This window comes from Tasmannia lanceolata, unplaced genomic scaffold (assembly GCF_043159265.1).
Source record: "Tasmannia lanceolata isolate RefF3 unplaced genomic scaffold, GAP_Taslan_0.1 ptg000005l, whole genome shotgun sequence".
NCBI lineage: Eukaryota > Viridiplantae > Streptophyta > Magnoliopsida > Canellales > Winteraceae > Tasmannia > Tasmannia lanceolata.
The window spans coordinates 6,012,282-6,155,865 of record NW_027518682.1 but is presented as its reverse complement, the minus strand read 5'-3'; the positions used below and the strand labels follow the sequence as shown (position 1 = coordinate 6,155,865).

At 39.9% G+C, this 143,584-nt stretch overlaps 7 protein-coding genes and 1 non-coding gene across 20 annotated transcripts; 4 read left to right on the top strand and 4 right to left on the bottom strand.

Annotated features, from left to right (window-relative positions):
* Positions 1 to 66,726: 66,726 nt before the first annotated feature.
* Positions 66,727 to 71,148, top strand: LOC143877249 (transcription factor MYBS3-like). Of its 2 annotated transcripts, none has more exons than XM_077379197.1 (5): positions 66,727 to 67,075; positions 69,527 to 69,720; positions 69,822 to 69,908; positions 70,017 to 70,136; positions 70,483 to 71,148. In XM_077379197.1, the coding sequence occupies exons 1-5, from the start codon at positions 66,820 to 66,822 to the stop codon at positions 70,807 to 70,809; spliced, it is 984 nt and encodes a 327-aa protein (XP_077235312.1). In that variant the 5' UTR covers positions 66,727 to 66,819; the 3' UTR covers positions 70,810 to 71,148. The 2 variants fall into 2 exon arrangements, with proteins under 2 accessions (XP_077235312.1, XP_077235313.1); XM_077379198.1 differs by having other exon boundaries at positions 70,017 to 70,101; positions 70,483 to 70,719.
* A 2,890-nt stretch (positions 71,149 to 74,038) lies between these two features.
* On the bottom strand, positions 74,039 to 80,137 carry LOC143877248 (GTP-binding protein YPTM2-like). 2 transcript variants are annotated; one of them, XR_013250582.1, is made up of 9 exons: positions 79,922 to 80,137; positions 77,589 to 77,661; positions 76,379 to 76,426; positions 76,238 to 76,285; positions 75,848 to 75,919; positions 75,586 to 75,741; positions 74,738 to 74,819; positions 74,417 to 74,520; positions 74,279 to 74,323 (listed from the first exon to the last, which is right to left on the bottom strand). XR_013250582.1 is itself a non-coding variant. In XM_077379195.1 (8 exons), exons 1-8 carry the CDS (start codon positions 79,933 to 79,935, stop codon positions 74,227 to 74,229), a joined length of 612 nt encoding a protein of 203 aa, XP_077235310.1. In that variant the 5' UTR covers positions 79,936 to 80,136; the 3' UTR covers positions 74,039 to 74,226. The 2 variants fall into 2 exon arrangements, 1 of the variants encoding a protein (XP_077235310.1); XM_077379195.1 differs by lacking the exon at positions 74,738 to 74,819 and having other exon boundaries at positions 74,039 to 74,323; positions 79,922 to 80,136.
* Positions 80,138 to 82,047: 1,910 nt separating this feature from the next.
* On the top strand, positions 82,048 to 89,712 carry LOC143877246 (zinc finger CCCH domain-containing protein 56-like). 4 transcript variants are annotated; one of them, XM_077379192.1, is made up of 3 exons: positions 82,048 to 82,200; positions 82,556 to 83,464; positions 83,863 to 84,689. In XM_077379192.1, the coding sequence occupies exons 2-3, from the start codon at positions 82,657 to 82,659 to the stop codon at positions 84,156 to 84,158; spliced, it is 1,104 nt and encodes a 367-aa protein (XP_077235307.1). In that variant the 5' UTR covers positions 82,048 to 82,200; positions 82,556 to 82,656; the 3' UTR covers positions 84,159 to 84,689. The 4 variants fall into 4 exon arrangements, with proteins under 4 accessions (XP_077235307.1, XP_077235308.1, XP_077235309.1 ...); XM_077379193.1 differs by adding an exon at positions 88,873 to 89,712 and having other exon boundaries at positions 82,058 to 83,464; positions 83,863 to 84,206; XM_077379194.1 differs by having other exon boundaries at positions 82,058 to 83,464; positions 83,863 to 84,206; positions 84,389 to 84,689.
* A 4,741-nt stretch (positions 89,713 to 94,453) lies between these two features.
* LOC143877245 (F-box only protein) lies at positions 94,454 to 99,668 on the top strand. Of its 2 annotated transcripts, XM_077379190.1 has the most exons (3): positions 94,454 to 94,755; positions 99,230 to 99,378; positions 99,479 to 99,668. In XM_077379190.1, exons 1-2 carry the CDS (start codon positions 94,574 to 94,576, stop codon positions 99,348 to 99,350), a joined length of 303 nt encoding a protein of 100 aa, XP_077235305.1. In that variant the 5' UTR covers positions 94,454 to 94,573; the 3' UTR covers positions 99,351 to 99,378; positions 99,479 to 99,668. The 2 variants fall into 2 exon arrangements, with proteins under 2 accessions (XP_077235305.1, XP_077235304.1); XM_077379189.1 differs by having other exon boundaries at positions 94,455 to 94,755; positions 99,230 to 99,668.
* Positions 99,669 to 105,450: 5,782 nt separating this feature from the next.
* Positions 105,451 to 106,457, top strand: PYR1 (Polyketide cyclase/dehydrase and lipid transport superfamily protein). The gene has a single exon (XM_077378216.1). It carries the CDS (start codon positions 105,496 to 105,498, stop codon positions 106,090 to 106,092), a length of 597 nt encoding a protein of 198 aa, XP_077234331.1. The 5' UTR covers positions 105,451 to 105,495; the 3' UTR covers positions 106,093 to 106,457.
* Positions 106,458 to 113,745: 7,288 nt separating this feature from the next.
* TRNAM-CAU (transfer RNA methionine (anticodon CAU)) lies at positions 113,746 to 113,830 on the bottom strand. The gene is given in 2 exon segments: positions 113,746 to 113,781; positions 113,793 to 113,830. It is a non-coding gene; the product is annotated as a tRNA-Met (tRNA).
* Positions 113,831 to 115,249: 1,419 nt separating this feature from the next.
* LOC143877244 (mitochondrial carnitine/acylcarnitine carrier-like protein) lies at positions 115,250 to 121,159 on the bottom strand. 2 transcript variants are annotated; one of them, XM_077379187.1, is made up of 3 exons: positions 120,878 to 121,159; positions 116,133 to 116,524; positions 115,250 to 115,973 (listed from the first exon to the last, which is right to left on the bottom strand). In XM_077379187.1, exons 2-3 carry the CDS (start codon positions 116,522 to 116,524, stop codon positions 115,472 to 115,474), a joined length of 894 nt encoding a protein of 297 aa, XP_077235302.1. In that variant the 5' UTR covers positions 120,878 to 121,159; the 3' UTR covers positions 115,250 to 115,471. The 2 variants fall into 2 exon arrangements, with proteins under 2 accessions (XP_077235302.1, XP_077235303.1); XM_077379188.1 differs by lacking the exon at positions 120,878 to 121,159 and adding an exon at positions 118,911 to 119,049.
* Positions 121,160 to 129,223: 8,064 nt separating this feature from the next.
* LOC143877243 (ASI1-immunoprecipitated protein 2-like) lies at positions 129,224 to 143,054 on the bottom strand. 6 transcript variants are annotated; one of them, XM_077379181.1, is made up of 11 exons: positions 142,677 to 143,054; positions 142,018 to 142,104; positions 139,461 to 140,354; positions 136,190 to 136,275; positions 135,495 to 136,036; positions 134,779 to 135,252; positions 134,131 to 134,662; positions 133,781 to 134,011; positions 133,482 to 133,606; positions 132,813 to 133,258; positions 129,224 to 130,671 (listed from the first exon to the last, which is right to left on the bottom strand). In XM_077379181.1, exons 1-11 carry the CDS (start codon positions 142,746 to 142,748, stop codon positions 129,619 to 129,621), a joined length of 4,542 nt encoding a protein of 1,513 aa, XP_077235296.1. In that variant the 5' UTR covers positions 142,749 to 143,054; the 3' UTR covers positions 129,224 to 129,618. The 6 variants fall into 6 exon arrangements, with proteins under 6 accessions (XP_077235296.1, XP_077235297.1, XP_077235301.1 ...); XM_077379182.1 differs by having other exon boundaries at positions 142,027 to 142,104; XM_077379186.1 differs by having other exon boundaries at positions 142,664 to 143,053.
* Between the last annotated feature and the right edge of the window lie 530 nt (positions 143,055 to 143,584).

Genomic DNA, 143,584 nt, shown 5'->3' with positions numbered 1-143,584 from the left:
TGAAGATATAGACTAGTCTTAGCATTATCAATTAAAGAGAGTGAACTTTGTATCAAGTGCCATTATCTTGAATAATAAATGACACATACTTAAAGTATGGATCCCTTAAGTTCGATATGGCCTGGAATTAATACCATATCTTTGTATATTATGATTTCTATTTCGTAAGTACTCCGGAAAAAGATTTGTACATTTAGAATTCTATGTGAGGTCTTGGTGCGAGTTAGGTGCTTAGTAGAGGAGAGTATACCATTATATCGGGAAATAGAATAAAGGTGGCTGTTGAATCCATTATTACTCACCACTCTTTTCTGAAATTTTGGTTTTATATGAACTAGAAATCTTATTCTAGAAAAACTTGATTCCTTTGGCTATGAATCAAGGTTTGGAAGTATAATGGATTCTCTCTAGTTTTCCATTTCCCATTTAGTGATTTTGGTTCTCTTCAGGGCAATCCTTATTGACTTGGATTGCACTTCTCTCAAGGTCAGACTTGGCCTACCTTGCATTAGAATAAGATAATCAGTATTGTTAGAAATAAATGAAATCGCGTGAACAAGAATTTATCCAATCAGTAGGTTAAGTTTTTTAACCACATATCTGAGGATAGTTGGGTAAAAGAAGAATTCTAGATTCACTTGATTTTATCGATTTAAACAATGATACGGGGTACATTGAATGAGAAATATACAAAGATTAATCGGTTTAGGGTGTTACCAAGAGTATTGATCTACTAAAGGTCATTCACAATGACATCTTGGATCTTTGGACTCTGACAGTTGGTGGCGGAAGGTGTTACCCTTTTGGTTAAATTTTCTAGCCATATTTAAATGTGTCTCTCTAATCAGAAGTAGAAGCCCTATCTTTGTTTGTGATCTATAAGGTAAGAGTCGAGAATTAACTTGACATAAACGATCAAAACAATAAGGGTCATTTATGCAACTCTCTGTTGCCTAAGATTGTGGGTTAAAACTCTTAAAACACCCATGTATTTTGTGATCCAAGTAAGGCTGTGCCTAAGACCCTTTAAGATTTATAGGTCATAAGGAAGCTGAAATTGGGAAACATGCAACTTTGGGTTGTTTACATGAGGCAAAAGTTTATAACCCACGAATATAGTGATTAAGCTCTATGACCATAAGTTGCAATTTCATAGATTATCTTAAAGTATTTAAGGGTTGTAGGTTCTGTTGATTGACCCATAGTACGTATATTGTCGGGATTAAATGTGCCAAGACTTCTAAAGGATGGTGACCTTAGTGGGAGTGTAGTGTCTTTAGTAAAATCACCTTTAAGGAGAACCGGATTGTAGTACCGGTACTGGTGATCCAAGATAAGGTGGTACCAATGCTCATTGGAACATTAAAAGGCACATATAAGTTAACAACCCACATTATAGATGTTTTGGTGGTGACAACTACCGAACAATCCTTGAGGCTAAGGAAAGAGGCACATAGTCTGTAGACTTAGAGATTCTGCTTAAGGTTTAGAGCAGACTTCTCGACAATTGTACATAAAGTTTCATCAAGTATTCTCTATGTTAAGTTTTAAGGAATTGTCACAGGATAATGGATATATCTTAAGGTCGGAGGAGTAATATTATTTTCCTCGTGTTATGTGTTGATGGTATACTACTTGCTAGTAGTACTTAGCCATGTTCAATGATATTCATACAAAAGAATTCAGGTGAAGCATCCTACATAATAGGAGTTTAGATTCACCTAGTTGGGACTCGAGGATTGCTGAGATTGCAGAAAGTCTATCTTGGTAAAGTCCTAAGTATTGAATATGGATAAATTACTCAATTTGTAGTGTTCCTATAGTTAAGGGTGATATATTCAGTCAGTTCCAAGGTCCCAGGATCGATTCATTATAGGAGTAGATAAAGAGGTTCCCTAATAGTTCCGCAATTGGGGTCTATTGAATATTTAAATCTGCACCTATCTTTGTATAACCTATATGGTGGGCAAATTTAGAAAGTACCAATGTTATTTATGTATGGATCATTGAAAATTTGCCAAAAGGTTATATATTGTCTGTAAGGGACTAAAGGTTTAATGCTCACATAAAGTAAATGAGATAACCCTAGTGTGATTGGTTAATCTAATTCCGACTGTTGTCGGAACACCTAGAGTTCTGCTCTAATATATTTTGCAGAAAGTCCTAAATCGTGGAAGAATGTCAAATTGACACTCAGTTGCTTCCACCTTGTGTACGGAGTTTATTGTGTACTTCAAGGCCTTGTACTATGCCTTGAAGTCACAGAATTTTATCTCAGGGTTTTATCTTGTTGATAGTCGACGAGTTACTGGGAATGTATTGTGATAATTCCGCTGCGGTTTTACAATTCCAAGAACGACAAATCAAGTAATGTGGTCAATGTATTGACATATTGTCGTGAGGAAGTTCAGAATCAGTGTGTATCTGAAGATTACATAAGCACCGCACTTATGTTGGCAGATCCTTTGACTGAGGGCTTGTCACCAAAGCTCTTCAGAGAGCATGTCGCGCGCATAAGGTTGGTTGACACTTTTGATAGCCTATGACAGTGGGAGTCTGCATTAGGTATTGAGATACACTGTTGTGATCACATTTTATTTTATGATTCTGATATATATTATTTTCTACCGCTCCATTTTGTGCACATTACGTAAATGGATTGTGAGTAAGAGGTAGAATGTCTGTAGACTATTTTGGACCATGTTTACATCTTATGCATGTATGCTTTTACATTCATGTTAGTAAGAATTACTAATAATATAATCATGGGGTAGGCTATTGGGTAGAGTTGGTGACCCAATGGTTACATGATTTATTGTTGGTATTTTTTGCTAAACGGAATGTTGGGTTTATTATCTAACTAATTTAAAGTTATGATCCTTATGTTTGGCTCAAAGATCTTGCTAGCCAAGTGGGAGAATGTTAGGAAATAATCCTAACGGTGGATGTGGCTTTTGCAAGATCGACGGTCAAGATCATTTGGTTAGTTAATTACTTTTGTGAAAAGTCATTAATGAAAAGACTTTATGTGAAAAGGTATAAACGTAAAGAGACGTTTGGGGAGAGGGATCGGCGCGATGAGGAGTCGAATCTCTTCCCACAAACGCTTATAAAAAGTACTCTTGGGTCCTATTTGCACACAACGAATTTGTTTCCAAACTTTGAGAATCCACGCTTGAAGAGAAAGGAAACCGGTCCCCATCACCGACTATTGTGTAGCAAAGAGAAACCTTAAGAGAAAGAAAAATAAGATTCATGGCTTCTGGTATGTCTTTTTCTCATTTCAATTTATTCCATATTGTTACATGTGATTTTCTCAATGTTGAATCGCTAAGATTCGTTGCCGGTGTTCATATTGTATCGAACACTTACATTTTCGTCTTAAAAAGTTATTTTTTTAATAAAATAGCATTTCTTAGAGTTTTTTCAAAAGTCAACATTTTCTCATCATTTTTCCAAATGTCCAGTATGTAACAGTAAATAACCCAAAAATGATTTGGGATTTGACTCGTACACACCAAATCATGTTTGTGATTAGATGTTAAGGTGCGTCCTCTATATTTTTGCCTTGTTCTTGTCGTTTAGCAAGCGAAAGTGATGGAATTGTAATGGATTTTAGGTCTTTTCACCGATTAATCATCAAGATCGGACAGGTGATATGACTCACACAATCATGAATTGGATGCAAAGCTATACACGGGATGAGCATGTATTGCATAGGGTGTGGAACACGAGCCTCTTTTTTTTAATGGAAAGATTTGTTATAATCAAGATTTATAATTTCGGTTTCGGTACCGGTTTCGGACCTTGAAACTTCAAAATTTCGGTAGAAATCTGGTACAAAATCCAAAAACATTTTATTCATTATTAAATTTTGGCCGAAATTACGGAAATTTCGGTCGAGCTTTCTGTGAAATATTAAATTAATATTAAAAAAAACAGATTTTTGGGTCACATTTCGGAAAAACCGAAATTCCAAAATTTCAGTTCGAAATTTCGAATTTCGGTTGAAATATAAAACCGCGGTTATAATTAAGGTAGGAATGATAAACCGAAGGGAGTCCGTACAAAAACAAGCTACAAGAGCGCCCCAATTGGACCAATTCACCAAAGTGCGTCTACAATAGCATTAGAAAACTATAATATTAAGGGATTTGCTAGGTACCATCGCAGAAGGCATTTCCCACATGGGATTTAGCATGAGAGAGCAACCACCTTAGAAGAATTAAATGAACAAGACAAAATATGTTTAAAGGTGATCCTATGTGGTTGCTATCTCGTGCAATAGCCAGTCTGTGACATGCCTCCTGCAATGGCTCCTAGCAAATCCCTAAAATTAAGGCTTGGCTGTCAAGTATTTTTTTTCATGATAAATTAGCGTCTCCAAATGGTAATATATATATATATATATATATATATTTGATGGGTAAGCTGGGGTTTAGGGGGGACCTTTACCGATTTATTAGATAAAGAGAAAAATAGTACAATAAAAGCACAAAACCAACCCTAACTCGAAACATGCGAGAGAGGGAAAAACAAAGGCACGGCACATATGATCGACAAATACTAAGCCTAAGAGCTCAAAAAGCTCAATACTTGTGAATTACATAATCAACTAGTTTGGAAGGGGTGTGATGGGCTCTTTGTGAGCATTTTAGCCAAACTTTCCTGCAAACTTCCTGCCATGATTCCTTTGGTTCCTCAACTTTTGGAGTCTCTTCTTCACCGCTATCCTTATGCTCGACTGGAATCAAGTGTACTTAATTAAGTTCATCCGCCCATGATACATTTTTTTTTTTGGAGATTCTTTGGGAGCTGTTGTATTTGTTTGATTGCCCTCCTTTTCTGAGGCGGATTCTAATGAAGAAACCTCTTCAGGGTCAGAGAAGTCCTCTGATCCAGAGTCTTCTGATCTGGAGTCCATCTCACTCTCTTCATGATATGTCTTTCCATCTGTATCTTGAAGGACTTCTTTTGCTTTTGACTGAATTGAATTTGAAAGTTCATCTTCAGCTAGAGAACCCAGGATGCTAAAATTGTTCTTTGTAGAAATGTCTTTAATTTTTTTCTTCTGAATCTGGACCTGCTTTTGTTTAAAGGTGAGCCTATGTGGCTGCTATCTCGTGCAATAGCCAGTCTGTGACATGCCTCCTGCGATGGCCCCTAGCAAATCCCTAAAATTAAAGCCTGGCTGTCATGTATTTTTTTTCATGATAAATTAGCTTCTCCAAATGGTAAGAGACGAGTGGGGTGGGTGGGAGAAGGATAGAGATTTGAGAGGGTACGATTGGGATGAGGGTGAGAACTGAGAAGTGGCTTACAATCTGGAAAAAGTGGACCCTACTTTGATTAAAGTTTTTTTTCCCCCCTGATTTTTAGCACTTCTCACCACTTAAAAATGCTAGTTTCTTATTTTTGTTTCCAGATTTTTAGGCACTTCACCTACCCTTCCTTTGTCTCACCACATAGAGACACTAGCTTATTATGGAAAAACAAAATTCACGGTAGCCAAACATGCCCTAAATGAATTATAAATACAATTTTGAGAGATGGTCCAATGGGGGCACCCTAGTAGTTGGTTTTTTTAGTCCTAATAAGAACAAGGAAATTATTTTCGAATTTGACACACCATTGGGTACCCAACTTCTTGGCCCCAATTCCACATTGGAAACTCAAAAAGGTGGAGATGGGTTAATATATTCCCTTATAGTTTTCCCTCTTGCTTTGTTTCACACTTGGTTTTGGCAAATGGTGTCGTCCGTGCAGGCGCAGCGTGGGCTGTAGGGCGCTAGTGGTGCTTCTTGGTGCACTTTGTTTTTCCAGAATAGATCTAAGTCATTGATCCCAGGCCGGTGCGATCCGATGGTTATACCGAGATGGTGAGATCCGGACTGTATGATTGCTCTCGGATGTTCTGACGGCTAGTACATGATTAGGTTCGTTCTAAAGTGTTGAATCGTGTGGATCGTTGGAGTTCGATCAGGTGTGATCTGGATAATCGTGTTGTGAAGGGTCACTTTCCAACGGACAAGAGTCGAATGGTGTGGTCGGAACCGTAGATTGGTGATCGGTCGCGATCTAACGGTTACATGAGGAGGATAAGGTAAAGAAAGAAGCCCATTGTGATAAGGTACCATGAAGGGTGCTTTTCAAAGGGTAAAGTCACCAAATGGTCTATGAATAGTCACCAAATGGTTTATGAATAGGCTAGGAAGTTGTCATTTGTGTTGAATTACGGGATTGACAAATTTTTCTTGAAATCTAAGAGATCCAACCTTCCCTTTCTCTCTCTACGCCAACAAATAGTTTTTATTTTGCCACTTCTTCTAGTTTCCGTTATTCTGGAGAAATATGAACTAGATTTCTTATAGACTTGGAAAATACTAAGGCGTTTCAGGATTGTTTCCGCTTTTGTGAAGTTTCAACAATCATTAATAGGCTTTGCTTATTGGGCTTCATTGTATCTCGAAGGTGAATTTGTTGATCCCTATTGCACATCAATCGAATGGTGCATCATTTTTTCTACATCACCAACATTCATCACCGCAGGAATTTTCTCAACATATGAATGTAGAGGGGCTGATGTACTTCCCATGGGAAGGATTCAACAGGCCTGATTGCCACTTACACTACAGCTAGCTGCCACATGTAAAGAAAAGGGGCGAATTTATCATTTCCCATTATCTTTTCTTAGACGAAAGGAGATTGGCGTGGTCCGTAGAGGCTGCTAGATCAATGTGTTAACGAGAAGTGAAGAAAATGGGAGGATAGGTAGAAGGGCCATTCTCTTATTCTTACTTCTTAGAAGTGCAAATGACACTCGAAATAGCTGTCCCAAGAGTGGGGTTGTATTGCATGTTGTATTTTTCCTGTTATTTTTTTTTTGGTTCATCTTATGAAGTGATCCATCTCCTTTGGTACTCATGTTTGGAGAGGTGACTATAGTCCAACAGTAAATATAGTTGAACTGATACAAATTTTCAGCTTTGCAAGATTTGGATCACACCTCCATCAATGACCTTCCTCAACCCGAGAAGTCTGAAATTCTTGGCATGGCGTCTGATCCTGGACCTTGGCATATGGTCCAAAGAAGGAAGACCAAGAGCCCCTTCCTGCTCCTTTTAACATCTTCTTCGTGTTAGTGTTCGATACAATATGAACACCGGCAACGGATCTTAGCGATTCAACATTGAGAAAATGTAGACACCCCATTTTGACCGTACCCTAACCTCTCCATGTTTGAGCAAAACTCGATCAAATGAATGAGATAGGACCCCAAACTTCACCCTAAGCTAGGTTAGGGTCCCATCTAGCTCCCTGCAAAATTTCGTCAGAATCCGAGCGCGTTTGCCTATCGATCGAACCGAAGTAAGGTCGTAGCATAAACCGGAAAAAGAGGGGCGAATTATCCTGAATGGTGTTGAACCTGGGCCCAAATGGGACAAGAGTTACGGGCGCGCGCTTATCAAATTCTCGTGCATTTGTGCGCCCATCAAATAATGGTAGTGCCATTATCAGCCCATTTTTTTTATATAAAAGTAAAAAAAAATCTGTAAAATAGGGGGAGAGGAGAGAAATTTGCACAGAGAGAGAGAAAGGGGATCTGAGAGTCGCGCATCTTCCTCATCTCCGGCAAGCTACGATCCGATCGGATTCCGGTCATTTCTCTAGCCGATTCACCTTCTACAGCAAGCATCTTGGAGGTTTTCCCCAAATTTCGAACCCTAAATCTCAGATCTAAAACTTTTAAACCCTAATTCCATCCACCGATCGTCTTCTCCGGTCGATCATCGGTCGGACTCCGGCCAAGCTCCAACCGATTAATCCTTTCTTTTCCTTTTTTTTTTTACTGAGAGAGAGAGAGAGAGAGAGAGAGAGAGAGAGAGATTTTCATTTTCTAAAAGATCTCAGAAACAGAGAGAGAAAGGGAGAAAGAGATGCCAAGTTGAAACCCTAACCCTTTTTTATTTTCTTCTATTCATCTTCTTCTCCGACAAGGCTCGCCGGTGCTCTGGTCAAACTCCGATTATCTGTTTTCATCACTATCTTGTTCAATACACTAGATCTCCTTTGATTGCCATCATCTTTAGCATCAGTTCTCTCATTTCTCTTTTGTTTTTTTAGTCAAATCCTTAACTTTGATCTATAAATTCTAGACCTACTCGTCTCTTTCATCATTTTCATCAATGTCATCTGTTACTTTTGGTAAGAAAATTGCAGAGAGGGTTTCAAAAAGAAATCTAGAAGGAGGTAAGCTAGGGTTTCGGTGGAGCTATAAGAGATAGAAGGATTTGAGAAAAATCAGAGAAAGCTGGGAGAGAATTTTGTTCAGAAATTAGAGGAGAAGAAATTTTCAGATCTGAAATCTGAGAGAGGGAAAGAAAACCGAACCGAAACCCTAGCTTTTTTTTTTCTCCGACCAGATTCCATGTTTTTGGCGAGCTTGATCTCCGGCAAATACGTCCTCTTTGTGCGAATGCTCACTCTTCACACTGATTTTTGATTTTTCGGTTTTCTTTTGTCCCTTTCGAAACCCTAACCTCCTCTTCTTCTTCTCCGTTTGATTTTTTCCGGCAAATCTGTTGGAGTTTCGGCCAATAGCAACCTCGGATCAATTTCTTTGCTATCTTCTTTTTCTCCAAATCTATTTTACTCTCAATCATTACAAACCCTAGCTAAAGTTCTTAAAATCTTAGATCTGTAAAAAGGGGAATCTCATTTTTGTAACAGAGGAGAGGAATTGCAGAGATTAGAGAAGCTAGAGAGAAAAGCCTTCCTCTCCAGTTGATTTGTCGGGTATTCAGGTGATCTCTCTGGCTGGTTGCCATTTCCACCTTGTCATTGCATTTTTTGGGTAAGATCTACCTCCTATAGTCATCAACATTTTCAGTAGGTTTGTCTTCAATGCTTATCATCCTTAATTTTCATTAAAACTTGATGGACTACTGATTATTTCAATTTGTTGTTGGAATTTCTATACATGCATGCTTCTGTTATCTCTTTTCCTTTGAAAACTCTTGTTAAATTGAAAGAAGATTCAAATCTAGCTTTTATTGCCTCTGAATTGTTTATTTTCTCTATAAAACTTGATCTGGTCTGTGCATTGCCAAGTTCCTTAGAATTTTGCATGTTTGTGTGATTTCTATAGATCGATTAGACTTTGCTTATGTTAATGTACACATTTTTTAGATTAATTTTCAACTTAAGCGTTGTTTCCAGTTAGCATTTCATCTCTTAATTCATGCTCAATTCTCGGATATGCCTCAAGTATTACTTTGGATATAAGATAAAATGATTACTCAGGTTATTCTGTGAAGAGTTTCATTCTAAATTAAAATCACCAGTTAATTGTCGGTACACTAGCTCATTGTTGAAATTTAAAGATCAAATGCATGTCATGTTTCAGAATGTATTTTCCATTTATCTCATTCTTGTACAAGCGTTGTTAATTTCAGAAAATCGCCATCAGCCATATACTCTGGTAATTTCATTTTGAAGAGATAAAGAAGTAATCTGATTATGTATTCTGTGCATCATGATGATTATTCAAGAGCTTTCTTTTATTTTAAACTTGTCTTCTAAATATTCTTGGATCTTAGATTCTTGTGGATTTGAATGCTCCAGTTTATGCTCCAAATCTGAGATTTGATCTTAATAGCTTTGGATTTGAGATTTTAACTCTTTAGATTTTTAGTTTTGATTTTGAATTTTTTTTTAATTGGAACTCAGATTCAACAGTTTAATCTTTTCTTAACCAGATTCTCGGAAAATTATGTTAAGATGCTATAATTTGATCATTTTCCTTTGAAAATCTATAAAAAAAAAACTGAATAAAGAGTACTTTGAAATAAAATTTGAGAAGATTTCGATAAGGATTTCCAAAATTAAGCCTATAGTCCAGTACTTATAAATTTAATACTTCTCTTTCATACTAAGCTTTGAGTTAGGGTTCGAAGACGGTAATAAATGGATTGTTCAGGTGAGATTATTTCAAAGCTTATTATACTCATTCCTTTTTATTTAAATAAATTGTTTAATAGGAAGAAGGAGATCAGATGACTACTCTATTCGATATTATCGACATGAGTACTGTCTGATTTCAAGGCGGGATATAGAAATATTATCATGTGTATATGATATCAGATGATTACTTTAGCATCATCTGATTTCATCCCCATATTGGGGTGGTGTTTGTGGTTGGGCATAGAAGTGTTTGATATTGTTTTCTTTTACTTTATTAGGCTATCCAGCGGCTGGTCTGGACTAATTAATGTTGTTTATCATTTTATGATTGCATATCGTCTAGCCCGTGAAGGTGTGGCTAGAAGGGTGTTAGAGATTTTCGACTTCCTTCCCCCTTGAGGTGACTTTGTATTTGTTCTTCTTTCGCATGGACTATGTTGCGTCCTCATCTATTTTGGTCGGCAGTTATTATTAATAAAATTTCATCATTTCATAAAAAATAAAAATAAAAAATTGCACCAACCCTTCTTGTCTTTTATTATTTAAAGAACTGCGAATGGTTATTATAGTTCCTAAAAAGCTCTCACAAGCTAATTTAAAAGACAAAATTAGTTTGTGCAATTATTAAAATGTGGTTCTGTTGACATCATCTACCAAAAAAATGTTCAATCAACACAACTGGAAAAACGTCTCGCGTATTTTGATTGGATGAGTACGCTGGCCCTGGATAGAAAAAACAAAGTAGCCGACATAACGATGTTGATGATAGAAAAATGATGGGTTATTTACTGTTACGTGTCAGAGAGTTGCATTATTGACATAAAAATGTCACTTGTTGAGAAAAAACGAATAAATGCTCATAAGGGTGTAAACGAGCCGAGCTTGGCCAGGCTCGGCTCGGCTCGTTAAGCTCAAAAGCTCGGCTCAGCCAGGCTCGCGAGCCTTATCGAGCTCGAATTATATTAATTTCACACCCCTCATCTTCCCTGGACAGCCCTATCTAGTGTTCTTTTACTACTCTTTTTACACTACGGGGGGTGGTCCAAGTAACAAATGGGGTTCCAAAAAAGAAGTGACATATTTTGCCTCCCCCTTTCACTCCCTAGACAACCCTTTTAGTGTTTATATTAATATATAATATATATATTTAAATATATTAAATTCTTAACGAGCCTTAACGAGCTGAGCCAAGCCGAGCCTGGCCTAACTCGAGCTCGGCTCGTTAAGCTTAACGAGCCTGGCCAGCCGGCTCGGCTTGGCTCATTAAGGCTCGGCTCATTAAGGATTCGAGCCAAGTGTGGACCCCGATCCCGAGGACGGTTGGGCGAGGGACACGAGATCCCCACGCCGATCCTCTAAGATCTCCACAATGTGAAGGAGTGCTCTACCAGGGAACTCTCGAAATGGTGCCACTCACAGCATGGGTGGCGATATAAGTAAGATACCTCTCGATTCCAGGACTAGCCCGGAACCAAGATGTACCTATGACAAAGAAGAGTCGCCATCCAAGGAAGTAGGCCCTGGATCCCATGAAATACTCTGTTGCAACGGATAACCAGAGATACAAAAGTCCGTGCCTGATGACGAATGGAGAAGGTGTTAAGCGCCCCCAATTCACCCAAGTGCAAGCACATGGTCTCTTATGCCATTTTTAATTAATTTTGAAGAGTTTTGGGCTAAAATCATGTGAAATGGGAACGAGTATCCCCGAGGAAACGTCTATCTAAGCATGCATGACCCGGGGGTGGGCAAAAGAAAATAACATCCAAATCCTAACTCACCGCATCTACTCCTAACCCATCACATCTAGGAAAGCAATAACATCCGCATGCACAGCTACATCTAAGCAAGTAATAGCAGATAGGATAAGCAGAAAAGTAATAAATATCTACAGCTAAGCATGTGAAACTAAACGCACAAGGAATAAGCAAGCTGCAAATAAACACACAATGAACCAAAGACAAACACAGGATAAGCTAAAAGATGCGAGGAAAGAAATGAATCGAAAAATCAACGGTACATGAGGACCGAGAATGCCAGGGAAAATAAAAGGGAGCGTACGATAGGCTCAGGGAGCGATTCTAATGAATCAAGCTCAGCGATCCTGATCCGCTGAAGATCGGATAAGTCTCACGATCGTCATAGCCTATCGTTGGGCTCAGCGAGGACAATCCCTGTGAAGGGGCCACGCTACGTCGTCGCCCGTCCCAAAACCCGATAAAACATCAGAAAACCGATAAAACCGGCAAACCACGATCAAAATCGGAAATGAAATGAAAAGAATGCTCCGAGTGACCTGGCAATCACCATCCTTGCCCATTTTGGTTTTTGTATTTTTGAGAAAGCTTGAAAGATATTTTTTTTTATGCTGAAATGATTTTTTTTTTAGGATTTAAATGATTTTATTGAAAAGTTTGACTGAACTTGGGATGACGATCCCAAGCTGCCTACGTACCCTGTGAAAAGGGATCAAGCCAACGTAGTTCGAAATAGCTTTTCGAAAAATGCTTTTGTTGTTTTTGATGTTTTTGTTGTTTTTTTTGTTATTTGATTTTATGAGTTTTTTTATCCCTTTTGATTGAAAGGGGCTATGGCTCAAGAGGTTGCCGTCCGTCATCACCTAAACCCGACAAAGCGTTCCCAAAATCGATGGGGATCCCGAAGCACAAAGAGTATCCCAGGAAAACAAAGAGGTTGCAGATTTGCAAGCCCAAGACATGCAACTAAATATTGAAGACCAGCTGAGATTATACACTAACCCAACATAGTTATACTGATAATATTCTCAAGAGAATGATGGAAAATAATAAAGGGTATCCCTAACCATGAAACCCCTTAACACATAGCAATTCCACATACCTGTGATGGACGAAATCGCAGTCACCAAAGGCCCATTGGAGTATCGGTGTCACCAAATGCTCATTGGAGTATCGGTGTCGGTACCGGAAATGCCGGAAGAGAAGCTGATGGTGAAGCTTGAATTAAGAGGCCGGAGATGAAAGCTGAAATAATAGGAATTGAAATGGGTTTCGATGGGGTATTTGACATGGGTATTAACGAGGCCAAAATGGGACCAATTGGGATTAAGAAATTGAAATTGAAGAGGGGAATTAGTGGGATAGAGGTGATGGCCTGAAATGGTGGCGCGACACAGCCGGATTCCGGCAAGATTGCCGGAATCAGTAGTGTTAGAAATGAGAAATGGTTTTGGGTTTTGGTAGATGAAGGGAGGAGTGGCTGTAAATGGAAGAAAACCCAAGTGGGTTTAATGGATAAAAGAAAATTGTGGTGGGGGGAGTGGCCGGAGCAAACGGTCGGCAGGAATGAGGTTGGGGATGGTGATGATGAAGATGGAAGAGGGTTTTCGAAGGGTGGTGTTGGGGTGGAGATGGAGGTGGTGGATGATGGCCGTGGGTTGTGGAGGAGGATGGTGGAGAAAATGGGTTTCGGTTTTGGGTTTTGAAGAAGGGTTTGGGGTGGAGATGGGTTTCGATTTTGGAGGTGAGGGTTGGAGGAGATGAGGGTGGGAGAGGGTTTTCGAATGGGTGGTGGTGGTGGTGGTTCGGTGGAGGTGGGTTTCGGTTGTTGGAGTGGAGAAAATGGGTTTGGGTTTTGGGTTTTGAAGAAGGGTTTGGGGTGGAGATGGGTTTCGATTTTGGAGGTGAGGGTTGGAGGAGATGAGGGTGGGAGAGGGTTTTCGAATGGGTGGTGGTGGTGGTGGTTCGGTGGAGGTGGGTTTCGGCTGTTGGAGTGGAGGAAATGGGTTTGGGTTTTGGGGATTGAGGATGGTGGCTGGTGCGGTGGAGATGGAGGTGGTGGATGATGGTGGTGGTGGTGGTGGTTCGGTGGAGGTTGGTTTCAATGGAGGTTTGGGTGGTCGGATTCCGGCAAGCTTGCCAGAATCAATGGAGGTGGGCTTGCAGAAGGGGATAACGAAGAGGGTTTTGATGATGGGAAACGGTGGAGGAGATGGTGGTGGGTTCTGATGGTGGAGATTGGTGGTGGATGACGGTGGTGTTGTTGCCTTGGCTCCCTCTCTTCTCTCTTCTCTGCTCCTTTCTTTTTTTTAGAAAATGGGGCTCTCCCCTTTTAAGCCCTAATCGACCCTCTTTAAAGGGGAAATGGCATTTTTGCCCCTACTCCTTCCATGGACACCCCCCTTCAAGTGTATTTATGACTACTATTTTTAACTACGAGGGGTGGTCTGGGTAGAAAATGGGGGTGGAACATTTAGCTCTTATTTGCTCGGCTTCGGGGCTCGGATTTCAGGATTTATTCAAAACTTTTTGGGAAATTTGGGTCAGGTCAAAATGGGGTGTCTACACCAAGCTCGAGCCAAAATTGACACCCTTAAATGCTGATTTATAAAAAATCAAAATTTTAGGACCAAAATGCCCCTCAGTACATTTATTCTGCTTCCCTTCTTTTTACAATTTTACTTTTACCCTGTTTTTAACCTAGTTGAAGTGCTTCTTCTTCGGCAAAACCTACTATTTTCTTCGGCAATACGTAAGAAGGTAAGCCTGAAATATCATTCTCCCTCTCTCTCTATATTTCTATTTTTTTTTCAAAACTCCATCTAACATAGTCTCCGCTCTCTCTCTCTCTCTCATTTTTTAGGGTATTCAAAGGTTTTTTTTCTTGAAATGCACAAAATTGGAGCCATCAGCCTTCTGCCTCGTCAAATCTTTCTCAAAAAGGGTTTCGAGATCTCCCCCTCTTCTTCTCAACGCAAAAACAGGTACTCGAAGCCAAAACAGGATATTCGAAGCCAAAATTTACTTGGTCGAAGCCAAAAATTACTTGGTCGAAGTGAAAAATGTGTTTCCTGTAACATTCGCCGTTGTGTTTTTCTCTTCGACTAAATCTTTTTAGGCTTCGAATAACTGTTTTTTTGCTTCGACTAACATGTTTTTGGCTGCGACTAAAACTTTTGAATTCCAGTAACATTTGGAACTTTTTTCGTGTTTAACTAATATATTTTAGCTTCGAGAAATATTTGTTGGCTTCGACTATCACGTTTTGGGATTCGACAAACTTCTTTTTTTCGCTTTGACTAACACGTTTTGGCTTCGACTAAATTTTTTTTATCTACGACTTCTTTTTTTGGCTTCAACTAGCCTTTTTTTTGCTTCAAGTAACTTTTTCTGGCTTTGAGTAAATTTTTTTTTTTGGCATCGACTAGTTTTTTGGCTTAAGTAAAATTTTTTTTGGCTTCGATTATCATTTTTGGCTTCGTGTAACTTTTTTTTTGCTTCAACTAGCATTTTTTGGGCTTTGACTATCATTTTTGCCTTCAAATAACTTACATTTTGCTTCGAGTACCTTGCTTCTTATTTTGGCTTCGACTATCACTTTGTGGGTTTGAGCTATCGATTTTGGATTCGAGCTACATTTTTTTAGCTTCAAGTAACCTATTTTTGGCTATGAATAACCCGTGCGAGTACCATTTTGGCTTCCACTACCCTTTTGCCTAGTGAGAGCTCTTTGGGCAACTGATTTTGGCTACAACCACTAGAAAAGGGGAAATACTTACAAATATAATGAGATCTTGGATATTTGGAGGAGGAAAAAGAAAATGAGAAAATGGGTGTCTCTAGAGAACTCCTTCTACCCTCTCAAGACAAATGAGCATATGCTGGTGAAGTGAAGATGTTTCGCCGGAGAAGAAGGTTTCTATCGCCGGAAAATGGGCTATTTCACACAAAAAGGGTCAGAGTAAAACCTAGAAATGAAACTGTAAAACTTGAAAGTGAAAGTAAAAAAGTGTTAAAACAAAGAAGAGAAAGATAAAGTAAGGTTAGGGATATTTTCGTCCTAAAAAGTTATTTTTTTAATAAAATAGCATTTCTTAGAGTTTTTTCAAAAGTCAACATTTTCTGGTCATTTTTTCAAATGTCCAGTATGTAACAGTAAATAACCCAAAAATGATTTGGGATTTGACTCGTACACACCAAATCATGTTTGTGATTAGATGTTAAGGTGCGTCCTCTATATTTTTGCCTTGTTCTTGTCGTTTAGCAAGCGAAAGTGATGGAATTGTAATGGATTTTAGGTCTTTTCACCGATTAATCATCAAGATCGGACATGTGATATGACTCACACAATCATGAATTGGATGTAAAGCTATACACGGGATGAGCATGTATTGCATAGGGTGTGGAACACGAGCCTCTTTTTTTTAATGGAAAGATTTGTTATAATCAAGATTTAAAATTTTGGTTTCGGTACCGGTTTCGGACCTTGAAACTTCAAAATTTCGGTAGAAATCTGGTACAAAATCCAAAAACATTTTATTCATTATTAAATTTTGGCCGAAATTACGGAAATTTCGGTCGAGCTTTCTGTGAAATATTAAATTAATATTAAAAAAAACAGATTTTTGGGTCACATTTCGGAAAAACCGAAATTCCAAAATTTCAGTTCGAAATTTCGAATTTCGGTTGAAATATAAAACCGCGGTTATAATTAAGGTAGGAATGATAAACCGAAGGGAGTCCGTACAAAAACAAGCTACAAGAGCGCCCCAATTGGACCAATTCACCAAAGTGCGTCTACAATAGCATTAGAAAACTATAATATTAAGGGATTTGCTAGGTACCATCGCAGAAGGCATTTCCCACATGGGATTTAGCATGAGAGAGCAACCACCTTAGAAGAATTAAATGAACAAGACAAAATATGTTTAAAGGTGATCCTATGTGGTTGCTATCTCGTGCAATAGCCAGTCTGTGACATGCCTCCTGCAATGGCTCCTAGCAAATCCCTAAAATTAAGGCTTGGCTGTCAAGTATTTTTTTTCATGATAAATTAGCGTCTCCAAATGGTAATATATATATATATATATATATATATATATATATATATATATATATATATATATATATATATATATATATATTTGATGGGTAAGCTGGGGTTTAGGGGGGACCTTTACCGATTTATTAGATAAAGAGAAAAATAGTACAATAAAAGCACAAAATCAACCCTAACTCGAAACATGCGAGAGAGGGAAAAACAAAGGCACGGCACATATGATCGACAAATACTAAGCCTAAGAGCTCAAAAAGCTCAATACTTGTGAATTACATAATCAACTAGTTTGGAAGGGGTGTGATGGGCTCTTTGTGAGCATTTTAGCCAAACTTTCCTGCGAACTTCCTGCCATGATTCCTTTGGTTCCTCAACTTTTGGAGTCTCTTCTTCACCGCTATTCTTATGCTCGACTGGAATCAAGTGTACTTAATTAAGTTCATCCGCCCATGATACTTTTTTTTTTTTGGAGATTCTTTGGGAGCTGTTGTATTTGTTTGATTGCCCTCCTTTTCTGAGGCGGATTCTAATGAAGAAACCTCTTCAGGGTAAAAAAAGGTTGGCCGGATTTCGGGATTTCACTGGAGCTCAATCGGAGAAGACGAAGATGGGAAAGTTAGGGTTTCGTACAGATCTCGCTCCCTCTCTCAGATTCTTTCCTTTTTTTTAATAAACAAAGCTTATGCTGGTATTTATACGGAATTTGGGGAATTGATATCGACACTCCAAAATGATGAGCGCGCGAAAATTTGATGAACGCGCGAAATTTTGATAGGCGCGCGAAATTACGTGTCCTATTCGGCCCAGGTTTGGCACCGTTCCAGGATAATCCACCCCCCTTTTGTACTTGCACTGCGGTCCCCTCTCAGCTCGTTCGCTAGGCAAACGCGCTCGGATTCCGACGAAATTTTGCAGGGACCTTGGTGGGACCCTAAGCTAGCCTAGGGTGAAGTTTGGGGTCCTAAAGCATTGGTTTGATAGGGTTTTACACAAAATTGGATGGTTTAGGGCACGGTCAAAATGGGGTGTCTACACTGTCCAACCCTTGCAGAGCTGTGATTCTGTTCTTTTCCCCCGCAAAGCATAGGATGCTATCCAACCTTTGCGGGATATTCAGGAGTCTGTCCTCCCCTTATGATGATAGGATTTTGTCCTCTTGTGTCAAAAACATCAAAAACATCTGAAAAACCAAAAATCTCAAAAATCTTGAGTCCTTAGGAGAGTAGTTAGGAATCCTGTTCCGAACTACGTTGGCTTGATCCCTTTCAACAGGGTACATAGTGCAGCTTGGGATTCACATCCCAAGTCCAGCCAAACTTTCAAAAATAAACATTTCAAACATTCAAAAAAAAAATACAAAAAATCTTCAAAACCTTTTCAAAAAGATCTTCCCCTAGAGTTAGGAGTTTGTCCTAGCTGTTTGGAGTGCTTTAGAGTTAGGAGTCTGTCTTGTTTGTATTGATATGGTGTGTCCTGTCGTGTGAGTGTCCCTAGAGTTAGGAGGCCTCGAGTCGATCGCTTAGACATTTAGTCGAACCGATGGCTAGAATAGGAAGCATATAGTCAGCCCATGGTTTTCATTAGGTTGCACAATCTAGATACACATAGGATGTAGGGCCCACCTGCATTAGCTTAAGGCTAATCAACTTGCATTAGTTAGGGCATATAGAGAGTCCTGAAAATTACAATTCACCTGAACTTAAGCTATCGTGTAAAAAGCTTTAAAAATCAGTCGAGTCTAGTGGATCGAGTCTAGGATAGCGGTTCTAGATGGTTAGGCATCGTAGTTTAGAATAGGTCATCGAACTACGTTGACTCCGATTCTTCCCGAGGCCGGGATACGTAGAGCAGCTGGGATGGACGGCCATCTTGGTCCGAGTCATGTCGCATTAGAGTTAGGACTCATTTTGTCCAGTCAAGTATAGAATTGAATTGTGTTGTGTGTTTTGTTGTTTTTTCTTAATTTCATGTACAGATTCTATACCTTTAGCTGTAGCATGCATGTGTTTGCACACCAGAACTCAGACATCAATTAGGTATGACACTCATAACCTAGTTATTCTTAGGCGACACTTTTTTCATTTCTTTTATGTGTGCTTATTATTCATCTCCGAGACATGCATGATTAGATAGACGTCTTCTCGGAGATATTCGTTCCCATTTCATATGACTTTCGCCCAAAACTCTTCAAAATTATTAAATAAATGGCATAAGAGACCAGGTGTTTGCACTTGGGCGGATGAGGTGCTCTTTAGACCTTCCGAATTCGTAACCAGGCACGAACCTTCTTTTATATCTCTGGTTATCCGTTGCAACAGAGCAGAGTATGGGATCCAGGGCCCATTTGTTTTTTTCCTTGGATGGCGACTCTTCTTTGTTTAAGATACGCCTCGAATCTGGGCTAGTCCCCGAATCGAGAGGTATCTCACCTTTGTATCGCCACTCATGCTGTGAGGGGCACATTCTTTCGAGAGTTCCTTGGTAGAGCTATCCATTCACGTGGATGATCCAGTGAGACTTCCGTGGGGCTCGTCCCCCGCCTCTCTCTCGGATCGGGGTCCACAACAGCACATTGTAGACCCCGATCCGAGGACGAGTGCGGCGAGGGACGCGAGATCCCTCCTACAATCCTCTAAGATCTCCACAACGTGAAGGAGAGCTCTGCCAAGGAACTCTCGAAACCAAGATGTACCTAAAAATAACTCAGAGTCGCCATCCATGGACACGCCATGGAACCAAAACAAATGTTCTGTTTGCAATGGATAACCAGAGATACAGAAGGTCCGTGCCTGATGACGAATGGAGAAGGTCCGAAGAGCGCCCCCAATTCGCCCGAGTGCGAACACTTGGTCTCTTATGCCATTTTTCATTAACCTCGAAGAGTTTTGGGTAAAAATCATGTAATGGGAACACACATCTCCGAGAAAACGTCTATCTAATCATGCATGTCTCGGAGATGAAAATAAGCACACACAAAAGAACCGAAATAAATGTCACCTAATGACAACTAGGTTATGAGTGACATGCCTAACAGGTGTCTAAGTTCTGGTGGACGAACGCATGCATGCTACAGCTAAAGGTATAGGTCTGCACAAGAAAGTAAGAAAATAAAGCAAAACAAACGATGACTACACAACAAATCCTAAGACTCTAAATGATTAGCCCGAGTCCTCGGATGGTCTGGTATCCATCCAAAGAAGCCTACGTATCCCCGCCTCCACGAGAATCAAGGCAACGTAGTTCTTCGCGCCTATTCTAAACTAGGATGCCTAAGACACCTAGACCTCTATCTTAGACTCGATCTAAAAGACCGGACCAAGTTATTAAAGTTTCTTGAACGATTATTTAAATTCCAGTGAATTGTGGATTTTAGGACACCCTATATGCCCTAACTAAATGCAGATTAGCCCTAAGCTAATGCAGGTGGTTCCTACAACCTATGTGTAACTAGGCTGTGCCCTAAGGAAAATAATAGGATTGCTAACGTATCCAAGACCTAGTCATCAGTCGGCGATGTGAATCGCCAACTGACCGGACGGAGGCGCTCCTGTAACTCTAGGACAAACCCCTAACTCTAAAACAAACACAAACAAGCACACAACAAATCCAAGACAAACTCCTAACTCTAAAACTCTCTATCTAGGACAAACTCCTAACTCTAGAGGAAGATCTTGTTGAAAACAAGGTTTTGAAGAAAAAAGGGTTAAAGCATTTATTTACAAAGTTTGGCTGGACTTGAGATATAAATCCCAAGCTGCACTACGTACCTCGGAAGAGGATCAAGCCAACGTAGTTCGAAACGAACTCTCTACCTAACAAACACTTACAGCAAATCAACTATTTTTTATGTTTTAAGTTTCTAATGTTTTTTGAGATTTTTAATGATTTCAATGTTTATGGATTTTAAAATTTCTGATGTTTTCACCCTTTTGGCCAAAGACCGAAGGGAATATACAAAACAACATCCTAGGGACGAACCTTAGAGTTAATAGGAGAAACTAGGCTCTAATAATACCATTATAAGAGCAAATGAGTCCAAGACTCTCTAATAGCAGTAACTGACGAATGAATGAGTCAAAGACTCTCTAATAAAAGCAACTGAGGGATACAAGAGTCAAAGACTCTTCAAAGAGAGCAACTGAGGGATACAAGAGTCAAAGACTCTTCAAAAAGAGCAAATGAGAGATACAAGAGTCAAAGACTCTTCAAAAGAGAGCAAATGAGGGATACAAGAGTCAAAGACTCTTCAAAGAGAGCAACTGAGGGATACAAGAGTCAAAGACTCTTCAAAGAGAGCAACTAAGGGATACAAGAGTCAAAGACTCTTCAAAAGAGAGCAAATGAGGGATACAAGAGTCAAAGACTCTTCAAAAGAGATAGAAACACGAGTCAAAGACTCCACAGACAACAACACAAGTCAAAGACTCCACTGATAACAACATCACACAAACAAATGAGTCAAAGACTCTCCTAAAGAAAAGGAAACACGAGTCAAAGACTCCACTAACACCAACTAAAGGATAAATGAGTCAGAGACTCCCTAAAAGAAAAGGAACATGAGTCAAAGACTCCACTATTACCAACTAAAAGATAAATGAGTCAAAGACTCTCTAGAAAAACCAATAAGAGAGAGATTGAGTCAAAAACTCTTTAATAACAACACCTGAAAGACAAATGAGTCAAAGACTCTCCTATAACATCACCTAAAAGGCGAATGAGTCAAAGACTCTCTAATAACACTATCTAAAAGATGAATGAGTCAAAGACTCTCTAATCAAGGGCTGACTCCTATGCGAATGGACTATCGAATAAAGAGAAGCTCACAAGTAAAAAGGAAAAAGAGACCCTGTGCATATTTAGCAAAGGTAAAACACCAAGCCGGGCCGGACAGCTACCTAGCCCTAGGGTGCAACAAATGTGCAACCCAATACCCATAAGGGTAGGGGTATGAAGCCAAGCCGAGTAGGGTGTTCTCCCGAAACCAAATGGCGCACAAAGAGGAGGTTTAGCAAGAGAATGAGACCGGGCGGGTCTCCTAAACACACACAAAGATGGGCTATAAGCAACCTTATCATTGCCCTCAAGGGGTAAGCGAGGGTAAGACAACTAATTGACCAAATTGGTCTCTAATTAACAAAGGAACAAATTGAGGCGCAACCTCAGAGAGGACTCTACAAATGAGGCCAAGCAGGCCTTCTAAAGGCTAATTACTTACAAAGCCAAGACAGATTACTCCCTAATAACATCAATAAAGATCAAATGAGTCAAAGACTCGCCTGTTAACATCACCACACAAACGAATGATTCAGAGGCTCTCTTAATGAGGCAAGGCATGCCTCCTATGGGTACACCATTTATCAAAATCAAAGCAACCTCCTTGAGGTTAAGCTAAAAAAGATAAACAATAATAATAGCAATCATAGCATGATAAAAAATATTAATTATCCCAGACCAGCCGCTGGGTAGCCTAATGAAGTAAAACAATACCAAACACTCCAAAACCAACCACAAACCCCAATACGGGGACTCCAATGAAATCAGATGATGTCAAAGTAATCATCTGATTTCCTACACAATAATATTTTTACAAATCGCCTTGAAATCAGACGATATTCGTGTCAAGGACATCGAATAGTGCAAATCATCTGATTTCCTTCTTCAATTAAACAATTTATTTAAATAAAATAAAATAAAAACAAATATGATAAGCTTCAAGATAGGCCAGTCAGGCAGCGAGAACGCACCAATTCACTAAAGGTCTGCTGACTTAAATCCCTTAGAAATAGGGAAAAGGGTGATGACATTAGCCACACTCCCACCACAATGCTCATAGCTAGGCTAGAACACACGCTAAGAAAACAAATTGGGATAAAATAAAATACAACCTTAAGTTCATACAGGCATTTTCCGCAGCCTTAGCAAGTGTGACATTTTTAATCAAAACTTTAGCAATTCAAGTGAGTTAAAATATGCAGACACTGCCCATGGAAGAATAAGGGAACAACCACACCATACGAGCCACATTTTCCTTATGAAAATCCACATAAAAAGGAACCATAAATGTATGTAAAGTAGCAGCTCGTGATAGTGGAGTTAAAGAAATGAATTAGGCTGCCAACAATTAGCAATACCTCTTAGTTTAGGCACAGTTTAGGCACAGATCATGGTTCAAAATGAAAACTTCAGTTTTAATAAAAGTAAACCCCTGAACTTTGAAGATCAATTTCCTTCCAAACAATTTCAAAATCCAAAAACAATGATCATCCCATTACTTTACAAAGCACAAAATCAAAAGAAATTCCATAGAAATCCAAACCATATAGAAGAATCTATTCGACTAAGCAAGATCATGAACAGGGTAATTATCTTAATAACAAATCAACATTAAAATAAAGTGAAGAAGTTACCAGAACTAATGATAGTGATTGTAGATAGTGAGATGCTCAGATTTCAGATCTGTCAGATCATATTCCAGCAAGAATTGCTCGCGAAGATGAAAGACTTCGACCGGAATATGACCGGAATCCGGTAGGATTCACCGGAGAAGACAAAGATCGGATCGGAAAATAAAGAACAAAAAGGTAGGGTTTCAAGACCAAAAGAGGTGGAAATAATCGTCTCCTTTCTTTATACCTTTCTGCTAAGATTTTCGCTTTGGAAAATCAAAGAAAAGAAAATCCGACCTCTTGAATTTCTGGGAATCTGCATGGGTAAAGAAAATTATAGCCGGCCGGAGCTCGGATTCCGACCGGGAATTTGACCGGAGAAGAAAGCCCCATCTCCTCTCAAGCTTCTATCCAAACGCAGCGGTGCCGACTCCATTTTCCCCCCAGAAACTCAACAGACGTATGGATGCCTCGATCTCCCTCTCCTTGAACCGTTTCAAGGTGCAGATGATGATCGGAGGTGAAATTCCGGGCCGGAATGGACAGATCTGGTAGGAAATGGTGAACGGAGAAGAAAATGGGATACGAAGGCTGGATTAGAGAAGGAAATGAGTTTTGGAGAGATCTATATTGCAGATCTGAGATGGATCCGAAATGGAGGTAGATCGGAGAGGAGATATAGTTGCTGGATTCCGGCATGAATCGCCGGAGAAGTTGGAGGAGGTGGAGGACGCGGCTACCGGAGAAGGATCGGAGAAGATGAAGGCGAAAGGAGAAACCTGATTCCCTCTCTTTCTCCCTCTCTCTCTCTCTCAGTTTTCGAAGATGACGAACAGTGATCCTTCCATTTTTTTGATTTTTTTTCTTATAAAACAAAATGAATGATATTGGCACCCCCCTACTTGATAAAGCGCGCAAATTTATAGGCGCATCCTCCCGCTTTGTCTTATTATCAAAAGACAAACCTCGGCCAATTTTTCAAAAGCACACCCCCTGTCCAGGATATATCACCCCCCTTCCAGATTTGCATTACTATACTTCTCTCGGCTCGTTCGCAGGGCAAATCAACTCGGATTTCAACGAAATTTTACGGGGACTTACGGAAGATCCTAACCTAGCTTAGGGTGTAATTTGGGGCCTAACACACTGATTTGAAAAAGTTATGCACAAAACAAGGAGGTGCAGGGCACGGTCAAAATGGGGTGTCTACACCCATACCCTTCTAAATTTGAAATGAACGATCTTAGATGACTCCACGGGCACCCCGTTCCATCATATTTATCAAAGTCTGGCATTCTGAATTTTGGAGGAAGGGTGACACCAGGGAAAAGGAAAAAATCAGACATGTTGATCTTCTTTGGGCCCTTAACTTGCATGCTTTCTACTTGTTGGGTCAATTTTTCAACTTTGTCTACCAACTCCTTCTCCTTGCCTGGCTTGACTGATTGCGGGAGACAGTTCTCCTCCACATACTGCTCATCAAAGAAATCATCTTCAGGGGAGATGACAGACCGAACAAAGCCTGGAATCACATTGGGAGGATTTTGGATGACAGGTGCCTTCGAGGTAGCGGCTTTCTCGCTCTTCAACTGAGTAACCTCTTCCTTTAGGGAAGACACCTCTCTTGTAAGGTTCATCATCATGTCCCTCATTTCAGCTAACGTCTCATTTCACTCGGCCATTTGGTTAAGACGAGGGGAGACGAGTGGAAATACAGCTGGTGAGATAGGTAAAGAAGATCTATGACTTAGTCTCGACGTAGAAGATTGTCGGGACCAAGTAGGCTGCGAAATGGTAACTTTTTTCGGAGCAATGGCTTTTCCTTAACTCAGACTTCTGAAATGGAAGCAAGAACACTAATTTAAATTAAGATAATCAGAAAGAATGTTATGCACAAATTGAAACAAGAGATAATACAAACACATCTCTCCTCTGGGTAAGAACCAGCAGTACAACAATTGTAAGAAGGGTCATGACGGCCCATCAAACCTACATGAATAACTATCACCCTTAGGGTGTTTCAGATAAAAATCCGGCAGCATAACGACTGTACAAAGAGATGTGGTAAGGTAAGCACATGGTTTATCAATAACCCTAAAGGATAATGGTTACGCTTAAGGTTTTGGAGAAAATCCGACAGCATAACGACTGTACAAGGAGGGTCTCGACAACCAAGCATAAAGAATATGCCGACACGGTCAAGATGAAACAGGGCTCTCAGCAAGAACACACACTCTGGTAGTGATAATGGCAAAGTAGACTCATAATTGGCATGCGGAGCGATCTGATCAAGATCGATCAAAGGATCAAGCTCAGGGAAGATAGATCATGGCTATAAAGATAATGATGTGAAACCAATGATCTGAGTATAATCCAAAAGACGGGTGGATGGGAAAAATGAATTAGATTAGGAAAGAAAACCTAACTATGAAGCAGGCCCTAATCTAGTAATAAATATATATACATATATATACATCCTAACCAGGGGCACCAGCCCTAAATATAATCCCGCAGAGTCAAGACACTTGACTCAAGACAGACATGTGAGTGTACTAGGACCGCGTCTGTAGCCACATAAAGTGAGCTACCCTAGTCTAAAAAATAGGATAAGGTCCGTAACTCTAGGCTCCACATGTGTAAGCAACACATATGTTCGTCCATAAATGCAAACAAAAGGACCGTGCAATATATAGAAAGAGTAATGTTGCGAGGTCCACCTGGCCGGGTGCATAGTTACATGTACACTGTGACATAGAGTCCAGTGTACGAACTATGACCGTTTTACACACGAAGTGTCCAGGTGCTGAGTATACTACTGGTGCGGTGGCGCTAGAAGGCGGGTATAGCCCTCACGGCTCCTACTCATAGTATCTCTCCTAGGTAAGCAGTCTGATAGCACATCCACAGCAGAAAGTAACCACAAAACAGATAATATATGCAAATGATGGAAGTGAGTGTGTGAGCCCTTGTTTTATTTACGCACCTATCTGGTGCCCCTGGCATTCTAACGGAAAAGATTCCCATTTAAAATGATTTTAGTCCAAATTTCTTCAAAATTAGTAAAAATGGCATTTTTACAGAGTAAGGCAATGTTCCAAGAACTCCCCAGCAGAGTCGCCAGCCTGTGGACCCCGATCCCGAGGACGGCGGGCAGGCGACACAAGATCCCTCGCCGGTCCTCTAAGATCTCCACAATGTGAAGGAGAGCTCTACCAAGGAACTCTCGAAATGATACCACTCACAGCATGGGTGGCGATATAAATGAGATACCTCTCGATTCAAGGACCAGCCTGGAACCAAGATGTACCTATAACAAATAAGAGTCGTCATCCAAAGAAGTAGGCCTTGGATCCCATGAAATACTCTGTTGCAACGGATAACCAGAGATACAAAAGTCCGTGCCTGATGACGAATGGGGAAGGTATTAAGCGCCCCCGATTCGCCCAAGTGCAAGCACCTGATTTCTTATGCCATTTTTAATTAATTCTGAAGAGTTTTGGGCTAAAATCATGTGAAATGGGAACGGGTATCCCCGAGGAAACGTCTATCTAAGCATGCGTGACCCGGGAATAGGCAAAAGAAAATAAACATCCAAATCCTAACTCACCGCATCTACTCCTAACCCATCACATCTAGAAAAGCAATAATATCCGCATGCACAGCTACAGCTAAGCAAGTAATAGCAGATATGATTAGCAGAAAAGCAGTAAATATCTACAGCTAAGCATGTGAAACTAAACGCACAAAGAATAAGCAAGCTGAAAGTAAACACACAAGGAACCAAAGACACACACACGATAAGCTAAAAGATGCGAGGAAAGAAAGGAATAAAAAAATAGGCGGAATGCGCAAACCCGAAATGCCAGGGAAAAGAAAATGGGACATATGATAGACTCAGGGAGCGATTCTAAAGGAATCGAGCTCAGTGATCCTGATCCACTAAAGATCGGACAAGTCTCGCGATCGTCATAGCCTATCGTTGGGCTCAGTGAGGACAATCCCTGTAAAGGGGCCACGCTACATCATCGCCCATCCCAAAACCCGATAAAACGTCAGAAAACCGATAAAACCGGCAAACCACAATGAAAATTGAAAATGAAATGAAAAGAAGGCTCCGAGTGACCTGGCAATCACCATCCTTGCCCATTTTGGTTTTTGTATTTTTGGGAAAAGCTTGAAAGATATTTTAAGATGCTGAAATGAATTTTTTGAAGGGTTTAAATGATTTTATTGAAAAGTTTGACTGAACTTGGGACGAAAATCCCAAGCTGCCTACGTACCCTGTGAAAAGGGATCAAGCCAACGTAGTTCGAATAGCTTTTCAAAAAATGCTTTTGTTGTTTTCTGATATTTTTGTTGTTTTTATCCCTTTTGATTGAAATGGGGTTTTGGCTCAAGAGGTTGCTGTCCGTCATCGCCTAAACCCGACGATGCGTCCCTGTAATCGATGGAATCCCGAAGCTTGAAAAGGATCCCGAGGAATATGAGGAGAGTGAACCCGAGAGGTAGAAGGTAGAGTTTGCCCTTCCAGTAGATTATGAAACCTCTACTCATGTATACTCTCAAAAGCAATCACAAAACTGAAACTAGAGTTTTAATGACAGCAAACACAGAGAAAATCTAAACCTCAAATTAGAAATGTAGAAACCCAAATTGAGAGCATTAGAATGAATTGGAAGCCTAGCGTCACCATGATAAACAGAATTCTCACTCACACCATGAATGGCATAGAGAGAGAGAGAGAGTTACCTGGAGTTGTCAACAAGGTCAGGTGAGGTCTGTGCAATGGAGGAGGTTCTCGACGAATTTGATGGCTGTAATATCACAAACCTCAGAAATGGTGACCGTGAATTGTAAACATTGCCAGAACCGAAAGAGATTGGGGCCCAAATTCGGGGTCATCGCAAGGTGAAAGAATTCACCAGAGAAGATGGAAAGAGTGTCGGATTTGCAGAGATGCAGCCAGATCTCTTTTTCTTTCCCCTTTTAAACCACCATTGAACGGATTTTTAAAAAAAATAAAATAAGCTGTTGATTTAGAGCTTCGGAAAACGAAAGTGATGAGAGGGAGACGAGTGGCGAGATGGATCTGATAGAGGTAGTTTTTAATGGTGGCTGGGAAGACAAATGAGATGGGTTTTGGGGAAATGAAGGGAGAAGTGGTTGCAAATGGAAGAAAACCCAAGTGGGTTTAATGGGTAGAAGAAAATGGTGGTGGGGGCGGTGGAAGGAGTGGCCGGCAAGAACGAGGTTGGGGAAAACGACCCCAAATCTCTCTCTCTCTCTCTCTCTCTCTCTCTCTCTCTCTCTCTCTCCCTCTCTCTCTCTCTCTCTGTTTTTCCCCTTTTTTTCGAAAATGGGGGGGAGCGGTGGTGGAGATGGGCGGCGATGGTTGGAGGTGAAGAAGGGTGGAAGAGGGTTTGTAAAAAAAAAAAAGAAAAGAAAACTGGGTTTGACGGTGGCGGCTATGGAGGGGTCGGCTGAAGGAGGAGTGGCCGGAGGAGAGGGCTTGGTCGGAAATGAAGAATCAAGGTGGGTTTTGAAGAAGGATTTGATGAAAATGGAGGAGGTGGAAATGGTGGCTGAAGCAGAGGTGGTTATGGAGATGGGTTTTGGGTTTCGGGTTTGAGGATGGTGATGGTGGTGGGTATGGGGTTTCGATGGTGGATATTGGTGGTGGATGGGGTAGATGGAGGTGGCGGTTGGAGAAGAGTGGAAGAGGAAGAGGGTTTGGGGGTGGTGGTTGGAGATGGGTTTTGGGTTTCGGGTCTGGGGTGGAGATGGCGGTGGGTATGGGGTTTCGATGGTGGAGATTGGTGGTGGATGGGGTAGATGGAGGTGGCGATGGGGGGTGGGAAGATGGCGATGGTGGCGGCAGGGTTGCCGGAGGTGGGGATTTGGTTGGAGAAGGTGGGAGTGGTGGTTCGGTGGAGATTGGCTCCGGTAATGGAGGAGGGGGGGCGGCTTGGGTTTTCAAAGTGGTGGTGGCTAGAGGTGGTTGAGCGAAGGTGGTGGTGGTCGGTCCTCCCGGTCCTCCCTCTCTGCTATTCTTGCGGCTGCAAAAAAGAATGAGGTCCCCCTTTTCTTTAGAAAATGCGATCCCCCTCCCCGCAAACCCTAGTTCGAGGGGGGGTTTGTAAAGGGAAGTGATAGATTTGCACCCCCCCCCATTCTCCCTGGTACAGCCCTTCTCAAGTGCATTTGTGACCACTCTTTTACACAACCAGGGGGGGTGGCTTAGGGTAGAGAAAATGGTTTCTTCTTTTCTTTTCTTTGCAAATGAGAACTGATACTAGCACTCCATTTCTTGCTAATCCACCCCATTTTTCTTGCCTAACTAGGGAAATGATATTGACACATACATGCTTAATTTTTGCAAACTTGTCTTTTCTTCATGTTATCCTCTTACAGGGCACCTTGGGAACAGGGACGACCATTGACGATTTTTTTTAAACACCGAGACGAGAAACAAGGTGGGCTAGCGAAAATGCTATTTGGATCTTATGCGGTACAAATGGGAGAGTGTTAATACCAAAACTCACGGGTATCGCGCTTTAAGGCTCGATTCTTTGGGAATTCGGGATTCAGTTTAGGAACTTGAAATTTGATTATGGGAGACTCTAAATTTGGTTTCAGGACTCAGATTTTTGGGAATTTTCTCGATTTTGGGATTTTTATTCAAATTTTGGGAAATTTGGGCTAGGTCAAAATGGGGTGTCTACACTGTCTTCTCAGATCCTAATTTAGGTTTGATCATGATAATTGTCTAATCATTCCGCTTGGTCGATCTGTCAAGATGCTGTCTTCTCAGATCCTAATTTGGTTTGATCATGATGATTGTCTAATCATTCCGCTTTGTAATCTACAAATCCCTGAGTGGCTTAATTAGAGGCTGTCTAATCATTTCATTCTGCAATTTGTGAGAGTCTGTCTCACCATTCCATTGAGAGTCCGTCTCAATATTTCAGCATCTCAGTTTTCTTTACGAGAATCCGTCTCGTCAATTCATCTTATCATTTCTTTCTTGGTTGATCCGATGAGAATCTGTATCGTCAGTCAACCTTGTTATCTCCTTGCATCCCTTTTGTTTGAAGCCTTGGGCCAGTCAAAATGTGTTGTCTGCTCGGCTTTGGCTTTCGTGCGACAAGCACACTCTACCAAAGAGGGGCATCTGTAGACACCCCATTTTGACCGGACCCTAAAGTCCCCAAAATTGAATAAGAACTTCAAAAATCCAATAAAATTCCCAAATTTCGAGTCCCAAAATATTCTGAAAAATTCCTGAAGGACTGGGCCCAAAGAGAGAAGAAGGCTTGAGTTTTGAGCATCTTATTATGCGTATTTGTGGGTACAAATTCCCCAGGAGATTGTTAGTTCTCTCAGGGATACCCCTGCAAAATTTCATGGCGATCGGGCGAAAAATGTAGAATAAGACAGGCAGAGTGTGTGCAATAATCAAAGCTGGGTTGTGATAGGGTATGAATTATCAAAGCTTGGTTGTGTAGATATCACCCTCCTTTTTCTATAAAAGACAAGATATTTTGTTTGGTAAAATGGTGATTTGCCATCCTTAGAGGGGTGATTTTGGAATTCTAATATTACTTAAGTTGTAATCAATCTCTAAAAGCCATTGGATCAAATCAAAAGGCTAGGATTGAGTAGGGAGAAGAGAATCTTTCTCTTTATTTCTACCCTGTTTTCTACTCGGACCCACCCCCTGTTAACTAAATGAATAACCTTAAATACACTAAGGGGGGCTGTCCAAACAGGAGGGCGGTAAATATATCATTTCCCTTTATAAAACCTAAAAGGAATTAGGGCAAAGAGGGTCGGATTCTTTTTGAGAAAAAGAAAGCAGAGAGAGAGAGAGAGGCCGATCGTCTTCTCCGGCCACCTCTCTCGCCGTCGGCAAGGCCCCATCCACACCACCCTCTTCTTCTTCTCTAACCCCTAACCTCCATTACATCCCTCTCAAAACCCATTTTCGTTTTCCCCCAAACCCCCCAGCACCATCTCATCCCTCTCTTCCACCCACCTCCTTCTCCGGCCAGCCGCCCATCCCACTCCGGCCATCGCCCAACCACCATCCCCCAACCACCATAGCCCATCCTCATCATCTCCTTAGCTGAATCCCCAATCTCAGAAACCCATCTTCAACCTCCATCTCAAATCTGCAACTACCTCAGCCACAACTACCCCATCTTCTACCTCTTCACTTCTAACCCAAATCCGACGGCCGGAGCTCTGATCGACCCCAACTCCGGTCGCACCTCCTTTTCTGCCTCACCACCACCACCATCTCTGCTGTTTCCCCCCAAAAAACCCATTATCTCAAACCCATCTCCATTAATCAAGCAACAACCTCCACCACCACCTCTCCCAGCTTCGGCTGGCACCACCGGACCCCATTAAACCCCATACATCTACCACCATCTTCTCCCTCATCCCCAAGAAAAAAGAAAGAAAAAAGGGGTTTTCTCATTAGCAAGAGAAAAACAGAGAGAGAGAGAGAGAGAGAGAGGAGAGCTTGGCCCTACCTTGTCTTCTCCGGTGTCTCGCCGGAGCTCCGGTCTCCCAAGCTGCCGCCGCCCATACTACCATCTCCGGCCTCCCAAGCTATCATCTCCACCACCTCGCCGCCAGCCATACCCTTTCCACCATTTTCTCCATTATTCCCCCAGACCCTCCATCAAAATCCCATTTCTCCACCTCTATTCACCCATTTATTCCCCTCCTTCTTCACAACCCACCTCTATTCACCCATTTATTCCCCTCCTTCTTCACAACCCACCTCTACTAAAACTCATTCGATTTCCACCCAAAACCCATTTTCAAAAACCCCAAACTCTCCCAACTCTGGCCGTTCCTCCACCATTCCGGCCAACCTCCACCACCCCTCTCATCTCTTCTTCTCCACCCCTTTACCATTTCTTCACCATTATTTTTGCCCATTCTGACCCCTCTCTGTCATCCACCCTCAGCCATCACCGCACCTCTGTTAAATCCGGTCAGCCCTCGGTGTTTATCCGATAGCTAATTTTGATTTCCGGTGATTCGCTCCGACGGTCATCGTCTCAGGCAGATTTGGATTCGGTCTCTAACGCAGCAGGAGCTGAGATTTTCTTCTTCCAAAATCTTGGCGAGGAATTTTGAAATCTGAAGCCCCGTTCATTTTGGTTCTAGGCATGTTAAGCAATAGCTAATATCTTCTTGTTGATCATCTGCTAAGAGTCTTCCATTTCATTAAGTTTGTAGGTAATTTTGCAATTCAAAAGAATTGGTTCATGTCTTTGATCCGATCACCTTATTAACTATGAATAGCTGAAGTAGCCTTGTTTAGGGAATGATATCATTGCAACTATGCTTGACAGACGCACAAACTTGAAATAAAGAAATACAAGATGACTCATTTCTGGGCATTTATCATGACCTTGATTAGTGTTTATAACATTGGATTACAAGATGAGTTAGGGCGTCAGTAGAAATTGGTTATTTTGATTCGTTGGGATTTGGAGTTTATTTTTATCTCTTGTTAGTTGTACCTCCAAGGTCGCTACTCATACATTTTTAGGGATTCGCTGCAAGTTTCGAAACTTTGTTAGCATTCAAGAGCTTCCAGGTTCAGGCTATGACGGAATGTATCTTGAGCCAACCCCTTCCCTTCCTGCCTTAGAGTCTTCGCAGGTTAAGGGATTTCTTCCTCTTTAGAGTCAGTCATAGAGCGTTTAGGAGTCTGTCCTACCATCCTAGGGTTTAGGAGTCTGTCCTACCCTTGTAAAGTTTAGGATTCTGTCATATCATCGTAGGGGTTAGGATTCTGTCCATCCTCTCATCAAGTCATGTGATTTTTATCCGCTCTTGCAAGGTATAGGAAGTTGTCCAACCCTTGCAGAGTCGTGATTCTGTTCATTCCCCCCCTCCCCCCCGCAAAGTATAGGATGCTGTCCAACCTTTGCGGGATATCAGGAATCTATCCTACCCTTATGATGATAGGATTTTGTCCTCTTGTGTCAAAAATTCAAAAACACTTCAAAAACATCTAAAAACCAAAAATCTCAAAAATCAAGAGTCATTAGGAGTAGTTAAGAAATTCTAGTCCGAACTACGGATGGCTTGATCCCTAGCTGAGGGGTACGTAGGCATCTCAGGCTTGCAGCTGGCATCCTGAGTTCGGTCACAACTTTCACAACTTCAAAAACTTTTATAAGCTTCAAAACCTTTCAAACCTTCCAAAACTACAAAAATTCTTCAAAATAACCTTACCAACAATTTTCAAAAGATCTTCCCATAGAGTTAGGAGTCTGTCCTAGGCGTTTGGGGTGTCTTAGAGTTATGAGTCTGTCCTGTTTGTGTTGATATGCTGAGTCTTGTCGTGTGAGTGTCCTCAGAGTTAGGAGGCCTCGAGTCGTGGTCGGTTAGACACTTAGTCGAGCCGATGGCTAGACTAGAACGTGTTTAGATAGCCCATGGTTTTCCTTAGGACGCACAGCCTAGTCACACATAGGGTGTAGGGTCCACTTGCATTAGTTAGGGCATATAGGGAGTCCTAAAAATTACCATTCACTTGAACTTAAGTAATGGCGCAAAAAGCTTTAAAAACTAGTCAGGTCTAGTTGATCGAGTCTAGGATAGTGGTCCTAGAGGGTTAGGCATTGTAGTTTAGCATAGGTCGCCGAACTACGTTGACTCTGATTCTTCCCGAGGCCGGGATACGTAGTGCAACCAGGATGGATGGCCATCTTGGTCCGAGTCAAGTATCGCATTAGAGTCTAGGGTTTGTCATATTGTATGTTTTGCTGTGTTTTCTTACTTTCATGTACAGACCCTATACCTTTAGCTTTAGCATGCATGTGTTTGCCCATCGGAACTTAGACACCAGTTAGGCATGACACTCATAACCTAGCTATTCTTAGGTGACATGCCTTTCATTTCTTTTGTGTGTGCTTCTTATTCATCTCCGAGACATGCATGATTAGCTAGAAGTTATCTCGGGGATATTCGTTCCCATTTCGCATGATTTTCGCCCAAAACTCTTCAAAGTTAATAATAAATGGCATCAGAGACCAGGTGCTTGCACTTGAGCGAATTGGGGGCGCCTAACCCCTTCCACATTCGTCATCAGGCACGGACCTTTTGTATCTCTGGTTATCTGTTGCGACAGAGCACAGCATGGGATCCATGGCCTACTTCCTTGGATGGCGACTCTTTCTTTGTTTAAGGTACGCCTCGAATCCGGGCTAGTCCCCGAATCGAGAGGTATCTCACTTTACATCGCCACTCATGCTGTGAGAGGCACTCTTTCGAGAGTTCCTTGGTGGAGCTCTCCTTCACGTGGATGATCCTGAGACTCGTCTGGGGGCACGTCCCCCCGCCTCTCTCGGATCGGGGTCTACACATAGGAAGCTTCACCAAGATCTTTCATATCAAAATTCCTTGAAAGGAATTGTTTTGTTTCTTTCAGCATGCCTAGGTTACTACTGGCAAGTAGTATATCATCAATATATAACACTAGGATGATGAATCGACTCCCACTAACCTTAAGATATATGCATTGATCTACAGCATTTTCCTTGAACCCAAAACTAGACACTACCTCATGAAATTTCAGACACCACTGCCTAGAAGCCCGCTTAAGTCCGTAAATGGACTTTTTAAGCCTACAGCCTAGGTGCTCTTCGCTCTCAGCCTTAAAACCTTCAGGCTGAATCATATAGACATCCTCATGAAGATCACCATTTAAAAAAGCAGCCTTCACATCCATCTGGTGTAACTCTAAGTTATAATGAGTCACCAAAGCCATGACTATCCTCAAAGAGTCTTTCCTTGATACTGGAGAGAAAGTCTCTTTGAAGTCTATTCCCTCTTTCTGAGTGAACCACTTAGCGACTAGTCTGGCCTTATATCTTTCAATACCGCCTTTAGAGTCTCTTTTGGTCTTGAAGACCCATTTACAGCCTACAGGCTTGACCCCTTTAGGTAACTCGGTGAGTTCCCAGACACGGTTCTTTTCCATCGAGAGCAACTCCTCATTCATGGCTTCAAGCCACTGAGCTGATCGGTCGCTATTTATGGCCTAACCAAATGAAAGAGGATCATTATCCATTTCACCGTCGTAGTCACACTCGTTTAGATAGACAACATAGTCATCAGAGACGGCTGACCTCCTCTCCCTCTCTCTCTCTGTGACCTACTGTAGACACCCCATTTTGACCGTGCCCTGCACCTCCATGTTTTGTGCTTAACTTTTTCAAATCAGTGTTTTAGGATCCCAAATCGCACCCTAGGCTAGCTCGAGGTCCCAGCGAGGTCCCCGTAAAGTTTCGGCAAAATCTGCCGAGAAACGGCAGATAGGACGAGCCGGGAAAGAGGTTTGGTTTGAATGTATAAGGGGGGGTGAATTTTACTAGAGGAGGCTGTCCAAGTAATGAGTGGGGGGTATGAATTTTGAATCCTTTTTTTTTTTTCTTTAAATACCCAAACCGAATTAGGGCTAGAAGGGGGCTTGATTTTTTTTTTGAGGAGAGGCAGCCGCATAAGAGAGGGAGAGAGAGAGAGAATCGCCTCCACCTCCGGCAAGCCACCCACCGGCCAGCCACCACTTCTCCATCTCCACCTCCATTCTTTGCTTTCTTTTTTCTTCTTCTTCTTCTTCTTCCACCACCTTCTCCTACCTCTATCCCACCACCTCACCCATCTCCGGCCACCACCACAAACCCCATCATCCCAGCCTCTCCTACACCTCCATTGAAACCCACCTCTGGTCATTCCATCTCCTACACCTCCATTGAAACCCATTTCCTCCGGCACCATCACCTTCACCGCCATACCCTCCATTAATTCCGGCAGCTCCCCCCTCTCTACCACCATTAAAAACCTTGAATCACTTCCATCTACCCCTTGCTTCTCATTTAGGTTTTTTTGGAACCCGTAACAGAGAGAGGATTAGAGGGAGCACGAGTAGAAGAAGAAGGGAAAATTGGGCTACCTCCTCCGACCACTACTGTGAGATTCCACCACCACTACCTCCGTATTCTCAAATCCCATTCCTACAACCCAAACCCACTTCACTTTACTCATCATCCCCGACCATCTTCTTCACCTTTCCCAACTTCGGCCGGCACCACCATCATCACCCATCAACCCCATCTAACCATCCACCACAGACCACCACCCCTTCCAACTCCGGCCACCCTTACCGATCGCCTCCACCCCCACAGCCACCATCTACATCAAAACCATCCTCTTCACCCCCATATCTACCCAAAACCCATTTTCGAGCAAAACCCATTTTCGAGCAAAACCCACTTCGAGAAAAAAACCAAAAATCTACCACCATAGCCTCTTCATCGCCACCATCAGACCCTCCATTTTTCGTGAAAAACAGAGTAAGGAGAGGGAGTGAGGGAGGCTACCACCGGTGGCATCATCTTCTCCGGCCATCCAAGCCGGATTCCGGCAAGAATCCGGCCCTAGCTACTCTCCCTACCTCCAACCGCCGCCCACAACTATCACCTTCCCCATCTCTCCACCATCATTAAACCCATTTCACCCTCACCCCTTCCATTTCCACCCAATCCGCCATCTCCATTGATTCCGGCAAGCTTTCCGATCAAACCCTCATTTCCCCAAACCCATTTTCTTCTCCATCCACGCCATTTTCCCCTTATTTATGTTTCTTCATGCGAGAGAGAGAGAGAGAGAGAGAGAGAGAGAGAGGTTCGGCTTCGACTTGTCTGCCCCAACCCCATCTTCGATCAAACCCATTTTTATCTTTTCCTCCGCCGAGATTTCGCGGTGTCGATGAAGATTTTGGGAAAGATAAAAGGCGAATTGGCGATTCGCATCTAGCCCTCCGTTTGAACTAGTCAGGTGATTGAACTGACTTTCTATTTCTTCACTCTGTGATACTTGGTGTGCTTCTCTTGTTGTGCAATGCTTCTCTTATTATGCATAAAAGGATTGGATTCTCGGTTTTGTTTCACGATTTGGTTTACGAATTTCAAATCCCGCTAGCTTTTGCATAATGGCCTCTTGGATTTCCAAAATAAAATGGTTCTTTAATATCCCAATAGGATTAATGGAGGGTATTTTTTTTAAGCTAGTGTTTTTAGCGTAAGGTAAGGACATGGGAATTTTGTCCAATTGTGATTGGATTTTTCTCTCCCCTTGGCATGCTCTTAAGATTTTTTTGATGGTCTGTTGTAAGGGATAAATTGGCTTTACACCATTGTCGAGGCAAGGGTGTCCATATCAGTTTTCTCTTGCCTTTGTGGGTGTCAATGCAAGTATTGGAGCATGGAACTGTTGATATTATCTCCCTTATTCTTTAGACTCTGATACAAATTCCTTATTTCTTTGATTTTGAATATCTGCATGTCTACTTTCCTGTGGGAATAATTGTCCTTGATTTTCTGGTTAGTTACAAAAAAAATAAAATAAAAAATGATGCTGATATTAGATGTGTGATCAAAGCATGCTTCAATTTATGCGCTTTCATATCTAGTTTCAAGCGCCATCCTTTAATTTCAAACTAATTCAGCTATTGCACCTGTTGAAAATGAGCTTGGGCAGCCAGCTTAGATGAAAATGAAGCTTGGGCTATACTGATTCGGTCCTAGAATTTTTTAGTGTGAGGAATTATGTTGGGTGGTTTGCTTTGCTAATGATCAGGTCCATTTAGCTACTGCATCTGTTGAGATTTTTTGTCAGCTTGATTAGATCATTTAACTTCTAAAAGTTATTATACCCAAATCCAAAGCTTTCCTGTGCTATGTCATCCAGTTTGCCAGTGCTAGTCATTTTTCCAAAACCACATGATTATGAATATTTTGATTACTCTATTGGTAGATGTTTAAAATAGATCAGTTGTGCTCAAGCAGTCGGCATTTATGTGCTAGGGTGCTTCATGCATTCTCTCGATTTTGGGAACACTTTGTGGGCTCAGGCTATGACGGACGGCAACCTCTTGAGCCAACGCCATGCCCTTCTTATCATTTTTTTCCCATCTTAGGGTGTTCACAGGGTTTGAGGGGTTTCCTTTCTTTCCGGGACTATTCTTTGCACGTTCCTCGGGATCCTTTTCGAGTTTCGGGATTCCATCGATTTTGGGAACACTTCTCTTGGGTTAGGCGACGATGGAACGTTTCTTGAGCCAGCCTCTTCCCTTCCTGCCTTAGAGTTTTTTGCAGGTTAAGGGATTTCCTTCTCTCAGAGTATTTAACTAGTTAGAACCCTTCTCTGGGCAATGATAAGGTTACTTGGAGCCCGTCTTTATGTTTTATGGCTCACCGCTTCACACTTGGATCTGCACAAGTTGATGTCCCATGTATGCGCTGAAATTTTTAATAAATTGGAATTATCATAATCTTTTGATATATATATATATTTTTTATATTCTTCTCTTGTACTAATCTTTGAGTTAGGTTTTGAAGATGATAATAAATGGACTGCTCAGGTGAGACTCTCTTGAGGTTCATAAACTTGTCTTTTATTTAAATAAATTGTTTTAGGAAAGAAGGAGATCAGATGACTACTCTATTCGATATTATCGACATGAGTACTGTCTGATCTCAAGGCGGGCTTAGAAATATTATCCTGTGTATTTGTGATATCAGATGATTACTTTAGCATCATCTGATTTCACCCCCATATTGGGGCAGTGGTACTTGTGGTTGGGCATAGAAGTGTTTAATGTTGTTTCTTGCTTTATTAGGCTATCCAGCGGCTGGTCTGGACTAATTAATGTTGTTTACCATTTTATGGTTGATATTCTTACAGATTGTGCACTCTTTAGTTGTAAATCATACTTTGCGGATATTTGTTTTGTTTTTATAATAATTGATTGAAAATTTGAGATTATCTGGTAGCCTTTTCTTCTCTCTTTGATAGACTAACACAGTCTTATAGATTTCTGTTAATTTTCTTTAGATACTAGAATCCCCACTCATTGCGAGGGCGATGAAGGCGCTAGCCCAAGCCCATCCTTAGGGGACTTGCTCAGTCCGAGTAGCATACCCCTCCTTTGTATATAGGAGACTTGCCCAGTCTCATTCTCTTGCTAAACCTCCTCTTTGTGCGTCGTTTGGTTTTGGGAGAACACCTTACTCGGCTTGGCAGCATACCCTTACCCTTATGGGTATTGGGTTGCACATTTGTTGCACCCTAGGGCTAGGTAGCTGTCCGGCCCGGCTGGGTGTTTCACCTTTGCCAACTATGCACAGGGTCTTTTATTCCTTTTTACTTGTGAGCTTCTCCTTATTCGATAGTCCATTCGCATAGGAGTCAGCCCTGATTAGAGAGTCTTTGACTCATTCATCCTTTGTAGTGTTATTAGAGTCTCTGACTCATTTGTACTTCCTCCCTAGTGTTATTAGTTAGGAGTTTTTCCATTAGAGACTAACTCAGTCATATAGAGCCTTCCCTGCTTAGGATCTTAGATTGTTTTCTCTGTTCTTGGGGCACTATCTTTCTTGTTGTGGTTTGTCTCTTTGAGACGCCAGTTTCTTGTTGTGGATCATCTCTTTGAGACCTTTGTTGCTTGTTTGGGGTTTCCCATTTTTGCTTTAAGGCTTTGCCTTAGTTTATGGTATTACTTGCGTGTCCCCTTTAAGATTGAAAACATTTAAAGGTTTAGAGCATTGGAAAAGCCTTAAAATCCAAAAACATTAGAAATTTAAAACTCAAAAAACATTTGAAAACTTTAAAAATATCAAAAACATTTGAAAATATAAAAAAACCTTAAAAAATCTAAAGTGTTGAGTGTTTCTTTTAGAAGCGTAGTTTGAGAGTTCGATTCGAACTACGTTGGCTTGATCCTCTTCCACGAGGTACATAGTGCAGCTTGGGATCTTCATCCCAAGTCCAGCCAAACTTTGTAAATAAAAAATGCTTTAACCCTTCAACTTTAAAACCTTGTTTTTAACAAAAATCTTCCTCTAGAGTTAGGAGTTTGTCCTAGATAGAGAGTTTTAGAGTTAGGAGTTCGTCTTTGATTTGTTGTGTGCTTGTTTGTGTTTGTTTTAGAGTTAGGGGTTTGTCCTAGCTAGGAGTGCCTCTGTCCGGTTAGTTGGCGATTCACATCGCCGACTGATGACTAGGTCATGGATACGTTAGCAGTCCTATTGTTTTCCTTAGGGCATACAGCCTAGTTACACGTAGGTTGTAGGAACCACCTGCATTAGCTTAAGGCTAACTTGCATTTAGTTAGGGCATATAGGGTGTCCTAAAATCTACAATTCACTGGAATTTAAATAATCGTTCAAGAAGCTTTAATAACTAGTCCGGTCTTTTAGATCGAGTCTAAGATAGAGGTCTAGGTGTCTTAGGCATCCTAGCTTAGAATAGACGCGAAGAACTACGTTGCCTTGATTCTCGTGGAGGCGGGGATACGTAGGCTTCTTTGGATGAACATCAGACCATCCAAGGACTCGGGCTAAATCGTTTAGAGTCTTAGGGTTTGTTGTGTTGTTATTATATGTTTTGATGTGTTCTCTTACTTTCTTGTGCAGACCGATACCTTTAGCTGTAGCATGCTTGTGTTTGTCCACCAGAATTTAGACACCAGTTAGGTATATCACTCATAACCTAGTTGTCATTAGGTGACCCATCTTTTATCTTACTTTATGTGTGTTTATTATTTCATCCCCGAGTCATGCATGATTAGGTAAACGTTCACTCGGGGATATTTGTTCCCATTTCACATGATTTTTACCCAAACTTCTTCGAAGTTAATGAAAAATGGCATAAGAGACCAAGTGTTCGCACTCGGGCGAATTGGGGGCGCTCTTCGGACCTTCTCCATTCGTCATCAGGCACAGACCTTTTGTATCTCTGGTTATCCATTGCAAACAGAGCATTTGTTTTGGTTCCATGGTGCATCCATGGATGACGACTCTGAGTTATTTTTCAGATATGTCTTGGTCTCGAGCCCTGGCTCTGGATCAGGATGTATCTCTTTCTTTTTATATCGCCACTCATGCTATGCTGTGTGGGTGGCATCCGTTGCGAGAGTTCCTTGGCAGAGCTCTCCTTCACGTTGTGGAGATCTTTGAGGATTGCAGGAGGGATCTCGCGTCCCTCGGCACTTGTCCTCAGGATCGGGGTCCACAGGCTGGCGACTCTGCTGGGGAGTTCTTGAAACATTGCCTAACTGTGTTAAAAATGCCATTTTTACTAACTTTGGAGAAATTTGAGCTAAAATCATTTTAAATGGGAACTCTATCGTTAGAATCCAGGGGCACCAGACAGGTGCGTAATTAAAACAAGGGATTCACACACTGCACATCATGCATTATCATATTTGTTATTTATTTCATTGTTTTTCCTTCTTGGCTCCACGGGATAGATTCGATGCGTACCCGACTGGGATGTCTTCACCCTGATGGTACTGTTGAATCTATTTCCAAGCTATGCGCCAGCGCTGCAGCCGTAAACACTCGGTGCACTTGTGTTTACAGCAGCCGATGAGCAATGAAGCATACTATGTATAACACTCGGTGCACTTGAGTTATACATGTTAAGTATGTTTCATTCGCATAGTACCCATTAGATTGAGTCCGGAGCTCTACTTTGTTTTATATATAATGTATATACTTACTGACTTAGTGAAACCTAACTAGGAAGTACCCGTGTTTATATAAGTATATTGCATTCATATGGGGTCGAACATGTGTTGCTCACACATGTGGAGCCTAGAGTTAGGAGCCTTGTCCCATTTGTAGACTAGGGTAGCTCACCTTGCGTGGCTACAATACGGTCCTAGTTCACTCACAAGTCTGTCTTGAGTTGATACTTCCTTGACTCCGCTAGATTAGAATTAGGGCTGGTGCCCCTGGTTAGTATTTGTGTATATGTGTATATATATATATACTGATTATGTGTATTAGGGTTCTCCTCTTAGTTAGAGTTCCTTATTCATTTCAATTGGTTATATCCATTTTCTTAGTTCAGATCTAGATCTAGTCAGTGGCTTTTGCTTGCCATTTTCCTTGGCCATGATCTGTCCTTTGATCTGTTGTTTATAGGATTTGACCCGTTGTCATGTTCTCACCTATGGTCAGTCCTTCAGTTACCCTTCTGTGGTAACCATATTTTGAGTTTATCTTACCACCGTTATTTATATACCTTTGGTTGAGTTATGGGAATCCTTCCTAGCGTCGTCATGCTGCCGGATTTTGTCCAGAATATTTTGAGCATGACCGCTATCTTTTAGAGTTAGTTAAACCATGAGTTTACCTTATCTTGACTTTCTTGTCTAGTCGTTATGCTGCCGGATTTTATCCAGAATATTTTTGGCATGACGGCTATCCTTTAGAGTTAGTTAAACCATGCGTTTACCTTACTTCGACCTTCTTGTATAGCTGTTATGCTGCCGGATTTTACCTGGAATATTTTGAGCATGGTTGCTATTCTCCAAAGTCAGGGATAAACCATGAGTTTGTTGTATTGTGATCCTTTTGTTTATTCCTATTTATCCATTTGTGGATTGTCATCAGATTATTGACTTTAGTCATAATCTTTTTTTTTTTAAATCTTTTTGTACATATAATTGATTCATATTTCCCGTCATGGATTTACCTTTCTTATATCATGATCATTGATGGATTAGCTAAATCCTGCCTATCTGTCGCAAGTGCATGATTGTTGTTGAGGTCCAGATTCATTTAGATTAGGGGTGTTTATCATTCTTAACTTTTTCATACCTCAAAAGAGAGCAGCCATATCTCAAAAAGACTTAAAGGGATAAATTGAAGATTCCTTGAGATCCTGTTGGTGTAGGTCATGTTATCAGTGCCTACCTTTCTTTGACCTTCATAGATTGACCTCCCTGTTTTGTAATTCAAATATGTTCATGACTGTTTTTGTCTTTATTTGTACAAGATATTTTATCTCCGTTATCATCCATTTAACCTAGTGTTTTAACCTCCATTTCAGGATTCTAAAGAGTGCAAATCACTGTTCCTAAAAAGACAATCATATCCAAACCTGCTTGGTCTAGACCATCCTCGGTATCTAGACTCAGTTAATCCTCCCATTACATCGAGAATATCTTTACTCTCTTTGTCTGAGTTGTCTGAATTACCAGAGGTTCATCCAATGGCTGACCCAGTTGATCCTATGATAGCCATTCAGGAGATGTTGAAGAATCTTACTCGCGATATGGCGAGCATGAAGGAAGAGATTATCCACTTAAAAGTTCAAAGTACTGACAAGGCCCTTAATTCTAGAGGGCCAGTACCCCAATTTCCTCAAGTTGCGTCTCCAGATTCGAACAAACCAGTTGTTTCACCTTTTGAAATCAATTTAGAAGATGACCAATATGCTGAAGAATTTTGTGCACCTGTGGTCAGTAAAGAGAAAGGGATGTATGACAAGTTAGAGAAGGAAATGTACGGCAAGTTCAGAAAGTTGGCTCAAGATGTAGAGAATATGAAATTTCAGGGGCAGAAGAAGTTTGACATTTCTGAGTTTATGATTCCTCCTGAGGCTATTCTGCCACCCAAATTCAAAACCCCTGACTATGATAAATATGATGGGACTAGGTGTCCTCGGGGTCATGTAGGGTGGTTCATAAAGCTTTCCCAACAACATGGACTCAACCCCGAGCAGATGGCACAGCTATTCCCTGTGTCCCTTGTGGGAATTGCAAAACAGTGGTTCTTGCGCTTGAAACCCGAAGAAGTTAGAACTATGGAGGCCATAGCAAACAAACTTGTCGAACAATTTTCGATGGAGGACGGGATAGAGGTTACGAAGAGGGATTTGAAGCAGTTGAAACAAGGGCCGCAGGAGACCTTTACCTCTTTTATCCGGCGATGGAAAAGAATGTTAGCGCAATTGAGTCAGACACTCTCAGAGGCAGATCGAATCAAGCTGGTAGTAAAGAGCCTATCCTTCGAATATTTTCATTTCATGGCACCTCAGCATTACACAAGTTTTGATCATTTGATAAAGACGGGAACTCAAACTGAAGATGCTTTGGTAAAAGGCCTGAGGTCCAAGACTTTATCTAATATCACAGAAGGGAAAGGACCTATGGTCGAGCCGAAGGAGGTACATAATGTCAATTCTGTTAGGACTCCAGTCAAAACAGTATTGGAAGGGGAAGAGACGGCAGAAAAGAAAACAAGAAAGTTTACTCCGCTTCCTTGCTCGTTATCCTACCTTCTCAGGAGATTGATCAAGGACAACAAGATCGAATTGCCTGAACAAAGGGTCCTACCTAATCCTTTGCCTAAGAATTGGAGAAAGGATTTATTTTGTGCATATCATCGTGGTTCGGGTCATACGACTGATAAATGTTATACTCTGAAGCATAAAGTGCAAGATATGATCGATGAAGACAAGCTCACTATTGAAGAGCCTTTCGATGCTCATGCTGTCTCGCCACCAGCTTCGATAAATGTCATTTCTACTGAAGGACCAATCTTGGATCCTGCATCTCTCATTCACCCTATTTCTGAGACGCCACTTGTCCCATCAAGCACCCGATCTGCAGAAGAATCTGTTGAGAAGACTACACTTGTCAGAATGGAAAACTGGATGGTCAAGCTCTTTGGTCAGATGGCTATGCTAACTGAGGAAGTAAGGGAGATGAAAATTCAGATGCAGCACTTGTCCATTAAATGCGACTCTACTCCAAAGCAACTTGTGGATATGGGTACTATGACAGAAGAGGCCTCTGTTCAGAGTTTAATCCTTGATAGATATGTTGATTTGCATAATGGGAAAAAGCCTTACATTGCTCCGAAGGAAGTTAGAAGTGTTAGACCTTCTCGACAACCTCTTAAACAGGCTTTCATTGCTCCGAGGGAGGTTAAGAATGTTGGACCTTCTCACCAACCTTTAAAGAGGCCAGTGATAGAGGAAGAAAAGATGGGTCAGAAACGAGAAAGAGAATTCACTCAAATGCCTTGTTCTCTTATAGTCATCATGAAGAAATGGGTCGGTGAAGGTTGTTTGAGGCTTCCAGATATTAAACCTGTGCCTGTACCATTCCCCAACAATTGGAGGATGGATCAATACTGTGAGTATCATAGAGGCCCGGGTCACCTGACGAAGAATTGTTTAGCTTTGAAACATGCAATCCAGAGCCGGATAGAGAAAGACTCTTCTGCTCTCGCTGAAATCTATGCTTTTGTGAACCAGGCACTTGAACGAACCATTCAACCTCGCAAAGACCCCGTCACTTATGTCACTCCAGAGCCAGAGAATAAGTTGAAGGGAAAAGAAAAAATGTCAGAGTTTGAATATCTTGAGAATGTTCAGGCAGAGAAGGTGATGTCACCAGCCAGTTTTCAAAGACAATTTGGGCCAAGTCAACAGGACTTCAGAGGACCACCCTTTCCAAGGTTTCTGAACCAGGGTCGAACTCCTTAGCCAGCATTATCATGGAGGAAGGCGTGCTACTTGTGAACTTCAGTGCCAAGTCCTCGCCTCTGTTCAACTGTTATGTTTCAAGAGTCATATGTCAAGTATCTTGTTTCTAGATTTGTTTTTTGTGAAGTTTATACCAACTCCTAGGTTGAAAGTTGGTGAGTCTGGTAGTGTCAATGACACCAAAAAAAAAAGAAGAAAAAGTGTCATGTCAGTCAGTCTTTCGTATTTAGAGTCAGTGTTTTATTTTCTGTCAAATCAAATGTAAAGCCCATAGAGGCGTGTCTGTGAGTCATCTATGTACTTCAAAGTTTTCAATTCAATATAGCATTTGGTTCTGTATCTTCAATGTTTATGATTCACTCTTGGATTTAATGTTTAAAACAACTAAAGACCCCCTTCTCGGATGAGAATGCAGACGAAATTCACCTCGAGATCTGAAAGATGGTCAAACGAGAGGAAGAGCGTCGAGCATAGCCACTTGAAGAAGAAATCGAAGCCATTGATAGTGGTATCGAAATCCAAAACTCGAGAAAGATGGAATGGCAAAACTTTATCTCCCGAGGAGCGCAAAGAATTGATAAACATGTTTAGGGGGGTTTAAGGTAGTCTTGCTTGATCCTATAAGGATAAACCAGGGGAATGCCCTGTCGTTGCTCAAAGCAAGATTTCATTGGCTTTAGACATCCAGTTGAAAAGTGAAGATTTTAAAGAGCGACACATCAGACATCCTTTGGAGCTGATGAAATATTGAGAGAAGAGTTTCTGGCAAGGAAGTATGATAAATTTGAGTCCTAAAAAAAAAAAAAAAAAGACAAGGGGTTGTGAAACCTTAAGCATAAATTCAAGATCTTCGATGTGGGAATGGAGCACAGCGGTTGAAGTTTTGCCTGAAAAACCGTCAGACTCTTCGAAAAAATTTTCATAGTCTTTGACCCTTAAGCAAAAGAGCTTGTACATCAAATACGCCAGGAGGCCATCCTTGAACGTCTGAACTTTTATAGCCAAAATCCTAATGTTTTAAAATCCATTTGTAAACCCTTTGGGCCAAAAAGTCAAATCAAACCATTTTTTTTTCTAACCATATTATAAACCCGGGGCATTTACGCCACCCGAACTACGTCGGACCTGATCCCTAAATCTTCAGGGGTACGTAGGCAACTTGATTAATTCAGGTTCGGTCAAACCTTGGGATAAAAATCCTTTTTAAAATTTTGAAGCTAAATGCTAAACCATTCTTTGAAAAACCCCAAAGCGAACTACGCGGATCTGATCCTCCATTTTTGGGGTACGTAGGTAGTCTGGCTAGACCAGATTCGATCCAAATCGTTTGAACTTTAAATATCACACCCTTTTGAACCTAAGCTCACCTGGAAAGTCCTTCTGGTGGAAATAAGCAAAGGTTGAGACAAGTGGTCTTTTAGACCGAAAAGTGGAAGGCATTAGTTTTGACTTCTTTCGAAAAGAGAAATCAAGGAGATGGAGAAGTAGTCTTCACACAGGGCAGGATCCTGGAATCCAAGTAGTGTCGACAAGACTTACTTTGATATCCTTTTAAACTAGGGGCATTAAGACTGAGCAACCCAAAGAGGGTAATAACCATGACGGATGTCCCGATGGAGGAAACTAGAGCCTTTTGGCATGGTTTTCGAGAGTACTCTAAGAGTGGCTAGCCTTACCATAATAAAATAACACATTTTATCTAAGGGTGAATCAAAAGTGAGTCAAGTCCTTTGAGTAATTTGAGTCTTCTTTGATTGAGTCTTTGGAAGTCTTTTTCTTATTTTTATCATTTTTTCTCTCAATGTCCAAAGCGTTTGGCACTGGAAGAGCGAGAGTACACCTTTTGAAATGCAAAGAGAATTCAAAGTGGATCCTGGTTAGGAATCAAAGAAGGGCAAGAGACATTTTGTTCAAACTTGCCAGAGACATCAAAGCCTCAAGTAGTGAGCAATGAAAGAAAGAAAAATTTCAGACTCATCCATTGTGGATATCCTTTTACCCATATACCAGAGAAAGAACCCATGCAAGCTTAAACTTTTCTTACCTATCCTGGTTTTGCTCTCCAATGAATCCTGTCATGGAAGTAATCATACTAGGGGCATCTTTTATGACTTGCGTCATAAAAGATATCAAATACAAGATAATTGAGATAAATATTTTCAGCAGATAGAAGCAAAAGAAGCTTGAACGCTCTCTTGAATCAAATTCATCAATTGAACTCATTCTTTGAAAGAGTCAATGTTTCAGAAAATCTAGTACCCAACGGAGTCTAGAATTCCTGCTTTTACAGTTTTCAAATCTTAGCAGAATGCTTTTCCTCTCTTTAAGAGAGTCAATATCCAAAAATCCCATCAAGTTTTTCGAGTCTGGTCTTCAGCAATGATCATGCACTCCCATTTATTCTCGGCAGGAGATAGCTATGCTATCAATGAACTCGATATAAGATCGATAAACCCATCAATCATGTTTGCAAGCCCTTTGGGCCCAAAAAAATCTTTTTCTTTGTTAAACCCAAACAAGGGGCATTTTTTTTAAGAAGAAAAAAAAAATCTTTTGATTGTTAATCAATGAGGTGCCAAGTAGTGGCCTATTTATTTGTTGCTTGGTGAAAAGTAGTTTCGCCTTGGTATTAAATGTTTGGGCGAGAAGTAGTTTCCTCAAATATTTGAATACCGGGATGATTAGCAGTGAAATGTCAAGTAGTGACTTGCTTAATCATTGCTTCGCAATGTACTACTACCTAACGAGTTAGGAGTCAGGTATATCTGCGTCAATTTATATGGAACTGTTTAGCAGGACCATATAAATCTTGGGTGATTCGCTACCTTGAAAGAGAGGAGTCAGAGTTGCCCGGATAGCTAAACAGATGGATTTTCAGCAATGGTCTGTATAACTATCGCTTGGTGAAAAGTAGTTTCACCATGTGTTTAGATTGGGCGAGAAGTAGTTTCCCCTTTGATTTGAAAGTTTGGGCGAGAAGTAGTTTCCCCATGATTTGAAAGTTCGGGCGAGAGGTAGTTTCCCCGTTATTTGGAAGATCGGGCGAGAAGTAGTTTCCCCGTTGATTTGAAGGTTCGGGCGAGAAGTAGTTTCCCCGTTATTTGAAGGTTTGGGCGAAAAGTAGTTTCCCCTCTTTGATTGGAAGGTTCGGGCGAGAATTAGTTTCCCCATTATTTGAAGGTTTGGGCGAAAAGTAGTTTCCCCTTTGATTGGGAGATTGGGCGAAAAGTAGTTTCCCCGTTATTTGGAAGTTCGGGCGAGAAGTAGTTTCCCCGTTATTTGAAAGATCGGGCGAGAAGTAGTTTCCCCGTTGTTTGGAAGATCGGGCGAGAAGTAGTTTCCCTTTGATTGGAAGATTGGGCGAGAAGTAGTTTCCCCGTTATTTGGAAGTTCGGGCGAGAAGTAGTTTCCCCGTTATTTGAAAGATCGGGCGAGAAGTAGTTTCCCCGTGATTTGAAAGTTCGGGCGAGAAGTAGTTTCCCCGTTATTTGAAAGTTTGGGCGAGAAGTAGTTTCCCCGTTATTTGAAAGTTTGGGTGAAAAGTAGTTTCCCCTTTTAATTGAAAGATCGGGCGAGAAGTAATTTCCCCGTGATTATGAAGTTTGTGAGAGAAAAGCAGTTTCTCATTGATTTGAAGTTTTTTTTTTGAAGAGAAAAGTAGTTTCTCGAAGATAGAATTCTTAGAGAAAAGTAGTTTCTCAATTATTTGAAGTTTTTGGAGAGAAAAGTAGTTTCTCAGGTATAGAGATTTTGGAAGAGAAAAGTAGCTTCTCAATTATTTGAAGTTTTTGGAAGAGAAAAGTAGTTTCTCATGAATAAAGATGTTGGAGAAAAGTAATTTCTCGGAGATAGAGTTTTTTGGAGAAAAGTAGTTTCTCGTGATTATGATGTTTGTCGGAAAAGTATTTTCCTTTTGGTTTTGTTTGTGTGTGGGAAAAGTAGTTTCCTTTTAAATTTTGAGTGCTTGTTTGAAAGCAGTTTCCCCTTTTGTTTGAATGGTTGAGGTGGAAAGTAGTTTCACCAATATGATATGTTTTGCCAAGTTAAGAGTTTCAAGAGAGGCCATCTCATTGAGATGTACCAATTGTAGAGTTAAGGGTCAGAGAGAGACTATCTCCATTTTTCTTACAGTTTTAGAGTTTTGAAAGGTCTTTTTGCCAGTTTAGCTTTGTTCCCAAACCTTAAAAAAAAAAAAAAAATTTTGCTTTGTTTTCGGGTCGATCAAAATGTGTTGTCTGTTCAGCTTTGCCATTCGCGTGTTGTACACGCTCTGCCAAAGAGGGGCATCTGTAGACACCCCATTTTGACCGTGCCCTGCACCTCCATGTTTTGTGCTTAACTTTTTCAAATCAGTGTTTTAGGATCCCAAATCGCACCCTAGGCTAGCTCGAGGTCCCAGCGAGGTCCCCGTAAAGTTTCGGCAAAATCTGCCGAGAAACGGCAGATAGGACGAGCCGGGAAAGAGGTTTGGTTTGAATGTATAAGGGGGGGTGAATTTTACTAGAGGAGGTTGTCCAAGTAATGAGTGGGGGGTATGAATTTTGATTCCTTTTTTTTTTTTCTTTAAATACCCAAACCGAATTAGGGCTAGAAGGGGGCTTGATTTTTTTTTTGAGGAGAGGCAGCCGCATAAGAGAGGGAGAGAGAGAGAATCGCCTCCACCTCCGGCAAGCCACCCACCGGCCAGCCACCACTTCTCCATCTCCACCTCCATTCTTTGCTTTCTTTTTTCTTCTTCTTCTTCTTCTTCCACCACCTTCTCCTACCTCTATCCCACCACCTCACCCATCTCCGGCCACCACCACAAACCCCATCATCCCAGCCTCTCCTACACCTCCATTGAAACCCACCTCTGGTCATTCCATCTCCTACACCTCCATTGAAACCCATTTCCTCCGGCACCATCACCTTCACCGCCATACCCTCCATTAATTCCGGCAGCTCCCCCCTCTCTACCACCATTAAAAACCTTGAATCACTTCCATCTACCCCTTGCTTCTCATTTAGGTTTTTTTGGAACCCGTAACAGAGAGAGGATTAGAGGGAGCACGAGTAGAAGAAGAAGGGAAAATTGGGCTACCTCCTCCGACCACTACTGCGAGATTCCACCACCACTACCTCCGTATTCTCAAATCCCATTCCTACAACCCAAACCCACTTCACTTTACTCATCATCCCCGACCATCTTCTTCACCTTTCCCAACTTCGGCCGGCACCACCATCATCACCCATCAACCCCATCTAACCATCCACCACAGACCACCACCCCTTCCAACTCCGGCCACCCTTACCGATCGCCTCCACCCCCACAGCCACCATCTACATCAAAACCATCCTCTTCACCCCCATATCTACCCAAAACCCATTTTCGAGCAAAACCCATTTTCGAGCAAAAAACCAAAAATCTACCACCATAGCCTCTTCATCGCCACCATCAGACCCTCCATTTTTCGTGAAAAACAGAGTAAGGAGAGGGAGAAAGAGGGAGGGAGGGAGGCTACCACCGGTGGCATCATCTTCTCCGGCCATCCAAGCCGGATTCCGGCAAGAATCCGGCCCTAGCTACTCTCCCTACCTCCAACCGCCGCCCACAACTATCACCTTCCCCATCTCTCCACCATCATTAAACCCATTTCACCCTCACCCCTTCCATTTCCACCCAATCCGCCATCTCCATTGATTCCGGCAAGCTTTCCGATCAAACCCTCATTTCCCCAAACCCATTTTCTTCTCCATCCACGCCATTTTCCCCTTATTTATGTTTCTTCATGCGAGAGAGAGAGAGAGAGAGAGAGAGAGAGAGAGAGGTTCGGCTTCGACTTGTCTGCCCCAACCCCATCTTCGATCAAACCCATTTTTATCTTTTCCTCCGCCGAGATTTCGCGGTGTCGATGAAGATTTTGGGAAAGATAAAAGGCGAATTGGCGATTCGCATCTAGCCCTCCGTTTGAACTAGTCAGGTGATTGAACTGACTTTCTATTTCTTCACTCTGTGATACTTGGTGTGCTTCTCTTGTTGTGCAATGCTTCTCTTATTATGCATAAAAGGATTGGATTCTCGGTTTTGTTTCACGATTTGGTTTACGAATTTCAAATCCCGCTAGCTTTTGCATAATGGCCTCTTGGATTTCCAAAATAAAATGGTTCTTTAATATCCCAATAGGATTAATGGAGGGTATTTTTTTTAAGCTAGTGTTTTTAGCGTAAGGTAAGGACATGGGAATTTTGTCCAATTGTGATTGGATTTTTCTCTCCCCTTGGCATGCTCTTAAGATTTTTTTGATGGTCTGTTGTAAGGGATAAATTGGCTTTACACCATTGTCGAGGCAAGGGTGTCCATATCAGTTTTCTCTTGCCTTTGTGGGTGTCAATGCAAGTATTGGAGCATGGAACTGTTGATATTATCTCCCTTATTCTTTAGACTCTGATACAAATTCCTTATTTCTTTGATTTTGAATATCTGCATGTCTACTTTCCTGTGGGAATAATTGTCCTTGATTTTCTGGTTAGTTACAAAAAAAATAAAATAAAAAATGATGCTGATATTAGATGTGTGATCAAAGCATGCTTCAATTTATGCGCTTTCATATCTAGTTTCAAGCGCCATCCTTTAATTTCAAACTAATTCAGCTATTGCACCTGTTGAAAATGAGCTTGGGCAGCCAGCTTAGATGAAAATGAAGCTTGGGCTATACTGATTCGGTCCTAGAATTTTTTAGTGTGAGGAATTATGTTGGGTGGTTTGCTTTGCTAATGATCAGGTCCATTTAGCTACTGCATCTGTTGAGATTTTTTGTCAGCTTGATTAGATCATTTAACTTCTAAAAGTTATTATACCCAAATCCAAAGCTTTCCTGTGCTATGTCATCCAGTTTGCCAGTGCTAGTCATTTTTCCAAAACCACATGATTATGAATATTTTGATTACTCTATTGGTAGATGTTTAAAATAGATCAGTTGTGCTCAAGCAGTCGGCATTTATGTGCTAGGGTGCTTCATGCATTCTCTCGATTTTGGGAACACTTTGTGGGCTCAGGCTATGACGGACGGCAACCTCTTGAGCCAACGCCATGCCCTTCTTATCATTTTTTTCCCATCTTAGGGTGTTCACAGGGTTTGAGGGGTTTCCTTTCTTTCCGGGACTATTCTTTGCACGTTCCTCGGGATCCTTTTCGAGTTTCGGGATTCCATCGATTTTGGGAACACTTCTCTTGGGTTAGGCGACGATGGAACGTTTCTTGAGCCAGCCTCTTCCCTTCCTGCCTTAGAGTTTTTTGCAGGTTAAGGGATTTCCTTCTCTCAGAGTATTTAACTAGTTAGAACCCTTCTCTGGGCAATGATAAGGTTACTTGGAGCCCGTCTTTATGTTTTATGGCTCACCGCTTCACACTTGGATCTGCACAAGTTGATGTCCCATGTATGCGCTGAAATTTTTAATAAATTGGAATTATCATAATCTTTTGATATATATATATATTTTTTATATTCTTCTCTTGTACTAATCTTTGAGTTAGGTTTTGAAGATGATAATAAATGGACTGCTCAGGTGAGACTCTCTTGAGGTTCATAAACTTGTCTTTTATTTAAATAAATTGTTTTAGGAAAGAAGGAGATCAGATGACTACTCTATTCGATATTATCGACATGAGTACTGTCTGATCTCAAGGCGGGCTTAGAAATATTATCCTGTGTATTTGTGATATCAGATGATTACTTTAGCATCATCTGATTTCACCCCCATATTGGGGCAGTGGTACTTGTGGTTGGGCATAGAAGTGTTTAATGTTGTTTCTTGCTTTATTAGGCTATCCAGCGGCTGGTCTGGACTAATTAATGTTGTTTACCATTTTATGGTTGATATTCTTACAGATTGTGCACTCTTTAGTTGTAAATCATACTTTGCGGATATTTGTTTTGTTTTTATAATAATTGATTGAAAATTTGAGATTATCTGGTAGCCTTTTCTTCTCTCTTTGATAGACTAACACAGTCTTATAGATTTCTGTTAATTTTCTTTAGATACTAGAATCCCCACTCATTGCGAGGGCGATGAAGGCGCTAGCCCAAGCCCATCCTTAGGGGACTTGCTCAGTCCGAGTAGCATACCCCTCCTTTGTATATAGGAGACTTGCCCAGTCTCATTCTCTTGCTAAACCTCCTCTTTGTGCGTCGTTTGGTTTTGGGAGAACACCTTACTCGGCTTGGCAGCATACCCTTACCCTTATGGGTATTGGGTTGCACATTTGTTGCACCCTAGGGCTAGGTAGCTGTCCGGCCCGGCTGGGTGTTTCACCTTTGCCAACTATGCACAGGGTCTTTTATTCCTTTTTACTTGTGAGCTTCTCCTTATTCGATAGTCCATTCGCATAGGAGTCAGCCCTGATTAGAGAGTCTTTGACTCATTCATCCTTTGTAGTGTTATTAGAGTCTCTGACTCATTTGTACTTCCTCCCTAGTGTTATTAGTTAGGAGTTTTTCCATTAGAGACTAACTCAGTCATATAGAGCCTTCCCTGCTTAGGATCTTAGATTGTTTTCTCTGTTCTTGGGGCACTATCTTTCTTGTTGTGGTTTGTCTCTTTGAGACGCCAGTTTCTTGTTGTGGATCGTCTCTTTGAGACCTTTGTTGCTTGTTTGGGGTTTCCCATTTTTGCTTTAAGGCTTTGCCTTAGTTTATGGTATTACTTGCGTGTCCCCTTTAAGATTGAAAACATTTAAAGGTTTAGAGCATTGGAAAAGCCTTAAAATCCAAAAACATTAGAAATTTAAAACTCAAAAAACATTTGAAAACTTTAAAAATATCAAAAACATTTGAAAATATAAAAAAACCTTAAAAAATCTAAAGTGTTGAGTGTTTCTTTTAGAAGCGTAGTTTGAGAGTTCGATTCGAACTACGTTGGCTTGATCCTCTTCCACGAGGTACGTAGTGCAGCTTGGGATCTTCATCCCAAGTCCAGCCAAACTTTGTAAATAAAAAATGCTTTAACCCTTCAACTTTAAAACCTTGTTTTTAACAAAAATCTTCCTCTAGAGTTAGGAGTTTGTCCTAGATAGAGAGTTTTAGAGTTAGGAGTTCGTCTTTGATTTGTTGTGTGCTTGTTTGTGTTTGTTTTAGAGTTAGGGGTTTGTCCTAGCTAGGAGTGCCTCCGTCCGGTTAGTTGGCGATTCACATCGCCGACTGATGACTAGGTCTTGGATACGTTAGCAGTCCTATTGTTTTCCTTAGGGCATACAGCCTAGTTACAAGTAGGTTGTAGGAACCACCTGCATTAGCTTAAGGCTAACTTGCATTTAGTTAGGGCATATAGGGTGTCCTAAAATCTACAATTCACTGGAATTTAAATAATCGTTCAAGAAGCTTTAATAACTAGTCCGGTCTTTTAGATCGAGTCTAAGATAGAGGTCTAGGTGTCTTAGGCATCCTAGCTTAGAATAGACGCGAAGAACTACGTTGCCTTGATTCTCGTGGAGGCGGAGATACGTAGGCTTCTTTGGATGAACATCAGACCATCCAAGGACTCGGGCTAAATCGTTTAGAGTCTTAGGGTTTGTTGTGTTGTTATTATATGTTTTGATGTGTTCTCTTACTTTCTTGTGCAGACCGATACCTTTAGCTGTAGCATGCTTGTGTTTGTCCACCAGAATTTAGACACCAGTTAGGTATATCACTCATAACCTAGTTGTCATTAGGTGACCCATCTTTTATCTTACTTTATGTGTGTTTATTATTTCATCCCCGAGTCATGCATGATTAGGTAGACGTTCACTCGGGGATATTTGTTCCCATTTCACATGATTTTTACCCAAACTTCTTCGAAGTTAATGAAAAATGGCATAAGAGACCAAGTGTTCGCACTCGGGCGAATTGGGGGCGCTCTTCGGACCTTCTCCATTCGTCATCAGGCACGGACCTTTTGTATCTCTGGTTATCCATTGCAAACAGAGCATTTGTTTTGGTTCCATGGCGCATCCATGGATGGCGACTCTGAGTTATTTTTCAGATATGTCTTGGTCTCGAGCCCTGGCTCTGGATCAGGATGTATCTCTTTCTTTTTATATCGCCACTCATGCTATGCTGTGAGGGTGGCATCCGTTTCGAGAGTTCCTTGGCAGAGCTCTCCTTCACGTTGTGGAGATCTTTGAGGATTGCAGGAGGGATCTCGCGTCCCTCGGCACTCGTCCTCAGGATCGGGGTCCACACCTACGCACAGATTCCTCAGCGACAATCGTTGCTAGAGCATCAGGAATGTGGGGCGAAACCTCCAATGTGCCATCTGGTGCATCAATATCCTCAGGTGGAGGAATCGACACTACTCTTTCTTGGATTACCGGTATTGGAACAAATATCTGGTTCTCCTCAAAAGTAAGTGACCTAGGCACAGAACTCCCACTGAGATCACCATCCTCTAAGAATACAGCGTATCTAGTCTCTACAATCCGGGTGCTATGAGTAGAACTATAGAACCTATAACCCTTAGACCGGTCAGGGTAACCTATGAAGTAACAAGAGATGGTCCTAACGTCTAACTTTCTCAACTGTGGGTTATATAGTTTGGCTTCAGTCATACAGCCCCAAACATGCAAATATCCTAGCTTAGGCTTTTTACCGGCCCATAACTCATAAGGGGTCTTAGCCACAGCTTTACGCGGTACACGATTTAGGATATGAACGGCTGTTTTCAATGCTTCTCCCCACAAGGACTCAGGCAATGGTGAATTGCAAATCATGCTCCTCACCATATCCATAAGAGTACGGTTTCGTCTCTCAGCAACACCATTTTGCTCAGGTGTACCTGGCATCGTGTACTGAGCGACAATATCGTTCTCTTGTAGGTAAAGTGCGAACGCTCCTGGACTGCGGCCCGTATCGGAATATCTGCCATAGTACTCCCCACCTTTATCGGACCTCACAACCTTAATCTTCTGGTCAAGTTGTAACTCAATCTCAGCCTTATAGATCTTAAAGGTGTCCAGTGCTTCCGACTTTTCTTTAATGAGATAGACGTAGCTAAAACGTGAAAAGTCATCGATAAAGGTAATGAAATATCTCTCGCCACTTAGGGCAGGAGTAGGAAATGGCCCACAGATATCAGTGTGAATAACTTCTAACAGGCCGGTACTCCTAGTGGCGCCCTTTTTACTAGTTTTGGTTTGTTTACCCTTAAGACACTGCCTACAAATCCCGAAATCAGAAAAGTCAAGAGGAGGAAGAACTACATCCTTCACCAGTCTTTCCATACGACTAATGAAAAGTGGCCTAAACGCTTATGCCACAAACTGGAAGAGTTTTCATCAACTCGACCCCGTTTATTGCCACGGTAACTGATTTCCTCATTCACATGCATGGATAACAGAGAATGAGCAAACGAGCTATCTAAATTAATCATATATAGATTGCCCACAAGAGGATCAGAACCAACAACATTGGAATCATGGAGTAATGTAAAACCTTTATTCCCAAACTTAAATTCAAATCCAAAGGAATCAAGTCTGGATACAGATATAAGGTTTCTGCTCGTGGCAGGTACATAAAATGTGTCTTCCAAATACATAATGAAGCCACTATCTAATACAAGACGAAAAGTGCCAATAGCCTTGACGTCTGCTTCTACTCCATTTCCCATCTTAATGGTTCGCCCCCCTTTCCTGAGTCTCCATCTCTCTTGAAATCCCTGCAAGGAATTCGAGATGTGAATAGTGGAACCTGTATCTATCCACCAGGTATTTCTAGGAGCATTTACAAGGAAAGATTCATGACAAACAAAAACTAAATTATTACCTTTCTTATGCAGCCACTCTTCATACTTGGAGCACTCTTTCTTTATGTGACCAAGTTTCTTACAGAAATGGCACCTAATGCGACTTTTCATCCCACCGGTCAAGCCCTGCTGAGCCGAACCATTTGCTACCTTCTTCTTGCCTTTCCCAAAGCCCTTTCCTTTGGTTTTCTTCTTGAAGTGACCCTTCAATGTTCCCTCTGTGGTGTAATGAGCACTTTCAGGTTGCTCAGTCTTCAACCTCTCTTTTTCTTGAACACACATGGCTATGAGTTCACTCATTTCCCACTTCTCTTTCTGCGTATTGTAATTAATTTTAAATGGAGTAAACTGCGCAGGAAGAGATGTCATCATGAAATGAACAAGGAAACCCTCAGAGATCTCCATGTTCATTTTCTTTAGCTGGGAGGCCATGTCATTCATTCGCATAATGTGCTCTCTCACACCACTACTACCATTGTACTTCATAGTGATCATCTTCATCATCAGTGTACTGGCAAGAGCCTTAGACGATCCCTTAAACTGATCCTCTACTGCCTGTAGGTACTCGCTAGCAGTAAATTCCTCATTTTCCTCTGAGTCGGGAATGCCTTCTCGGATAGAGGTAGAGATCGTGCTTTTCATAATCATAAGGCTCATGCGGTTTGACCGTTCCCATTTTTCATAGGTAGCCAAATCCGCAGCAGTACTTTCATTAGAAGGCACTTCAGGTTTGTCATTCCTAAGTGCATAATCTAAGTCCAAACACCCTAAGACTATGTGAATATGATCCTTCCATTTTCCGAAATTAGTCCCACTCAAAACCTCGATCCCGGACAAATAACTAAAGATAGAACTAGTGTTCAATGCTGTAGACGAAAAAGACAAACAGTTACAATTTTGCTCACTATCTAAGACACCATTTAAATCCACAAAAGGAGTTTATTCAGTAAAATCCACGATTTAATGTAATCCAACTTTAAAATAAATGACTAAAGTAAACAGAAACACAAAATACATAAGTGTGTTCTTGATGGAACACCCGGTGTGTCACCGTGGGATGTCCGTTGGGCCATGCCACGATACACATTTGTTTTCATTTTTAAGTCAATTTATCTTTAGGGAAGTCAGTTGGATTGCCTAGAATCACAGAAACACATAAATGTGATTCTAGGGAAACACCAGCGTATCATCATGGGTCGTCCGTTGAGCCGTGCCACGACACACATTTGGCTCTCATCCATGAGACTAACTAGGGCCAAATAACTCTATACTTAAGGTACACATCACCGTTGGGCAGAAGCGCAATCCCAAACCAAGTTATCCAGGCCTAGTCCTCTCACACCCCATATTTGTGCAAAGCAACAGTCATCCGTTGGGCTGAGTGTTGCTCTTGGACAAGTAGACGCAACTTAAAGTGGTTTTGTAGTTCATAATGTGTCACTATATACGACACTGTTCTTTATTTAAACCACTAATCCTAAGCGATTCCGTCTCCCAGTCGGAATCACAATTCTTTGTTCATTCATTTAGTGACTAATCATAACAAGATATAGTGCCACTTCAACTAAAATAATGAACAAAGTGTACAAACATGTGTACATAAAACCCGTTTTCAAGTTCCACGAAAAACCAGAATTCAATTCTTATGGGTCAACTGATTGAATTGTACTTCTCTTATTGGAACCAAAATAATATGGGTTAGAGACTTAAGTGTTTGAGATTTAAACCAAACACAAAACCCAACTTTTTTAAAAAACCAACTCAAAAATGTTCAAAAGTTTACATTGTTACGGAAGCTAAAACAGACATCAAATTTGGGTTCAGAGGGGTGGAAATCCCCTACATCCGGATTTACCCGGCCCAAAACCCAAAAAATTTGACTCAAAATCAAACAAATAAAATCAAATTTTGTTGAATTTACACTGTAACTATATAATACAGTGCTCAAATGAAAAAACTGACTCCAAAAATGGGTTCAGGAGGGTTCCAAACCCCTAGAACCAATATTAGCCAGACCCAAAACCCCAAAAATGGCAGAAATGGCCCAAAAATGGTCCCTGGGCCGGTTTGGGTTGGGTCTGGTAGGCCCAGACGGGTTTTGTGGGCCTTATCGGTCAACTGGGCCTTCCTTAAAATTGCGGATCCTTGATGGATCTTTAATGGGCCTGCGCGGGCCATCGGCCCATTACTGTTCATCGTCTTCTCCAACAGCAGTAATAAATTCCAGAAAAATCTGAAAAAAACAACAAATTTCGATTTCATTTTCTGAGTTCGTTTGACATCGGATTTAGGCACCGTTTGTTGCATTGGACTCGTCTCTCGACGAACTTCACATCCATGCCGGAAAATCACCGGTCGGAGCAACCGTTTTCTGGCGGCACGCCGTTTTCCGGCGATGTCAAAAAATCCCAAAAAAATAAAAATTTTACAAACTCTATTTCAATCGGATTTTCTCGCCGTTTTCTCGTTAGAACCGTGGCTCTGATACCACATGTTAGTGTTCGATACAATATGAACACCGGCAACGGATCTTAGCTATTCAACATTGAGAAAATCACAGATAACAATATTGAATAAATTGAAATGAGAAAAAGACATACCGGAAGCCATGAATGTTGTTTTTCTTTCTCTTAAGGTTTCTCTTTGCTACACAATAGTCGGTGATGAGGACCGGTTTCTTTCTCTTCAAGCGTGGATTCTCAAAGATTGAAACGAATTCGTTGTGAGCAAATAAGACCCAAGAGTTCTTTTTATAAGCGTTTGTGGGAAGAGATGCGACTCCTCATCGTGCCGATCCCTCTCCCCAAACGTCTCTTTTTTTTCAAACGTTTATACCTTTTCAAACCAAATGATCTTGACCGTCGATCTTGCAACAGCCATATCCAGCGTTAGGATTATTTCCTAACACTTCGCGCAGTCTCCCCTTCTCACCGAAGCTTTCTTAGGCCCCTCTGTCTCAGTCTTTGGTTTCGTTTGGGCTTGGCCTCTCTTGCTGCTGTTGCTTGGAGCATTGTTTTTCTTTGGTTATTTTGTTTTTCATTGGTTTGTGTTCCTTTTAGTTCGGCTAATTTTGAGTCCTTCTTGTATCCCCCTTCATGTGCTAGGGGTTGTTCTCTTTGCTCTTCATGATGTACTTTTCCATCTATTTTAATATATCTGGTAGGGGTCCCCCATCAAAACAAAAAGAAAAGAAAAGAAAGATTATACAGCATTTGAGGAAAGTTATTATGCCAAAGCAGAACCTCATGAAATGTTGTTTGATTTAACGTGCCTAGTTTTTCTCAAGGAAAATAACCTCTGTGTCATGGAAAATGACCAAAATACATCAAACTCATAGAATTGATAAACTACCTATTTCTCGGTAAAAATGACAAATATACCCATTTCTCCTTGAAGTGACAAAATTATCTCTATTTGTTAGATAGTGATGAAATATCCCTTTTTAATGATAAAATTCCCCTTTCACTTTGAAAATAACGGGAAAAAAATGATTGACTAGTAGAAAATGGCAAAAGCACCCCTATCTATTATAAAAGGAAATTGATATGGAGACCAATATAATACAATCGAGTAGGGGGCCGCAATGAGGTTACAAGGGAGGCGTGCACGTAATGCAAGGGGTTTCAAATAAAAATTTTCCTTGCATCCAAAGATGAAGTTGTGAACTCTCTCTGGTATTTTTAGGAAGAAGAAGAAGAAGAAGAGATAATGGAGTATACAAAATAAAGCAAACAAATTGAGTTCTGAAAAAAAAATAAAAAACGTGAAAGGACTCTGCTGAAAACGTAGATGTTCACTTTATTTCACACGTTCAGTTCTTTATATAAATAAAGATGGTTTGGTTTGATAACCACAATCACAATAAGATAAAATCAAAATCTTCTTTTATCTATCCAATAAAACAAAAACTCTTTCTACTATCTGTCCAACTACTAGAAACCTAACACATAAAACAAAAGAGGTGAAGTAAATAGAGGTGAAGTCAGGAAGAAATGAAAAGGAGATGGAACATCAATGAACAAATAAAATTGCTTAATAATGACCTAACAATAACATTTGGGGAGTCGATTGAGAGAGAGATAGACACATGGGGAGTCGATTTATCCATTTGGGGAGTCGATTTATCACTGCCCTAAAATTTTCCTTTCACATATATAGACTCACCTATGGCAAATGACTATTTTGTGGGTCCCACTATTGCCCACTTGTCAAAAGCCAAGATAAATTACATGTCCAACCAATAAATTTTGGCTTTTTTTTTATCGATCGGAACAATCACGTTTTGTCCCACTGAGAGGCATTTGGGATTTGTAATAGCTTTTTTTCCAAGGTAAATTGGGATTGAACCTCCGACGTTATAGTCTTTACCAATTGAGCTAGGGACCCGTGTAATAGCTTGTGATAGCTGGTTAAACCATATACAACAAGTTGAGTTTATCAAAACAAGGAGTGCGGTTATCTGTAGCCTAAACTTTTTATGTTAAACCTAACCTATTTATCACATAAATCTGAGTTGTTATATACTAGTATAACATATGGCCATATTTTCTATTAAGCTCCATTTCTTTCGGCTCAAAATAGGTGTATGACAAAAATTTACGCCCCTTCCTTCACTTAAAAATAAATCTCATTTTTTTTACACTTAAAACTAGGTGAAAATTTTGTTTCAACCTCCGACCTCAAGGTAAAAAAACTCCTTCAATATTACTGTATGTCTGTACTGCAATGATTGGTCGGTTAGGATCAACTGATCGGGCCAATTTTGTTCGCAGCCTATCAACAATGGGGCCCGCCTAATATCAAGCCTATTTATGGAAAGACAAAAACTAACCCATTTCAACAAATTTATCAAAACAAAGATTTAAGTGTCCGTTTGGTTGCATGTAATAGAGAGAATTCAAAAGGAAAGGAAGGTAGATTTTCATTTCTTTACTTTCCTGATATGAGAGGAAAGGAAAGTCGAGGGGAAAGGAAAATGTGGCCTTCTGCTTTGATTTCCTCGCTCACAGAATACAACTTCTTTCGATTGCCTTCATTCCATCGTATCATAGTGATACGCACTATGATACGATGGAAAAGGAACTTTTTTCCATGGAAGAGGAATTTTTATTGGAATTTTTTTCCATGGAAAGGGAATTTCGCTGCGTTTGATTAACTTGTTTTTCTTGGCTTTTTTGGTCAAAATAAAAAAATTTCCTGTAATTTTAAGAAAAATTGCAAACCTAATAGTTTCTTTAACAAATTTCAAAATCCAATCATCCCCTTAGGCCTTGTTTGTTTACGATTATGAAAACTGATTGTGAGTGAAACCGATTATTGGACTCAAAAGTACGTTTAAATTTGAGTCGTCCAACCTGCTCGATTTAGATCAGGAAAATTGTAAGGATTTTATGAAACCATGTGTTATGGGGTGAATCCGTAGTCAATCCTATTTCCGATAGGAGCAGTTGACAATTGAATCTAATTTTTCCATTATTTTACTATATGTAATAGTGTGAAAAAATAGGTTTAGCACTTAGAATCAGTAGTCATTATCTTAAACGAACTGGGTCTTAAGAGTAACCCACTAAAAACCCTACCATTGTTTCTTTTTTGTCCACCAATTACCTAGCAAACGACATAGCATCTATGGTCCATGTACTTACGCAAGAGCCAAGGCTTTTGCAAATTGAATGTGAACCGTCGTAGATCATGTGAACCTTCTATTTATAATCCCTCAATGATCGACCTATCAATGCAATTTTCAGCCAACAAATTAAGCGGGACAATGAGGCTTACTCAATCATAGCTTTTAGTGGGTATTTGGATGTAGGAAAAAATTATGAAAAAGAAAATCACCGAAAAACATTCCATGGTCTAGTGTGTTTGCAATTTTTCTCAAAAAATTGGAGCTGACTAAATGAATGGTGTAGATCACATACACATGAACCACATGTCCCGGATTAAGACACTGAAAAGGAAGGAAAAAAGGTTTGGTAACTCAGATACGTTACTTCTTTTAATTTAATCCTTACATCACTTGATATAGAAGCAGATAAATTGTAAGATATCTTATCCGAGATGTGGAAAAATAAAAGAAAGTAAAAAAAAAAATGGAAACAAGATTTATTTTCTAAATCTATGTTCGAGCAGTTTCCAAATGCAAAGTTTAGGTGATATTGTCAAAAAAGGGTACGTTTGTTTTTTTTCTAATTCAGGGGCTGTCAGTTACGGTGGAGGAGAGATTTGGAATAAAATACCCCTCTACCTCTTTTTTCCCTCCACTACCTACCCCCTTCTTCTTCCTCCCTCAGGGCTTATGAAACTTGGAAAACATCATGGCATGGAAGGTTTTTGAAGGTTGCCATTAACCTACTACCTTCATCTTCCAAGGCTTCAAAAAAGTGGGAAACTCCATGCAAGGCTTTTGATGCTTGCCATTAACTAACAACTTTCTCTTCCTCAAGGTTTAAAAAATGTGGGAACTCTATCCAAGGTTTTTGAAGGTTGCCATTTATACTACTAGGGAACCACATTTTATACCTCGGAACCACTAAGGAACCGCATTTTATATCTCGAAATCACTAGGGAACCACATTGTATACCACAGAACTACTAGGGAACCACATTTTATACCCCGAAACCACTAGGGAGCCGCATTTTATACCCCGGAGCCACTAGGGAACCACATTCACCCCGGAACCACTAGGGAACCACATTTTCTACCTCAGAACCACTAGGGAACTACATTTTCTTCCCGGAACCATTAGGGAACCACATATTATACCACGGAACCACTAGGGAACCACATTTTATACCCCGGAATCACTAGGGAACCACATTTTATACTTCGGAACCACGAGAGAACCACATTTTATACTCCGAAACCACTAGGGAACCACATCTTATACCACGGAACCACTATGGAACCACATTTTATACCCCGGAATCACTAGGGAACCACATTTCATACTTCGGAACCACGAGAGAACCACATTTTATACTCCGGAACCACTAGTGAACCACATCTTGTACCACGGAACCACTAGGGAACCACATCTTATACCCCGGAACCACCAGAGAACCACATTTTATACTACGGAACCACATCTTATACCACAAAACCACTAAGGAACCACATTTTCTACCCCGGAACCAACAGAGAACCACATATTATACCCCGGAACCACTAGGGAACCACATCTTATACCACGGAACCACTAGGGAACCACATTTTATACCCCGGAACCACTAGGGAACAACATCTTATAACATGGAACCACTAGGGAACCACATTTTATACCCCAAAACCACTAGGGAACCACATTTTCTACCCCGGAACCACTAAGGAACCACATTTTATACCCCGGAACCACTAGGAAACCACATTTTATACTCCGGAACCACTAGGGAACCACATCTTATACGCCGGAACCGCTAGGAAACCACATTCTATACGCCGGAACACTAGGGAACCACATTCAACCCGGAACCACTAATGAACCACATTTTCTACCCCGGAACCACTAGGGAACCACATTTTCTACGCCGGAACCACTAGGGAACCACATGTTATACCACAGAACCACTAGGGAACCACATCTTATACCACAGAACTACTAGGGAAGCACATTTTATATCCCAGAACCACTAGAAAACCACATTTTATACCTCAGAATTACTAGGGAACCACATTTTATACTCCTGAACCACTAGGGAACCACATTTTATACCACGGAACCACTAGGGAACCACATTTTATACCCCTGAACCACTAGGGAACCACATTTTATACCCCGGAACCACTGGGGAACAACATTTTATACCTCGGAACCACTAGGGAACAACATCTTATACTACGAAACCACTAAGGAACCACATTTTATACCCCGGAACCACTAGGGAACCACATTTTCTACCCCAGAACCACTGGGGAACAACATTTTATACCCCGGAACCACTAGGGAACTACATTTTATACCTCAGAACCACTAGGGAACCACATTTTCTACCCCAGAACCACTAGGGAACCACATCTTATACCACGGAACCACTAGGGAACCACATTTTCTACCCGAAACTACCAGGGAACCACATTTTCTACCCCGGAACACTAGGGAATCACATTTTATACCACGGAACCACATCTTATACCACAGAACCACTAGTGAACCACATTTTCTACCCCGGAACCACTAGGGAACTACATATTATACCCCGGAACCACTAGGGAACCACATCTTATACCACGGAACTACTAGGGAACCACATTTTATATCCTAGAACCACTAGGGAATCACATTTTATACCCCGGAACCACTAGGAAACAACATATGATACCATGAAACCACTAGGGAACCACATTTTATACCCCAGAACCACTAGAGAACCACATTTTCTACCCTGGAACCACTAGGAAACCATATTTTATACCCCGGAACCACTAGGGAATCACATTTTATACCCCGGAACCACTAGGGAACCACATTTATACCCCGGAACCACTATGGAACCACATTTTTTACCTCGGAATCTCTAGGAAACCACATTTTGGTTTGGACTTCTGAACCAACCTTCGGATTTCCAACGGAAACCAGTAGATCGGATTTCCAAATGGAAGCCAGTAGAAATGGCAAATCTACTGGTTTCCGTTGGAAATCCGAAGGTTGGTTTGGACTTCCAACTCGGAAGTCCGAAACAAACGTCAGAAATCCGACGGAAACCAGTAGAACTGGAGCTTTATCTCGTTGGCAATTAAGTTTTTTTTCAAAACTACAATGGCAATGGAGCTTTATCACGTTGCAAATGGAATTTTTTTTCAAAACTACAATGGCAATGGAGCTTTATTACCTTGCAAATGGAGTTTTTTCAGGATTACGATGGCAATGGAGCTTGGAAACGTTGGTAATGGAGTTTTTTTTCAAAATTACAATGGCAATGGAGCTTGGAAACGTTACCAATGGAGTTTCAGGCTGGAAGGCTTGTGGAAGGCTTAGGAAAGAAGAAGTAGGGCGTAGGTGGTGCATAGGGATAAGTGCAAGAAAATGGAGGGAAAAAAGAGGTAGGAGAGGTATTTTAGTCCTAACCTCTCCTCCACCGTACCTGACAGCCCCTCTCTTAGGAAAAAAAAAAACAAACGAACCCTCTTTTGACAATATCACCTAAACTTTGCATTTTTTTTAACAATTTCCCCTGAATAGAACTTAAAAACCAGAAAAGAAAAAGCATTTTACGGAATGGCATTATGGTTAGTCTGACAAATATCAGGGCTACTTACACTGATGGACCCACATCGACGCATAAATAACGTAAGCGGCTAAAGCGCCCTATCTCAAGTCCCGACTCCCGACACGAAACGAAAGACCAAAAACGATAATGGCAGAATCGATATTCCGTACGAATCACGGGTCTTTTCCATAAACGTTCCCCATATAATAAGAAAGAACTCTTTTTTATACAGAAGCTTTGTTCTGGAGTTTTGTTTTCCTTTCATGAGAAGAGATAAGGGGTAGAATAGAAGGAAAAGAAGGGTAAAACGGTGGAGATGGAGATTGATTTGGGCAGAAAATGTTCTCACTGTGGGACCAAAAGGCATAACTCAAGAACATGCAATGAGAAGGGTTTGAAGCTTTTTGGAGTTAGGATTTTTGCTGAAGAAGAGGAGGTTTTGAGGAAGAGCTCTAGTATGGGGAATTTGGTTTCATGTGTTTCTGCCACAGATCCTAATGTTGGGGATCATGGGTATTTATCAGATGGGCTCGTTCAATCTTCGGGAAAAGGAAGACATGAGAGGAAAAGAGGTGATTGATATTTTTTTTACTTTTTCTTATATGGCATTGTGGATTTTATTTTATATTCTGCTATGGGTTGTTCTTTGTTAGAGTCTTTTTTTTAAAATTGGGGTTTGTTTGATGAGTGTTTGTTTGTATTTTGTTGAGTTCTTAGTTTTGGTTATTCTGTAAGGATAGTTTATGGGTTTTTTTGTGTGTGTGTTCTTTTGTTTGGGGTTTTTGATTATTTTTTTTTCATAGTTTTGTTTCATGAATTTTTTATTTATTAATTTGTTTTGTGCGTAATTTTTATGGGCCTTTTGTTGTTCTAATGTGTAACTAATTGGGTTGTAGGTGTTTTGAATTTTTTTATAGAACATAATTCGTTGGTTGTGGAAAGCTTTGAATTCTAATTTTTTTGTTTTCAATTTTATTTATCTATTTATACTAGCGTTCGGATCCTTTTAATGGGGAAAGCTCTAAATTCTAATTTTTTCTATTTTATTTATTGATTTTTTTACTAGCATTCCGATCCTTTTAATGGGGGAAGCTCTGAATTGTAATTTTTTTATTTTATTTATCGAATTTTACTAGCGTGCGGATTCTTTTAATGGGGAACCTCCATAAATTTAATTTTTTCTTTCAGGGGTGCCATTTTTTCAATGAATTAGTGTGGTCTTGGGGTTTTTCTCTATGGAATTCGTTGATGTTATGTGGAAGGCTGATTTCTGTTGGGTTTTATTTATGGGATTTGTTGAATTCCTGTGATATTTTGTTCTTTTCTTGTGAAACATGGTCAATAATTCAAGTCAAAGACTGATAAAATTCTTTGGTGGGGTTGGATGTTGTTATTTTCAATGAAATTGTTGATAATTGCAAGGACTTCTGTCCGTAATTTGGTGCTGAATTTTGTCTTTGGTTGAATTGTTTTAGATTGCTTTTGTAAATCAATAATTGTTTCATGCAATAATCCACTTGTTTTATATTTTGATAATTGTACCTAGGACATGGTTTGAGAAATTGAAAAAAAAAAAAGAAGTACCAACGACATGAATGATTGATTACATTCATTGACTGATAATGTTGCCCAGGCGCTTTAACAGTTAAATAATATACATATACTTGATCAAGTAGAAACATTTTTCCCTATATATATTATGGCCAATTGTTCTCTGATCCTCACAGTAATTGTTCTAACTTGTAGATGGAGCAATTTGATAGTTTGTGTTGCTGATATCTGGTCTTCTTAATTAGAATCATGAATGAACTAAATTTCTTGGAAGCTATTTCTGTTTTCAAATCCTGAATCAAATTAGGAGGATAAGTTTTGGGAAATGATATCAACACTCCAATGTTTTGATATCACGCTCTACTAGCTTGTCTTTTAGTACTTAAAAGGCTGTAAAAAGGTTATTACAGTTCCCAAAAAGCTATCACAAGCCCATTAAATACTAAAAGACAAGCAAGGAGAGCGTGGACATCAAAACATTGAAGTGCTGATATCATTTCCCTAAATTTATTGGGGCGTAACCGAGTAAGAGCCTGACTCTTGCAGGCTTGTGGCTATCAGTAACTTTTATTTATTTATAGCTTTGTCTTTACGATGATATTGACATCAGCAATTAGGTTCTGCAAATTACCATTGCTGTTAGAAATTATATTCTACAAGTCAGCATTGCCCTATAACAAGTGGAGCCCATTATTTCTTGATTTAATTTTTATTTTTAGGTTTCATTTGGTTCCTGATTTGCAGATATTCCAAAAACCTTATGGAATGATTTCTTAGATTATGTTAATTTGCACCCCCCATATCTTCATTTTGAATTTTGTTCTTGATGAACAGTTCTTTCAAATGCATTATGTTGTGGCTGCTATTCTAGGTTGCTCCTCGAGCTAAATGACTGAGATAAGGTGCTCTTTTTGTATTGTTTGTGGTTTTCTCTGTTTCAAAAATGCCAGATTGAGGTTCATAACTGGAATGACTTAGAAATACCAGTCATGGCAAGAATTTGCAGGTTTTTGTTCCATGTTGAAAATTTACGATGGATTGCTAAGCTGGATTTTGCTTGTAGTCATCTAAAACAACCAGTTCATACCCAATCATAATATAATACTAGGTGATGGATGTGGTCATCTTCAACAATTTCAAATTGGCATACCTTTTCCCCCTTTTTTGGTAATGTGACATTGTTTTTTCTGCTATAAGTTCATCATTTTCTCTTATAATGATGTATCTTATCTTTCTAGGTAATACCGAGCACTAGTAAATGTCCAATGATATCTGAATCTCCTACCATTTTCTTTGATTTACTGTTTCTTCTGCTGACCAGATCCTCTATTTACCTTTTACATAAATGTCAATGCCTTTGTCCTATATTTGTTATCTTGTTTTGATGATGATTGATGGGAAACGAGGGAATGTATAAATATGTGCATGATGCAATTTTGAAATTACTTGTGTCTTATTTTTTCCTACTTTAGGAGTTCCATGGACAGAGGAAGAACACAGGACATTTCTAGCAGGGCTGGAAAAGCATGGGAAGGGGGATTGGAGAGGAATATCAAGGAACTTTGTGACAACTAGGACACCAACCCAAGTAGCTAGCCACGCTCAGAAGTATTTTCTCAGGCAAACTACCCCAAATAAGAAGCGCAGGTCCAGCCTCTTTGATGTGGTGATCAACGACCCTCTACTTCACACATTTTCACTGATGTGTATATGTTATCGGCGTACATTTCCTTGTTTTTCATGTTTGACCAAATGGTGTATTTTCAGGCTTCATCCTCGGAAACTGCACCTACTCTGTCCCTGATGAAAACCCATGAAGTTCCTGTTAATCTTCTCCATCATGAGAATTATTCGGTAAACCCGTAGATCCACCTATGTCATTTACTAGAGCCCAAGTGTAGAGAAAGAAAATTTGATCCGAAGAACCTTCTCCTGATACTATCGAATACTAATGTTTCACAGGCGGGCACTTCATCTAGCATTACAAACCAAGCAGCTGTTAAGGACATGGAAGCTACTGAAACTTTACCCCTGACTGCAGCATGTGGTGAAGTTCCCGATTTCCACCAAACTAATTGCACGGTAAGAGCAATTACCGTGCAATTCGTATTGTTGTCCTTGCTCTTGTTATTTTAAATAAGCATTAATTTCAACATTTGGTTCATCCTCATTACCCCTCCTAGTTTCATAACTCGGGGTGCAATTCGGATCGATTTTGGGGAATTTGGGTTGAGTTTTACCTTAAAATCGGGTCAGGTTGGGGTTGATTCGAATTTATTTTTTAGCAAAAGCTCAATCCAATCTGACCCAAGTTGCACCTCTAGTATGAATTTCTAAAGACTAGGCTAGGTTGTTAGTTTTGTTTATCAATCTGTATAATATCAGTGATCAAGTCTTAGTTATGCTAACAAAATTGATTCTTAAACAGGCTGGAATATCTACTGCCACAAAAAAACAGCCAGCTGTTGGACCTTCTCGAATTTCCCCAACCTTATCCCTCAGCCCAACACTTAGGTCAAACCTAATCCTTCCCAAAATTCATGATAACTCCACTATTTCAGAACCTAATTTTCTCCAATTATCCTCTAATCCATCTCTACAATCTGACCCACATTTCCCATCTCATGAAACTCTCCGCTATCCATCAATAGAAAATAGTGATTTGGAGCTTAAAATTGCACCCCCTCAGCCTCTGAACACAACCAAACTGCCTTCTGCTACCTCCAATTTACCTGGCACCATTAGAGTCATCTGATAAATATAATTGGATACTTAGATTACAGCCTCACAAATATGCTGAGGCATAGAGGATAAAAAAAGGGGTATCTTTTGGATGAAGGAAGAGCTTCAGAGATAAGTGGGGTTGTTTTCCCTGCACTCGGATGTGCTGACAGAGAAGCACTGTTTTTGTTTTTGGAGGTACCAATAAAAGACCAAGCAAAGGGGCCCATATCTTTGATAATGTTATCTGTTTTTATTCCTTATCAGCAAAAACTTGCAGACAACTCTTTATGTAGTTCTGAAATTCCCATATGTTGGTTGGTTGGAAGGGAGGGTATTTTTAATGGACATTTTGGAATGAGAGATGAGGGTCCATGCTGTGATAGATTTGGTAGGATTCCCTAAATTAGGTGGGTCCTTCAATTATATGAGGAAACGGTGCAGCTGGCAAGTTCTATGGCTTTCAAATTCCTTGTCATCTTGTAGAACAGATTGAAAGATATGAGCTGGTGCAGCATGCTAACTTTATAGTGAAAATTGCCCTTAGGGATTAGTAGTCTAAATAACCTTCTATGGACATTTTGCCCGTTTAAGTAACAAGAATCAAGCATTGTATGAACAATGTCATCTCATTATGAACCAACCCTTAAAATATGTTGTGAAAATAATGACCCTTTGAGTCCAATAATAGGTGTGAAAATAATGAACCTCTGAGTTCAGTAATAGGTTTGGCACTCACAATCGGTTGTCATAATATTAAAAGAACAGGGCCTAAGGACGATCAAATTTTTATTTTTTTTTACTGTTAGCAACCTGTCAAAGTGAAAGTGGAGACTGGAGAGTGGCATTTTAAAAACAAGGTAGTGCACATATCAATTCCTATTATGTATTATGATAAATCAAGTTGGCAGGTAATGTTTTTGAAGACAGTTATGCTGTTTTTTCACTTTTTTGGTGGATCTTTGTAAAGAACTGCATAGAAGTACGGCAATAATACATATATGGGCATATGGCTTCTAAGTTTGCGTATGCTTATTCAGCACAATAAACTTTGTTTTGCATGACTCCACAATTGATTATTGGATTCAAATTTATACTTTTATTTTGAGTCCAATAATCAGTTTTGGACTCCCAATCGTTTCTTAAAATCCAAAACAAACAGCTCCTTGGTGCTCCTATAGCTAGGCCATTTGCAAACTCATTTGCTTCAAGTAGGATGAGACTGAAACACCTTCCACCCAGAGGCCCCAGATACGTGTCTTTCTCTTAATGTCTCTTTGCAGCTGTGCTTCCTTCACTTCACCAAACCTCGGCAACCACCATTTTGGTTTAACTCATGTATCCTCTCCATTTTTTTCACAATCGCTCCTTGCATTTTAAAGAGATCTAAAATAGATAGGAAGTTTTGATAGAGTTGCCTTAATGCTTGTAATCTTTACTGCCTAGAAATAGGGACTCCTACCTCTTCCCTAGCCTGCCTCTTACTACTCACCCTTCAAAATTTTGGTCTAAATAGTGTAAAATTGTATCCTTGTAATTATTAAATATGGGATTTGCTAGGGTCCATCACAAAATTTGTCTCCATTCACGAGGTGGCTGGTCTGACATGCGAGAGACCAGCCGCGAAATGCCTTTTGCGATGGACGCTAGCAATTCCCACTAAATATTTATATATAAATATAATTTTTAGGACTATCAGAATCCCGTTGAAAAGTAAGCCTACGTGGATGCTCTCTCAATGCAACAGACGTTCCGCGAAATGCCTTTTGCGATGGACCCTAATAGATCCCAATTTATATATTGCATGAATCATGTCAGCGATTAGCTTGCAAGTAAAAGAGAATGTGTGTGTTGGTACATGACAGTTAAAAATTGTGACACTTAACCTGATCTTACAATCAACTTGAGGAGGTTCTGATTTTACAAATTTTATCGTGACCTTATGTGGCATGTGTTTGGTGATCGGACCCGTTGATTAGGGTGGATGCACGTCCAACTGAACAAAAATCTCGTTAGTAAGATTGCATCACGCAAAAATCAACGGCTTAAAACATTTTAAACGATGTCATTTTCATCATGTTTGCCAGAAGGCATAGAATCAACGGCTTAAAAATCAACCACGCAATACCCTTCACTTCTCTCTTTTTTATTAGCTCCCTCAATCGGCTCTCTCTCTCTCACACACACACACACACACACACACACACACGTCTCCCTGTAATCTTAAGAAGGTTCATAAATTCTCTCTTCTCACACACAATCTCTCCTTAAATCTCATTCAATTTATCTCATTTTCCGTATCCCTTTAATAATTCAAACCCAAAATGTTCTAATTCATGTTCCAAATTTCTCTCACATAAAACGTCTTCCCACATTCCTAAATTCATCCCAGCTGTGTACACCCACTCAATTTCTCCTTGAATATCCTTTCCTTACTGGCTTACTCTCCTTTCTTTCCACCCATGAATTGCACGGCTCATCCCACTAGGCCACTAGGGTGCCCCGCAACCCCCCGAGCTTCCCTAGATGCCTACAAGCTCTCCTCTTACAAAAAAAAGTCCTTTGATGCAGCGCTCACCAATTCCTAAACTTGCCAACGGCTCCTGTGAGACACAGGCCACACATAGTGGTACCTTTTGTTTATTCCGGATCTTTCTTTAGCATGAGCTGTTTAAGACACACAAGAAAACGTGGACCTGATTTCATAAAACTGCTGCTAACCAGAAAGGAGATCCAAAGAGGGTCTGATTTCATGAAGTGACTCTGCAAACTGATTTTAAAGGCTCTGTGCTGAGCAAATTTACAGGGCTTGCGTGCCCCTATACAGCATTCCTCTTGTTGGTTTCTATTATGAGTTTTCATCAGTATGTATGGTTAAGCATAGTGAGAAGATAGGAGAGTATCTATCAGGGATTGGCAAGGTTCTCTAAAGTATTTGGATTGTGGCGGGTGAGAAGATAGGAGAGTATCTATCAGGGATTGGCAAGGTTCTCTAAAGTATTTGGATTGTGGCGGATTGACCTTTTTTATTGGTGGCAGTTTCAAAGGTTACAATTGGAATGACGGGGTGATAACGGAATAGCTCAAGGAACCTTGTTTTTTCCTCTATGCCCAGGAGGTGGATCTCCTGGGCTCCGTACGATGTGAAGCATAGAGGGACTCCTGGTCCCTATTTTATGTATTTTTCATATGAATTATAATAGAATGTCATTTTTCAAAAAAAATAAAAAGAAGAGATACGGGAGGAAAAAGATAGATGCATGTGAAGAAGAACATGAATAATATTAGACTAATTCCTGAATTGATTTGTACAGGCATAGAATCATAATAGTTGGAAAGAATGGAATTTTGAGGGCAGTTTAGAAACCAGACAATGAAATCACGAGTGAGAGTCCTTCAATAAGGAAGCTAGTTTTACATGCCATGGACGAACAAACAGCTATACGATTTCTTAGGAAGAGCAGCAGCCGGTCTTTTGGGCGACTGGTTGACCATGGAACTTCACCGTTGGGGGCCTGGCATTGTTCATTGCTGATTGGCTCGCCATCCTACAAGGAGAAAGGGGAAACCAGATTAGAAAGAGTTACAAATGACTAGCAAATCGATATAAAAGTTATGGTTTGGAAAACAGTCAATGGTACCTGTTCTTGATCTCAGCAGCCATGGCCATGAAGGCCTGTTCTACATTAGTAGCACTTTTTGCACTCGTCTCCATGAATGGGATCCCGATTTCATCAGCAAATGCCTTTATAAAAGAAAAGGAATGAAGCCACATTATTACATTTCCCTTGGAGCAAGCATTTTGGTTCAAGATTGAAAAAATAATAGTAATGCTAATGGCTTTCTGAAAGATAGAACCCAAATTAGGGTTCTGGTCACCCCATTTCGGTGACCACAACCCTAATGGTAATTAAATAAACGTCTGTATTCTAAAAAATTTTGGAAGTCAATGTCGATGGTACCTAAGAGGATGTTAACCACAGTACAAGAGTAGGTGGTTAAAGTGGAAGCATGCTTCAAGAGTTCTGTGCGACCGTAAAATACCTACCAAGTTGAAGAGAGAGTTTTATAAGATAGCTGTGAGGCCAACCATGCTATACAGCAGAATATTGGGCCGCCATGAAGCAGCATGTGCATAAGATGAGTGTAGCAAAGATGCGAATGCTTAGATGGATGTGTGGCCACACAAGGTTAGATCGAATTAAAAATGAAGACATCCGTAAAAAGGTTGGGGTGGCACAAATTGAGGAGAAGATGAGAGCGCACTGCTTAAGATGGTTTGGGCATATCCAACGTAGGCCTTTGGATGCTCCAGTTAGAATAAGTGACTCGTGCCAAGTTGATGGAGTAAAAAGAGGTAGGGGCAGACAAAACAACTTGGGTAGAAACAGTGAGGAAAGACTTGAGGGCTAGGAACATAACAGAGAACATGACCTCGGATATGATAGAATGGAAGAAAATGATCCATCTAGACAAACCCAACTAGTGTCAAGATTAGACTTGGTCAATTTGAGCCAGGTAGATCCTTTCACCTTCTTCATGAAAATTTTCTAAACGATTCATTCGCCGACCCCAACTAGTTTGGGACAAAGGCTTAGTTGAGTTGAGTTGTAGAAAGAAAACTGTTGGAAAGCAAGCTACTGAATGAAATCTGGGAAGGCAGGTATATAATGAAATGGGATGGCATTGGAAGTGACAAAATAAGGAATATTAACGGGCACGGCTTCGGTTACCAACAAATTCAAAGTAAATTAAAACAAATAATCTAAGCTTAATCCAACATTGATGATTGATCTCAGAGACAGCTTACCTTGGCCGTCTCATAAGAAACTACTTTATTTGCGGTGAGATCACACTTGTTTCCAACAAGAAGCTTGTTGACATTCTCACTTGCATAACGGTTAATTTCATTCAGCCATTGCTTGACATTGTTAAAGCTTTCCTGATCCGTCACATCATAAACCACCTGCCAAAATGAACCAATGTGAGCAGTTTCCCCAGCACACTACCTAACTTTGAATTGAGAAGAAGCAATATGGCCAAAGTGGGCACAAGAAAAAATAAAAGCTCACTATAATCCCATGTGCACCACGGTAGTAGCTGCTTGTGATTGTCCTGAAACGTTCTTGCCCAGCAGTGTCCCACTATGAACCAGAAAATCAAAGTAGTGATTAGTTGAGAAGAAAATGTTTAAAACAATGACCTCAGACCATTTATAACAATTATAACGACAACTAGTGCGAGCCAAGAAATCAGGAACCTGCAATAGGGACTAATCAACTGTGTAAATTAAGGGTAGGAAAGAGCGTTATGAATGGATTTATTAACAATGTATTATTTCATGTTTGAAAACATAGTTATTTAGGTACCTTTTGCTAGCAAATAATATTCATATAGATAGTTGTATGACGCTAGAAAAGGAACTAAGCTCAAATTCAAATAACATAAACTATCGAACTCACTATCTGAAGTTTAATGGTCTTCCCATCCTGCTCCACAGTACGTATTTTCTACAAAAAAAAAAGAAAAGATCAAGTACCGTCAGTGTTGTATGTATACATCAAAGAAGATGATGATCAAGTGTGCAGAAAATAAATACTTACAAAATCAACTCCTATGGTGCTAATGTAACTCTCCAGATATGAATCATCCTGCATTGAAGGGGTGAAACAATGATCAGGTACATTAAAATACAGTACGGTGCCATTCAATAGTGCATGGGTCACTTGGAACTTGGTAGATGCTTAGATTTACCTCCACCAACAAACATGCTTAGATTTACAACCACCAACAAAACAATCACATGACACACACAGATAGCGTACATGAAGAAATAAGAAGAAACCATATGCTTGATTCAAAATTTAATAGAAGCATAGTTTTTAAACTCGAATTTGGTTGATGACCTGGTTAGTTCTGGTTTCCTAAATGGCAACATCATATGACAAAGTTGACTCAACTTTATTTTGCAACCATATTAAAATTTTATAATTCTGCGGTTATATAGCCACATATATCATTTAGAGCCAGACATAAGTTTAAAATAAATATAATAAAAGTGCATAGTACCACTGCCATACACACGCATGCACACACATATAGATTACAGGCATACAGTTCACACTCGCAATGAATATAGTAATAAAGTATATAGTGTCAAACGGCTAGCAAAGTGCACAGACACTTTAATATTAGTCACTAGACAGTATGCTCCCAAACATTAGAAATTATATCTATCAGTAGATTCCATACAGATCCATTTATAATTTTAGATGAGTTAAAAGTACCGTGAAGATTACAGAAAAGAATATATTTTGATCATTCTGAGAAAAAAGTCTTCGAGGACTTTGGCTTATTACGTTTCTGACAAGTTGGGTGTAAATTCATAAAATATTTTAGTACTTAAATAAAACATAAGAAAAGAAAAGAAGAGGACAGAAAGAAATAATGAAAGGAATCTTGTGAACAGTCCACATGCATGCATGTGGCCAATCTCTATTTGTGCAAACATTCATGTATTTCCTTTCACCACTCAAAAAATATATATTTCCTTTTTTTTTTGGGTAGGTAAGCTGGGATTGAACCTCCGACTTCAAGGTTGAAGAACCAAGCCTTGACCAATTGCGCCAGAGGCTCAATCCTTATTTCCTTGTTGCTTCCAGCATCCACTTATAGCACATATCAACCACATTGCTTGCAGCTACGAGCATCACCACGTGTGTAGGAAGTAGGCACCTATATCTAAAGACTCTGAACATAATTAAGGAAGTCAGCCGAAGTTAAAAATGCAAGGCAATGTAATAGCATACTCACCGCAAAGCGCAAAAGAAGACATGATTTGCCAACACCTGAATCTCCAATAAGCAAAAGCTTGAACAAATAGTCGCTGCGAAAGAGAATTCCCATCAGTATATTCCTTGAAATTCATTACAAAACTGAAAACCAAAACCCCACATTGGTCAACCCATTGCCTCTAACTCGGGGGGAAGGGGGCAAATTGGAAAAACACAATCTCTTGAAAACAAGATAAGGGAGCTCTTATGAGCTCATGCATTTTAAAGCTGATATGCACTAAGCCCAAGGCTATGCTGGCCAAGTCTAGTAAAAGGATCTAGTATGACACGAATAATTGGTGCTCAGACCTCAAAAGTGATGATATAGCCCACTTATGTTCCAAATAGATTTTTAATGGGTCACAAAGTAACCATTCAAAAAAAAAGGGTCACAAAGTAATTTAAGCAATGACACGAATAATTGGAGCTTAGACCTCAAAAATAATGATAAACAGCCCACTTATGTTCCAAATAGATTTTTGATAGGTCACAAAGTAATTTAAGCAACTTCTTAGAAGATTTTTTCTTTATTTTGAATGGTGCAACTTCTTAGAAGATCAAAACAACAAAATATCTTAAGAAAAATTTAAGATTTTCCATATTAATTACACTGAAGGTATTATAGAAAAGTTTAAATATGCAGTTCAAATGATTAATCTGTTTGAACAAGATGGACATGAACAGCAAAATGTACGAGATATAATAAAATTATTTGCTCTTAAATCCTAATTAAGTAATCATAACAGAAGTGAATAAAAGTTTCCAGTTATTGAGATTTTTTGGCGATCAGTTATTCACCAAGAGTAACATTTCATATTTCCTTTTTGTTAGACCAGACCAGAGAATGCATGCAACAAGGAATTGCTAAAAGGTTTCAACCTACAGTTTTGTGCAGGTCAACAATGAGATGAGTTAGCAACTGACAAGAAAAGGGATGTCCATATTCGATTGAATTACTAAAACATATCCTAAAACTATCAATATACCAATATGCAGACAAAGGACTTCCGTCTGCAGTGAACTGTCTAGGCACAGCTTCAAAGATGGCATGTCATACATGCATGCATATATGTCCATGCATGAATAAATATATAAAAATGCATTCATACATGCTGTTGCACATCTGTGAATCGATTTCAGTTATCTCCTCCAATCTGTCCTCATCAAGTTCCACCCAAAGGATAAAATAATTTATGTGACTCGGAATGAAAAAAAATGCTGCTTTATCCCAAAAAAATTAGAACCTTCAAACCCATTTTACAATTTTAGAAAAAGAAATTACTACCCTAAAGATTGTTTCTCTACAAAAGATAAGGAAATATAAGTTTTCAAAGCTTTCTCAGTCAATTTTCACTTCAGAAGCAAACGATTGAAAACCCAAATCTTTATTGCTCTCATACTCTCTTAAACCCATGAATCAAGTTTACATTGTGAACTAAGAATCTTACTCGGGTTAGACCATATCAATCTCTGCAACAAACTAAAACATACAAACTAAGAAGTCAGTGCATGTGCACACATGCAATTGTGATTAACACCAGATAAACTATTATAATCCTCCTCCTAACCCACAAACATCAAGGGTTGAATAATTGCCTCTTAATTAAATGTCGTGAAGGATAACAATTTAATCGAATCAGTCATCACATACTATCAAACCAGATTGCTTGTAACCGGTGCCCTCACTATCACTTATATTTCAAATGCGTATTATTTAAGGAAAAAAAAAAAACCGATGTATTCTGTGAATTCCATGTATAAACAATGGTCCTCAATGTATCACAGAAAATTTCATCAATAAATAGCATGTATATAAGCAATTTAGACAAAATACCCTTAATTTAAAGGACGAACCTACACACGACAGTCAGACCATCGGATCTGAAGCAAAATGACAGAGATCTATATTCTACAACCGGATCGAGATATGCAAATCATCAAATCCAATTCAATCATACCAAAACCAGAAAATGAACGATTTATGCTCCCACAGAAACAATAAACATACGAATTCACGCTTGTTCCGGATAAAGGCATCACAGATCTGAGAGATTACAACAATACCAAATAAATTGAAAAATAACTTGAAAATGAAGAAAATTTAGGGAACTTTGACGAAACCCTAACATTTTTCGACAAACCATGAAGAAATCTAAGAAAAAATTGGGAATTCAGGTTCCAATACCCAATAAATGGAACAGCAGCTTCAAAAAGGAAGAAAATTTAGGGAAATTCGACCAAATGCTAACATTTTTAGAAGAACCAAGAAGAAATCTAAGAGAAAATTGGGAATTCAGGGTTTCTGAAACTTACTACTCCGGATTCATGGCGGGCGATCACGAGACCTACGGGATTAAAGCCGAGTCGGAGAAGCACCGGTCCGTCTGGATTTTCCGGCACAGATTCTCGACCTAAGTATCGGATCTTCGCCGGAAAAGGGAGGGATTTTTCTTCCTCGGTTGAGAGAGAGAGAGACTTCTAAAGGACGATAAAGGTGGAAGATAAATATAGATGGACACGGAAGTTCAATTGTATAGGTCCAACCGTTTTACATACTTACATAATTACATTACATGTAACGGATAAATTTACGAAAATAGCCCCGGTGGTAGTTAGAAATTAAAATCGGTATCTTTTTCTTCTATAATGACAGTAATACCCTTTGACTTTCTAGAAAAACTTTGGAAGTCTCGTGTGTTTTTTACGAGTCTTTAAAAAAAAAAAACAAAAAAAAAAGGCACAGCATGTTACCCTTCTCACCTGTTTTAAACCCTCATTTGGATTGTAAAAGCACATGAAAATTGTAAAATGGGATTTGCTAGCGTCCATATCCAAAAGGCATTTCTGGGATGGTCTGTTGCATGTAACAGCAGCCACCTGGGATTTGCTAGGGCCTCTTTGGATGCCACAAAATTGATCCTTATTGGTTTAATCTTATTTGTCTATTCCATCTAGGCCTGGCAAATGGGCGAGTTGGGTTGGGTTGGGTTACTCATGGGTCATGCAGGTGCGGGTCAAATAGGTTGGGACCAAAATGACACGCATCCCTACTAGTCAGCACTTAGGTGACCCGCACCCATTGCGGGTGGGTTGAGTCAGCCCATGGATAACCCGCAATTTTTTGCCAAAAAGTTTTTTTTTCTTTTTTTTTTTGGGGAGGGGGGGGAGCATAATCGCCCCCTCTCTCTCTCTCTCTCTCTCTCTCTCTCTCTCTCTCTCTCTCTCTCTCTCTCTCTCTCTCTCTCTCTCTCTCTCTCTCTCTCTCTTTGGTTTCTCTCAAAACACTAAAACATGAGACTAAGATACCCCCCAACCCCATTGCAAATGAACCCTTGTCCCTTTTATACGAGGTTGCATTTCCTCTTAATCTATATCACGGTTCGTATGGATTGCTTCTCAATGAAGTAACACAAAATAATTGGAGTACCCTTCAAAAGAGAGAAATCTCCTTTTTTATTTGAAAGCTGTCCTTTGTTGCGAGTTAGGAAATGTGGCCGGTATCTATTCTAATCAAAAAAAGAAAAAATGAAATGCAGGTACCTGCGAGTTCACCCCACCCAACCCATGTTTTCGGCTGCAAATTTGCGGGTGGGTTGGGTCGACCCATGGGCACGGGTCAATTTTGACAGGTCTAACTCCGCCAAAACATGATGTGTAAAATGGTGGGCCCCACCCTATGCATGGCTAAGGCAGAGATTGTGGGACTCACCCCATCAAAATATGGGGAAAAATGGTAGGCCTCACACTATGCGTGGGTTTGAATGGAGTTGGTGTGACACGCCCTATCAAAATCCGGAGTAAAAGGAAAGAACGAACATGCTTACATATATTATATATGGGATTTGGTAGGGAACATCGCAGAAGGCATTTCACGGGCCGGCTGTTGCTAGATAGCAGGCATACAGGCTCACTTTTCAATTTAATCTGTCTTAATTATTTAGTTCATCTGAGATGGCAGCACTCTCATGAAACAGCCGGCCTGCGAAAATGCCTTTTGTGATGGTCCCTAGCAAATCCCAGAATAGATGTAGTAGATATTGTTTTAAAAGGTGGAGTGTTAGTGGGACACGTAGAGTAAGGGGCAAATTTATGAGCTTCCATTTATTTCAATATTCTTCTTGATTATCATGATACAATGTCTTACTCGATACACTTCATAGAGGGACCCACGTTTGATTTGTGAGATGGGTCAGGTGACGCCCTATTAATCTATTACGGCATGTACACTTATATTTCGTAATTGTAGTTATTTCATAATCGATTGTTTTTAATCAAAGTTGAATTTGATTTTGCTAAATTGCGAAACACGATTTTATTCTCGATTCCAGAACGAGAATCGAGACAAGAGTCATTAAAAGGGAAGAGTCATTGAAGAGCTGTCAAAAGTCCAAACTACCCTTCAATCCATACTCTCTTTGCCATCCATAAAACCCCTTTTACGTTACTTGTAAGGAAATAAAATCCAAATGTCTCTTCCAAGATCTTTCTTTTTATTGTTTTTGTCTCATAAATGGATGGATTGTAACTCAGTTCTTCCATTGCTTTCCGACGTTTTAAGGTAGAGGATCGATACTCCTCTCCATCTCTGCAAGGTCAGCACTGTAATTTTTTCTTTTCTTTTTTTAGGTTTTGATCTCGAAATTAGGGTTTTCTTTCTGGTAAATATTGTGAAGTTCTATGCATTTCTGGGTGATATATCGGTCGATTGAATTGATTTTAGAAAATTTTACAGGGATTTATGAGGTTCTAGGGTTTTAGTTTGTGTTGAGTCTATAGGGTTTTAATTGCATTTCTGGAAAATTAACTCAAGTTGATTGGTGTCTAGGGTTCCATCTTTATTCAATTTTCGGTGGATTGTTTGGTTTTCTTTTCTTGTTCGAATTGAAGGCTTTACATGTGTGGTTTTCTGCTACTGCAACCTTTTAATGCATTTGGTTTTGGTTACAGAGGGAGTGTCTCTGTGGCAATTTTGAGCTAGGGTTTCCATCTTTTTCCCTTTAAAAAAAAAAAAAAAACTTTTAAAGTTCAGTTGGCGGGGTTTTGTTTTTATGATCATGGATTATGGTGGAGAATCTGGGTTTTCTGGCGGCAATGATTGGCAAATAATGCCAGAAATGCCAGGCAGCAGTTCAGAAAAGTGGGTTCCGAGATTGAACGATCAGGCAACTTGGGCAACTGAGGCTGATTATGAGGCTTGGAATGAAGATGCTAACTCGAATTACGATGAGTGGCAATCTCAATCTCGTTCGGGAAGTGAACCTCCCAACAAGAGACCAAGGAGTTCTCAAGGGGATTCGCAAGGGAACCCATATAACAGGGATTACAATTTGCCCTTTGGAAACCGATCCAAAGTGATTGGAAGAACGCCTTTCAAAACTAAATTATGCTTCAAGTTCCGTGATGGAACATGTCCTTACATAGCAAACTGTCATTTTGCTCACGGAATTGAGGAATTGCGGAGACCTCCTCCTAATTGGAAAGAGATTGTTCCGACCCATGATGATGATCGAGTTCAGTCGATGGAGCAGAGGGAGGAATATCAGATACCATCACTCATTTCTTCTGGTTTGGTTGGGGAGACTAAGAGGTCTTACAAGGGGCGGCACTGTAAGAAGTTCTACACTGATGAAGGTTGTCCTTATGGAGATAACTGCACGTTTTTGCACGATGAGCAGTCAAAAGCTCGGGAAAGTGTGGCAATAAGTTTGGGACCGACAGTTGGCACTGGGTATGGGAATGGTGGAGGTGAGTCCTATCAGAAGCCTTCAAATTGGAAAACGAGGATATGTAACAAGTGGGAGATGACAGGGTATTGTCCATTTGGGACCAAGTGTCATTTTGCTCATGGGCTAGGAGGTACGATTTTACTCCTATTGTTCTAATTTATTGTGTAGCAATCAGATACTGCTCACGGAATGTTGGCGTACTGATTTTTTTTTAAGGCATGGTATCTGTAATAGGGCCGTTCCATGTTCTAAAATACTGTTGTATTGGATAAATGTCGATACAACATATGGGGAATTCTTATGTAATAGAATCTACCTTTTGTATATTAATTATACATCATTTACTTTCTTAGCATTTCTGCATAATTTGGTTACCTGTGAAAATTCAGTTGCAGATGCAATTTCAATTTTTCTGGCCAAAAGTTTTGTATTCAGCCTCTTTTCAGTACCATAATAACAAAAGAGCCCCTCAGTTATAAACTTGTCTTAGTTTTTGTTCTTTACTGATACTTAGTTATCTGGCAACAGAACTTCACAGATATGGTGGAGGACTTGTGGATATGGATGGTAGGGAGTCTTCATCAGCTCCTCCTGATTCAAAGCAGGTTGGGGCATCTTCAAAGGTGCCGATAGATACTGTTGTGGCAGCTAGCATGTCAGTTCCTCATACCGATGTCTATCATATGGGAGCTCCTGTTCAGAGGTCTGCTGGTGTAAGTCAGAGGCAGGGACATAGACCCCTTCAAAAATGGAAGGGCCCAGATAAGATCAGTAGGATTTATGGTGATTGGATTGATGACAATGAATCGGACCCAGCTCGCTAATTTGGCCCAGAGCATTTCAGATAAAGCATTTATAGTACTTCGGTGAAAGTGAGTAGTTCATGTCTGTTCAATTTCTTGATTTCATGAATTTGGAGACTTCTCACTCAGTGAAGTGGTATATGAAAACTTTCTTGTTGCTGTTGGCGTTAGATGAATTGATGAAAGTTTTAAAGGTTCTCATTCAAAGCATTGAGTAGCATCTTATCTCTTGTGATTCTTGGTAATTGTAGAAAATCAAGCATGGTTAGGTGTGCCAGATATTGAAATATGTCTGGTTGACTGGTTCCTCGTCCACTAGATGATAGCAATCACTAAACAATGTATGAAGGAGTCATGCGACCAGCAATCGGCAAAAAGTTTGTCAGTTGACATATGCATCACAAAGAAATAGTTGGGATACTTATAACATCCAATGTTTAAGATCTCACATTTTTCTGCATGGATGTGCATTCTTGTACCGGTTTCAGAATTATTCAGATGTTCCGTGAAACTAGAAATGACTTTTTATTTAATTTTGTAGTGATTCTCGCATTGTCGCTTACTCATCATATTTTCGCGTGATATTTCTTTAATGGTCAATAAGTATAAGAAAGTCATATGTGCTCATCAAGTTATGAACATACCCCCTTTATTGTTCTTTCTCTCACTGTGGGGGCAGGTTTTTTGTCCTATAGAGACCATTACTGTTACATGGATTCTTCTAAATGGGTGAAGAATCCATGTCGGACACGTCTTGGATTCCAATACTTCAAGATTCTCTGAGACACTTCTAGATCTCTTTTATATGTTGGTTTTGAATACTACTACCACAACTTTACAATTACCATATGTTTTGAGTTTTACCTGTCCTAATATTAAGTTTCTGAAATGGAAATAAAATATCATATCTACTAAAACTATTAAAATATTCAATATATTACTTGTTATAACCATATTATTATGGGAAAAAAAATAAAATTTGAGAATTAATTAAAATATTTTGGCGAATCCACGAATTGTTCTTTTTGAGGTTTGTCGAATCCGACACTCGATACCCGTGTCGGATTCCGACATTCGTATCTGTACTGATGCAACACAGGAGACCATTTAGTAATTTCATCATATTGTTGTGTATCATCATCACTGTGTCTTTCCATCAGCTTCAAAATACTCTAGACTAGAGCTAACTAACCTTGTTTGTTCAGCAGGAAATAACCAAAGCAGAAAGTAAAAAAGAAAAACTCAAAACTCAAAACAGAGCTATTCATATTGTATAACTTTTGTAAAACTCATCTCTACATATTATATGGGGGCAAAATCTCCCAATCTATGCCCATTTTTTTTATAGCTAAAAATTTCTCGAGTCCTAACATAACAAAACCTCCAAATCTATGGAATCACTGTATAAAACAAGCCACAATTGAATCTCTAAAGCTGATGTCAAAGTGATTTCATGATAGCGCACTAGTTTGGCTTTGCTTTTCTTTACATAGTCACAGAAAGAAAATGAAGAGAATGCACTCAATTAAGCTAGTTATACTTTCTGTAGCTTAACTAGTGCTTTTTTGAAGTTGTCTCATGTTGTAGCTGAAGAGGCTAAACAAAGATATTAGTGACATGCAAGTTAGACACGTATGTGTATTATGTGTGTTAGACATGAATACTAGGTGTCAGACTTGCTTGATGTCCATCAAAGGGTTGCTTGTAGAAAAAAAAAAGGACAGATGGAGACAGAAGCTCGCTGCTGCAATGTTTGCTTTTTCTCTTCCTCCTAACTGGTGACCTGTAACCCTTATACTGCCTGGTCCTACATGTCTTGCAGTTAATCCATTGTAATTTTGCACAATGAATTCACTTATAGGTAAAAGTTGCAGCTTTGTGAGTCTTTGTTGTCTTGCAGTGACCTAACATGACCCAAAATAAAACTCAACTCAAAGTTCTCTACACCTATTCTTGTTCATATGACTTCTACACATCCTGGGATACCTACATGGGAAATCAGAAGGAAGACTTCTAGAAGTGATGGAAATATGCAACCCATCAAACATCTTGAATTCTTCTTCCTTTTTTTTTATGTTTTAAATCTTGAATCTTGGGCATGGTGAACAATGACATCCCTGCATCAAATCTACATCCGAGGGACTTTGTCTTCACTTTCCCTTTATTGTATCATTTGTGATTCAGTTGTGGCTTTAACTGCACAGAGGTACTGTTACTATTTTGCCTTGTGAACTCATTGCTTTAGAGCCTTTTCTTTTGAAAGGTAAGAGTAGTATGGAGTTTTATCTTGCGCAAGGGCATAAAACAGGAGTGACTCTGTATGCAACCCGGTAAGCGGCGGAGGTTTGGGAATCCGTAAAATTAACCAAGTAAATGCCGCCCTTTTGGGGAAATGGCTGTGGAGGTTTGGCGAAGAGCAGTCTCAGTTATGGGCGAAAGTCATAGGCAGTAAATATGGAGCAGACGTGGGTAATTGGAAATCCCTAAATCGATATAGGAAACCAGGAGTGACTCTGTGGAGGGATATTTTGCGTTTGAGTCCATCTTTCGACCGCGGCATCAGATATAGAGTATACTCGGGGGATAGAATCTCTTTTTGGAATATGGCCAGGTGCTCTGTCATCCCTTTAAAAGACATGTTCCCTGATTTATATATAGTAGCTAGGGACAAACACGCTTTAGTCAGAGATTGCTTCGAGTTCCGGGCCAATAAGGTGATATGGAAGCCTTGTTTCCGCAGAAATTTCTTCGACAGGGAATTGCTCTCGTTGGCCTCTTTTCTTCAGGTCTTAGAAGCCAACTACATTAGTTGGGGCCGATAAAAGGATCTGGATGTGGGAAACATCGGGTTACTTCTCGGTGAAATCTTTCTACTCAGGAATGTATCCGTGTGCAGTAAATCGATCGGTGGCAAAAGTGTGGCAGATGAAGGTTCCTCCTAGAATTTGTTTTTTCGGGTGGACGACGATTCTCGGCCGTATTCAAACGGTAGACTTTTTGAGGGACAAGATTATGATCATAGTTAATCATTGTGCCATGTGTATCGAAGACGGAGAATCCGCCGCGCATTTATTTATTCATTGCAAAGTCGCTCGTGAGGTGTGGGGAAGGGTTCTGGCAAGATTCGGCATTGAGTGGGTTTTTCCTTCCCAACTGAAGGATCTTTTTGAGGGGTGGGCCTTTTCTCCATGGAAGTCAAAAGGCAAGGTATTGTGGTCAATTTCTCTAATGGCTACGCTGTGGGTGTTATGGTCGGAAAGGAACAATAGGCTTTTTGAAGGGCGATCCAATTCTCCCTATTACTTATATATCAAGGTAGTTGTCTTATCGATTTCATGGGCAAGGGCGATGCCGATGTTCAAATTTATTTCGACTTTCGACTTATGGGCGGGTTGGAAAGTGGTATGTAACAGCCATGTCTCCGTTCCTAGAATCTCTCAGCAATGGGTCAAACCTCCTGTAGGTTTTTCTAAGCTGAATTTTGACGGATCAAGCCTGGGTAACCCCGGCCCTGCAGGGATCGGGGGCGTGTTAAGGAATTCAGAGGGGGAGGTTGTTAAGGCTTTTTCTGGGCCATTAGGTGTCGCTGATTCTACCGAAGCCGAAGTCAGAGCTGCGTATCAAGGATTCTTGTTGCTTGGTCGCGAGAGGTTAGCGCACTCGATGGTGGAAGGAGACTCTGTCAACGTTATAAGGTGGCTTAAGGGTTCGGTCTCTCCTCCTTGGAGATTTCTTCGTATTTTTGACAAAATAAAGGACTTATCGGTCGGATGCTCGGTTGACTTCTTGCATGTAAGGAGATCAGCCAATGACATCGCTGATAGGTTGGCTAAAGCGGGAGTGGTCAAGCAGTCTCTGGAACTTTTCGATTATCTTCCCCCCTAATTGTTTATTATTGTTTCGTTCTTTTCTTTTCCTTCAGTTTGTAAGTTCGGCCCAGTGGGGTGCGGGAGGGTTTTTCGGTCCTCCCTTTTAATATAATCAGTTACCATTCAAAAAAAAAAAAAAGGGCATAAAACATCTGTATCCCATGACAAGTTATTGCTAGAATGCTAGGCGCAGTGAGATTGGCAGATCTTTTATTATCAGTAAGAACATTTCTTTTGTAGGCAAGGAAAGAAATCCTTAGATAACTTTCGGTTGAAAGATGTTTTCCGAAAGGATGAGCTCTTGTCAGAGGGCAGTCAAGATAAATTTTATCGTCATTAATGAGAATATCTGTTAGTTCCATCATTAAAAAAAAAACATGAGAATATCTGTTAGAACCTTGAAGTCTTCTTGCATTTGACTATAGTTTCTCTTTTGCTTTTACAAATGTTGAGATTGTGTGAGAAGGGATCTCTATAATTTGATAATGATGAGAATGTATTTTTGGAGAAAAAAATTTGTGGAAGAAAAAAAGGAAGTTGAGCTTCAGTGGGTCTTCACTGATATTTATCAAAATCCTATGTACAAGATTACATAATGCCCCTAATTATGATGCATAAAGCAAAACACTGGAAATGATTAATTTACCCTTACAATATTATTAAATCCCCATTTTAACACTCCCATCAAATTGATGCAGTGGGTCAAAGAGAAAAGTGCATCAATTTAGCAAGTCCCTGTCACGGCCTTGCTAATGGATCTGCCACCCACTAGTGAGATGGCACTTAAGGAAGAATGATTAGTCCTTTGGTGAGATGCTAACGAATGATGTTACAATCTACTTCAATGTGTTTGTGCTTTCATGAAGGGCTGGATTTGTGGCAATTTGAAAAGCAATTCTGTCATCAACATGAAGAGGGATGGGAATGGTTAGTCGCACTCCAAAGTCTCTGAGAGGAGCCTCGATAGCCAAATGATCTCACTAGGGGCATAGGACACAGATCGATTCTCATCTTGTGCAGATAATTTAGAGACAACATCTGGTTTACTGCAATTCCATGAAATCAATGACACCCTCCAAAAATGATACATTGGAAGAATCTTTTTGGTCTTCCATTATCAATAGGTTGATTGTTTCGCACAGCTATGAGTTGATTGACAATCTAAACTGCATTAGAGATATCAAGCCTAGTCGCCAGCGAATAGATTAGACTCCCAACAGGTCGGCAATAGAGTTTATGGTCAATGAGAGTAATTCCATCATCTCAATGACGTTTCCCAATATTGATTGGTATAATGATTTCTTATATTTTTCTAATAAATTTTTATTTTTTGAGTTTTTATTTTATTTTTAACTATTAAAAATAATTTCTCCATTCATAGCATCTTTTTTTGAAATGAAATACCAAAAAGGCCGAAATACTGAAGTGCCCCGTCCCACTGACCAAAACATGAAAATGGAAACATGTTGGTTTTGGTCGAAATTTTCAATGAAAATCCTATAAAATCAATCACAGAAGTTTATGGAAACACATGCAAATGATGGAAATTTAAGATAAAAACTTTAGGAAATGCTAGAATTAGCACAAATACATACTTAAAAACCATCACATAAACAAGACCACTATTCATATAATTTAACAACATAAACTCACTATTTATACACAATACATAATATATGTAACACACCACATTTCACATGTAATTCATATAAATATAATTATGTAACATATAACTTGGAAAAAGGTTTTTTTTTTTTCATTTTTCTTTTTAAATAATCTTCAACATTTTATTAGTTTTTTTACAAATAGCAAATAATGAGAAAATTCAACATAAAATTTATGTACAAAAGAGCATGACCAATTATGCACATGCATTTATTTTGTTAATTTTTTCAAAAATTAAATATTTTTTATTTTTCAATAAATAATAAAATTGGTTACGATATTATAAAATATAATGTAAAACAATACAACAATATGAATTATGTTATTTATGTAATTTCCTTTTCCATTCTGTCATTTATGATGTTGAAGAATAATTAATTAATTTTAAATATTTCTAATTAAAACTGTAACAAAAATCTAACAGTGTCAATTGATAGATCAGGAGAGAATAACGAACATGTAAATAAATTAGAACCAAACTTGCAAATTTGATAACTTTTTTCCAAAATTTCAGTAGAAATTTTGTAATGATGTTACTTCCTGTGGATTTTGTGTGGGTGGCCTGTATAACCAACATATGTCGACCGAAATCTGAAACCATGTGTGAAGCTACTGTGTTCATCTGCTTGGGCCAAAAAGATTCCCCCCACTATTGTGAAATCAGCAAATTAAATATCCTAGTTTAAGGGTTGAAGCTATGGGAGGAAAATTAAGAACAATATAAATTGACTTTTAGTTTCGATCTATGCAAAGACGAATCGCAAGAAGCTCACCTCTCTGATGAAGAAATGAAACTGAAGCCGGGTTCATTAAAAGTAATCAGTTCAGCCGGCATCGTGGATTGTCCTAGAGTACGTCAAGAAACAAGTGCATCCATGTTCTGGCCAATCCTATGGGAATAATCGAAACAGGAAGATCAGAGAACACTGAGGCCCTGTTTGTTTGAGATTAAATTTGAGTCCAATAATTGGTTTTGGACTCACAATCGGTTGGCATAATCGTAAACGAACAGGGCTTGAATGCTGTTAATCTATCCGTTGCCTTGGCTAATCCTTCTTCACAACATGGTAATGAATCCATCATCAGCTGTATTGGCTTTTAAAGATGGAAGATGCTGCCATTAAAAAAAAAAAATGGAAGATGCTAGTTTGAAATGACCTATGTGTACTGTGTTGGTCTTTTGCCTGGGATAAAAGTAGAAGAGAATTACGTTCAGTTTTAGGTAAGGGTCCTTAGTTTCAGATTCTAAGTCGTCACTCCACATATTGAAGAGTGACCCTTCAGAAAGCACTTCTAAGCACATAACCCTCTGCGATGCTTTAAGTTGGTTCCTGGATATAAGCCTTTGAGCAGATTGGGTACGATCGTGTTGAAGGTGCCCAAGGGGCATTCTGGGACAAAACAGTCAAAGAATCCATTGCAAAGTACTCAGAAGTTTCCTTAACACTGATGGATTGCTGTGATTAGGTGACAGCCTGTAACTGTAAGACAAATCAAGGTTTGAGTACCCCTGAGACTGATGCTGAAGTGATGAGTGAAGGGGATGCTAATTTGCGACCTTTTATGGAAAGTTGGAATGCAGCATGTGTAGAAGTTGGATACCGTGGGAAAGATTAAACATGCACGGGGAGGACAGTATCTCATGTAAAACCCATCTTGTGCACCAAATAATCTTGTCAGATATTATCGCCAGAAAGTCCTTGCATGGAGAAGGTGGAGCTGCTGGAATTTGGTGTTGTGTTGGCCGGATAATTTTGGTCTAATAGTCAGGCCATATTCCAAAGGGTATGTTGATTTGAATTATATGTTCCATGGAAGGCATCTTTAGTGCTGATGTTTTTATTGGAGAACATAAATAATCTGTATTACATTCATCATGATTGCTTCTCTTTTTCTTTGCAGGATTTGGAAATTTATCTAGGTACTTAAAACCATGCTAGATCCAAATGTATTACTATGTTTCACAAATCTTTGATGGGGGACTGTCTGGACAACTATTTATGGTAATTGAATTTTCACTTTCATATGGATTTTCCAATGTCATCTAATTTAATCACCTCTTACATGGAAACTTGCGCTCTGTTTTTCCCCTCAGATTCTTTTCACAATTGATCATTTCTTTTCTGATAATGCTTAATTAGTAATCTCTTCTTTATGCATTACACCCCTTCAGATCCGAATCTCGTCCTTCAGTATCTTCTTTTTTTTTTTTTGTGTGTGTGATACCAATGGACTTGCTTCTCTTCTTGACATTGTTTCAGAACCTGCTAGCCAAACAGGGGAAATTTTCTGATAATTGTAAGCCATTTGATGATTTTTAAAATGGCTTGAATAATTGTTGAAGCTACTAACTTCAAATGTAACTGTGTCGACCTTGTGTTTCTTTAATATTTTTCAGACAAACTATGCTTCCCAGATATGGCATGGGCATGTCACGGTTACATCCTGGCTACAGCATTCAAGTTAAATATTGCTAGTGTTGAGATTTGGGTAAACTAGCCCTATTGAAATTATCTTCCTACCATAGAAAGCAAAATTTTTCTTCTAAATTTCTAGCCTTTAGGACTGTATTAAGCCCATTAAGTCTGAATGCATGTGAATTCAAAATTTACCAGGCTAGTGCTATTTTACCTACAAAATCAATCATTTTTGCGTATGATATGCATGTGCAGATGAACGGAGCAATGTTTCTTTTTCTTCTGGTAAGATGGGGAATAGAGCAGTGTTATCTCATTCCTGAATTCAGTGTTCTATCTTGACTACCCCCATCAGTTTAAACTGTCATAAATTGTGATCCTAATCCTACAACTTGTTTGAAATTTGGCAAAATTTGTATGCTAGTCTTAAAATCCTCTTGAAAAAGATCCCTCTTTGCTGATATTGGCATGGTCAATCAACGTGAAGAAGGGAGAAATTTGAGTAATACGTAGCATCAATTGAGCTTTCCTGATATCACAAAACTGGCTTACAAGGGCGATAATGTACCCAATATGTGCAGATACCCTGAAAACCCCGAACAAAGAAAGGCAGTTTTTGGTGACACTGGTGTGGCTCAATCGTTGAAAACAACTAGAAATTTGAGTAGTTTATATTAACTGTGCCTGTCCAATGTCACAAAATTGAGTTATAGTAACGTCAGCAGAGAAGGATATACTGAAAATACCCAACAAAATTTTGATCAGTACTATCAGTGGGAAAAATGAAATCGTGTTCACATCTACCATCGTCACAACTTCTGATGAATTCTGCTGTCTGGAACCTGAAATTGATTATGCTGTGTTTCTTGTTCTAACAGGCCATAACAGCTATGGATCACAGTGTTATGACTTATGTGTTTAGGGTACTACAATCCTAGCCTGAAATCAGGAACCCAGATCCTTCCCCACTCGGAAATTTGGTTGAGTATATTAAGAGAAGAGTAAGGATGACCCAAGTCCGCCAACTGATCAAGAGACTGAAAGGCAGCCAATACTTGCAGTTTATTAGGTACTCCAAGGCCTTTCTCCCCAGAAGGTTAAGTGTGGAAGAGGACACGCATTGCACAGCAGTGATGACGAATTGAGTTCTAACTAGCACTGGTGACTGGTTTCTCAATGAAGTTGACCGGGTTTGAGTTTTTCGAACCATAAGTGACGTCTTTCTTGCAGGATTCTGGGTTTCAAAATTTCTAAGTCTGATTCTTGATCAATTCATATGAGTACATACCCGTACTGGTCTTTATCATCTTATATATGCACTTACAATTCAAACAAAAAAAGCATCATATACATCACTGATTTGTTGTCTGGTAATGTGTTAGGTACCTAACCAATATGCCAAGAACTCCAAAGAACTCCAAAAGTGGTGGAACACGTTAGGCTAGGCCCTTTAAACCTATCCCATACCTAGGCAGGCCCCCTACGTAACTACAAAAAAAAAATCAGCGGCTTAGAATTTCTTTGCAGAGCCCTAAATGAAGCTAGTGGATCAAGGGGCAAAGATCATTCGATCAAGATGGGGTCAACAGCAATGGAGCAGAGTTGTAGTCACTGGTCAGATCAATAGATGTGATTATTTCCTTGTGGCACACATGACCCAAGAGAAGTGGCTGTTGTGAAAGAGCTCTACTGCCACCATCATTTTAGCATCCTCCTTTAATTAAATGTGAGATAAAGTCTTCCTCCTTATCAAGATGAAAGTATTGAGGGATTGAGCTTCTAGCTAAAGCTCAAGGGTCATTATTCGACTTCGATTCGAGGTTGGAGGTTCAATCCCAGCTTATCTACTTAAACAGAATAATGATGTGGTAATACGACAGTGGAAGCTAGGGGTGGCAATGGTTCGGTTTGACCCCAAACCGAATCGAAGTTTGAATTGGTTTCGTAGAACCAAACCGAAACCGAACCAAAATTTGAATGGGTACCGATTTTTTGGTTCGGTTTCGGCCAATTTCGCCACCCCTTACTCATATTCATTGGAAATCGGGAGTATTGGAAATCATACAGAGATTTATGATTAGAAATACTACCCTGGAACGTCATTAATGGTGGATCCCGCTATAAAGATGGGCCACGGCTGTGAGAGCGCTTTATGATATATGATCAATCTAGACTGTTCATTGGGTGGGCCACGAGTGTACTCTTCCGGAAGTCCATTCGTGCATTTTTAAGCGACCGCCTGTTGATCGTAGGGCCCACCTAGTGGTCATCGTCACAGACTCACACATACCCGTATCTATACGTGCGGTGGATCTGGATTCCGTAGTCCTCTAATAAACGGGTAAAAAACTTAGGAATAGTTTGGCTTCATGGGTAACAAAAGAGAGATGAGAAGAATAAGGCGAGGGTGAGAAGTCTCTTAATAGGGTCTTGGTATTTAAATTTTGATACGGTGACTGTGAGAGTGGAAAAAAGCAGAATATATATGGAAGAGGAAGGTAGGGAGAAAAAAGGGGAAGGAGAAGAAGGGCAGAGGAAGGAGAAGAAGATGATTGAGAGGGTTTGCAGGCGTTGCAAGGATACCTACCATCCCCATTCCAACACCTCTTCATCTTGCAGATTTCACCCTTCTTTTTTCGTTTCTCGCCGCCATGATGATCAGAAGAGGTACCCTATCAATCTATCTCTCTCTCTAAATTTCTCTACATTTTTTTTTTGTTGGTTTTCATAAGTTTCTCCATTAATTGCTTTTCCTTTCCCCATTTTAATGGTACAACTCATAAGTTTTATCATTTATACAGCTTGAATTGATGACGATTTCTCTCCAATTAGGGGAGAAAGATGAAGATTGTGGGCCCCCACATATACAAAATCTCACATACCTATATTAAAAGGACCAAGATTAAATGGAAAAAAGGACCCAAGTGAACCAAATAGATGATGACATTAGAAGTGGGCCTTAGGTTTGAGATTAGAACATGATGGATGGCTATGATTTTGTAGCAGGTTACTAATTGTGTTACTGTTAGCATTACTTTTCATTGAATGTTCTTATTTATTTTTTTATTTTTAGTTTTTTGCTGCTAGAGACTGCACAGACAGTTCTATAGCTTGATCGAATCAATTCTTCTCTTATCTTATTTTGCTGAAAGTATTGATCTTTTTTAGTATTTGCTTCATCAATAAATGGATGTGACAATGGAAGAGGAATTCCCACCTTTATTCAAGTGATTCCATAGGTTTAATCTATGTACAAAGACGGTTGCTTAATATATAGAGGAGTTCTATAAATTGCTTGTTCAAAATCAGTTGGGAGACACCCAAAACCAATTGATTGTACATCCATACTTTTGGAAGTGTTTCTGAGGCCTAAGTTAAAGCTCAACCCATCGAAGAAATTCAGAAGATGGTGCCATTTAGGATCACCATTTTTTAGGAAGCAATAGATCATATTTATCGTCAGCCTCTAATGTCGAAGGTCTACAATAATATTTCTATGGCTCCACGAGTGACATCATCGAAAACAGTCCCTAATAGAGCCACTGGGAAGTGTTTTCTGTGTGAAAATATGAGACACATTTCATCTTAGTGTCCTCAATCTCGACAACAGCTACTGACATAAAAAAAGGAAGAAGACATGGGAGAACAAGTCTATGAGGAAGAATTTGATGAAGGCAACGACGGTGTTCTAGAAGAGCAGGATCATGTTATTTATGAAGACTCTCATGACACTTGCTTGGTTTGTAGGAGTTTTTTCTTTAATCCTATGGAGGAAGGATATTGGTTAAGATATAATATTTTCTCTACCATGTGTTATATTGGAGGACATATAGCGAAGCTCATCATTGATTTAGGAAATTTTGAGAATGTGATTTCTCAAGAAAGGGTGAAAATGTTCAACTTGAAGATGGAATCACACCCTCAAACCATACAAACTAGCGTGGTTGAATAACTCTAATGAGCTAAGAGTCGCTCAACGGTGCTTCGTTTCATTTTCTATAAGAAACAAATACCAAGATAATGTGTGATGTGGTATAGTACCCATAGATGCATGTCACATTTTGCTTGGGAGACCTTGGCAATCTGACAGGGGTGCCATACTTGATGGTAGTAAGAATGCCTACACTTTTTACATTTATGGTGAGAAGTTTCACTTTGACACCTTCCAAGGGTGATTCAAATTCTGGACTGGAGAAGAGTATAATGTCTTTCTAGGCATGAGTTTGATGATGAATTAAAAGAGATAGTGTGGTTTTTGCACTCGTTTCCAAAGGAGAAATTTTGGAACAACAAGATGCATTAGATCTGCCGGTACATGTTAAGGCCGTTCTAAAGTATTTTTAGGGATGTTTCTCTAGAGGGGCTACCTTTTTGCTTTACCTCCATAGTTTTCTCTTTTCAAAAATTTTATTTAGAAGAGTGACAAAATCCTTAGATCCGTAGATCGTTACGACAATGATTTCATCGACAAGCAATTATCTTCGGAAGAGGAGGACTTGAACTCGAGATCGAGTTCTTTTCAAGAGGAATGACTAATGTAGTACAATCTCACATAGCTGCTGTTCGTGATCCAAAGTTGCAGCCACAACATGTGAAAAAAGAAAGCAAAAGAACTGTTTGTGATGAAGGTCTTGATAGTGATGGGGCCCACTTCAAGGCTTCTGTTCATGAGAAAGCTGTTTGATGCAACTAAGACCCACTCTAATGTGTTGCTGTTGCTTTATCTACTTTAATTGCTGTTTTTTTTTTGTTTTTTTTTACTGTTACCTTTATGTCAGTGAGTACCATCATTACTTAAAATTAACAGTTTATGTTTATGTTATAGTTCGGTAGAGTCTAACAGTTATAAAATCTTGAACAGTAATAAAAAAGTTCTAATTCTATTAGAACTCTAATAGGGAGGTAGTTCGGGGAAGGGTTAGACATGAGTATTGGGACTGGTCTAAAATAGTTTTTGACATATTGAATAAAGCGGAGGAAAGGAGAGGCTTGACACTTGTTTTGTGGATGTTCTATTTGTTCGTGAGTTTTTCTGAAGGAAGGAAATCCCGCTCGAAGATTTTTGTAATCAACATTATACCTTATTTGTTTACAACAATTCTTCATTGTTTAGAAGAGTTTACAACTAAATGTCAGTGGTGTGATCTATTGTTTGTTGAGATTTATTTCTGTATTGAATTAACCAAAAGCTACCCACTTTGGTCATATTGTTTTGGTAAAGTTCCACCATAAATTGGTATTATAACAATGTCCTGGACCTTGGAGAATTGCAGACATTCTTGATAAAATTCAGGATATTATTCGATTGATCCGTCCTAGGCTTGTTCACATGAGGAGAACGGCTAACACGATGGCTGATACTCTCTCTAAGGAGGGGGTTCAGCGGATGGAGAATCTAATTATTTGTAATGAATCAATTTTAATGGGATTACTGTGACACCGTGTATTGGGGACTCCTTGTCCCCTATCCATCTTTGTAGATTTTTTGGGATGGAATAAAATCGTTACCTTTCAAAAAAAATAAAAAATTGATATTATAGCATCGATCATAGATTTGTTTTACATTACTTATTTAGAAATTTCGTGCATAGAAACTTAGACATCTTGACTTGAAGATGACAAAAATAAGTCTTGGTGGAATCATGTAAGCAATAGTTGGTGGCAAGAAAGGGTAGATTCTTGGGCAAGTACAAATTTCTAGAGTAAGAGCAACATCACAAGCAAGGAAGCAGGATTCTTCCCTGGGAGCCTTCGATTCCCGCTTCGATTCCCGTTTCGATTCCCGCTTTTGATTCCCGCTCTGGCAACCTTGAGTAGGATTCTTCCCTGGGAGCCTTCGATTCCCGCTCAGGCAACCTTTTCTCAAGTAGAGAAAGATATTTCCAGTTGGCATTTAGTAACGATATTTTCTATTATTATTGTTGTCTCAATGACTATTTGCCGTTGAATCTGAGCATTTATGAAATGATCACAAAGACAACAAGTAGAAACAAATGGGAACCAGAATTAAGGACCCTCAGACTAAGAGGTGGAGAATCATGGGGCCTCACATTCAGAACGGAAGCAAACTAAAAGACCAAATCTAGTATCTCCTTCAAGGCCTCTATTCCTCCTAGGGTTGGATTCTCATAGCTTACCCAATGGATTTCATTGAGCGCATGAACCTCCTTCCACAGGTATGTATGTTGATGAGTGGCGTCTTGGTGATGTTCCTTTTTTATCCTTTTGGATTTCTTTGATCGAATTTACCTCCTTTCACAGGTATGGAGGTTGATGAGGTGGGGTCTTGTTGAAGTTCCTTTATCTCTTCCCAGATAAATCTGTGATGCCCATCAGATGCCATTAAAGTAATCATATTTGCTCGTCTTTTGTTGAATGGTCTGCATAAAATTGTTAGCAGTAGTACCTCAAATGTCTGACTAAAACATAGGGCTTGAGCGGGGCCTATATCCCTGTTTAGTGAAATCAGTAATGATTTCCAGAATGGATTCTAGAGGCCATGTCAGCATACAAATGGGCACATTCCCATATCAATACCTCACCAAGCCTTGACCATTATATCAGGATCGTACAGGTATCTTCAAGATCAGAATCATGCACGTCGTAAATTCATTTATCATCTTTTATCTTTGAAGACATTCTGCATTTTTTTCGTCAAATATTAATTGTTTTCTCTTGGCATGTTTTTCCATTTCCTCGGGTTTTTTATTTTTTATTTTCTTGCTAATCTCTTCCGCAGTGAAAACAATACCAATATATAATCTGTGGTTCTATATAGATTGGATCCAGGCACAAGGTGAAATTACAACCCTGAAAATTTAACACGCGTATCTGTACAGCTACATTAATGGTCGAAAGCATACTGCCATATGAGCAATGATCTGTACAAGCACAAAATCTATAAATATGCATTTAGATCTATGGAAGTACATTAAAACCATAGAAATTGTACAGATTCTATTTTCATTGCCCTATAACTCATTTTTATGTGCATGCCTAGAAGAGCAGCTATGGTTTTATTGCATCCTCTGACTGTGTGTAATATCTGAATCTTAAACACGTGTTTGGATGAAAACCCAATTTGCAGTTGCCCTCATTTTTCGGGAAGTCGGTGACTAGCCTATTTTGCACGCTGTTGCAGGTACTACGAATTGGGACCCGATGACCCCCCCTATGCTGCTAAGTTCTATGACTGTTGTGGAGCTGAAGATCCAGATGCGCCAGGCTGCACTACAGATTTCCATGCTTCGTATGACGATTGATCTCTCTTCATCACCTCAGCCTCATATCGTAAAATATCAATCTTCTCTTCTGCTAATAGTAGTAGTGTTTCATCCTTCTATTGTGATCCCTGCCATGTTCTGATCCACCCTCTCTGTTTCCTATCCAGCTATACACAATTTGCTAACTGGCCATAAAGTAGGTTCTTGTGCAAGCATTTCTGGAATAAAAACAGTTCTGGTTTCTCATACAGTGGCAGGTGCAAACTATATGAATTCATGCATGGAAGGGTATATATTGTTGGGGCTCTAATTTAGCGGCCGCATTTCATATAAAGTATTAGAGAGTATTAATGACCAGATATGTGTTGTTCATCTCTGTACCCCTAGACACATGCCATTTCTCACTTCCGACTCTTTGTCCTTGTCCTACACACATTTTGATGCATCACGTTTTATACCTATCCGTCGGCCAAGAAAAAAAAATGACGGCCTCATAATGCCACTGGTAAGAGGGAGTCTGCTGCTGATGCCACTGCCATAGTGTTGTGACTACCATGGTTTTAAATTTGGGCCGAAATCCGAAATTTTGGATTTCGGAGGAGACCGAAACCGAAATTTGGCGAAATTTCGGATTTCGCCCTCTACCAAATTTTGACCAAAATTTCGATTTAATGTATTTAAAAAAAAGAAGAACTGTTACAGAATTTCGAAATTTATTAAATACTATTTTTACTTAATGCCGAATTTCGGATTTCGGTGGGGTCCGAAAACAGTACCGAAACTGAAAGTTAAAACCTTGGTGACTACCATAACAAATTTCATGAAAGTATCCGAGTAATGTTTCCTATGTACTTGCATATGATATACACATTTACATGTAGTATGTACTTTGAACAATATTATTGTTAACCACTATGTACTTTGAACAATGTTTCTTAATAGGTACTCTTTTATATCTTATATCACTAGATTTTTGTATTAATTATTAGTATTAAAAGAGTATAAATTATCATTAGCATAGGAATAATGCGATTTCCTGGCCCAAGTAATCAGATGTAAAGGTTATAAATTAGGGATATGATATGGGCACAACCAAGTTTTAATAATTGCACTAACTCATCTAGTCTTTTATTATATAAAGACTATATAATAAAAGAAAAGCTCCGACAAACCAATTAAAAAAGAAAATATAAACTGAGTTTGTGCAATAATTAAAACATGGTTGTGCTCATATTGCTTCCCCAAATTTATGTATATATCATTAATTATTAGAGCATCACATGTACCAAACTTATCACAAATATATGTGCTCAATATTCTTTTCATGTAATCTTCAATTTATCACTTGCCCATGTAGTATTCAATGTAACTGAACTTCGGCATTGCTTTGGATATCATACGGCACAAAATCACATCAAATATCTAATACTGAGGCCATGTTTGGCAACCGTGAATTTTTTTCATGGAATATTAGTTTATCATGTGGCGGGAGAGAGTCGAGAAGGGCGGGAGGGGGAGAGAACTGAGAGGTCATAAGGAGAGGGGAGAGGTGGCTGAAAAACAGGGAAAAGAAAAACTATATTCAACAGAGTTTATTTTTTCTTGTTTTCCAACCACTTCAGACCATTTCCTCCCTCTTCCGTCTCATTTTTCTCCCTTTCCCTACCTCTCTTACTACATGGTAAACTAATATTCCATGAATATTTACTTGGTAAACTAATGTTTCATGAAAAAACGTTCATGGTTGCGAAACATGTCCTAGAGTTCAATAATAAGCATTTGTCTTTGGAACTAAGTAAAGACATGGTATTCACATTCGACGACAAAAAATTCCAGTCATTTCATGTTAAGATTAACTGCATCGAAGGAATTGAGCTCTAGTTCAATGGTCAAGGCTTTGTTCGTCTAACCTAGAGGTCTGGGTTCAATCCCAGATTACCTAGCCAAAACAAAACAAAAAAAACGATTAACCTCATAGTGTTTACTTCCCTTAATGTTTTGTGGGGCCTCTATCCAACCTTGGGTCCCCCAAGCCACACACAAGAAATCAGAGGGCTAGTTGTACCCTAAAGATGGCTTACTGATCAAAGTTCTAGGTTCATCCAATCATGGGGATTGAACCTCACTGGTCAAGACTTTGCTCTTCAACTATGAGGTTTGGAGGTTTTATCCTAGCTTACCTACCAAATAAATAATTTCACGAAGACATGTAACACCTTTTTGAAATGTTGCTGTTGGATCAAATATCAATGGTGTACCCCATTCATCATATAATATCTAATAATATATGTTGGGATTTGCTAGCGTCCATCATTTCGCGGGGGTGGTCTGTTCATCTGACAGCAGCTACAGAGGCTCACTTTTCAGCTGATGTTGTCTTCATTCACGAGGTGGCTGCTGTCAGATGCAACAGACCATCTGTGAAATGTCTTCATTGGACGCTAGCAAATCCCATAAATGTTATATGCTATAAACCAGTAGTTCATAGGTATTGGTTAAAAGCAAATATGGAAATATTATAACCTTAAATAAGGATTTGCTAGGGAGTTTCACAGCAGGCAGGCAGGCAGGGTCACTTTTTAGCAGATTTTGCCTTTTAAATTTATGATGATAACCCTCTAAATAAGTCATAAACATGCAATTTCTGTCTGAATCGTTGAGAGTAAAACAATTTCCTAGAATGGTTTTCCTACAATCCAAACAGGGTCACCATCCTTCCTATAATGTCCTATCAATTTTAATGAGATGATTCAAAAAAAAAGAAAAGGAAAATGTACCAACCGAACACATCTTTTTCCGTAGTAGGTTTGGTAGGAACAAGGCGAGCTGCATTCGAAGGCCCCCACTTTATATTCTTTTATTCTGCAACTTGCCATTTTATGTTTGATTATTTGATCGCCACACATTATTATTAGAATATTAATCCCCGGCTGATGAGTAAGTGGCTCGGTGTCTAAACCCCCTTTTTCCATCATTTCACCCCACTTTCTTTGTCTTTTTCTAAAACATGACTGCATTTTCACCTCTTTTGTTTCTCTGTTTTTCCATTTGAATGTATCTATTGCAAACGTTGAAGGAAAGCATATTCCCATTAAATAAAGGGCAAAAGAAGTAATTACATTGAGGCCATTTTACGGATGGCTAGTCCTTTCAACTCTATTGTCTTAAGAAGGGCGCACTCTCCAAAAGTCCTCTTTTTTTCTTTTTTTTTTCTATTTTTCATCTCCACCTTCACTAGTAGTTGTTTCACCTCACACTGCCAAATCAACACTAACAAATGTAAGAAGTAAAAAAGAAATAAGAACAAGAACTCAACAAGACAGGGTCAAATCGGCAAAAATCGGATCACATCGGTAAAAAAATATGATCGCGTCAATACAAATTGGATCAGATCGGCAAATTTCGACAAAAAATTTGCTCGAATCGATTGAAAAATAATATCAAATCAACAAAGATCAGGTCAGATCAATGAAAAATTAAGTCGAATAAAAAAATTAAATCAAATCGGGAAAACAGGATGAAATTGGCAATAAAGTTAGGTCAAATCAGCAAAAAATTGGGTTAAATCGACAAAAAAGAGTCAAGCCGATAAAAATTGGGTTGAAATTGCAAAAAATCGGATCAAGTAGTCAAAACTTTGGTTGAATAAGCAAAAAATGGGTCAAGCCAACAAAAAGTTTAGTCGAATCGACAACTAATAGGATCATAGGAGACCGAATGGCCACCCCACTAATTACTAGACCGACCTGCTGTATTGATTCCCTCAACATCTTTCTAACACTTCAGCCACTAAGGAAAACAGATTAGGAGAGAGGGGCTGTCCCTTCCTTAAACCTCTAAACGACTTAAAGAGCTAAGCTGAAGAAATACAAAATGTTATCAATTCCCTAGCTTGAGACTCAAATTCAATGTATCATCGTTTTTGAGGAGTTGCTGGGCAATTTTAAGAAAAGTCATTTCGCTGCTGACTTATGCATGCATGAGAGGACAGCCAAACCGTCTCACTTTTCAATAAATTTTGTCTTATTCATTTAATTCATCTAAGGTGTCTGTTCTCTCATGCAAAAGTCAGCTGTGAAATGACTTTCCAATCTGATCCCATTTTCTGTCAAATTTAGTCTCATTTTTGTGAATTCTTTTCTTTTTCTTCCTCCTATGTTCTCTTCTTATTTTTCTTCCTTCTTTTTCATTTTCTCTTCTTGTTCTTTTTCTTGTTCTTCTTCTCGTTCTTATTTTTTCTTCATTTTTTTGGTAGGTAAGCTGGGATCGAACATGCGACTTCAAGGTTGATATACAAAATCTCAACCGTTGAGCCCAACCTCATTTTTAAATACATGCGCATGGATGTAAGATGTATACGCTTAAGGTCTTGGCTTGGATTGTGCCTTTTTTCCGTCTTCTCTTCTTTTGTGTTGAATCGATGGGTAGTGATGCAACGAATACAGCTGAAGGTGGAGATGAAAAAATAAGAGATAGATAAAGAGATCAAGAGCCTCTTGGATTGTAAGGCGCCCATCGTGGATCAATAGAGTTGAGTAATTACTTTGTCTTTTGCCCTTGAATAAAGGCTTGCATTTGGAAAATTTACAAGTGACAAGGACCGGCCCGTGAATAATAAATGGCAACCAAATAACTGTAAGAAAAGTAAAATAGGTCCTTGATTTTCCTAAATCAAAGAGGAAAGGGAAAGTAAACACAGATTTTTACTTCTACTTTATTTTTACTTTCCCCGATCTTTCCGCTTCAACGTGCATCCAAAGGAACCACGAACCAAAATTTAGGAAAATCGAAGCAATACTTCATATTTCTTCGAGGAATGCTAGACTCACAAGAGTCCTTGCAAAAAAAACAGGCAAAGGGCGCCCTCATCGGTCAAAACCAATTTAGGATGCGCAGAAAACCACGGTCATAACTGCCATAAAGCAGTTTTGACCAATAAGGGCACCCTTTGCCTGATTTTTTGCAAGGCTATGTGAGTCTAGCATTCCTCTATTTTTTCATTTTTTTTTCTTTTTCTACACACGACAGTTCTGGTTGGCTCTGAATATTCAAAAGCATGAATTTTGTTTCTCTTTGAATTTCCTTTCATATCAATAGGAAAAAAGAAAGCAACGAATTGAGAATCTATTTTTCCTTCCTTCTACTTTTATATCATGCTCATTCATCTAAACGAACCCTTGTTTGGGATTTTTTTTTTTCCTTTTCTAGGAAATTCTTCGCCAATCGTTTGTAAGATTCAACCACAAGAATGGTCTAGCTTTTGGACCACGCAAACAATTAATAATTGCAATTAAAAAGGAGAGGGTGAGCCTCTCCAAATCATTCTCCTTAACATATATAGCCAACCGTCCACATTTCAAAAATAAAAACTTAAGGTTAAATTATGAGATTCCTTATAAATGTAAATATATTGCTCATGAGTTCACATGCCATATTTGTACAGCGGATGTTGAGGGCCCAAGTTGGCGTGACCAGCCAATTGGGTGTTGATATTTTTCACCCCCTGCAGTACGCATCCGCCCCTCGTTAACGTGATTTGACGTCAAATAGTGTTAAAGTTGCCTACTGTTCACGTTATAAGGGGGCGCATACGTACTGCAGGAGAGTGAAAATAAAATCGCGCTTTTATTTGAATTTTCGTTAATATGTCCAACCGTAATTGCGGCGCGCCCCATAAAAAAAAGGCTCTGTTCTCTGTCGTACGCGCAGTGCGCAGTAAGCCCACTCTCCCGTTTCTCGACGCGAGGCGGCACGCATGTCCCTAGAATCGCGTGCCTAAGCGCTACGTGTTGCCTCCAAACCCGGTCCGTGCGCACCATGTACATAGGCGTATGTTAGCCTCTTCTCCTTCCCCAGGTCGATTACGCCAAAATACTACTCCTAGGCTCGGCTCGGCTCTGAGCGGATCAGAAACCGTGTCAGTTAACTGTCAATCAACCATTAGCTAAACTCAAGCCAGCCGACACGCGTCACATCACCAAGTTGACACCACTCCAACATCCAAAAATTAAAAATTAAAATAACAGTGGAAATATCATTTCAAAAAATAAAAAAATATATCCCCCACTCTTAGTTTTAATAATTTGCCACCATATATATATATAATATTATTTATTTATATAAATAGACACCCCTCTCACTCTCTCACACACACACACTCTCTCTCTCTCTCTGGGTTTTTTGAATGGAAGGAGAAAAATCAATGGCAAGAAGAGAAGGCGAAAAAAGCGATCAAATACCATCAGGTCTCACCGAACGAGAATTCAACGAATTAAAGCCGATCATCAACACGTATCACACGTACCGTATGTGTACAGGCCAATGCTTCTCCCTACTAGCCCAGCGTATATACGCCCCCGTACATACGGTATGGGGCTTAGTCCGTAGATTCGACAAGCCCCAAGTGTACAAGCACTTCATCAGGAGCTGCACTTTAAAGGGGGGAGGGGAGATGACCGTCGGTTGCCTGCGAGAGGTGAACGTGATCTCTGGTTTACCGGCTAGCACCAGTACGGAGAGGCTCGATATACTGGATGATGACCGGATGGTGACCGGTTTTAGCATCGTAGGAGGCGAGCATCGGCTAAGGAACTATCGTTCTGTTACGACGGTTAATGGATTTGGTGAGGATGGGAAGATCTGGACCGTTGTTCTTGAATCGTATGTTGTGGATGTGCCTGAGGGAAATACGGAGGAGGACGCGCGTATGTTTGCGGATACGGTCGTGAGGTTGAATCTCCAGAAGTTGGCTTCTACAACGGAAGGGATGATTAGTGAATGAAAGTTTAAAAAGAGATGGATGAAGAAGGACGGTAAAAGGGCTGAAACTTTAAAAAAAAAAAAGAGTAATACCCTGACCTCTTGTTCAGGAATTTAAGGAAAATTACGGAAACGTGAACCATCTAGAAGAAGGTGCGTTTGTTTGAGGAGGTATTTTGGTCATTTTCGAGAAAATGTTGAGGTACCTCTCTGTAATTTGCCTTTTTAATTTCCTTGTATATTTTTTTAATTTCGGTTTTGTGGTGGGGGCGAGAAACTGGATTTAGGGTTTCGGGGAAAGTTTGCATACACTCTGGATTCTATGTATAATGTTGTATTTTTGTGTGTAAGGAAATATCATACGGTATACGTTGTAGTTTTAGATCATAGCTCTGATCGAAGTGAAAGGGCATTACAGTAATTTTAGGGACTGCGCTGGACAAGATTTTGCAGGCAAAGTAGAGAATACAGATGAGGTCGAGTACTATACTACTATATAGGGATCTTTATAATGAGAATGAAGAGGGTGGCAATATCAGAACTATTACATAGGAAAGATTTCCCACGTCAGACATTGAAGTTTGGATGTCAATAGTTTTGTCCAAACGAGGAGAAACTTTGAGGATGACCTGTTAATTTTGTAGGTCCAACACAAACGGTTTGGATAATCGAAAGGTGGGCCAATTTTACTTTGGATAATCCGATTTTTAGGCTTTCTATGATAATCTCTCTACTGTTTTCTCTCTCTCTCATCTCTTCTCCTTACTACATCTAATTAGGCATTCTAACCCTTCTTTCTTTTCTGCCATCTCTGATTCTCTTCCCCTAATCCAGAATCTCATCTTTATTTTGTAATTTAGATTAATCACAAGTCAGAGATTGCATGTGTAAATGCATACTAATAGAGGACAGAACATTCTTTGTTTATGTTTAAAAAATTCTGATTATTTACAGCATAGGTAAGATCTAAGCTATTTTTTATGAGAAATTCGATTCAAAATAAATGGTGATCAGACATTGAAACTAAGATCTGATGATCATTCTAAAAAATTCTAATTATGTACAACATACGTGGCATGTTTCTAAAGCAATAGCATCCATCCATCCTCCGAGTACGTCCCACTTCATAGGATGATCCAAGCCGTTCATTTGTTGGGCCACAGCACATATAGACTGGCTCCCAAAAATCATTTCCATAGGATGATCCTAACCCTCATATCTCTATATAAGATTGTATTGTATACTGGTAACTCTGTTATCATGATATTGATTTATCCATTGTCTTGTTTTTTTTGTTTTTCCCCTTTTTAATGACTTTATTCATCGTTCACTTTATATATGGATTCACATAGAACCTTATCATCTCCTGCTTCATTTCCTTTTCCTTTTTCTTCCACTCCCTTATTATTTTCAGAACTGAGACTACCCTAATGCATTTCATCAGTCCGGAAGTCACAGTATTTGGCGTATTGGTTAGGTAACTAATATTTAGTATTAGAGTTAAACACCATTTATTATTTCGAATCACGAAAGGGGTGACCTGTGAAGAGAGCTGCCTTGAGCAACAAGAGTGAGATTAATCGCAGAGTTGCCCTCCGATGGAAGGGGCGACCTGTGAAATAGACTACCTGGAGCAAGCAAATAGAGTAAAACCATCATAGAAGGGGTGTCTGATGGAAGGCAGGCAACTTAGGACAACCATAGTGAAAACCATTACATAGTGGGCCAGCAGGGTCATTGGCTGCCGAGTGTGGTGGATCGTTACGAACCAAAGTTGTTCAAGGGCTGCTAGCCTGATATGTTTCATCAGTCCTTGAACTTTTTTTGTATTGGTTAGGTACCTATAACATTTAACATAGAACCCTAGTCTTATTTAGGCACTACTTTCTAGGGCTAGTGATCCAGTCTATGAACTTGATTCTTATCCTCTATTGAATGTTCTATCTTTGACTTAGTCCTCTCGAAATCGGTCTTTCTCATGAGTCATGATTAGCCTATAGTTTCCTACTATGATTAGGGGAGATTGGTTCGGAAGATAGGCTTGCAACAAATTCCTTGAACTTTTTTTTTATTGGTTAGGTACCTATAACATTTAACATAGAACCTTAGTCTTATTTAGGCACTACTCTCTAGGGCTAGTGATCCAGTCTATGAACTTGATTCTTATCCTCTATTGAATGTTCTATCTTTGACTTAGTCCTCTCGAAATCGGGCTTTCTCATGAGTCATGATTAGCCTATAGTTTCCTACTATGATTAGGGGAGATTGGTTCGGAAGATAGGCTTGCAACAAATTCATCCGATCGGTTCCTAGTGGCATATAAAATGGGCGAAGCATAAGGCTAGTCACGTTCAATTGGTTGGTGCTGATAAAGGAGTTGGAGCAGCAGATCATCCGGTGAGGGTTTCAACTTAATTGTGAAGCATTACATACTATGAAGGTATCTGACGTGCGTATACTTGCACTACATTTGATTTATTATGTTCCCACCGTCTGTATTTTAAAGTCTTCCAGTGGTGCTTGTAATTCCCGATGGAAGTGCTTATTAGTAAAATCAAAGCGTGGAATTACCAATCCAAGAGGGGTGAAAAATTGGCTCCCTCCCACAAATTCAAAGATAACGTATTCCGGGTTTCCATTGACAAGAAAGGTAGAAGAGTGCCGCTTTGATGGGCCATGGGCCAGGGGTGACGCAAGGAAGTTGCCCACTTGCCAACAAAGAAAATGTTAAAAAACAGAAGGGATCGCAAGAGTACAGACACTACCTTTATGGAAAAAATTGTATGCACAAAAGAAAAGAAGGTGTTAGTTGGGTGGTCACAGCAGCTCTACTTTCTTCACAGCATTTAATTTCTTCTGGTAAGGAAAGGAATGGTCACATAGACAGAGAAACGAGACATGTGCCAGGGGCCCACGGCCCAAAGTGTGCTATCTATTACTAGTGTTTGTGGATGCGAGTTCATCATCTTTTACTATGTTTGGATCATGTAAATCTATATCTGGGAAAATGCTTTCCTTCGAAAAATCTTGACAACGACATAGCTGATAAATTATAATTGATATAGGGCGATGATAAATTCGCACCCCCTGTAGGACTTTTCGCACCTCTTTAAGTTAAAGTATGTGTTAGGTCTAAAATTGGTAACAGGTTATGGTAAGGCTGGATGGTCCGAGCTAACAAGTCACGGCTGAAGGGCTGGTGGAGTCCTGCGCTGCACAAGGGTACAAACAAGAAAGAAAAGGGTCAGAGGACCAACCCGGAGTGGTACTCCGGACGGGCGCTTCGACACTCAAGTCAGTATGAGCAGGAGTGCAGAGCAATGTCAGAGCAAAAGCTTAGAGTTTTGATTCCCCGATCCCTCACCTTAGCACAAGTGAAGGCTATTTATAGTGATTCTGAGCCACCTGTCTAGGACAGGTGGTAGTTCTGAGCCACCTGTCCAAGACAGGTGGTGGCCTCTGTATGGACCAGGTCTCATACCTAAGGAGGGCAGGTGGAAGTCCCTGATTGGTCCAAGTGTCATACCTAGTAGGGACAGCTGTTGGCCTTCCAACGGTCCTTGTGAGGACCACGTGCCAGCAGCCAATTGGATGCTGAGTTCGGACCCATCAGTGCTGAGTCCGGATTCCATCAGTGCTGAGTCCGGACCCCATCAGTATGTGCCAGACTTTCAACGCTTTTTAACGTTGCAAGGGTGTGAATAATCCTACGGTGGTGCGAATTTATCTTTGCCCTTGATAATTATACCTTTTTGTGTCGTCGTAGTTCCCTGTAGGCGAGGAATGGACGAAAGATCTTTTGATGAGAGTCTGTGGTTGGGAAAAGAGAGAATACCTGATTGGTGGAGAGATGACTAATCACTTTTTAAACTCAAATTAATACCTGATTAGTGGAGAAAAGGGGGGCGAGTATATATCACTGCGCTTGTGTTGTGGGTATCAACATCATGCATGGGCCCACAGATAAGGATAGGTGTGTTGGGGACTTTTAGGACCCAATGGTACAATTAGATATAGATTCAGGGGTGGTTAGGATTTATAGAGAATTTTTTTTTTTTCTCGGATGATTTATTATTTTCATGAAAAATATAATTTTTTTCTACTGTTTGGTAAACTCATTTTCCCGGATTGTTTTTTTCTTTTTGCAAAATGAACATTTTCATTGCTTTTCATGGAAAACTGCAAACCTACTGCCCTACTGGACCCTATAATTTTATTTTCCCTGGATTCAAAGACCTTAAACATTTAGGTTGATATTTCTCTTTGGCAAATTGGGAATTTTCAAGTCTCCGAACTTCAATATTTCTTCTACACACTATATAGGTGGCGGACTCAAACGAGGCAGAGGTAAGAGCAGTGCCCTGGGGGAATGAGACTCATTGAGACCGACTCCCTCGATTGCTGAATAGCCGAGGGAAATTCGCTAAACGCCATTAGATTGCTAGAGAGGGCTTGTTCTCTCATCTATGGAGATTTGGACATTGGTTCGACGAAATTTATGATTGGGTCGGGATCGGCAATTTCCTATAATCATGTGAGAAGCAAATTCTGATGGTGGTAGGCTGGCCGGCCTAAGAAGGCATTGCGAAGGATATATAGGCTAGTTTGATTCTCCCTCGAGGGTTTTTGTTTTGTTTTGTACTTTTCTATTTTCATTTGAATTGAACGTCCCAATCGTTTTCTCTCTATTAATAAATCTCCTACCATTTCAAAAAAAAAAAAGAAGAAAGAAGAAGAGTTATATGGGACTACATTAGACCCTCATATCATATGAGCATAGGAGACAACGACGGCTTTCTCTTGAAATTTTTTGGATGGATACAAGAACAATTACGTTGATATGCGGATGATCAACTATCAAATAACTATGATTAATTATCCTTTTCTAGAAGCATCTACCCAATTACATTTCACTCTATAATTAAGGGAAGTGATATACCATCCCCTTTTTCACTTGGACAGCCACCTGCGGTGTATCTATGACTGCAAAGGGGCTGATTTACGTCACGTGGGAAGGATTCAACAGACCCGATGGCCACGCATACTGGAGTTGGCTGGAGTTGGCTGTCCGTGTAAGAAAAGAGGGGCGAATTTATAATTTCCTTATAATTAATTAAGGGAAATGTTATCAGCATTACTGTATATTGTTGGAGAAATTGAGGGTACTGTTGTTGATAGAAAACAAAAACTTGTTGCTTCAAGGCGTGATATCACTTTTCTTAAGACAAGATTCACCTCCACCAGTAGTGTGCAAAGGGGATCCGCGAATTGCCTCCAAGACACAATGAAGCTTAGTAGGGAAGCCCTACTAATGTTTGATGACGCCTCGCACTAGCGGAATCAAACCCGAAATGCCCTTCCGAAATTTCAAGCTTTAGAGAAATTTTTAGATACTGTTTCTGCAGAAAAACAGTATCTAGAACAGTAAACAAAATAAAAACAGTATGTAGAAATACTTGGGGATTTTGTAGGAGTGTAAAAGAGAGTGTAAAGTCTGTCAAAATTGCCAATTTGTTTCTTTGTCATGAAATGACTGAATTCTGCACATTTTGTAGACCACCTGGTGTCTTTTCAGTGTGAAAAACACCTCTACATGGCATCTTTCCAGAATGTTTGAAATCTGACCGTTAGATCGCACCCATTTGATATTGAACGGTCCTGATCAATCCTAGAGGTGACTGTTGGTTTGAGTAAAACCTCTCTCCAACCCAGTCATCGTTAGTTAGATCAATTATTTATGGTGCGGATCGCACCCTCTTGGCTCTTGACCGTTAGGGGAATGGACACAACCCATTTGATCACACTCCTTGACCGTTGGAGTTCTGGGCCCGTTGGGCCGACCGTTAGGCCCGAACCGAAGCCCAACCCAACCGAACCATTCGGCATTGGGCTTGATGGGCCTACGAACCATTTGGCCCATTGCCCACGCCACGCGCGCACGTGTGTGAACGGTGCGTTGCACCGTTCCGCAGGTCCAACCATGGGTTCAACCCAATGTGCAACCAAACAAGTAGTAGAAAAGTGTAGTGCTTTATAAGCTCTTCTCTTTCCTTTCTCTCATTCGGTACGGGACTATCTTTTCAACTACACTTCTACATCCTTTTGTAAAAGCAAATCTTTTCAAGAAAATATTTTCTTTTTTTTTCCAAACGCTTTTGATAAAACATTTTCCAAAACACTAAAACATGCAAAATACATGATTTTGAAAATCCAAAATCACTAACATTTTGATGATCACACTCCTCACTTTATTGAAAGTATGGTATGGCCCGCACCATAGGATGATCCAAACCGTCCATTAGATGGGCCACAGCCTAAATAGGTTGGGCCCCAAAAATCATTTCCATATGTTGATCCTAATCCTCCGACCTATAGAGGGTTAGGATCAACCTATGGAAGTGGATCCCTCTACAGATCGGAGGGTTAGGATCAACTTATGGAAATGATTTTTGGGCACAACCTATTTAGGCTGTGGCCCATCTAATGGACGGTTTGGATCATCCTATGGTGTGGGCCATACCGTACTTGTAATAAAGTGAGGAGTGTGATCATCAAAATACAGTAGTGTGGATAACATTTCCCATGATTAAACTTCAAAGTACTCAAATTTTCTACATATGCAGCTTCAGAACCACCTAAAAAAATGCAAAATGCACATGATTCGAATGCCAAGTCGCCAAGCAAGTATGCCAAAAAAATAAAAATCCAAAGATAGTGGCACGGTCTTTGCCTCAAGTAGTCATGATGTAAACGCAACATATATTGGGATTTCCACATAATTCTTCAATGGGAAGTAATATATATTAACCCCGTTTTATTCCCTGGGCCACCCCCACTACTAGGGTCGGGTTGAGGCCAACCCTAACCCAACCTGAGATAGAAGTTCCTCAACCCTAACCCGAGCATCGGGTTGAGGATTGTCAACCCTAACCAAACCCACCTCCCAATCGGGTTGGGTCGGGTATGGTTGGGTTCAGGTTGAGTCGGGTTGGGTTCGGGTTCATCAAAGGCCAGTTAAAAAAATACAAGGAAAATAACATAAGGGAGATGATATTTTCACCCCCCCTGCATTACGTGCACACCCCCCTTATAACCTGATTTGACATGACAAGCGGGCAACTTTATGTCAAATCACGTTATAAGGGGAGTGTGCAAGTACTGCAGGGGGGGGGTGAAAATATCATCACCCTAACATAATCCTAAGAAAATCATGAAAAAAATAGAGGAGATCGGGTTGCCAAGGCCTCAACCCTAACCCAACCCGAAAATAAATCGGGTTAGCTTTTCCCAACCCTAACCCACCCCAACCAGAGCCAAAATCTCCACTCCGTCGGGTTCGGGATGAGCCCAACCCAAGTTGCACCCCTACCCACTAGTGTATTCATCACTATCCTTTTTACGCTACAAGGAGTGGACCAAGGAAGAAAATGGGGCGAGCATATCAATTTCCTTCTATAAATTGTAGCGTAATGATGGGGCGAACTAGCCTATGTCGTTGTTTTTTAATTGGCTGATGAGAGCTTTGGGAATTATAAATGGCCTTTGACAGCTGGTTAGATTATAAAAGACTTGAGAGTCAAAATGGAATATTTTTATTTTTTCTTACCCTGAAATGCATCTCCTTGGGAAAACGTTGAGTTAATGAAAGCAAAATGAATAGTACATGAAAAAAGCATGGGGTGAGAGAGGCTCGAACTCTCGACCTCAGGATTTCTCGCAAGCTATGAGACCTACGCGCTAGCCAACTGCGCCACCACCCCATTGTTGGTGTGAGCTAGAATAATAAATAAATAATAAACACCACATTTTTTGTTTTTCGGTACGACATAGCGTATCCCACCTCATTTAGGGCAGGACTAATCCCTATGAATGCACTCACTCACTCATGTTTACTGCAAGGGGATTTTGGGAGCATACCCATGACTTCAAGCCAAAGAGCCACATCACAGGCTGTCTTTATCCACTCTTGGAACCTTTTTTTAAAAAACTTTCTCCATATTTTCTCATTTAGGCGACCCTTCTCGTAGTGCAAACATTTTATTTATTTATTTTGGGTTTATTCATATGTTATCCCTACTGATTCCTAGATCCATCAAGCTGCTTTTAGGTTTCTGCAAAGAAAAAGATAAATTGTTGATTTTTGTAATTATTTACCCTAAGATTTACATTTGGCATGGGACCAAGACCTATTGGGTTGGCTCGTGATGTTCTACAAGATAAATGGCCTTGATTGCACATAACTAGAGATGAAGGTCAACATTGATCCGGACATTGCTTTCTACCTAGTTATTCTCCTATTTGTTTTTGCCTTACTATTGTAGTAACAGTCCTATAAGTTTCTTCATGCCTGTTTTGAAACTAAATATGATTATTTGCAACTAATTGTTATAATAGCTTTAGAATTAATAGATAGTTAATGGGTTCCAAAGAGGGGCTTAATGTCTTTCTTTGTAAAAACCATTAAACAGGTAAGATGGGTGAGCAACGGTTATGATGAAGTTACTGGCTGAAATTAAATTAAAATAATCTAATGTACAAACAAGATCAAATTGAATTAGAATAATGTATGTGCAAACAAGATAAGAATAAGGCCAAATTTTGGCATCCAAAGAAGCCTTATAGGGCAATTATGTGAAAAATCATTAAACAGATGAGGTGGCCGAACCTCGCCGAAGTTCAGAGGCAAAAAAACCTTAAGGGCCCGTTTGGATACCTCATGCATTTGCATTTTGATTTTGGATTTGAGTTTTGGATACAAAACACATCAATCATCTTCATGATCATGTTTTAAGAGAGAGAAAGAGAGAGAGAGGGAGGGAGGGAGGGATGTCTCGCTCCTGCGAGAGTAACGTCGAGGAGTAGCGATGGTGACGGAAGTTGCCACAAATATTGATTTCCAAATAATTTCTCGCAGAAAAGATTTGAAAATCGGAACTTTTTGTACTGTTGTAGCTGATTTGGAAATCTAAGGATCTCATCCAGTTAAAAATATCAACTAAATCTAAATCTAAATCTTGCTGGTATCCAAACGTGGCCTAACCGGTTTTACAAAAGCCATGGAGCCTTCGTTTTTCATTCTCAGTCTGATTTTATTCAATGGAGCTCCAGCAAGACCGAGCTTAGACCACCCCAAAACAGATTGGAGGAAAAGCAAATGCCACAAATATTAGACCATCCAATAACAAAGAGCATCAGCTTTAAGAATATAAACTACTATAGTTCAGACACTGGTAAAAGGAGACACTTAGATCAACTTCCAGTAACATGAATATATGGAAAAGAAACAAATTTGCAAACCTCTTCTTTTCAATGGTTAGAAATGGGGCTTGAGGAAACTGGGAAAATACCCAATAGAAACCCTTTGTAGGGAGAAAAGAATCAGATAGAAATTTACCATAAGATCATCCCAAGCTAGATTTAGTAATCTCATATGCCACGAAACAGGCCGCATTTGCAGGGACACTTCGGGCCATGGCTGGTCCAAATCCTTTATAGAGGCCCTTTACTCCCTCCGATGCCAAGATCTTCTTGAATGCATCGATCGATCCTGAGTACTTTGGGTTCTTGTAGTAATCTACTTGAATCACGCTCTTCACAACGTCAGTTGGGTAGACCGAGATCCAGAACGAGGCTCCAGCCAAGCCTCCGGCGACAACCATTGACCCGCTACTGAGCCCGGAAGTGTCTCGGCCACCAGCCAAGTACTGCTTGAAGGCTTCGTAGACACCAAACATCACGGCATTTCCAGGGACTTCACGTCCTAAGGTGGGAACCAGGCCTTTGAAGAGGCCCCTTGCACCCCCTTCTGATTTGAGAACATGCTTTGCTACGTCAATTGGTCCTCCATATTTTACTGCCCCAGCAGATGGGCCAGAATCTGCCAAAGCACTCTGGGCTTGTAACCTGTTTTCTCATCTCAATTCCAAGAGCAAAAGAAGAACAAAATAGGATTTAGATACAACAGGATTATTCTTTGGGTCCATCTTTGCTTCAAAAACATTAGGGTTTAGGGCTTTAGGGTTTAGGGCAGGACATATAAAAGAAAAGGTCAATGACACTGACCTGCATTTGATCAATTCAGTTGGGCATGCTAGAAAGGAAACGGCAACTCCGGCACCTGCACCACAGATGAACTGTTGTTCGACTGAAAGTGGAACACCTGGTTGGGATCTCAACAATGCCTCCATCTGCCCCCTTGCGGTAAAGAGGACTGCATTGAATGCTGCCACGGTGGCAAGTGGAGCCCCCATCCCTTTGTACAAGCCCCTTAGGCCTTCTCCTGCAACTGTTTGCTTAACGGCATCAATGCCACCTGAATATTTTGGGAGTTGACCAGGAAGTGGCGTAGGCTGGCTTTGGAGCTTGACCTTGATAGTGTCGAAGGGGTGCCCACATATCAATTGTGCTACCCCTCCGACGGTCCCCGCAGTTAAGTCCTTGGCTACTTCTGCCATCTGCAGAGCTCAAAGAATGAGAAGCATAAGCTGCCATCTCTTTGCCAGAAAAGGTATGGTTTCAAAATTTTAGTGACCCCCTAGCTTAATCAATTTAAGCAAATAGCTAATCAAAATAAATCCATCTTGTAGATTCAAAATAATAAACCCATTTCTAAGCAATAGCTAATAAAAAAATCCACCTGTCAGATTCAAATTAATAAACCACTTCTACAAAGAATTGAAGACACTAGATTAAACATTTAAACATATCACCCCAACCCTGTAGCCTGTTCCCTAATTGCTAGGAGACAAGCCCCAACCTTTTAAGATACACAATAACAAGAATCCCTCAATTTCCAAACAAAAAAGACATTGGATGATTTCTCATAATAAGGATGGCATAAGATAGAGAATTTGCACCGATAGATCCCTAAGTAATCACAGTTGAATAATAGTTGGATTGCAACAAAAGCGTAGCTAGATTTGCTCAGGAATCAAGTAGTATGACTCTGACTTGAAAATTTAAATCATAAGCTATTGGTCTATGAAAACGGAGATCTTGATGGCTGCCAATGCAATGCCCGATAAGAATCCAGGCTGATGCGAATGAGTTCTTTTTTTACTTGAAAGGGAATTATTGATGAGTATAGCCCTTAATGGGGGAGCAAATTTTGTGCAGTACTCCAATTAGGCTTGGTTGCTTGGCATGGGCAGCCCACAAAATAGACCATACAAGCAGGTGGTGGTGCCCTACATCACTTTTTCCAAAAACAAGTGACTGATGCTCACATTATGCCGCAAAATATAATATTTCACCCCTTCTAAGACTAGATGCCCTTTCTCAAGCTAATATCCGAAAGTGAACGTGTGAAGCAACAATAATATCAAGAGTGGCTGATGCTCACAGTATGCCGCAAAATATAATATTTCACCTCTTCTAAGACTAGATGCCCTTTCTTAAGCTAATATCCAAAAGTGAATGTGTGAAGCAACAATAATATCAAGAGTTTAGTCTCCCAGCTTGCCTACCAGAAAAACAAACACTGTTAATAAAGGGTCAAAGATGAAAGCAAGAACATCAAAAGAATACTGATTTTCTGAACAAATCTTTCCAGGTGTGGATGGGTATTTTTAGGCATTTCGGTTTCTCATGGGTACTTCAGAGGAGTATTCTCAGCGCCATTAATGATTGGCGTGGAGCCTATTTTGGGTGCCTTGGCGAATCCATGTGGCTTGCAAGTCTGTATGCAATTGTGTGGCACATCTGGGCTGAGCGGAATCATCAGATCTTTAGGGGGAAGGAGCGGAGTTGCTTCAGCATCATTCTTGATATTAACTATTATAAAATGGAGTAAGGCTAAAGGTGGAATTCCATATTCGGTTGGGGACCTTAGAAATTGGCTGATAGTGGTTTCGGAAAAAAAGGCTGCAAACAAGGAATCTCCTATTTGGAAACCTCCTCCTGTGGGTTTGTTTAAATTTAACTTTGATGGGAGCTCAAGGGGCAACCCGGGTAGGGCTGGTATTGGTGGTGTAATCCGGGACCACAATGGAGTCATTCACATGTCCTTCTCTGGGCCGGTGGGTGTTTGTGATGCGAATGAGGTGGAGGTGTCGGCTCTCCTTTTTGGATTACAATGGTATGCCGACCATGGTCTTGGCCCTCTCATAGTCAAGGGTGACTCCTCCAATACCATCGCTTGGGCTAAGGCGAAGAGCTATGGCCTGTGGCGTCTCGGGCGTCAGATTGACGAGGTCAGGGACTTGGTATCATCCATCCACGCGATGATTAATCATATGCGGAGAACAGCGAATGATCTTGCCGACGAGCTTGCTAAATCTGCGGTGGATCGTGTTTCTATGGTTGTTGACATTCCTGATATGTAATTCTTCTTTTTCTTTTTGGGGTCTTCTGGGTTTGGCCTTCGTGCATTTGTCTTGGCTACTCCTGGGGATGCCTCGTCCCTATGTATTGCCTTTGATATGATGCAATATTATTCGTTACCTTTTCAAAAAAATATAGTAAAGGGGATTTGCTAATATCAATAATTAGTTCATACTGATTGAGTTTTCTAAATAAAGATCCCCACATCTTTTACCCCGTTCAACCACAAGCTTATGTTACAGAATTTGACCACCACACACCTTCATTTTTTACCTACAGGACTCATATAATGTATGAGACTACTTCAACTAGGCATGGTAGTTTTCTTTCCTTTGGATGGTTGATCATTTTTTTTTTTTTGAGACAGGCCCTTTACCTTTTATAATCTCCGAAAGAATGCACTTGGTCACTTGAATTATGTATTAACACTTCCAAAATTATTTCACCCTATTCATACATAAAACATCACTTAGAAAACAAGAACTTAAAGCATAATTACTAAAAAGCATTGATTCTTACCACTATAATCTACATTAATCACGGTTCAGAATATGAGATTGCCTTATCCGTAGGCAGCTGATATAGCAAAGATTTAAACTGATGGGCAATAATTAGCCACAACCATCTTCTCTGCTTCAGCCCACTTAACTCCCTCTGTTCATTGATGCTTTACCTATGACTTTTGTTACACGAAACCTTGAAAATAAGTAGACATCTGCTGGATAATTGTAATAATTATAATTAAATCTAAGAAAAACTCTACCTGAAACTTTAAACATGAAATGTACAGGGAAAGTTCATTCATAAATAACCTTTTTCCCTAGTAGAAAAAACCACAATGGAGGACTCATAAACATCCTCAATAGTTAATCATGCAGGATTGGATATACAAGTTTTCTAATGTATGGAATCATCTCAGAGGCACAGATGGCACACAAGCATTTCTAGCCATACTAGATTTTAATGATAAGGTTTCTTCTGAACTTTCCGAGTGTTAGGGATAAAATCCGTCCTTCCAATCAAAATCGGACACGTGGCACCTAGCCAAAATAGGCAACCGAACTTGCCTTCTAGATAGCAAAGGCAAGTAGGACTCTTCACCTCCACGGTTAGCAACCCCGAATAAAAAGGAAAGTACCCTAGGGGGGAGACCAAACCTAGCACGGCAACTCTCCTAGAAGTTCGGTGGCCCAAGATAGAAAACAGTTCCCATGAGGAAACTTGGTGCCTATCAAGATAAACATGGAAACAGATTCCTAAGGGAAGTCGACCAATAAGGAAAGACTCCCACAAAGGCAAGTGTCCTAAACTACTTTGGACTCCTCTAGACCCCCACGCTCAAAGGTATGCATCTTCAACCTTCTACAATTCGCAAGCATTGTTACTCTGCTCCATTACTGCTTGGATTTCATGCTAGTTGCCTATTTCTGACTTGAGCATCGGAGTGGTCTCCTGGACCCGTAACGCGTATTCTTTGAGCACAGGACGAGCATGGATCAAGCCTCTACCAAAGCACGCTCGACTAGAGAGGATTTCGGCACCAACACTGAGAATTTTGATCTTTTCTAATTTCCAACGTTCCCTTTAGGTGACATTCTCATTCCACTTCATAGAACTTTCTAAAATGCCTGGAAAATCCCAGCAACACATCCAACTTTAACATACAATGCACAAAACGATGCTCTTTGGTTGTCCCAATTAAACAGCAGGAGTACACTATCTTCAATGTTACAAATAACCAAGAAACCAAAGACACATACTTTGGTTGTTTTTGGTTGTTTTCTAAACATTACAAACATTAGTATAGGGACATAAAGAAAATTACAAGATGGGTAGAGCTTGCCCGAAGATCAAGGTTGGCCTAAAAACCATCTCTCTGGCTAAGGAGTAAGGAGTTAGGCAGCTCATCGGCTACTTTGAAACATGCAAAAACGAAATTCGATGCACCAATTAGACCATCCAACATGGATCACTGTCATATCCCAAATATTGCACTGATCAGATGATCATGTGTGCTCAAACATTGTCATATAAATGGATGGCTAAAAATAAAAATTAGGAGCAGTCACATTCAATGGGGCATGCATATCATATGGACGATTTTGATAGGATATGCAGTCCACAAACCAGATAATAACAGAGTAACTATTCTGATTTCATGAGAAAGGGGATTCTATACTCAGCAACTTTAGGCTATATTTGCCAAAAAACTAAAACAGGGATAACGTTCTAATAGCTAAACCTCAATGCGAGGACCAGACAAACAAAACCCAAATGAAAAGAAACACACATTACTCCATATTTTCTATTTTCCCACTAATAATTCTCAGATTCCAAAAGCCATTCAACAACAATATTACAATTCAGATTTATCACCCAAAAAAAGTTTAATACAGAAAAATACAAGATCTAGAGATTAGTGACTCAGATACTGAATTATCACTATTTATATCATAAGCACTGAAAGAAGAAAAAGAAAAACTTACCGAGTCTAGATTTCAAATCCCAAATGCTTTCAGAAATGAGAATATATCTTAAAATAGATTTCAGAGGGGAAACAATTAAATCTGTGCCCCAGAAGAAATAGGGATGAATGACATGGTTTTCTCTGATTCAATCGCAATGTTTACTGAAACAATTTGGGGGAAATAATCACAAAATCTTCATTTTGAGAACCCAGTTTTCTTTTTCTTTTTTTTGTTTTGCTGGTGAGAGGAGAATCTCAATAAATAGGAAGTGAATCTTTTAGTCTGGCCACAAGGATGCTTTAGGATAGATGAGTTATATGAAGTGGAGAAAACAAAGAATAAGATGAGGAGCGAGATCTGATCTTCACCGTTGGATCTTGAGAAGGTTTCTTTGTCCACTTATATCAATATCATGGACTGGGGTTGGTGGATGTGGAGCGATTCTCGGATTGCTTTTTATAAGGACGAAAATGCGAAGGACGGAATGGCCATTTATTTTCCGAGTTGCGAAATTACCCTTCATTTGTGGAAGATTTACAGAAACTACCAGTGGGTTTGGCTCAGTCGGATGGATGGTCTAGATCATTTATTCGGACGCCCATCTTGGAATTGATAGGTCATCAAGCAAAATCAACGGGCATTGGATGATTATAACACTGAGGAGTGGTGTTACGTGCTTGAATATGGGCCCGGGCACATCATCACTAATAATTAGGAAACGTTGGGTGTGCGTCGATTGCCTTGTGTTTATCTTCTTCTTTTTTATTATGCTAGGATAGTAGGATATTGATTAAAAGTTAAGGTAGATGATAGGAGTAATTGTTATTTAATAGGGGATTTGATAAGAGAGTGACCTATTTAATAGGTGAATTTGCTTATTTTAAGGAGGATTGCGCCTATTTTCATGAGAGTATCACGATTGTAAACAATATTATTTAAATCTTGTAGTAGGCATTGAAAGGAAGATTGATCCTTCCTCAAACTGGATCAAGAGGCCGATCTTCCCGATCAATCACGTTACGATCAGGATCGGGTTCGTAACAAGTGGACCGTAATTTACTTTTGAAAATGAGAAAAGAGTTTCAACACACTCTAGCTTAAAATAAAGTGGGTGTCACATTGTTTGGGTGATCCAAAGCATTCATTTGATGGGCCCTCATATGAATAGGGTGTGCCCAAAAAATCAGCTCAATAGGATCATTCTAACAATTGGACTGTGGAGGTAAAAAATGGACAGATTTGTGAAGGTTTATACATGTCCATTTTACCTCCACAAATCGTAGGGTTGGGATGATCTCATGGATCTGATTTTTTGGGCACACCCTATCTATGTGAGAGCCCATCAAATGAATGCTTTGGATCACCCAAACAATGTGGCCCCTACTGTATTTTAAGCTAGTGTGTAGATAACTTATCTACACTAGTCCACAAATGAGAATATATGCTTCCATTGCATAAGAACCCATATATCATCTGGGAATTCCATTGTACTAGTTGCAGATCCGTGCGATGCACGGGGCATCAGAAGAAACTAACTTTTAAAAATATATGACAGTGGAAAAATGTTATTTATACATGAGTGATTGCCCTAGTCTTGCATTAGAAACTGCACCCAATGGATGAACAATTCTGCAATTTTGTTATTTCCGTTTCTTAGTGCTTTAGTAAATAGATATTAACACATTGGGTCTTTTATAGTCTAATGCTTATGCTTAGTTTCCCAATAACAGTAAGAAAACCGAAACAAGTACAATATGAAGTAAAAATTCTATGGTTTTATGGCAAAATTAGCAATGAATCCAATGACAATAAATTTCATTACAATTTATTCCAATAGACAGACACCCAATTTTCTATGACCTACAATCAGCCACTAACAGTCGTTATTTAATTACAAATCAAAGCATAATTAGATCCGAAAAAGTCCCAGCAATTGAAAATTGACTATTTCTAGTATAATCTTGGTCTTAGCCATGGAATTGTGCATGTTCTCAGTGTAGGAAGGACACTGAGGTGAAGCCATGATGTTTAAATTCTCATTGAGACTATCAAAATGTTGAAGCTAAGGAGGAATCAATAGACAAACCGTCTAATTGTACAAGTTTTACATGTCTCATAGTTGTTTCATCCAACAACAATTTCTCAAGTAACTATTTTCTATAGAAGCAACTATCTCCGAAAGGAAAAAGGTTAAATAAACTAATACTCACTTATGGGGTATAAAAACAGCAGCCAATTAGCTGTCGACACGTGGCTCAAGTATGGCCAACCGCAGACCCCACGTCAGCAGGGGTAGCTTGGTAATTACAGCGAAGTAGGTGAGCTCGAACCTATCGCTGACCGACACCTGTCTTGGAGTAATAACTCCTCAACTACCCCCGTTTTTCCTCTATAAAAGGGCTTCCAAAGCTCATAAACAGGGTAATAACTTCTTACCCACCACTCTAAAAATTAGCTCTGCACTCCTGCCCATACTGACTTGAGTGTCGAAGGGCCTGTCCGGAGCAATACTCCGAGTTGGTCATTCTGACCTCGTTTGCTCTTTACGCAGGGCTCAGCTCCCTCAGCTCGGCTTCTCGGGTCCCTCAGCTCGGCTTCTCGGGTCCCTCAGCTCGGCTCTTACGTCACTGTCATATCTGTTACCGATTTTAGGCCTAACACTCACTATTAAGCATGAAACAACCTGATAATCGCCACTAACTTGCTAAGATACTATCAACAGCATTAATAGTCAGATCCGCACAGTAAAAAAAAAAGACCAAAAAGTCATAGATAAAAACAAAATTCAACTTCTAAAAAAAAAAAAAAGAGAGAGAGAGAGAGAGGTGAAGAGTAAGAAACTACAATTCAATTAAAAAGTAACTGGTATCCACGTGGTTTTTGGATAATCAAAACCATTCATTTGTTGGATCCTTACACAGGTTGTACGCCATATATTATCTCCAATCAATGATCACAACCCTCTGATCATTCAATCACATGGGTCCTTTTTGAGAAGAGACAAAAGGGATATGTATAAATTTCAGGATACAGGGCAAATTTTTAATAAGCATGGCAATTCCAATATCAATGGAATGGGAAATAGTAATCGAATGCAACCTTCTTTGATTATCATGGGATTTCCATCCCCGTCACAAACATATACATTATAGGTGTGCAGGGGTCCGGATTTATTTATTTTTGGTTCAGAGCCATGTGAGTTACGCATTAGGGACTTAATCTTTCCACATAATTTCTCATGAAAAAGATGCATCACCTACGTAAGCCACGGACAAACCCAAATTCATTCAATGACACCCAAGCAACTCTCATAGTATATATACATCGCAGCAATAATACTTCAAATCACAGAACAAAGGATAGAAAAGAAAAACATAGAAAGCTAAAGAGATTGAATATTGATGCCCTGAAACGCCATGAATCCAGTAATTAAAAAAAGAAAACCCCAATACGAATAGACTAAAACAAAGAAAACAAATGCACATGCCTTGAAGGAAGAGAGCGAAGAAACACAATATGCTCAGGGTGTAGAAGATTTTTGCTTTAAATTGTTTCTCTCATTAACAACCCTGGCTTTGGTTTTCACTCAAGTTTTGCCTCCTACAAAATCTGTATTTTCCACCCACGATTCTATTCCTCATGAAATCGTTTTCAATAGGGATTCTATTTTACAGCTAATTTTAAATATTTCGGTTTGCTCAAATTAATTCTCGGTAGCACATCATGTATGTGCAATTGAGACCGTTGATCTTGTAGAGTATTATGAACCGGGCCCACATGATCATAATCTCATGGCAAATGGACAGCCCGTGCGTAAAATAATAGGCCACAGAAATTCAAAAAAGGAAAGTGATATATGTGCCCCCTTTTCTTCCTGGACAGCCCCTTTATTGTATTTATGAGTTATGACTTATGAGTATGACTAACGCTTTTAGCCTTTTACACTACAATGGGCTGGCCCATGGGAGAAAAGAGAGAGAATATATCATTTCCCCACGAATCATAACGTTTGTGGGGCTAAGATCATCCCCAAAACGATGCTTGATCGATCAAGGGGTTAAGATCATTCAATCAACGTATGCAACCATCTCCACCCAAACCCAGGGTATTCGATTAGTGATAAATCAAAACCCAAATTAATAGCAATTTTTTAGTGCTAGAAAGACGGTTGAATAAAAACGGAATATAGTGTCATTATTGGAAACGTTATATTTGGGAAGAGAATTAATGACCTGATTACAATTACTTAAAACGTTTATTGTAGGCGTTTTCTCAATTCTACGATAAGGAGCGTTTTAAAATCCGGGTGCCACATCCCCTTAACACGGTTTTCAAATTTCGATAATTAAAGTTACGTGTGTTAGAGGAAAACGTGTGAAAACGGTAATTAAAGTCTCGTGGGTCCCACTGCATTCAATTTCAACGTTTGAGTAAAGCTGAATGTGGCTTGCAGAGGACGTCACACATGACACAACCTCAGCTTCCCACATTCAGCTTTACTTATATACATAGACAGATAAGAACCCATATATCATTTGGGAATTTCTAAAAAAGTGATGGGTCGTTGTGCCTCAAGAATATGGTTGCGTTTTGATATTAGGAAAGCAAGCAGTAGTTTCTTGGCAAAGCTTCAAATAAAGAGGTTGGAATGTTCACTTCATTGATTTGACGTCGACTTAGGTTTTAAGATAAGGGCGGCATAGGAAGTGAACAATTTGTGTTCCAGCCCCGAAACCACATGCAAGGCCAAATGCGGTTTAGAACATCTTGAGCAAATAATCCTAGGCCCTAAATCCATCAAGAAAGCTTTGGTTTGGCCTTGCCAAAAAAAGGCTAAACAATTGTTTTTTAGTCTTTTATCTTTATGCATGGGATGTGTATTTGGCATGAGGAACCAAAGAACCGCCTATTGACACTGATCCCGAAAGTGACCGTCATGCCTAATCATTCTCATATCATTTATTTGAAACAGGGGTCTCTAATTAAATTTCGGCCGTAGATAGCATGTTAGAATGTGCACGCGGAGTGATTAGAACCATCCATCTTGTTGTGCCCCATCAGGAAAGGAAAATCCAATCAATTGCTTGCAGCTAGAAGGTTAAAACAAGAACGCTTTTTATTTATTGGATGATTATGATCCTTCAATCTGTTAGGTTGCACAAAAGCTGGGATTACTTAGGGGTTTAGCTTAGCATTTGGGTGCTGCATCAGCAAAACCCCCTTTTTTGGTTCCCAATATAACATTGAAATCTCCGGAGAATACCATGGATGTCTCCTGGTTAAACATTCATTGTCTGGTGATGTGTCGCCCTCGTCTCCTCCCTTTAAAATCCAAGCAAAACACCATGATTTTTTTATTGGATTTTATGAGAATGATGCTTTTTCTCTCCTCTCTCCCTCTACCTCTATAGCATAGTTTTAAAACTCCCCCGTGTCCGCAGACTCCCTCACCCGTGTTTCGAATTTTGCCTTACAAAGTCAATAAAAACTCTTTTGACTCTCCTGAATTATGACTGCAATAACCAAGTACTCGACCGCGTCATGTCGAGTCAACTAAGATTTTCTTCGGCCGCATTCCGCACAACATCCCCTTTTTTAAAGAGAGAGAGAGAGAGAGAGAGAGAGAGAATCCCTATCGTAAGTAGGGCTGCAACTCGGGTCGGGCGGGTCGGGTTTTGGAGAACCCAACCCTACCCGAGAAATATCTCGGGTCGGGTCGGGTCGGGTTTTTTTCCGGAAAACCCACGATTCCCAAACCCGGCCCTACCCATGATAAATCTCGGGTCGGTTCGGGTCGGGTCGGGTTTTTTCACGTTGACGCAAATTTTTAAGGAAAATTCTTGTTTGGCAAGGCAACTCAACTCATAGAAGCAGAAATTACACTCACATTACACTTGAATCAAACAATGATGTAATTACACTCACATCACAATTGAATAAAACAATGCTGTAATCAAACAATGTTGTAATTACAATCAAACAATGCTGAATCAAACACTTGAATCAACTCAACTCATAGAAGCAGAAATTACACTCACATACAATAACAGTGGGTGCGTGGGTTTTCACTTTTAACTTTGGGATAATTACATTTACACCCCCTCTAGTTTCTGACACATCCACTTCCACCCCTATAGTTTAAAACGTGACAAATACACCCCTGTAGTTTCAATTTGTTTAAGGTTTGCCCCCTCAGCTGAAGGTTCGTCCATAGATTGAAGGGTTAGGATGATCCGATGGAGCTGATTTTTTTGGGCACACCATATCTATGTTAGGACCCATCAAATGAATGCTTTGGATCATCCAAATAATGTGGGCCCCTACCCGAATCCAAACACTACCAAAAAATCATCCAAATAATGTGGGCCCACATTGTTTGGATGATCCAAAGCGTTCATTTGATGGGTCCTGACATAGTTAGGGTGTGCCAAAAGAATCAGCTCCATCGGATCATCCTAACCCTTCAATCTATGGACGAACCTTCAGCTGAGGGGGCCTACCTTAAACAAATTGAAACTACAAGGGTGTATTTGTCACGTTTTAAACTATAGGGGTGGAAGTGGATGTGTCAGAAACTAGAGGGGGTGTAAATGTAATTATCCCTTTAACTTTTAACTAACAATAGAAAAAAATGTACATACTATAACTTATGTAACTCGGGTCGGGTCGGGTCGGGCCCCTTCAAACCCGGCTCGACCCGAGATTCATGCGGGCTTTTGAATGCTGAACCCGGCTCGACCCAAAACCCATGAAACCTGAACCCGACCCAGGCTATTTTCGGGTCGGGTCGATGCGGGTCGGGTTTTACCCGGCTCGAGTTGCAGCCCTAATCGTAAGTCATAACAAGAAAGCTTTTCGTACAAGGAATATCTTTATCAAAACAAGGGTTTAATTATTATATAAAAAAACAAGGGAGCTTTTTCCATGGCAGTTTCTTCTCTGTTGGAGAGGAAAGTGCAAGGAACTAAAAATCTGTGCTACTTGGTTAGTTAAGGAAAGGCCAGAGAAAAATTAACAATTAACTTTCCATAAAATAAAGGCATTTTCCTTGAAAGCCGGAGAAAAAGATTTGGCTATGCATCATGTATTAACTATCCTTCTTCATGCCCAATAATATTTGAGAAATGCGAAAACCAACAAAACCCAATAATGTGTGCTCCATTCCCTCTTGGAATTTTACAGACACCCTGGGAATGTTTAAAAAGCCGAACCAGTGATCAAACTGTAAATAAATTCATAAATACCCCCAAGAAGACTATTTTTTAAGGTAGTGTTTGTCTATTTGCACAAATGAACCACCTCTGTTAAGAGAACCATTTGGTTCAACCCAACAAGCCAGGCAGTCTTAATAGAAACATGGGCCCGAGGAGTGAAAATTTTGGATCTATGCTGTGAGTTCTGAAAGTTTTGGAAAATATGCTCCTCTCCTTCCAATGAAGCAGCAGATCAATTCGGATCATCCAAACAACTTTCAAAGGATTACTAGTCTAGGCTTACATTCTCACTCTTACCATTTCCTTTTCTCTATTTCAATTTAAAACAGAGAAGATGATAATCATGATCTTATATTCAAACATTTGGTGTTGATTGAGATGGGTTTCAAATTCTTTTTTCCCCTCACCTTCACCAAGCAGAAAACATAAATACGAGTTAAAAACTTTTTTAAGGTCCTAAGAAACAGTTATGCACAGGCTATTTAAAAATAGGACACTGGTTCTGGTTGAAAAGCCAGGTTCTGTCCAAAGTCAAGCCCATATGTACTTGTTTCCGCTTACAAAGCTCAGGGATGGTTCCAGGCCTGCTTAACACCAGCACAGCCTCTCCCAACGTCACTGATTCTCACCCTTAATCATGGGTGACATGCTTTATTACTCACGTCCCTACTAAACCTGCTTGGAGCCCTTTCCACGCTTGAACAGGGTTGTGTTGCAACGAGCAAAACCAGCTTCATTGACCAAAAATATCTAAAAGAATCATGGAAATCCACTAAATGGGATAACTCAAGTCCGGGCCAAAAAAGAAGAAGAAACTGGGACCCTTCCCAACAAGTTTACCTAGTATCAACTTCAACACAAGTGCTTTCGGTTGAAATTTTAAATCAGAGATATGGAAATCAAGATCTTTGGATGGGCTTCTAAAGTTCTAATCAAAGCTTCTAGTTGAGACGGGGAACCAGCTGGGCAAATCTTTGCCTTGACTGTAATGCTAGTTCCCGTTCAGCTAGCTAGATAGCCAATAACCATGCAATCAAGAGATAAACAAAAGCAAGCAGAATCAGAATATGGTGGCAAACGGACCTTAAATACATGCAAGGTAGAAGTAGATGAAATCATGGTACAGCTACCTGGTGTGCTGGGCACATGGTCACTCCCAAAAAGCTATGAATTCAGAATCATCTTCCATGGACACCATATATCCTGACGAAAATTAGTACAGTATCCTGGAATATTTATACACACACGAGAACATAAAAAACAGAAGTAAATATGTAATTCCTATGACTTACAGACATGTTTATCCGCATGGAATTAGACTGCGGGCTTCATTCTCTTATATACAAACAGCCGTGACTCTGAACCTTGAAACCGAGAGGAAGAAACAAACAAGAACATAAATATAAGAGACTTTGTATGGTTATGAACAGATGGGGCAGGAGAGGCGGCTTCTGACGGAACCCATGGTTGATCCTCAATGATCTTGGTCTACACACTGACAAAATCCATGTGATGATATTTGACAGGGAAGCAGCATCGACGTATTCATCTGTGGTTGTCAGGAAAACCACCAAAGAGCAACAGTGATGTGTTAACATGGTGGCCCTCGGGAAAGAACTGCTTTGTCTTTGAAACGGGCTTCACAATTCTTTCCTTTTCGGAGAAAGGGAAAGCAAGGGAGAGAGACAGAGAAGCTGACACATCATCATCCCCATCATCTTTCACTGGATCTGGTGGAAGCTTGTTTTTGCTATTTTTTTCATCTATAAACTCAAGAAAAAAAGGTAAGACTCCCTTTTTTGTTGATTTCTTTTCAGCTCCCAATGCAAGTTCAAGATTTGGGAAGTCAGATTCTGGTTGGTCTTCATCATCTGAAGAAATTATTTGCATTGGTATGGAGTTGCCTGATTTACAGTCCCTGACAGGCCCAGAATCTACTGGAAAGAAGAATCTTTCGGTAGTTCCTGAGCTCTCAGGGAGCAAAGTGTCATCACAAACACAATCTTTTTTCTGATCCTCAAGGGGGCTACGATCCAGGTCAAATATCTTGGGAGAAAATCCATACCCCGAACTCTGTTCCTGAGAGTTAGTCCCGGCACTTGATTCAATATCACACTTCTTTATTTTCTTACATTCTTTTTCCCCCTCAACTGCAATACGATCTGTCTTCTCTCGAAACACGATTGTTTGGCTTGTCTTCTTTGAAAATTCTTCTGAGATCGTCTTTGAACAATCTGAATGTGGGTGTTTCCTGCTAGACATCAACTCACAGCTGCTATTTTCTTTATTTACTAGCCCATTCCACATGTTCCTGTTTAAAGTGTCATTATCCATAATCCCCGCCTTATCCTGGTCCCTCATTTTCTTTCGATCTCTGCTGTACTGAGGACCTGCTTCTTCAACAAGAGAAGATGAGCTGGCTGGAAGAAGATTTGAAGAGTCTTGTCTAACAAGTGAACTTGAAGTAGAACCTGCTTGTCTATCCAAGTAAATCGGCACCCCTTTACCTTTATTAAGACCACTCTGTACATTAGTTGCCTCATCACTAGGTCGAACCTCAGTATCCTTTCTGCAGTCTGAATCTGTGAAGACTTCCTTCTACATGCAGAATGGCTACACATTAGTCATGGGTAGAAAGGCTAAAAATGAAAGAATCATCAACGAAAGCATTATACACCCAAGATACCTGCATGCCAGGTGCACACTTCCATGCTCAGAAGCGTAACAGAGACGCATGTAAATGTTTATAAAATAGACACAGGTATACAAAAAAAAAAATGCTCGTATGCAGGTTGGTGAAAAATATGTGATTTTTGTAACTAAGGATAATATCACATTACTCGAAACTGAAAAACAACCCTCCCTCCCTCACGCACACACGCACGTGTGAAGAGACCGCTTCATTTCTATTCAATTTTGAGCAGAGAACAAGCATTCAAGCAAGTAGTCGATGAGGCCAGAGTGAATGAGAGATGATACACTTTATAGGACCAATGACTACTCATCAGGACCCTCTCTTGAACTAGGATAGTAGTATTCATTAAATTCCCTTTCCGTCCACTCAAAGCTCATTGGATTTGGGACTTCTTACAGTCTTCAACAATTAATAAAATTTATTTTATGTCAATATTTGTTTGCTTCTTATAAGGTTGTTTCACTTGTTGCAATTGTCAACGAAACCATCAGTAAATCAGAATCTTTGAGTCATCTTGAGTAGAATAAAGCCATGCTAGAAAAGTTGGAAGATCATGAATAGAGCCCATGAGAACTAGCAGCATGTGGGTTTATCACATCCTTAAATTCAAGGAAGATAAGGGACCTCCTGGGAAGTCCTTGTGTTGCAGCCCGCAATTTTAACTCAACAATAGACAAATAAATGTTGACCCCGTGACTTGCTGACTCCTCCCCCGTTAGGCCAAGCAGGTGTGGGCAGGAGCCTTGGTGGCTTGCTCATGGGTTGCAAGAGGACTTACTTGTGCATCTGTTGCACACAGTAGGAAATCATACTTCAACTCGTAGGCGTGCCCTAAGGGAGCTTTGGGTGCGGACTGCGAGCTATCCATAGGGATGCTCCAGTTTCTTTGGTTGAGGATGAGGATGGGAGCCAAAGACAGTGCATGTTGGGTTGGGTTCCCACATGCATTGCGCGACGGACCGGTGCAGGGGGCTACCTATACTGTTTGCCCCTCTGCACCGCGGTACGTCTTGTGGGTAGGCCATTCTCTAGGTCTTCCATGGGTTCGTGCCGGGGCGACTTCGGTTGCCCTCGCCCTTTATTGCTATGATTTGTGGACACGGACACGGGTGTCGCGTGTTGACACGGTGAACCCCCAAAATTTAGAAATGGGGTCACGGTTAAAATAGAAAGTGTAAATATGATACAACAGCAAATATTAGTTAAAGAAGAGCTAAAATGAGCTTAGATTAAAAGACCAGTTAATAATAAAAGAGGGATACACAATATGCAATAATAAAACAGAATGTCACACTTGACACGGCAAAAAAATGTATCCACACACCTACATTAAGTCCACACTTATAGCAGTAAATATAAAAGTGTCCAAAGGAGTGTTGACATGGGTGGAAACACGTGTCGTGTCGGACACGGCAGGACATGTGAGTCAGCAATAAATTCTAAGTGTAGGCTAAATCATAGCTTTATTGAGATATACAAGGTTTGACTGGTCAGAAAAAGCTGTACTTAGACATTGTGTGAATCTAACAGTGCATCTCAATGGTTCTATCTCTAATCCCTAACACAATCTTGACCAACAATATCAAAAGCTAAAAAGCTACACGATAAACTAAACAGAAGAGAGAATAAAAAACTGAAATGCATACACAAATAAGTGGATGTATAAAGAGGGATAATGAAAAACTGAGATAGTAAAACATCCAAGCAACAGCAAATAATAAGAAAACAGGAAGTGCACTGAAAAGGGAATCGATAAGACACAATTATCACCACTAAACTGCCACAGACACCGTGCTCAACCCCATCATGCAATCCTGGCAGCTCTATTGCAATACTTATATAAAAATGTGAAGGTGTTAGCATTCACAGCAGTTAAAAATTGACCATTGCAATGGATTCTCAAATAAGAACAAGAAATCAATAGTAAAAAAAATTAAGAATAAAAATGAGATGGTAAAAGAAATCAATAAAAAAATTAAGAAGCCGAATGAGATGGTATGTATCTAGCATTGCACACATAGGAGAAATAATATAGGCATTTTACCATGGTGCTTTTGCATTTCACTTCTGGAAGAATTTCCGGAGATAAACATGAAGTGCGCTTCTCTGAATAAAGTATTTCCTCAACTGCTGACTGATTTTGTTTATGAAAGCCTATAGAACTCTGACTAATAGATGATGCTTTCAAATGAACATTCTCATCCACACTTTTGTAAGATGACGGAGATGGCAAATGCAGAGAAGCACTCAACTTGACTGCTTCCAACGCTCTGGGTGAAGCATCACATGTGGACAATTCGTTATCCACGTGTTCGTGAGAAGTTTTCTGAGGCACAGTACCCTCCGTCATGACAGGGGTAGGCAAATCATGGACTGAGGGCTCCACACCTAAATTGAATCCACAGACCTCCTTTCGAGAGCCAGAAAGTGGTTCCAGGCAATTTTCCCTCCCTCTGAAAATAGCCCAGAGGAAAAATAATCGGTTCCAACCTGCAAAGAACTTATAACTGAGGCAGCTTTTCTAAAATATAGAGTACTAAACTAAATTAAAAACCGCAAGGAATTTAATAAATGTTCATGGCTGCAGCCATAATCAGTTAATAAAAGCAAGAGAGTTCATGAATGCCCATATGTCTGCAGGCATGCCTAGTTAATAAAGAAGCCAAACATAATGTTAAATAGTACACGTGGATGTTACAAATATTCTTCTTACGCTGGGATTTCTCAGATAGCTGATTTGATGGGAATATTAGAAGTTCAATCCCGTCAAAGTTCCCCTTGAGAGCTAAGTCATTCTTAAGCATATTTTCTAACAACTTCTTGTACTTCCTCTCGTAGCTATGCCATGGAAAACAGAGCATCAGCATGCAAGATTCACCACTCATAGTTTTAAATTTTGGCAAAAAGCGGGACCGAAATTTATACCGAAACCAAAATTTCCCCCAAAACTGAAACTGAAATTTCAAAAGTTATCACCACTTTGCTGTGACAAGAAAATGTAAGCAAACAAACCTCTGAAGATCTTTAGCAAAGAAGTAGAGAGAAATGCTATCTTCTGTGGCACAGCTTCCCTTAAAATGCAATGGCCATGAGCTAAGTCTTGGTACTTCCTCCAATTGGACTTTGTAAGGAAACTTGTTCACTACTTCATGGACTTTTGGTGATGCACAAGTTGACAAATGCGCTTGAATCCCATCACAAAGGTCAGGAAGTCTTCCGCGTCTCTGTACTTCAAAACCACCTCTGCAAGTAGTAGTGAAGCATATTAGGCATTCCAAAAAATGCAGCACAGAAATAGAACGAGTCAATTGATATATCCTCTACCAAACTATAATTCACAATTTCAAATGAAAGGTTCATACTGCCATATGTAATTATGCTCAGGAATTGCTGAAATTCTTAAAGGATTTGCATGTAAAGGCGCTTGACTAGGCATCTTTCTCATGTAAGACTTCAGATTAGACCCATCTGAAATGGGAGGAATAACATTCAAGTTTGTTTCTTTGGCCTCACATATTGTTTCCGTCGGCTGTACTGTAGCTCTGCCAGAATCAGCCGTAGAACTTCTCACAGTCTCTTGCCTGTTAAACGCCCCTTCTAAGGAAGGGAAATTCCTAACACAACTGGAAGAATTTGACAATGGAACCTTCGAAGCCGCCTCAGAGCCCAAATCAGTACTTGAATTGGATAAGTGATCAGATTTATAAGGTAATATATCGTTCTTATGAACTTTAGTCCGTGATATGGTTGCTTCGATAGCATCTTTCCACTTCCTGCTTTTGCTCGTCATCTCCCTAGAACTTTTTTCAGCAGAACCTTTAAGCGCAGAAATGCAAGGAGACCGAGAACCACTAGATAAACATGATGACTGCTTCTTGGCTTCACCATATCCATCTAGATACCATAACAAAAGAAAACCATTATAAAAGATTAAAACAAAAGACGAGAGTAAACAAATACATAAAGCAGATGAATACCAAAGGAGACTAAAAGAAGAAGTAGCACTCCACCTGAAACAATTGCAATTTCTGGTCCTTTGTTAGCAACAAAAATAGTTGGATCAGATGAAGTGTTTGATTTCACATCATGACGCCAAGCCTTTGGATCACGGGACATTTTTTTCATATCAGCCTTCAGAAAAAGCATACTGGTGGTAGCAGCCTTTGGTGATGAACTGACTAAAGAACGATCTGATTTAAAAGAATTTTTCCTTTCTATAAGATTTTGTTCTTTTACTGGCTTCAAGGATCTTGGATCTTCAACACAAGGTGTTTTAGCCTTTGATTCAGTGGCATTCAAGTGACCAGAACCTGTATCTTTAAATGAAGTAGATTTGCTGATCATTCGAACCAACCCCTCTTTTCTTGCATCTTTGCTAGCAGATTCTCTAGACAACTTTTTCCTTTCAGAAACATCTTCTGAGAGCTGTTTGAGGTTATGTTTTGTGTTTAAGCTGTTGAGAGTAGCTGAACGTGACAAAATACCTGTAAAAGGACCACAGGTCTAGCACTTCAGAAATAATTTAGCACAAAAGACAATATATATATTATCTTATAGGTGATGCATTGCTGCTGAGTACGTGAATAAAATGAGTTACTTAGCTAACAGATATGGTATGAGGGGTTTGGGCCTGTAGCTCAATGGTTAAGGCTTTGTATCACAACCTTGAGGTCAAAGGTTCGATCCCAGCTTACGGGCCAAAAAAACGTAAGGTATGTGAACTTACCCCGAGGAGACTGAAGGTGTGCTAGCATCCTTGATGAGTTAGGACTAGAAGTACCAAGAGAGGGGGTAATCTGAGAATTATTAGCAGAGTGACTTCCGGATGAAGTTACAGGACGTGCTGCTGGTTTCATTCTCCCCGCATACAAGTTCTTGAATGAACTCTCCTTAGATAGTTCACTTTTTTTGTTAGGACTGTCAACCCCTGGAGATCCCGCAATTGTTTGTGTAGCACATTTTTTTGATAAAGGAGCAATTTCAAGATTGTCTGCATGCCTCTTAGCAGAGACCTGGGGAGTTGCAATAACTTCTACCGCACGGTTTTCTTCAGCTTCTTGTGTTTTGGTATCCAATTTAGACGGACCCTTCAGGTTGAATGTGCCTCCATTTTCTTGACTTCCTTCATTTGATGCTGGGGCTGTTGGAGTAGTTGATATAGTTTCAATTTTATGGGGTTGTTGGCTTTCAGCATCCTCCTGGAGCTTGCAACCTTCACATAGCCAATCACCTTCTGGAACCTTATCCAGCATTATTTTCATGCAATAGCTAATTGACAGTAAACAGAATGTCAATGTGGTACCCATAAAGAAATGAAATTTGTGCAATTCTAATAGATAATCATGCACTACTCATATTTAAAGAATATAAACTAAAAGTAGCAAACCGTGCAAAAGAAAAAAAACTAAAAGTGGCGCTTACGTGTGCTCCGCACCATCACTACATCTGCTACAAATAGCAAGCATCTCCTCCCGGCCTGCATCTCCGCAGATATCGCAGACTTTGATCTATTTCCACGTCACAAAAAAGTCAATACTATGTTTTGTAAGGACTGCATGAATTGTCAAACCATTTCCGTGAAGTAATATAAGTAGTGGTTAGAATAAAGGAGATTGATATCTAAATGCATAACTTTAGAGGTCGTTTTGTTGCATCCCATGGGTTGGGGCAGTATTAGTTGCACCAGCCAGTTAGAAGAAAAAAAGAGATGAATCTCTGATGGTCTAGAGAGAACCTTCATCCTCATCGTGTCACACTAACAAAATCCAACGGCCTCAGCTCCTTCAAAATTCTCTGTCCGATAAGGAAATTCATAGCTCTCTGCCAACTAGGTCAATTGTCCAATCACACACATGGTTTTAAATTTCCACCGAAACTGACACAAAGCAACTAAAATGTTTTATTTCCATCCCCATTGAAACAAAATCTCAATGAATCTGTTCCACTCATAGTTACAAAACTCTCCCGTGTCATTGTGGACTCCCTTGAGTCAAATCCCTTTTACCTTCACCATGTTCTTGTCCGAGTCCACATCTTGCCATACAAAGTCAATCAAAACCCTTTGACTCTCCTACACAGCAGCATCAACCGAGTGTGACTGTGTCGTGCCGAGTCAACTTGAAATTTCTTTGGCCGCAATTTGACCCGCATCCACATTTTGAAATACTAGTTCCACTTCATTATTTCTATCGAAACGTCAACTCAAATTCCCGAAATTCGACCGAAATGGCCGAAACAACAAAAAAAATGTAATGATGTTGTGATTTACACGGAATAAAGCAATGTTTTCTCCAAAAAAAAAATCATGTCCTATAAATCGAAAAAACACAGCAAATCAAAGAAACATGTTTTTTTGTCTTTTCCTAGCAATTTTTTAGGGAAACCCAGTAGAAAAATACTTAAGATTTTTAATCTTTGTCAACATGCTTTGTGGACTCATCTTAGCTTGATCGAAGGTGAGCCCACTTTTCATTTCAATGTGAAGGGCCATGGGAATTTCAAATTTCAAAACCTGAGCACCATACAAATGACGAATCTCTGACTAAGCACAAAAATTGGAAATGTTTTTTTTTAAAGCCATTTTACTTTGAATTTCATTTTTTTTTTTAAATGGCGGAATATATTGATAAAACGAAACCGAGATGGTCCTCAGAATACAAAGGGTAAAAAGAAAAAAGAGAAAAACAAAACCATCAAATAAATACAATTAGGGCGGTAAAAAATCAAACCACTCTAGACCCTGCCTAATGACCCCAGATTTAGCTAGACCATCAGCTTCTTCATTAGCTGATCTTCTAACATGGGCAAAATAAATCTCCGATCCTGACACCCAATCTGATACCTCCTCAATAAGGCTGAGAAATCTCCATGGAGGAGGAGCTTTACCAGCAAGCCATCTAATAACATTGGAGGAATCCCCTTCTACAATCACTTTATCCAAGACATGTCTTTCAATGTGAAAGATACCATAATACGCTACTTTGACTTCAGTCTCTGACGAATCAGAAATCCCATTCGGATCGGAGAACGCCCTCTCCACAACACCTGCATGATCCCTCATCAGGCCACCAAAGCCTGACGAACCCGGATTTCTGAAGGATGCTCCATCCACATTTAGCTTGCGGAAACCCACGGGCGGCAAAATGTAGAGAATGATATTTGGTAGGCAACATCATTTAACTGCACAACAAAGTAACCTTATCTTATGCATGGAATATCAAGTTGGGATGGGACCAATAGTACCTCGTCTATGTGGTATTGACACAGTTGGAATCATTGGAGGGGAGACTGATCATTGTAATTTCTTATACTTCATTAAATTGCACTTCTTCATTGACTTTACTGTTCGAGACATGTTCGACAACGAATGTCACTAGATGTTCAATGTGATTAAGCCATTATGGATGACTTCCATGCTTATGTGATTGTTTCAACATATGTATTTGTGCTTATTCTAGCATTTCCTAAAGTTTCATTTGCATACGTTTCCATATGTTTCTGTGATTTTGCAAGATTTCCACTGAAATTTCCAGCCAAAACCAAAAATGTTTCCATTTCAGTGCCGACCAAAACCGAAACCAAAATTTAAAACCTTGGCCACACACACTCAGCGCAACCATCTGAAACACCTCCCCAAGGAACTTCTCTTTGGACTCTCCGAGAATCCCATGTGACCATCCAAACGAGCAGACACCCTTACCCTCCCTCCCTCCTCCTGTAACGAATCTCCCATTCGACCGACCACCCGACCACCTAATAAACAGCCTCCCCATCCCCACCGTCAACACACCTTGACCCAAACTTTTCTTGCCCATACCTTTCTTCTACATTCACCAATACCAAGGCAACTTGAACGAGTTACTGATGTCTGACATAATCCCATCCTGCATTCTCTAGATCCCACAACAACATCTGCCCTCACTGAACCGCTGAACCTAACCAGCCCTTGCGAGAAACTCCCTCCACAAATGAGAGATCCTGGTCTTCCAGGCAACAACTTCCCCCACCTATAAAGACCAACAGAAACAACCATTCATCTTCAATGGAGTCCTCTCTTTTCCTTTCCTTTTCTTTAGCTTCCCCCTCTCTTTTCCTTTCCTTTTCTTTAACCGACTGGGACAACTAATACTGCCACGGCCCATAGGGTGGCACAAAATGATATTTAAGGTCGTGCGGTTATTGACAGTAGCACATGCAGATATCAATCACCAAAAATAAATTCTGGATGTATGGTACTGCGTAGTGGCGGAGCCAGGATTTATGCATAAGGGGGGCAAGCTTATGTATGCTTATACATAAGGGGGGGCAGGCCTTCAAATTTTAATGGGAGCTGGGCCCAATTGAGTTGGGCCTAATAAGGATTTAGCCCAACTCAACAGGGGCAACTGCCCCCCTTATGCTACATGTAGCTCCGCCCCTGGTACTGCGTGTTCTTTCCAGATGTGCATAGATAACCTGATACTAGAAAGGTCTCCTAACTATTAATGAGTTGTGATCCAAAGTAGCTTCTGCTGTAACTACAGAAGCAACCACTTCAAATTGAAAATCATTCATTAAATTATTTTAGCTACATCGAGGAAGGGTGTTGGCATTATTTATAAATTGGTGAGTTGTGCCAGACAGATTAATATCAACCGGAGTGCACAAAATAAAAATTCACGAGAGAAAAATACATGGACGAGTTGGTACTCACATCATCTTCGAGGACATCTGATCCAGAGTGACTCTCAGAGATGGGCTGAGATCGCAATGAGGGTTCCTGCATATCAGGTTCTTCAAACATAACAATTGGTTTTTCAAATTTCTGGTTTATGTCTGAACATTTCATAGACTTGGAAGGTGGGTTCTCACTATTCACTTCATTTTCCGTGTCCAGGCATGGATAAACTTTCATTGGAGCCTCAAAGGAATAATTACTTCTGACTTGATCTGCTTTGATATCTTCGGTACTGAGACGGATATTATGATTGTTAACAGCTATATTTGCATCTTTTATTCCAGTAACACACGATATGTTATCACCATGGCATTCTGATCCTCGCCACTCCTGATATTTTCTAAAGGAGGTTCTTTGAAGCAAGTCAGATGGAATGGGCTTATGAGAGGAAAGTAGGGCACCCCGAGTAGCAACATTGCATGGCATCCCAAGAGGCTGATCTTCACCAATGTTTCCACCTGAGGATAACTTTGGGAGCATTTCAACATCTTCCGACACATCAGATGTTTCAAATGCCCTCATACTTGCTTTACTTTCGGCATTCTCGGAGAAGGAATCATGACTTGAACTTGCACTGAGTAAGTTACTTGTTTCAGTAGCTGTATGTTGCCGGTCATCACATGCCCTGCTCTTAAAAAGTGGTAGCAATTCAGAATCATTGTAGGAACATTGATTCCTCTCCTTCTCCTTACAGATTTGTTCTGAAAATTCGTCGACGACTTTTGATTCCATTACTGACACAGCTCGATTGAAATGCATACAAGATGAGCAAGGAGTAGAACATACGTTGCACGTCCCAGACTCTGCTCTCATACTAACATTCTCATGGAGAGAACCCTTCGAATAATCTTTCTCAGATGGAGATGCTTCCTATTGAGAAAGAAGTGATGAAGATTTCATCAAGAGAAGAAAACCTATAGAAATATCAGTCATAAGCCAGAAGCATATAAAGCTGAGGTTGAAAATTGTTGCTAATTGAACACGAAAAGGAAAACACAATAAGTGGATATCAGAATCAACATTTATCGGTTGAAAATTTAACATTAAAAAATTAGAACAGACTAAAAAAAGGGGGGAAATGATCCTTTTGCAATGACCATCAAAGGTAAACATATCCTTCTATAAAACCATATATCAGAATGAGAGGATAATTTTCGATCACTTGAAACATAGTAACAAGAGAAAAAAGAAAAAGCACCATGATGCCATGATGGTGCAATATGTCACCAATAAATTTCCAGAATACTGGCAGAGTTCTTTAGAAACTCTCACTTAGGAACCATACAACACGTATCATACATATGCATACATACACGTGTGTGTGTGTGCGCGCGCGCGCTCATGTTTATGTCGAATGCCACATACAAAATAAAAATGTAAATTGCCTTCTCAAACGTCCTCAAAAAACATAAGAGCAGGGCAACTGGGTAAGCAGGGCCTTGCAAAGTTGAATAAATTTGGCCTGTGCTATCAAACACCAAAAAAATAAATAAATCATGCAAACTATGTAATTTTGGATTTCAGAATCAGAAGTATTAATGTTGTTGATAGATGCTAAGCCAAGTTGACCAGGCGAGGTCCCTAGCCTATTGCAACCAAGCAAAAGAACTTGCCCATTATGTCTTAGTTTCACTTGTTGAACTTGATCAAACTCAAGTTAATCGAGCAAGTTGGATCTTTAAGTCTTCAATTTAGATATACCAAGAGAATACAGACTAATACCAAGAGAAGGAGGAGGAGCTTATTTGCCCCTGCACGTTACTGTCACTGCTATTCTTATTTAGTTTTTATACATTGAATCATGATTATTGTTTAATTAGATAGAGCACTGTCTGTTTAATGAGGTCAATTAGATAGAGCACTATCTGCTTAATGAGGTCAAGTCTTGGTTTGTGCAGACCAAACTGCCAGAGTTGTCGACAAGGGTAAACAACGATACAATTTCCTTTAAGTAATATCAAAACTAGCTATTGAACAAGGGGCAGAAAATAGCCTGTTGAGAAAATTGCCAGAGTTCTCTCTCTCTCTCTCTCTCGCTCTCCAATATACATACATTTATATATATATATATATATATATATAAGAAGTACAATACATTAAATCACTATTTCTGATATTTGTGAAGAAATTCTTGTTCTTTGGTTTTTCGATTCTCATAGTTGCTATGTTCTACTCTTTGCTATCAAAAGAAAATATCTAGAACACAAGTGAAGCCAATTTGAATATTAAGTAACCCTCATTTTGATCCCCAAAGCTTGTTAAGAAGAACATTGAAACTATATCATCGCATGAGACTTAGCAATTGATAGGCCATTCATCACAGTAACTGGTCCAAGTGAAATAAAAGTGGATCAAATCATCAAACTATGATTCCAGTTGCCAAATTTTTCAGAAGATAAATTCAGGCACGCCATTAAAAAAATGACCACAATGGTCTCCAAAACTCAGGTTATACAACATGTTGCAATTGAAATACGTATATACCCAAGAAGGCAAAAACACATAATAAAAAACAATCCAATTTGTTTCTTACATGCCTTACCGAATTTTCCTGAAGATCATGCTCCGACTCATCCACGGGTCCTTGTATCCGACAACTCCCTTTCAGGACTGGCGTGATCTAAATAGCATGTTAAAAGCACAGAAATTACCCTCACAAATACAATATAATCATTAAAAGACTAAATCACATCAGCCATAACCACTCAACTGCGGAATAATAAGAATCAGAACAGAAGGTTGAGCAGTTAACTAAAGATTGAATTCATATGATTGAGTAAATGACCGTGTTTTTCTATGGAAATTTCATTCAATAATTACAAAACCCAATCCAATTGAAGAAAAACCCTAACTTTTCTTAAAAACTGTAATCCGTCAACAATCAGAAAACCATAGTTGCCAAAAATGCTATTAATCGGAACTAAAAAGACCTATTTTTTACTGCCAATAAAAAAAGTAAAAGGAAGAAAAACCCTAACTTTCCAAAACAATCAAAGCAATCCGATCAGAAACCCTAAAAATATGAGAATCCCGGACAGATACAAAACCAAAAAAAAAAAAAGAATCTTTCGATAAATTTATCAATCAAACATCAAAAACACGATCAAGAGGCGCAAAAGCAATCTGAAGGGAGGAGGAATAAATAGAGAAACCCTAGTTCGAGAAAAAAAAAAACTAACATATTTTACATGCCTCCGGTTCCAAAAGCTTGTCAGTGAGATCGTAGAGCTCTTTGAGGGTCCGTTCCTTACGCTTCGTCATCATCGATCGGGTTATCGTAGAGAGATCGGATTGGAAAACAAAATTCAGAGTCCTGTTTGCAGAGGCGTAGGGTTTGTTACGGCCATGTATCTATTTCTGAAACTCGGTCCCTAAAAGGGAAGAGAAAATAGGGCAAAATGAGAAATGGTAAAAAGGGTACTATATAAATTGGATGGTTTAAAGTGAGATACGAATGGAGAGAATTAGAGGATTTGGAGATGGAATTATAACAGATCTGAGGGCAATTTGGGGGCACTGCGAATACATGGCAAAGAAATGAAGACCAATCTCTCTCTCTCTCTCTCTCTCTCTCTCTAAACGGAGTAAAGAGGACGAAAGTCACGAAACGGAGTTAATTTCCCTTTGCTTTTTTGGGTTTTACCACGGCGCCGATTCCGTGATTTTAAACCCTCCATCACTTTGTCTCCGTGCGACTTGCATGTGTGGGCCACTGCATGTGGGGTTCGGGTGCAGAGATTGACGAGTTACCCGTGCGATGAAACGCGCGTGTGAGAGTAGACGTTCCTTTTACTTCACGTAAAATAACTAGCTAATGAGACACGAGCAGCTCACGTGACTTAACAGCGAGGATGGGATGGGTGTTTTACTCGGAGGCGGTGGAATATCTTAAACCGTTCGATTGCTCCCATTTTGGGCGGAACAAATCTACTTCCCTTCTTTTATTCTAAGTCGGTGGTAAGAGAGGGATCTTGAGCTAAGAAATAATTCTAGTTGGTGGTAAGAGGGATCTTAAACTAAGAGAGACCCTATAAGCTAAAACAAAACAGGGTATCTTAAGCAATTGCAATAACTGGGTTCGTTGAAATTCCTGGTATAAT

What these genes read in the sequence shown, in the direction of transcription:
- LOC143877249 (XM_077379197.1), top strand. Translation starts at nt 66,820, where the DNA reads ATGGAGATTGATTTGGGCAGAAAATGTTCTCACTGTGGGACCAAAAGG. An exon ending in TCCATCATGAGAATTATTCG is followed by an intron (nt 69,909 to 70,016) that starts GTAAACCCGTAG and finishes AATGTTTCACAG; the next exon opens with GCGGGCACTTCATCTAGCAT. An exon ending in TCCACCAAACTAATTGCACG is followed by an intron (nt 70,137 to 70,482) that starts GTAAGAGCAATT and finishes ATTCTTAAACAG; the next exon opens with GCTGGAATATCTACTGCCAC.
- LOC143877248 (XM_077379195.1), bottom strand. An exon ending in GTCTTCTTTTGCGCTTTGCG is followed by an intron (nt 76,427 to 77,588) that starts GTGAGTATGCTA and finishes CCTTCAATGCAG; the next exon opens with GATGATTCATATCTGGAGAG. An exon ending in TTTCTTATGAGACGGCCAAG is followed by an intron (nt 74,521 to 75,585) that starts GTAAGCTGTCTC and finishes TCTTTTATAAAG; the next exon opens with GCATTTGCTGATGAAATCGG.
- LOC143877245 (XM_077379190.1), top strand. Translation starts at nt 94,574, where the DNA reads ATGGAAGAGGAAGGTAGGGAGAAAAAAGGGGAAGGAGAAGAAGGGCAG. An exon ending in CGCCATGATGATCAGAAGAG is followed by an intron (nt 94,756 to 99,229) that starts GTACCCTATCAA and finishes ACGCTGTTGCAG; the next exon opens with GTACTACGAATTGGGACCCG.
- PYR1 (XM_077378216.1), top strand. Translation starts at nt 105,496, where the DNA reads ATGGAAGGAGAAAAATCAATGGCAAGAAGAGAAGGCGAAAAAAGCGAT.
- LOC143877246 (XM_077379193.1), top strand. Translation starts at nt 82,657, where the DNA reads ATGATCATGGATTATGGTGGAGAATCTGGGTTTTCTGGCGGCAATGAT. An exon ending in TTTTGCTCATGGGCTAGGAG is followed by an intron (nt 83,465 to 83,862) that starts GTACGATTTTAC and finishes ATCTGGCAACAG; the next exon opens with AACTTCACAGATATGGTGGA.
- LOC143877243 (XM_077379181.1), bottom strand. Translation starts at nt 142,748, where the DNA reads ATGATGACGAAGCGTAAGGAACGGACCCTCAAAGAGCTCTACGATCTC. An exon ending in AGGAAAATTCGGTAAGGCAT is followed by an intron (nt 140,355 to 142,017) that starts GTAAGAAACAAA and finishes CTTTCTCAATAG; the next exon opens with GAAGCATCTCCATCTGAGAA. An exon ending in AGAAATTGCAATTGTTTCAG is followed by an intron (nt 134,663 to 134,778) that starts GTGGAGTGCTAC and finishes TATGGTATCTAG; the next exon opens with ATGGATATGGTGAAGCCAAG.
- LOC143877244 (XM_077379187.1), bottom strand. Translation starts at nt 116,524, where the DNA reads ATGGCAGAAGTAGCCAAGGACTTAACTGCGGGGACCGTCGGAGGGGTA. An exon ending in ACTGAATTGATCAAATGCAG is followed by an intron (nt 115,974 to 116,132) that starts GTCAGTGTCATT and finishes ATGAGAAAACAG; the next exon opens with GTTACAAGCCCAGAGTGCTT.